The 144179-nt window shown below is 45.9% G+C and overlaps 1 protein-coding gene across 2 annotated transcripts; it reads left to right on the top strand.

Moving 5' to 3' along the window:
- The first annotated feature begins 84917 nt into the window (after window positions 1-84917).
- LOC119374511 (uncharacterized) lies at window positions 84918-140877 on the top strand. 2 transcript variants are annotated; one of them, XM_049420430.1, is made up of 8 exons: window positions 84918-85121; window positions 89717-89770; window positions 93287-93346; window positions 97969-98001; window positions 104110-104169; window positions 104701-104769; window positions 105580-105642; window positions 140443-140877. In XM_049420430.1, the coding sequence occupies exons 1-7, from the start codon at window positions 85037-85039 to the stop codon at window positions 105627-105629; spliced, it is 411 nt and encodes a 136-aa protein (XP_049276387.1). In that variant the 5' UTR covers window positions 84918-85036; the 3' UTR covers window positions 105630-105642; window positions 140443-140877. The 2 variants fall into 2 exon arrangements, with proteins under 2 accessions (XP_049276387.1, XP_037500570.1); XM_037644642.2 differs by lacking the exon at window positions 140443-140877 and adding an exon at window positions 116654-116977.
- Window positions 140878-144179: the final 3302 nt, after the last annotated feature.

The following is a 144179-nucleotide window of genomic DNA, read 5'->3' as shown; positions in this document are numbered from 1 at the left end:
CCCCCCCCTCTGGCTACGGGCTTGTCATGACGTATGTATTGCTTTGTAACAGGCACACGAAAAATTCTTCCGTAAGTCACGCATTTAATGTTCTCACAGAATACATAATAAATAAGAAATTCGCGCTATTGCTTTCAAAGAAGGTTTAGTGCGCATTTAATTTTTAAAGCCACCATTAGGTAGTCAATACAACGTTCTCTCATGATACGTATTACTGTCTATACTGTTTTAAAGGAAGTATTATTTCACGCTTTAAAATGACATTTTAATTGTGTTATGTTTTATGAATGGCACCGGCTAACAATGACGAAGCAGGTGCCAAGCAAAAAATAACAGCATATCCACGGAGTGAATGATGATGAGTGAGCGAAGCTGCGGAGGTTCATCGGCAAACCGTGAATCTTCCGTGAATTCTGCCCAGTACATCATCACCGACGTGAGATCGGGCGCGTTTATACTAAAGGTTCGATGAGTTATGACGACTTGCAGCTCACTTTAATTTTACATGTACGCTGTGAATTTTCATTGTTTAGAAAACCATTGCTTTAGAAAACATCTGGCGTCTTTCGTTAAGCAGCTGGCGTCTTTTCGTTTTGCTTTAGAAACATCTGGCGTTCTTTCGTTTTGCTTTTACAAAACATCTGACGTCTTTCGTTGGTTTATTTCATCAATCAACGGCGTTTTGAACAAAATTTTTATTGTTTAATCACGCACAGGAGAAATCTCACCAGGCACTACCTTGGAGGTAAACAATGGCTGCTAATGGGAATGAGAGACAGAAGAAGTCGGCTTTTAGCTAACACTTACACTTCTACTTCTACTAACGTTTCCTACTGGAACATGCCAATGGCTGCTAATGGGGAATGAGAGACAGAAGAATTCGGCTTTTAGTTAACGCGCACGCTCCGAATTTTTTATTGTTCAACAACGCACAGGAAAAATCTCCCACCGGCACCACCTTGAAGGTCAAAGCGCAAGACTGGTTACGCACTACGACTACGACTACGAGGGACGAACGGGTGCCGCCTTAAGGAGCTTCGCCCCTAAAAGAAGAATCAACAAATAGTTTGTCGTAGCACCCCTACTGGGCCAGTCTCATTCCATGAGCCTTTACCTTCTCGAACATTGAAAATTTAAAATCAACTTTCAGCAGATGAATATAGTAGGAGAAATCGCAGACGATGTACAGTCCACAAGAAATTATATTTAAAGTGGAAGCTATGTTGTTGAAGACATGAATGTTTTATGTTAGCACTTTTCAGACCGCTGAGTCTATACATGTACACATAGCCTCTGTGAATATCTTGAAACCTGCGGTGGATGAAGATCACAAGAATCTGCAGTTTATTCCGAAACCGACGAATTAAGCTCATAACCAAGAGCGACTGAAGATATACAGCGGCGTTCTTACATTGAATTATCAGTATAAACTCGGCTGCTGATTCATCTTTGATCACACTTGATTCATCTTTAAACATATATTGAATCAGACGGAATTGTTCATTTAAGTAAAGGTAATTCAAGCGAATGAAGTGCAGTCTCTGTGTTTTCGCCTGAAAAGAAATTGCTGAGCTACTGCTACACATAAAAGAAACAATGAAAGTGACGTGAAACGAAAATTGAGGATAATCCAGAAGACATGCTGGGGACCCTGCGAAAGCATAGTGTAGCCATAAAAAGACGCAATGAAAAAAAAAAAAATTGAGGATAATTTACAAGACCCGGTGGCATTGCAAAAGCATGGTGTAGCCATTGAATTTGTTTTCTATAAAAAAGTAAGCACTAGGTCCGAATGTATCGGCTGGGCTACCCCAAGCCGCCCATTCACAGGTGCTATCCCACTACTGCAGAGCACGGAAGCTTTTGCCTGCTGCGTTTCCGCCCTGGGCCGGTTCGCTCCTCCTTAGGCGACCTGGTCACCTCCGGGTTCCCCTGGGGTCACCATATCGACGCCCAGCTTAGCGCGGACACCCGATCAACATAAGTCAACATGGGACAGGACTCCCAGCCTCAACCCGTCCTCTAGTGCAAGCCTCCAAGCAGCTGGATTACAGGGGCACGCCACAACCCCCGGCGCTCGAGCGACGTATAACAGCGGGGTTTTATATGCACCAATGCGTATTTTCTGTCTTAATGGATTTTCTTTATTATCCGTCTCTGGGAAGCCTTATTAGCCTGAATTGTGTGTCGAAATTAACGATGTAACGCAAGAAAGTTGCTGCGAACACAACATACGCAACACGTCGACAGATGAAGGTTTGCTGTAGCGTTGTCAGATGCCGCCATCATGCCGCCACGGTAGCGGAAACCAAGATCACAGCAGAGGAAAGCATGATATAAAAGCTCAAAGATGGCAGCACATATTGCGGCAGCGCGTGTGGATCCCACTTGCCGATATTTCAATTTGAGAGACCAAATAAACGGTTTATTGTCGCTCTCTGTCGCGATGATATCCCCTGGGGTGTTATACCTCTGTTGGCTGCTATAGTTCTCGTGGGGTGTTGTACGAGTTTGAAATCCAGGCAAAAAAAAAAAAAGAAAAGAGATAAAGTTGACTACGCGTAGTTAGTTCATGCTTGCCACAGTAGAATGTTTCCGCTCTTTGCCAATCTAGTTTTGTTATATAAGGTAAGTGATCACTGCATGGACAGCAACGCAGTAATTGTCGAATTATACAGTTTTTTCGCTGCAACGTCGATGAGATGGGAAGATCAATGGGGACGTCCTCTCGCCGCTTGAGGTTCGACGATTGTTGTTGTAGTTCTGATCCAAGTTCCATTGTTATTGTGCCACCTGCTTATAAACCCATTTTTTCTAGCGCTTGATAAAATAACAACGCCCTCGTTACGTATTGTGTAGTATCGTTGACGTCTGAATATGCAGCTAAGGCGTTTCTCAGAGCTACTGCGCGCTCTTTCTTGCAAGGCATGAAGCAATGAGGATCGCCTTTGTCGCCCTTACACTTGTCGTCGTCGCTATCCTATACCTGGAACTGCAGTTTGCTGAAGGAAAATGTGAGTGTATTTAATGCTATTAACGCATTAGCTCTTGGAAGTGTTTATATATTAAGGTTGTGCGAATATTGAAATTTTCGAATGGGAATCGAATACGTCTAAGGCAAAAAACTGGCTTGAGATATCGAATCGAATACCGATTATGCCATCATCATCATCATCATCAACCCGTATTATGTCCGCTGCAGCACGATGGTCTCTCCCAGTGATCTCCCAGCCAACCTGGCCTGTGCGAGCTGATTCCATTTTAACCGCTGAGCTGCTTGTGCTCGGAAAAGCCTCGCTAGTCGCGAAGAAAAACTATCATCATCGTGAACTGCGTGCGCTCTCTTCGTCCTCTTCTTCATGTTCTGCTTTGTGCCCAGAACACGTGCGCCGATTTCTCCGGTGTGGGTTGCAGCAATTCGGATGGGCGAGAGAACCATTACAGAGAGAGGGAGATAGAGAGAAAAAGAAAGGGAAGAAAGACAGATAAAGATAGAAAGACAGAGAAAGAAATACACAACGAGAGAAAGAAAGAAATAAACGCGAGGAAAACGACAGAAAGAACAGAGAGCAAGACAGAAAGAGAATGAAGGAGAAAGAAAAGAGAAAGAGAGAATAAAAGAAGCAGAAAAATAAGCAGAGAGAAAAAGAGATGGAAAAGAAGGGAGAGAAAGAAAGCATACCTTAGCCACGTATAGTATAGTATAGCAGGGAGGTTGGAAATAGAAGTGAGAATGAGGAGTAAGGAGAGGAGGAGGGGAGAGGGTAAAGCATAGAATAGCCATGCCTAGTATAGTACAAGGGTCTCAAGCTCAACCCAGCTAGCGGTCCGCAGGCACGAAATTTAGTACCGCAAGTACCTCAAGAGCCGGGACTGTGAAGAAGGTAGGAGCTAGGGGCGCGGGGGGCGGCGATACTTTGTAGAAAACTTCAGCTAATATTGCCATTTAAAAGACGTACCTTTCCCATATTTTATCTATGGGTGATTTCTGAAGGGGATTTGGCGCCACGATTCCAACAACATATCGATACTCATACCCAAAATGCCTGAAACTGGACAGCGATTCTGAGATACAGAGTTGTTGTTTGACGACTATGTATCAACACATGGTGACCGCAGGGGTGCCTCGCGAAAAAAAAAAAAGAATGTTTTAGACGAGTCATGCCTCTGTAGCTCATGAACATATCTATTATGAACATGAAGAAAATATGGGACGAAGGCTGTCATGTGTGGGCCGTGCCGCTAGCGAGATGTCCGCGGGCCGCGTGTTTGGTATAGTATAGTGTAGTATATGAAGTATGGTATTGTATATGAAGGGGTAGGGAAAGGACCGGGACGCTATGAGAGATGCCTCTGTAGCTCATGAACATATCTATAATGAAAATAAAGAAAATACGTAATATGAAGGCGTAGGGAAAGGGAAGTGGGGATGAGGAGGAGAAAAAGGAAGAGGGGAACGCCACCAGCACCGCTGTTTCCTCGACCTTCCTACCACCAGTGCGTAGTGCCTCCATTTTTCTATGCCTCCACATTGTCGTCGCTCCAGCTAACCCCTCGCCGTCCTCGGCCGCGTTTGGTTGAAATAGGGACACCAACCAAGGAAGCGAGTGAAAAGTAAAAACTCGTTTTGCAAATCGTAATTTGCAAAACTACACGCCGTTTGGCTTCAGTACATTGACTACACTTTGGATAGTGCCGTCAGTACAAATCATCGTGCAGGAAAATTTACACTCGGCATGTTCACAAGGCGAGCACATGTGCTGTATCAACGCGTCTGAATGTAAAAAAGAACCTCACCCTTACGCACTGTGATGTTTTCACACTGCCTTTTTTTCCCAAGCAGCTAAACGTTGATATGTAACAATCTTGACGGTGACTTTATTGTATCTGTTTACAAAACATATGCTGTATATGAGAGCTGCGGGAAAGCTTAGTGGAATGGAAACCGCTCCTGTCGCCTGGGCGCAAGGTACATAAAGCTGAAATAGAGCACGAATATATTTCTCAGTGGGTCTAGTAAAACATCACCAACTGCCCGGAACCGCTGAAAACCACGTATTAGTGATGTGCTATTTTAAAAATAAGAACGCGTAACCTTCTTAAGTATTTACCTTTTCGAATATCCGCCTCACTAACTGCATTTTCCGAATCAAGTATGCTCACAATGTGGAAATAATTTGATTAGTATTCGAAATTTGGGATATTCGCACACCCTTAGTTTCTATTGGAGGCAGCGAAAAACAATTCGAGGCAATCGATCGGAGGCAGTCATAGCCAACTGCTTTGTTGAACTGTGCCGAAAAAGAATACTGTGGCCTAGACTACATGCAGATCACATTCCTCAACGCCGTAATGCGCAAAAACAGATACGTCTAAGTGCTCTTTCTTTCTAGACCAGTAACAGAAGGCAACATACTTATACACGCAACAACCAACATGCATCTCAGATATCTTGTGTTCCTTGTTTTGCCAACTCGGCTGCAGTATTGTTCCTGTTTATTAAGAGCCGAGCTGTTTAATGTCGAGGTTAGCGGAAAATCTCCGCGGAGCGTCTGCAGCTCCGAACGGGTATGTGCCAATGAAATTTGGCAAGATCCACTACCTCCGGTCCACTAAAATGAAGATATCTATAAGTATGTATAGAATGTTCGACGATGGCTAAAGTCGTGCGCTCTCCGGAAGATAGATAGATAGATAGATAGATAGATAGACAGATAGATAGATAGATAGATAGATAGATAGATAGACAGATAGATAGATAGATAGATAGATAGATAGATAGATAGATAGATAGATAGATAGATAGATAGATAGATAGATAGATAGATAGATAGATAGATAGATAGATAGATAGATAGATAGATAGTGTCCAAAGCAAAGGGCAGGCAGAGAAAGAAGTGGAAAGATCTGGTGTTCCATTCAGGATAAAGTGTTTCCCAGGATTCGACTTGTGCAATACGTGCCAACGGCAACACTGTCGGCGAAAGTTCATGGACAAGCAAGCCTCAATCACAGTTAAGTTACATGTCTCGCAAGAATTGTTCCGTGACTTTGAATAGGAAAACCGGGCTTTCGTGTAGGCAGATTATGGCAAAACTGCTATAGAGCAAAGTCGAGCAATGAAATAGCAATATGACGCCACCAGCTGCACTGTTTAACCGATTTTCGCGAAGTGGTGAAGCGGCTTGAATTTGTTTTCTGCTAATCATTTATTTTTTCCTGCCTTGCCTGGGTCGATGTAGCGCCTTCAGTATGCAATAAATAAAAATAGGCGAAGAAAGGAAATCTCAGCAAGAGAGAGACTGCATGAAGTGCAATGTTGAGTAATTATAGCGCTGAATTAAAACGTGGCTTGGTGTAGTACAATCACATTCAGGCTATACCAAAAACCACTGAAAGCGTCAACAATTCTACCAAAATACCGAGCACATACCGAGTTACCTAGCACTCGTGAGACTGCGTTTTTTTCTTACAAAGGGGCAGCAGAGTGCTTGGGCTGAAATTTCACAAACAGGCCTCTCTGCGTGCGTCATGCGTACATTAGCATATTCATGTAGAAGTCCAAAAATTGCATATACGCATTGTTCAGGTTGCTGCCAATGCACTCTGATACATTTTGTACTCATTAAGAACAAATCGATGACGTGACACCAATAAGAATAGAAATATAGTGCTGGAATATTTGGGTCCCGAAAAACAATAGATGAACGCAGGAGCTGCACCGAGCTAACAAGCATTTTTATGGCATTTTTATAAAATTAACGAATACATTCGGGCTGGAAGAGAACCAGCGTGTCCAAAATTTAATTCTTACGTTTTTTCGCGCTATTTGCTTTCATCATGAATTACCAACTCGCCCAACAATCAATCCTTCTAAGTATCTGTGTCTCGTTGTTTAATATAGCGCTGATTAGTTTCTAAACGTATACAATATCTAAGTTCTGTATAAGTCTGACTACATTTAAAATCTAGAATTCAAGCAATGATAGTATAGTTTGTGAGCCGTAATAATATGATTCCATAATATTTTAGAGCAGCGCAAAAGACGGGACAAAGGACAAGAAGTTCACAGACGAGCGCTTACTCGCAACTGGCAGATTTATTAGAAGAACCAAGGAAAAGAAAACATACAGAAGGTGACCCAAATGATCTGTGTTATCGCCGCCACGTGGGGATCATACTAACATGCGCGAGGGCAAGAAAACCAAAAGAACCAAGAAATAGCGATAGGTAAAACTCTACCGTCATAATACCAAAATATTATGGAACCTTACCAACTAGCCCAACTGTCGACCTTGCTGTAATAATATGAGTTTTATGTAATTGATTGAGGGAACCGTTTTCTGTAAGAATTTAGCATAATAAAAATTTCATTTGTCAGTAGCTGGTTGTCCTGTTTTTTTTTCCGGCCTTCTTTTGTGGTTGCCTGTTCGCGCCTCTTCAAGTATACACACATCCTATCTCTGTAGGTCATCTTGAACACTAACCGCAGTATTTATTTCTTTGCAGTCCGTGTAAAGGTACCCAAAGTAAGATTGAAAACTGGGACGAGACTTCGCGGTGAGTGAACCTTTAGACATTCCCGGTATTCCAAGCAAATGAACCCCTATAGCCACTGCCATGACGTTTCATCTAAAACGTTCAAGTGTGATACGATAGCGGCCCGTGCACCATCTCTTCTGCATCTGCGAAGAAAAGCGCGCGAAGGTGCGTCAAAAAGGTTCGTTAAGAGAAATGAGGCGCCACATGGACGTAGACACTGGACGCGTGCTCTCCTATGCCGCAGCAACTGTCTGCAGCTGCGGCGTAAGAGAGGGGAATCCCCCCCTCCCCCCCCCCCCCCCCCCCCACCAACATTTTGCAGCGAACAACAACCTAGCGAGAAGAAACGCTTTCGTGTTCTCATCTCATAAGACGATGCTTATGGATCCGCTTCAACTTCTTTTATGTGTGATTTGCGAGAGTAATGGATTAGACATGAGTGTTGTAGGTGTTCCACCACGAATGTTTCTGTCGTGGTTACACTATGCGTGTTTCTATCTGGACAAGGAATGCGGCCCATTTGCTCACAAGCTTTGTGGTCAGTGCTAACTTTCTGTTCATTAAGACGTTGTTATTATTATTATTATTATTATTATTATTATTATTATTATTATTATTATTATTATTATTATTATTATTATTATTATTATTATTGACCCCCTGTAATATTGCCCTGCACGGATATGTGGGGTTTCCGAATAATAGAAAAAGTAAAATGTCCGCTTAATGTATGCCATCTTCCGGGGGCGGTATATAGTTGCGTTATAGAGTTGCTAAAGAGGCCTCAAGAATTATTTTCGGTGTAGCACACGCTTCATTTCCGCACTTGCTAGCAAATTTGTAAAGCTGCAGAACTCTAGAACTTGGCTTCCTATAAAAATGTAGCCCCGAAATGATACACAACTCGATACCTGCCGCATTCAAAAGAAGTACAGTAAGAAATCATTTGGATGGTATGATTTTTTTTTTTCAATTGCATGCAGAGCGATACAAGTGGGTGAGGAGTTGATGAAAATAAAAGAAGAAATAGCGGGAAAACAGATAATAAAACCTCTTCCTCACATCTCGTGTCACCCGCTCTGTGTTTGCCCTGTTCTGCTCCTCTATTTTTGTCTGTGTCTCCCTCATTTGTCATTACTCATCTTTTTCCTCTATTTATCGCCCTACCTTCGTTTATTCGATTTATTCTCACTTCCTGAACGAAGAGGAAGGCGTTGTATCCCTCTAGGCGGCAGCTGTCAGCCTGTTGCCTTCCTATTTTCTTTGTTCCATTGTGCATACATACCAAATAATAGTAATAATAATAATAATAATAATAATAATAATAATAATAATAATAATAATAATAATAATAATAATAATAATAATAATAATAATAATAATAATAATAATAATAATAATTTTCCTGTGTCCATCTGCTAGCTGCGTTACACTGAATGTTTTCGTCGTATCTAGCTTATATCTTCAGTCGTAGCTATTTTGACATATATTTTAAAGAGGAACTTCTTAAAAATTTCCATCTACAAGTACAAGACATTGCATTAAAGGGCTGAAGAAAGAGCAGGGACCTAAATCATGCATTCGGAAGTTCACTCGTTGCCCTCATGAAGGAAGTAATTGAAAGAATTCAAGATTTCAAGAAACGCGCGCTTTAAAAGTGTACCTTCATGAAATATATATAGCGATAAATGTTTTCAGTGTTAAATGACATGAAAATTTAATGAGCCATTTATATTTGGAGATGGCGCTGAAATTATAACTGGGTGCCGCGCTATACATTGAAGTGAGCTAAATGACTTCACGAGAAGAAGGGGAACCGATCGAGGGGACAGATTTTTGTTAGTCATGGCCTTATAATATAGACATAGCTCTATATCGATAGGACATCATATGGCTCTAAACAAGTATAACATGGACAATGAAAGGAACGACCAATCCGAACACGTGGAATACTGTTGCCTGTTCAATGCTCACTTGTTCTAACGTGCAAGATTTTGTGAAGAGAGTGTTTACGTTATGTACGTCTCACTGATATTTCAGTTCCCAAACTAAAGAAAATACATGTGCGTGTGCCTAAGGTGAAACGTGTGGGTGAGTACATGGAATTGGGCTTTAATGCGTGATAAACGCAATGATAAGTTGACCAAAGAACGAGAAAGAAAGGGTATTACTACATTGAAGGTAAATGACTTTAGCAAACCCTAATTCGAAGTAGCATCGCGTCTGTTTCACCGATTCCGAGTAGGTCCTGTATGCACTTTATACTCCATCAATATGCGACTTTAGAGGCCATCGCCAGTGATTGTTAGGCTGCTTTTCTTCGCTCTGTTACTCGCCGCAGTGGTTATGGTACTTGACCGCTGATCCGAAAGTCGCGGGATCGAATCCCGGCCACGGCGGCCGCCTTTCGATGGAGGCGAAATGCTAGAGGCCAGTACACTTAGATTTAGGTGCATGTTAAAGAACACCAGATGGTCAAAATTTCCGGAGCCCTCCACTACAGCGACGCTCATAATAATCTCGTGGTTCTGGGACGTAAAACCCCAGCAATTATTATTATTGATACTTGGCTCTGTTCAGTGTGTGACGCAATGAGTTATTGCTGCATGATCGCGTAGTTGCGTCTTCTCCTCTCACATACGCCACACTTGTGATGACATTTTAATTCACGAAGATGCACGAGCGTATGCGTGACGCTTTTGGGCAAGGCGAAAGCCTTAGATGCATCAGACGCGAAAAGTGACCGTCGGCGTCAAAGTGATGGAAAAAGACCATCACCATGAGATGACGCCACCCCATGACATCGCCGTGACATCACAGGTCGCTGAAAGTGGTGACGTCATCATGACACCACATGACGTCATCGCACCTCATTGTCGCTTGGTCAAAGGTGGGCCGATTCCGGAGGCACTGGTGCAGAAGCGTAAAATGCCTCCGATCCCGGAGGCCTTGCGAAACCATGTTGGGTATAGAAAGGTTATCAGGGGTGGGGGTGAGGGGGACATGAATGCAATCGACTGGCAAGAACAAGAAGATGGCTTTCGCCTTCGAGTCGTCTTAGGCAAAAGCATAAGGGACCATGCGACTTTTCACGCTCCAGCTTGCGGCTTTGAGTTGAAAAACAGCGCCGTAAGGAAATTAAAGCAATGAACCGTAATTCTTCACGACGAGTCGGCAAGTGACGCTTAAGTAGAGTTGAACTTGGACGTGGAAAATGGAACGAGCATCACCGGGGAAACTTATGTGTACCGCCACCATATACCACCACCTCTGTGTGAAATCTGTGTGAAATCTGTAAGGGGCAAGGGTTTGAGAGTATTTGTGGCGGATAGCTGCGGATAGCTTTATGTAGCGTGGCTTGTCTATGTTTAGGTGACTGTGTAACACTTGGTACATCAGCTTTAAGCGTACCAATATCGCCCGGTTTTTTTACGGTTAGTGGTCCAGCCCTCTTGAGCAATTCCGTAGGCGAATCTGTTCGGTTAAATTTGTTAAAAATGACCCTAGGCGCTTTTTGTTGAACACCTTCGAGCTTGCTGGCTAGTTTTTTTGTGTACGGGAACCAAGCAGTGTTTGCGTACTCCAGGATGGGTCGAATAAGTGTATTATAGGCCACTAACTTTGTGTCTGGTGGTGCTTGCTGTAATCGCCTTTTTATAAATAACAGTCTTTTTAGCACAGATGATGTGACGTAATGAATATGAGCATAACTCATATATGGACGTAACTCCACTACGGTGTCACTCATGAATATGAGAGACACCGTAGTGGAAGGCTCCGGAAATTTCGAGCACCTGGGTTCCTTAACGTGCACCTAAGCACACAGGCATCTAGCATTTTCGACTTCACCGAAATACGGCCGCGGCAGCCAGCATTCGATCCCGCGACCTTCGGGTCAGCAGTCGAGCACCATAAACACTAGACCACCGCTCCGGGTCTATTCTCTAGCACTTAAAAAAAGCCGGCAGATCCCACGCATTGTGGGAATCAATGTAATGCGAAGCAGCCAGCAAAGAGCTGCATACATCGTCTTGTATGTCATTGAGGAAAATGCGTGTCATGGTTTTCATGTTAACTCCTATTATTTATGTTCGTCACACAGTCACGTCGCGCAAGACCTATTCCGGGGTAGATCAAGCTAGCGAAACAGCCACCAGCGCGCCATGAGCGTGGCACACGTAAGTCATGCTGTACATGACATGCGTGTCATGATTTTCATGATAACTCGTGTTATTTATGTTCGTCACACGGTCACGTCGCAAGATACCAATTTTGGTGTATATCAATCTAGCGAAACGGCCGCCAGCGCCCCATGAGCGTGGCACGTAAGTCATGCTGTACATGACATGCGTGTCATGATTTTCATGATAACTCGTGTTATTTATGTTCGTCACACGGTCACGTCGTAAGAGACCAATATTGGTGTATATCAAGCTAGCGAAACGGCCGCCAGCGCCCCGTGAGCGTGGCACGTAAGTCATGCTGTACATGACATGCGTGTCATGATTTTCATGATAACTCGTGTTATTTATGTTCGTCACACGGTCACGTCGCAAGATACCAATTTTGATGTGTATCAATCTAGCGAAACGGCCGCCAGCGCCCCATGAGCGTGGCACGTAAGTCATGCTGTGCATGACATGCGTGTCATGATTTTCATGATAACTCGTGTTATTTAGGTTCGTCACACGATCACGTCGTAAGAGACCAATATTGGTGTATATCAAGCTAGCGAAACGGCCGCCAGCGCACCATGAGCGTGGCACGTAAGTCATGCTGTACGTGACATGCGTGTCATGATTTTCATGATAACTCGTGTTATTTAGGTTCGTCACACGGTCACGTTGCAAGATACCAATTTTGGTGTGTATCAATTTAGCGAAATGGCCGCCAGCGCCCCATGAGCGTGGCACGTAAGTCATGCTGTGCATGACATGCGTGTCATGATTTTCATGATAACTCGTGTTATTTATGTTCGTCACACGGTCACGTCGTAGGAGACCAATATTGGTGTATATCAGGCTAGCGAAACGGCCGCCAGCGCCCCGTGAGCGTGGCACGTAAGTCATGCCGTACATGACATGCGTGTCATGATTTTCATGATAACTCGTGTTATTTATGTTCGTCACACGGTCACGTCGCAAGATACCAATTTTGGTGTGTATCAATCTAGCGAAACGGCCGCCAGCGCCCCATGAGCGTGGCACGTAAGTCATGCTGTGCATGACATGCGTGTCATGATTTTCATGATAACTCGTGTTATTTGTGTTCGTCACACGGTCACGTCGTAAGAGACCAATATTGGTGTATATCAAGCTAGCGAAACGGCCGCCAGCGCACCATGAGCGTGGCACGTAAGTCATGCTGTACATGACATGCGTGTCATGGTTTTCATGTTAACTCCTATTATTTATGTTCGTCACACAGTCACGTCGCGCAAGACCAATTCCGGGGTAGATCAAGCTAGCGAAACAGCCACCAGCGCGCCATGAGCGTGGCACGTAAGTCATGCTGTACATGACATGCGTGTCATGATTTCATGATAACTCGTGTTATTTATGTTCTTCACACGGTGACGTCGCAAGATACCAATTTCGGTGCATATCAATCTAGCGAAACGGCCGCCAGCGCCCCATGAGCGTGGCACGTAAGTCATGCTGTACATGACATGCGTGTCATGATTTTCATGATAACTCGTATTATTTATGTTCGTCACACGGTCACGTCGCAAGATACCAATTTTGGTGTATATAAAGCTAGCAAAACGGCCGCCAGCGCACCATGAGCGTGGCACGTAAGTCATGCTGTACATGCCATGCGTGTCATGATTTTCATGTTAACTCGTGTTATTTATGTTCGTCACACAGTCACGTCACAAGATACCAATTTTGGTGTATATCAAGCTAGCGAAACGGCCGCCAGCGCACCATGAGCGTAGCATGTAAATCATGCTGTACATGACATTCGTGTCATGATTTTCATGTTATGACTTGTCATTTATGTTCGTCATAGAGTCATGTTACGCCATACCAATTTTGGTGCACATTCGATTAACCAAGCGACCAGGAGAGCACAAAGTCGTAGGCGGCTAGATAGATAGATAGATAGATAGATAGATAGATAGATAGATAGATAGATAGATAGATAGATAGATAGATAGATAGATAGATAGATAGATAGATAGATACGGTCAAAGTCGCAGAAGTTCGCTAAGAAATGCTTCGCATTTAAAATCAGATTCTTCAGTAATAAAATGCTTCTGACATATTCTGACTTTGCTTACGCCGTGCCTAAAACATTTTATTGCTAAGAGGCTTTAAAAGAGGAGCACGTCGGTTGATTTCTGGTTGTATATGTCTTTAGGAAAAGCTTTAGGGCATGCAGCACTTGGGACAGCGAATGTTGTAAGTCAACTTGGAAGTACGGGTAAGTACGGCTATCACATTGTTAATACAACGGCTCACTTTGTCTTTTCTAATAGATGTAAATCACTTTACAACAGAATATTTTCGCCAACCAAGACATGAACTGTTGAAACATACTACTATATTTTGTTGCTTTCTTCAGCTCAACGAGTCTGCCGTTTCTCTACTGTGCACGTCTGTGTGGCAGCGTGATCCTTCCGGCCATTGGTGTCGAGAAGTGATTAAATTACAAATACTGATTTCGCGTCATCTCATGATTTCCCAGGAGAAAGTTTCTGCTGCAATATTTTTTGTTATTACCTAGGAGGAGGAGTAGGAAGGAAAGGAAAGGAAGGGAGGTCAACGAGACAGCATTATCAAGCCGCATTACGAGCTGAAAGCGCACAAAAACCTTACTCGCGTTTGCCTGTCCACAATGGCAGGTCTTCATAGAGAGAAAAAAAAACAACAACACGAAAGTCATAGTTGAAAGAAATAGAGATATAAAATCGAAATAAAATAGAAAAGTGATTGCAAAAATATAACTTCCGAAATGAGAAATTGTCAAGAAAGTGGTACTCAATTTATTCACGGAATTCAGGCTGATGAAGGCAATGTAGCATTTTCAGTCTTTTTGAAAACGTCTGCCCGGTTATTTTTATTAATATTTTATTATGATTCAATTTATATTGTTGATTTGTAAAAATATCTTCTTTTGTTATGTTTCAATGTATTTTGCATTTGTTGTTTCGTTATGCCTTTATTTATTTATTATTTACTGCTTATACCGGCTGTACAACACCTACAAGTAACAGTAAATAAGGTCAAATCTACGAAATAAACCAACACTGTCCAGCAAACCTTCGAAATTTATAGCTAAGAAAGGAAGCTTCACAGCTTAAGTGGACGCCAACATGTCGTACGCAAAAATACTAGAAAAAAATGCAGAGTAGGGAAAAAAAGAACTAAAAATCACATCCGCGCTAGTTAGCATATTGATTTTTATCATGTTGATCATGAATGATCGTTCAGGAACCACGACGTAAAGTTCACTGAAGGGCATCAGCACGATAAATTCGACTTTACGTGTAGGGTCGAGTGGTAGATTATTTCAGAATGTATACATTTATAAACTTTCCAACAGCCGCGTCATGCTGCTGTAGATTTACATGTAGGTCACGTGGGCTCGGTTTTGGCACGGAGGAAGCGTGGCATAAGATAATGTAACGACAATGATTTAAGAACTGAAAACAATTCAAGAAGAGAGTACAGCATGTTCAAAACGTATTCAAATAACTTATGTGTTTTTTTCCCTATAGGGGCCAGTATAGCAAGCACTGTACTGCAGAATAAGAATGCAACTGCCAGTGAGTACTGTTATAGAATCAGCTTGGGCTGTCTTAGTTGGTTCATGCAAGAGTGACTGCGCAATACACAGTTTGTTGCATTTGCTGCATTATTTTAAGTAACTGAGTAAAATATGCTTAATTAAAGATTTGCTTTCGTCTGTGCCGAAAATGATGGCGTCACTGCAACGGCAACCTTTCCACAAAATCATGCGACATTGTAATAACTCTGGTGGATGTCTGCCAATGCTAAGAAAATGCTGGTACCTGTGCCAAACACACATCAATGCTAATGTACGTGATTGAGGACTGGGGCTTAGCTGGAATTTTGTTTCAGGGGGAAGGCAAGGCCTAGGTGGTTGGAAATTTATATACCCCTATGTAATACACGTATGTGCATGTGCATGCAACATAAATTCACAAAGACACTGTAAGAATTGTTATGGGAAGCTATATTAAAAAAACATGTTGTTGGTTCATACTGTGCAAAAGGTAATGACGCAGCGCAAGGCAAAGAAAACAAGTAGTTCAAGAAAGAGAAAGAGATGTGGCATATGGCTTATGCTTAGGCACCAGGAATACAAAATCAATGAACTTAGTTTACCTCTACGATATGTCGTTTATAACCGTCCTGCTAGCAAGGGCAGGACCACAAAGCGCCTAACGTGCTCGGAATAACCGCTCGATTAACGTTTTCATAAGCAGATATGTGAAACGCTGAATTTAATTTGCTGTACTGTTCACGTATATTCCCACTGAGAGTTCCTCCTTGTCTTGCAAGTAATTACACTGCAATGTACTTATACCCCGAAACTTACAAATTGATCTGTGCAAACATCTATTCCTCGTAGGCTCTATAGGTGAATGGTCTGCTAGTTCTGATAGCTTGAAATCATTCAAAAATCTAGAATTGTATTTTTTGTTGTCTTTCCATGACATGTATAGGCATGCTAATAGATATGATGACTGCATTCTGCTGTATCTGTCTGGTTACACCCTCTAGCAGCGTGCGTTGGCTTACAAATAATCACTTAAGTCTCAAGTTGGTCCCCACTTACAATATTCGCCGGTGATTACATAGGATACATAAATATCTGATAAACTTTGATGCGCGATCTAGTTTTGATAGAATCATAACGCGGCAGAGTGAAGCTGTGACTCAATGAGAAAATGAGTGTGCATGCCAGCTCTACGCGAAAGAGCTTACAAGGGACCAATTATCACCGTTAAATGACATTGCTTTGAATCATAATGTCTTATTACTATTTTCTTTGCTGCTGACTCAACATGAAGTAAGGCAGTCGTATTAACAAGTTATTAGTGAATCTGAAGCGCCAAAACTTTGTGAATTATCAACTTTGTGAGTTCTTACGGAAAGGTTACATCTCACCTAAGTGCGATTATCCGCAAGAGTAGGACAATAGTGATTCTCCAATGACAATACTTAAAATTTGCGATTGGACAGTTCGTTTTATTTTTGGTAACTATGGCCTACCACATTGCATGACCAATGATCTAAAGAAGCAAAGACTGACACGAAGTGGAATATAGTTGTCAGAACTGAAGGCTTAAATGTTTTCATGACATAATTATTGTTTTGGGAATGCATGAAAAAAGAGTTCTCTCTAAGCCGCGGCAATATTACTCGCAGAGACAAGGTAAGAATAAGTTGAAAATTTGGAAGATCTCTGTCAAAAGTGATCCATCGCACTATTATTCTTTTAGCTGTCAGTATGTGATTCCGAGAAGGTTCTGTCGTGACACTGTCCTCAATGTTAGATATGCTGGCTTGTTCAGCGCTTTGCAAAATACATCTCATTTGTGTCTTGTTTTGCGAATTCTACCAGTCGCTGCATCACCAAGAATATGTAAAGTGCTAACTAAATATGCTGTGGAAGATATAACAACTCTTTTACGTTCTTACTTTCCAGGCCGCTGAGGCTATATGTACATATATGCGAAGTCTCTGTGCATATTTGCGAAACTTCAATGGATGAAGAAGACTGCGCATTTGTGATTTCTTTCTAAAGCGATGACATAAAGTTCATACACAGGGGCATCTAAAGATATTTCGGCATTTTTCGCATAAACTTTTAATATATGGCTGTTGAATTGAGGAGGACTTGGTTGGTCCTTCAATAAGCATTGAATCAGATGACAATCTTCGATCAAATAAACGTCATTGAAGGGAATCAAAGGCTGTCTCTTCTTTTTTAGAAGGAAACATAGCTCAAGTTCTGCTCCACGTGAATTTCGCAGTTCTAAGGCACGCATAAATCATGTTTACTACCGACAAGGAATTTTCAATGCAAATACAGAGTTTTCTCCTTGAGCTTGACATTTTTCGGGAAAGGTCGAACAGCGCTATTTTCGGACTAGAAAAGAAAGATTCGTTCAAACACTTCTATAGCGTCCCGATGATAATGCTAATAAAGGCCACACGAGCAAAAAAGAAACTGCATGACAAAAAAACAGTAACAGCCAAGTGCTGCGAGACTTGAGTTGACGCCATAAATGCACTTTGTATGTATAAAAAAGACAAAATCACTGTAACTATCTTAGCATGGTAGATGAAAAAAAAAAAATAAGCACTAGGTCCGAATGTATCGGCTGGGCTACCCCAAGCCGCCCATTCACAGGTGCTATCCCACTACTGCGGAGCGCGGGAGCTTTTGCCTGCTGCGTTTCCGCCCTGGGCCGGTTCGCTCCTCCTTAGGCGACCTGGTCACCGCCGGGTTCCCCTGGAGTCACCATATCGACGCCCAGCTTAGCGCGGACACCCGATCAACATAAGTCAACATGGGACAGGACTCCCAGCCTCAACCCGTCCTCTAGTGCAAGCCTCCAAGCAGCTGGATTACAGGGGCACGCCACAACCCCCGGCGGTAGAGCGACGTATAACAGCGGGGTTTTATATGCACCAATGCGTATTTTCTGTCTTTATGGATTTTCTTTATTATCCGTCTCTGGGAAGCCTTATTAGCATGAGTCGTGTTTGGAAATTCAAGACGTGTAACGCAAGAAAGCGGCCGCTAGCACATGAAAAACATCACCGGAGAGCACGACGGCACATGAAGGTTTGCTGTAGCGTTGCCAGATGCCGCCAAGGTTGCGAAAACCGAGATCATAGCAGAGCAAAGCCTGCTACGATTGCTCATAGATGGCAGCACATATCGCGGCGGCGCCTCGTGATGTTAGTCTCGGAGGCCGCATTTCGCCTTTGACCTACAAAAAGCGCGACATTTAACCAACCCGCAAAACAACTTCGCAATGAAAGCTGGCTAAAAAGTATCACCAGAGTCCTTATAGCATTGAAGGACTCTGGTATCACGTAAACGATGCATTGTAGTTACTGCGCGGTAACTATCTAAATGACATGTCGCTTATCCCACAAATATTAATATGCGATTTCTAACTTATGCAGCCATATGGATAAGATTGGAATAAACGATTATTGCTGCTGGTGCCTGGGGCTAGGCTGCCAGCGATCCATTTGGTTGGTAACAACTTTATTGATGGTCCGGCAGAGCTTTCGCCGACTGGGCTTTAGGTCTCCCACGTGGGGACGTCGAGGCCTTGCCTCACCGCCGCCTCGCGGGCCTGCTGGACAGCCCAAAGTTGGTCGCCGAGGCTGGGGCTGCGCAAGGCAGCGGCCCACCGCGGCGGAAGGGTTCCGGAGTTAGCACCTTCCGGATTTTTGTCACAGTCCCAGAGCATGTGATTTAATGTGGCGACCTCAGTGTGGCAGACCTTGCATATATTTGTCGGATATGTACTCGGGTAGAGCCTGTTACACTGCGCGGGGTTGGGGTACGTGTACGTCTGCAGTTGTCTGAGGGCCGCCGCCTGCGTCCTGTTCAGCTTGTCGCTAGGCGGAGGAAAGGTTCGGCGCGCTCTCTTCGTCTTCTTCTTCATCGTCATCGTCTACTGCTTCGCTCCCGGAACACGTGTGGCGATTTCTCCGGCCTGGGATACAATAACTTGATGGGCGAGAGAACGAGTACAGAGAGAGAGAGAGAAAAAGAAAGAGGGAGAGAGAGGAAGAAGGAAAGATAGAAAGACAAAGAAACATTCTTGGCGACGCGGGATTCGAACCCGCGTTCCCACGATACGAAGGCGATCGTCGGAACCACTCGGCTATCCAGGCACGCTAGTAGAGCATAGTATAGCAGGGGGATGGGAAAGGGAAGTGAGGCTGAGGAGCAGAGACACGAGGGAAAGGAGGAGGGAAGAGAGTATAGAATAGCATAGAAAGAATGAGAAAGAGAGAAATAAAGAGGAAGCCAGAAAAAAGAAAGAGAGCAAGAATCAAAGCAAGACAGATACAGAAACAGAGAGAGAGAGAAAAAAGATAGAAGTAAATAGGAAGCAAGCGAGAAAGCGACAGAGAAAAAGAAAAGGAAGGAAGAGAAAGAAAGATAGAAAGAGCAAGAACGAGACAGAGGAAGAAAGTGAGCGTGACAAACAAAGAAGAGAGTGAGAAAGGGAAGTGAGGGTGACGAGGAGGAAAAAGAGGACGGGAGAGATAAAGCATAGCACAGACAGAATGAGAGAAACAGAAAGAAACAAATGTAGAAAGAGAAAGAAAGAGCGAAAGATAGAGGTCAAAGAAAGAGAGAGGAAGAAATGTAGAGAGAAAAGGAAGAGGAAGCAAGTGAGAAATACAGAGAGAGAGAAAGGATAGAAATATGGAGCAAAACAGAAAGAACAAGAAAGAGAAAGAAATAGAGTGATCTAGAAATAAATAAACAGAAATAAAGAGAACTAAAACGACAGAAAAAAACGGAGAGAGAAAAAGAAAGAAAGAGAGGAAGAGAAGACTAACGAGAATCAAAGAAGGCCGTCCAGCTCTGCACTTCCTCCACGCTTGGCACCACTAGTGCGAAGCTGCCTTACATTTTTTATTTTATCTTTATTTATTTTTGGCTACCCAACCTGGGTCCTTCTGGCGCCTGGATTATGGGTTAATTAAGAATAAAAGTCAGTGAACAAAATTTTAAGAGGTTATTTCGTAAGTAAGTACATCGTAGTAGGTACATCGAAAGAGTGCGCAGTGTATTATATTATTCCCAGCAAATAAGCTGCACCCCCAGCATTACCTCACTTCCGCTCCCAGGAATTGTTGATATACGGCGCTGCAGTCGGCGCGCAAACCGACTTGTGAAGCAAATTAAAACATCAAGCGCCTTGCTCTCGGCGCTTTCACTGGTGCTACAGTTATCAAGACCCGTAGTAAGCGAACGGGTGATAAAAAAGGCGTAATTTGGGGCCTCTGCAAAGGCGCATCGCTCGACCATCGAAACGCATGTTTAGCACGAAATTCTCGCAAAATGAGCCCGTCGCCTCCGCGATTAGCTCCGGCAACACATCGTTGCAACGGCGCGCTGTCGGTGCCAATCGCGAAGGCCACGTTGAGCCGCTGTTCGCTTTCGTGAACGGCGCCGCAAAACTACTGGAAGTCTTTTGCGGGCATTGACCTTGGCTGAACTTGAAGGTCAAACGCATGCATGCACGCAGGCGTATTTTTGTTTGTTTGTACCAGGAGTAGAACTATATATATATATCGCTCTAAAAATGTCCACTTTTTACGTTTGATTTGCATCGTGGGCACAACGCATTAACATGGTTCAGATCTATTCACTTTCTGCAAGAAAGTATATGTAGCCCAGTGGTTAAAGGGACACTAAAGGCAAATATTAAGTCGACGTTGATTGTCGAAATAGCGGTCCAGAAACCTCACAGTGCTACTTTTGTGCCAAGGAAGTGCTTATTTTGAAGTAAAATCACGAAATAAATAAAAAAAAAAGCCGCGCCGATATTATTCGCAGACACAAGGTCATGAATAAGGTGAAAACTTGGAAGATTCCTGTCAAAAGTGATCGATCGCACTATTAATCTTCTAGCTGTCCATATGTGATTGTGAGAAGGTTCTGTCGTGACATTGTCCTCAATGTTAGATATGCTGACTACTTCAGCGCTTTGCAAAACACATTTTATTTCTGCTTTGTTATGCGAATTCCATCAGCCGCTACATTGCCAATAATATGCAAAGTACTACCTAACTAAATGTGCCATGGAAGATATAACATCTCGTTTACGTTCCTACTTTTCAGGTCGCTGAGGCTATATGTACATATATGCGAAGTCTCTGTGCTTGGTTCCGAACCTTCTATGGACGGAGAAGACTCCGCATCTGTGATTTCTTTCTAAAGCGATGACAAAGTTTATACACATGGGCATCTGAAGATATTTCGGCATTTTTGCACTAAATATGTAGTATTTGGCTAGTGAACTGAGGACAAGACTTGGTTGATCCTTCAATAAGTATTGAATCAGGTGATAATCTTCGATCAAATAAATGTAATTCAGTTAAATTGAAAGCTGCCTCTTTTTTGTTTTCTTTAAAGAAGACATAGCTGAAGTGCTGCTGCACGCGAATTTCGGAGTTCTAAGACGCACAGAACGCTAGTGAATGTTGAGCGAATTCATAAATCATGTTTACTACCTGCAAGGAATTTGTAATGCAAATGCTCCTTTTCTCCCATGATATTTGTCGGGAAAGGTCGAACAGCGCTATTTTCGGACGTGAAAAGAAATATTCGTTCACACACCTTTATGGCGTCCCGGTAATAATGCTAACAAAGGGCACGCGAACAACAAAGGAAAACAAGTGTATGACAAAAAAAAAAGAAGTCGCAGCCAAGTCCTATGAGACTTGCAGTTGACACCATAAATGCACTTTGTATTGATAAAAAAGACAAAATCATTGTAACTATCTGAAGTGTAACATAGTAGATGAAAAAAAAAATAAGCAGTAGGTTTGAATGTATCGACTGGGCTACCCCATGCCGCCCATTCACAGGTGCTATCCCGCCGCTTGAGAGCGCGGGAGCTTTTGCCTGCTGCGTTTACGCCCTGGGCCGGTTCGCTCCTGCTTAGGAGACCCGGCCACCGTCGGGTGCGCTTGGGGTCGCCACACACACTGCATGCTTTTGTTTTGCATTCTACCTTATTTCGAATTCTTCCAGATGAAGCAAGGAAATGGAATATTATGCGAGGTGCCAGCTTCTTCGAGAAGTCTTGATTCATGTTCAATTGTTACTGGGCCACCTGCTTATACAATACATTTATCTAGCGCGTAGCAAAAGAATAACACCGATGTTACGTGTTGTGAAACATTGTTGAAGTCTGTACACGGCTACTAAAGTGCACGCAGTGCTTCGCAAAGCTACTGCGTGCTGTTTCTTACAAGGCAAGAAACAATGAGGATCACCTTTATCGCCCTCACACTCGTCGCTCTCGCATTCGTGTGCATGGAAGAGTTTGCTGGAGGATGTGAGTGTACTTTGTGTCGCATTTGGACGCTTTTAATATGTACATTTTTGAGAGTATTGCTGCCGCGAGGAGGCTTGCCTGGCTTTTCGTTGACTACGTTTGCACCCTCGAAAAAGACCCGTAACTTCGTGAGGTTAGTCTTATGTGAGAGCCTTTAAATATGTTGTGAGTACAACTCGCACAGAAATAGCACGAAAGCAAGAAATAAACTTTGGGTAGTCTCTTCAGCCATATCCCATATCTGTTATGTGACGTTGTAGCTCCCTCCAGGTGGGGTGTTAATAAATAAACTATCAATACAGCTGAAGTGTAGAAGAATCGACAGATGGGCTAGCTGGTAATAGTTCTTAAACATCTTTCATGAAACTGAGGTACTGTCAGTTCACCATAATCAAATCACCAGAGAAATCATTGAGGCATTTCACATTAGAAAGATGGGTGAGCAGTGGGTTAGCTCTCCCTCCATCGCCTTGCATGAAAGTGAATAATGTTTCTTGAAACACACAGGACCATAGCAATCCTTTTTGCGGCGGTTTACGTGGAAGTGACTCGAATTTTTTAACGCGATAGCATTAAAGAGCTCGTTTCACACAAATTCCGGTATCGGCGTCGGCGTCGGCGTCGTTGGTTGTGAGCGAAAAATCATCACCTTGTCCGTGACCGAAAAATCGAGAAAGATGCAAACAAAATAAATAATAAGAAACTTCGGTTCGAGTGAGAATCAAACCCAGGTGGGCTGCGTGGCAAACAGGTGTTCAACGACAGAGCCACGCTTTTGCTTGCAACTGTTTCGAAAAAAAAAAACACGCTATAAAAATGTCATGTAGTGGAAGGGGTCTCCTTAAAGGGCCCCTAAACCACCCAGCGGTCGAAATTTAGTTGAGGTGAGGAAGTTGTGCTCGAGTTTACAACGAACACGAAGCCGTGAGTATTTTTCGAAACGGTGCCGTAATAGCGGAGTTACACGCGTTTGATGATCGAAACGCGACGATCGCTTCTTTCCCTCTTTCCTACGTTACCCTCTTCCAAAACCGCTTTGCCCTCCTCGCTGAATGCCCCTCCTCATCTCGCGTGGCAAACGTCACCGCTGACGCGCTGTTCGAGACAGCGTCTACTTCCGGTTGCCGCGACTCCGACGACTCCGACGCTCCAGCTCGCCGTCAACTCTGTGTGGTATCTGGGTGCACTGTTCGTTGACTAACCGCTGTTGCTGCCGTGCCGGCCCGTGCCCCTACGAATCGTGCCGGTATGGACCCTGTGTTGCGCGCACGCCTTCAAAGGATCGCCAACGTGATGGTACCCGTACGGGGACACGCCGTGCCAGACCACCTCGGCTCGAGATGAGTTCACGCAGCTCATCGAACCGCAAGGCGTGGATGTGTAATTACGCTAGCGACTTGGTGGTTGCGTTTTAGTCTGTCCGGCATTAAAGAAAGCGTCGCGTAAAACCAAATAAAATGTCCCCAAGCTGGCGCCAGGTCAAGTGGCGCCAGCTTGGGTGATTAGGGGGGGGGGCCGCCCCGCCCCTAATCACCAAAGAGGGGGGCGCAAAATCTGCCCCGTACATTGACCCTTCTAGTCACCTAAGAGGAGGGGGGGGGGCGCAAAATCTGCCCCATACATTGACTTAGAAGGGGGGGGGGGCGCTGCGACGAACCTTTGCCCCCCCCTAATGGGGAACCCTGCGCACGCCTATGTGCACCGAGAACCGAAGCGAGGCTAGCAGTTGAGAAGGCGATGCGCATGGGGCCCGATTACACTATTGCGTTCTACTCTTGAAGGCGAAGATTAAGCGTCCTCCAAGTTTTCTTTTTTGCTTATTGTTGATTTTCTGGATTCAGAATGGTGCCTTTTGGCATCACTTGTGATGTGGTCAGATGGGGGACAGGTTGTCAGTATACAGGTTGTTCCAAATATCACGCAGCGTGATTTAAAAAAAAGAGGAACGTCGTTGCTCGAAGCACACATAGTGCATATTGCTGCCAGCATACTGTTGTAGCCACTACAGTGCGGCATGCGAGGTCTGCGGCACCGAAGACCACATCGATCATTTGCTATGCCGCTGCCCTCGATTTGCCTCTGAGAGACGAACACTTGCTGACGCGTTGCGACGATTGCACGGTCGGCCGCTCTCCGTGCAGGTACTGCTGGAGCACCGTCCCCATCGCTTGTCGGCTTGTGCTTTTAGGGGCGAAACTCCTTAAGGCGGCACCAGTTCGTCCCTCGTAGTCGTAGTCGTAGTAGTCGTAGTGCGTAACCAGTCTTACGCTTTGACCTCCAAGGTGGTGCCGTGGGAGATTTTTCCTGTGCGTTGTTGAACAATAAAAAATTCGCAGCGTGCGCGTTAACTAAAAGCCGAATTCTTCTGTCTCTCATTCCCCATTAGCAGCCATTGGCATGTTCCAGTAGGAAACGTTAGTAGAAGTAGAAGTGTAATGTTAGCTAAAAGCCGACTTCTTCTGTCTCTCATTCCCATTAGCAGCCATTGTTTACCTCCAAGGTAAACAGTGCCTGGTGAGATTTCTCCTGTGCGTGATTAAACAATAAAAATTTTGTTCAAAACGCCGTTGATTGATGAAATAAACCAACGAAAGACGCCAGATGTTTTGTAAAAGCAAAACGAAAGAACGCCAGATGTTTCTAAAGCAAAACGAAAAGACGCCAGCTGCTTAACGAAAGACGCCAGATGTTTTCTAAAGCAATGGTTTTCTAAACAATGAAAATTCACAGCGTACATGTAAAATTAAAGTGAGCTGCAAGTCGTCATAACTCATCGAACCTTTAGTATAAACGCGCCCAATCTCACGTCGGTGATGATGTACTGGGCAGAATTCACGGAAGATTCACGGTTTACCGATGAACCTCCGCAGCTTCGCCCACTCATCATCATTCACTCCGTGGATATGCTGTGATTTTTTTGAGGAGTACGGACCTATGTGAACGCCTTTGACTATTCTATAGTGCCACCACCACATACGCGTCAGCGCGTTTGCTGATCGTTTCCTTCGTTCATTTCCCTTCTCTCTCTTCTTTATACTCCCCTTTCCCATTCCTCCAGCGTAGGGTAGCCAGCCGGGCATGTGTCTGGTTAACCTCCCTGACTTCTCTCTTGCTTTCCTCCTTCCTTCCTAATTTTTTCTTTAATGAGGTTTAGTTAATTAGTCCGAATTATGTTGTTAACTCGAAAAATACTCCCCTAATCATTAAAATGTCAATGAGGTCTATGTAGGCATGTTCAAATGACATCTAACTGCTATATTTTCAACAACGCACTAATTGCGTGTTCACCCCTCCTTTTTTTGTCTAACGCGGGCGTTCCGTGCCCCCGTCTAAGCGCCGATACGGGGGGAGGGAGACAGCATTCTGGCAGACAGGTGCTCGCACAATGGCGTCTGCCTCGATGATTTCTAAGGCCAAACGTAACAGTGCACAAAGCAAATAGTATTATTGAGCAACAGGGTAAAAGGCATGTAAACAATTCAAGCGAGAGTAATGAAACAACAGTACATTATATCAAAGAATCCTACGAAGAGGCTCCGACAATGCAATAGTATTAGAGGTTGACAGATGAAACAAGAACGATAAATCAAATTACAATGAAATATAGGCTACTTTACAAATGGAAAAACGAATACACAACATAGTTAGATCAAGCAGGATGCATGCAGCGTGATTCAGAATTAGTTAATGGGTTTGTGTGTTGGTTGGTTGGTTGGTTGAAAAAAAAACGCCAGGCCTGCGCTGAAACCGCAGCACAGTCACAGCGAAAGCTGGAAGAGCGGCGTTTCTAGAGCCCGTTAAGCTCTCTTGGGGCTACAATACAAGTACACTAGGAAGGTACCCACTACGCCACAAATCAAACTTTTTGTGAAGTTGGGAAGCACCCACTAAGCCATTTATTCGTCATTCTATGGAGAAGCGAGGCACCAGCTACACGTCTGTAAGGCATTATGTGCACTTTGTTGACGTGACGACTGATGACGATGAAGAATTATGGCTCAGCCCTTTGTATTGGGTTGGAATCTTTAAACGGCCCACCAGTTATGTAATTTGCATTGGGTGACGCCCGGTCGCTATTTCCCTCTCCCGTCATGCTGTATACGTTGACGTGGAAGAGAGACGGGGGGGGGGGGGGGGGACGAACTTAATTGAGACCCCGGGGTAATGGATCATGCGCTTATGGGCTTCCTTGGCAACCAATACAAGTGCACTTGCGAGGAACCCACTACGCTATAAATAATTGTAATTTTTTAGAAGTAGGGCAGCAGGCACTGTGCCATTTTTCGTCATTCTACGGAGAGCCGTGGTGCCTGCTAAACGCATGTAAGGGATTATGCGCACTTTGTTGATTCTGCGCCTGATGACGATGAAGAATTATGGCAGAGCCCTTTTGTAATGGGTTGGAAGCATTCAACAACCTACTCGTTGCGCAATTCGCAATTGTTTGACGCCTGGTTACAGAATTCGCGTTGTACGACGCTTGGTGCTTATTTTAATCTTCTACCACGCTATATTGCATATGCTAATGTGGTTCCTTCCCGACATGAAGCCTGTATAGGACCTTTTTGCAAAGCACTTTCAAGCACCGGCATGGCTCAGAGGTTGAATACTGGGCTCCCACGCAGAGGGCCCAGGTTCGAACCTCGTTTCATCCTGGAATTTTTTTCTTATTTAGTTTATTTTTCTTATTTCGAGCGATACTGGTTACGGACACCGTCGGCGGCGGCGGCGGCGGACAACTACGGCGCCAAAAACGGCCGGAGAAATGATCTCATAACAGCTTTCGCTGTAAAAACTTTATTTGGGTCCTGCAAGGCGCGCGTCAGCGCCCAGCGGGCGACTCCCACGTCGGGACCGTCAGTGTTCGTAGGAGAAATTATTGCTCCATAAAAAAAGAGGCAGCTTTAAAAAAATAGGCAGGGAGTGTAGCCACTCGAAAGGTGGTTCCCAACTAATATGCTCGAAACTTAGACTCTTTGTCTGCCGTGCATTAAGGGAAAAACCAAATAATTATCGAAAGCGTCACGTATTTAACCTATGGAGTCCTCAAAGTTTGATTTCGTGAAGCATAGTGTACCGTCTTTTTGTTTGTTAATTTTGATACTAACGGCGATATTTGTTTCTGTGCAGATCATATAAGGTTACCCAGAGTTAGGATTCCAAAGGTTCGTGGTGAGTGCAACTTTAGATATTCACGGCATTCCGAGCGAATTTTTCACTATCGCCGTCCTGTTTGCTCACAAGCTGATGTTAAGTGTCAACTTCCTGCTTATTTAGAAGTTATTGTTGTGCTACCGCTTGACTACCTGCAGTAATGCTCTGTAAAAAGATGTAGGTTTCAGAATAAAGAAAATTATTACTATGGCCGCGTAATGCATGCCATCTTTCCGGACGGCCAGAGAAGCTGGTCACGCGTGCGCTATGGTAAAACAGAGCGCTCGTCCTCTTCTCTAGTCCGGGCGTGGCTGCGAATTGCTGTCCGTGCTTCTGTAACACAAAATGTTACACCACTGAATGCTTTCAGCACTGAAAACAAGTAATACCGTCAGCAATAATTTCGACAGAATAACGGCATTTTTCAATAACATGTGAAAGGCCCAATTCTGTGAGGAGTTGGTTAAAAGAAAGTCCCAGTTTCGCACCAAGGGCGAAGCACTTAGTGCAATGGCAACGATTTGGAATGTTATACGAAGTAAGGCTAGCAGCTAAGTCCTTTAGCATCAGATCTGGCGTAACTAAAGAAAACGCTGTCGTAAGGAAACGCGGCTGCTGCAACGGGAGAAGCGACCGTCTTGCTTTATGTCATTTCAACGCTAGCTAAACGGTGTGAATACGGCACGTACAAAGGCACGTGCACGGCACGTACAAGTCGTCTGCTGATCACTACCAAAATATCGCGACCGCGCCCGGTCGCTCAATGTGCGCAGGTCCTGCCGCAGCCACGCAGGTTCTCCGGCAGGATCCGAGTGTCCCTGTGGGAACCTTCGGGGACCCTCCATGCGTCCTTAGAGCGACGGAGACGGCCGGCGCGTTTCCTCTTTGCTTGAGCCGCGATCGTATAGACAGCCCTGCCGCGTTTTCAACCGCACATAGAACATGCGACGCGCGGTGCGTTGTTGTCGATTCGGACTCTACAGGGAACCTCACGTCGAGGGCGGTGGCAAAAATGCACCTGGAGTATCCGTAGAATTGCTGCCGCAATACAACAACCACAAGAACTATAAAGCACTTCAGAAAACCCCTTTCTAACATCTCGTAGCGCTCGTTGTGTATTTTGGCTTGTTCTTTAGGACGGGAACAAACAGAGCTAAAGTCGGGACATTGAGAGAGCGACAGACAAGAATCTCTGCAACGCCGTTTATTCGCGTCCCAATGATGTGGTAACCAAACAGCGCAGCTCGGCGCACTCCTGGTGTCCTTTTCTTGTTTATTTTTGTCTGTGTTTCGGTAGTTCGTTTATTATCTATTTCTTTTCTCTTTCTTTCATCCTAACTTCATTTTCCCTATTTATTCGCTCTTCCCGAAAAGAACAGTTGGCTGACAACTGCTCCTCTCGTGGCGCTTCTCAGTCTCCTCCCTTCCAACTTCGTTTGTTCCCTCGTATATTTGTGCATGCATAATATATAATAATAAAAATAATTATTCCTTGTGTATCTGCCAGTTGTGCTACACTGAATGCATTAGTTGCGGTTAGTTTGGCTTCTTAGCAGTAGCTATCTTGAGAAGTACCATTAAGAGAAGCCAAAATAGTATTACCAAGAGAGAATAACAATAACAAGCTTGAAATTTGAAAGATATGAAAATTTAGTAAGTCATTCATACAAAGAGTGTTGAAATTATGAACGAGGACCGTGCTATAAACTGAGGTGACCTGAATGAATGTATGGGAAGAAGGGGAACCGTTCGAGTGGTTCCGATTTTCTTTAACAACGCCGTGTCGACATAGCAGTTATGGCTCCATATGAATCTGAGTACATATATATATAAGTATGGAAAACGAAACGAAAGACCTATCCGAGCACATAAAATACTGTTCCCTATTGAGTGCTGGGTGGTTTTGGGTGCAATATTTTGTGAGCACAGCATTTACGGTACGTACGTTTCACTGATATTCCAGTTCCTAGAGTGAAGCTATCACGTGTGCATATGCCGAAACGTGTGGGTGAGTACATGGAATGCCTCTTTAACGTGTGACAAACGCAGTGCTGTTTTGACAAAAGAATAAAGAGAAGAAAGGTCTTTGCTGCACTGCGGGTAATTGGCTTTAGCCAAACCTTTTTCTAAATAGCATCGCGTTTGTTTCACTGACTCAGCACAGGCACGCGTATGCGCTCAGCATTGCACTACATCGCTTTTGTAGTTATAGAGCCCATCGCGAAAAGTTGCTAGGCTGCCTTTATTTCGCACTGCTTAGTGCTCCATGGCCGCGGTTTCAACGCATCTGGTCGGCTGACGCAACCAACACTTGTGGTTGGTATCAATCGCGAACATGCGCGAGCCTTGTACTGTATGCGACGCTTTTCACAAAGCTGTTCCGTTTTGGCGCTCTTGCTTGCGCCTTTGCGTTGCTAAACAGCGCAACACTAGCGGGGAGATGAACCAGCTAGATTTACATTTTAAGGCGAAAGCCTTAGATGCCTCATCAAACGCGAAAATTGACCATCGGCGTCGGCATCGACGGCGTCAATACGAGTGATACAAAAAATCATCATCACGTGATGACGTCACCATGTTACGTCCTCATGACGTCACAGATGGAAAAAATTGGTGACGCCATCATGACTTCACTACGACTTCACACGGCGTGATGTTGCACGGCATCGTCGCTTGGTCAAAGGTGGGCCGATGACGGAGGCAGTGCAAAACAAGGTGAGGTACAAAAAGCTTGCAGCGCCTCCGATCCTGGAGGCTGTGCAAAACCACGTTAGGCGCAGACAACTTTCGGAGGGGCGGGCGGGGTGGATCGATGCACCGACTGAGAAGAAAAAGGCGATGAATTTCCCCTTCGAGTCGTCTTACGTGAATGCATGGGGGACCCTGCGATCTTTTACAGTGCTTAACCGCGTATTTTTTTTACTGTGAGTCAACAAAAATAATAAACGTTGGAGTATTACGTCCCAAAACCACGATATGATTATAAGAGCCACAGTAGTGGATGACTCCTGAAAGCGTCAACAAAAATGTATGTGCCACGCTAATTGAGCAAACACCACCACTCACCACCGGTTCACTAACAATGAAGAACGGTACATTGCAATCGATGTAAAGTTCGGCTAGTTGGACTATAAGCATGTCTGATGCCGCGCTGAAAGGCAAAGACGAAGAGACAGAAAGCTCAAGCCTCTGGTTATGCTGGAGCGAGAAGCCTTGCGATTGTGTCTGGGACTCCCTAGGTTCGTAGCAATCAACGTTCTGTATAAGGAAGCGCGATGCCAACATTGCCTTGTCGATTCCGAATCCTGACGGTGCAGACACTTTTAAAATTTTATAGCTTTCCGTTAAGACGATCTGAATATGCTTTTATAAATGATCCAGACACCTTTCTTCTTGCTCATTGGCCACGTTTTCGTACACCACAGATTATCTTTGTTCAGAAGCATCTAGAGAGGCTAAAAGTGAAAATTCGAGATGTAGCTGCAGGAAATGTGTCAAACCAGAATCTTAAGATAGAATTCGATGAGATCTTCCCTTCTAAGCCTAAATTTCAATCATAGAGGGTGTTAAATAGTCGGCTGCAAGATTATCTTACACACGCGAAAACAAAAAATATAGTAGCCACAGATGCTTCAGTAACTGACGAAAAGGCAGGCGTAGGTATTTACTCCCCTTCGCTTGGCTGGTCATTTTCACTAAGACTGCCGGACTTCACCCCTGTGTTTGAAGCGGAACTCTCGGCAATTATACTAGCGCTGCGAAGACTAGATTTGAACGACCATTGCGCAATAATAATAACAGATTCCCTGTCATTATGTACGTCTCTAACAACTTCATCAAAATGAATTGCCTTAAAAACGCTCCTTACGCTAGTTCCTCCACAGTTGAAACTTTTGAAATTATTATGGGTACCTGGCCATTGCGGGTTAGAAGTAAATGAAATGGCCGACACACTAGCGAGAGCGGCATTGAACGGTCCAGTAATTTCGGTCCTTCCTGTAGTAGCAGGCATAACTGCGATTAGGTATAGGAAATTTTCCCTTCGAGCAGACGCCATAGAATCAATAACTTCATGGACAGGATTTAGACATTTAAAATTTCCATGGAAAATCTAGTGGTGTCAAACTAGACAATTAGACGTATTATTAACTATATTACGATGCCGAGTGCCCCCGTTGAACCTGTATGCACACAGGGCTGGTCTGGTGATATCTCCCCTCTGTCACTTTTGTTCAGAAATCGAATCAATAGAGCATTACTTTTTATCGTGTCGCCGCTATATATTACAAAGAAAATGACTTCTTGAAACTCCATGTGCTAAGCTGGGGATAATCTTAACAACAGACGCTATTCTCACCTTCGGTGCTTCGGATTTGGGAGTCAGCCACAGGAATGTTTTTGATGCTGTAAGTGCTTTCTTTCAGGAAACAAAACGAATGTGTTTTTAAGTTTTGAATTGCAAACCTGTTGGAGGACGCGAGGAGCGCCGAGTAGTGCGGACGCGCAAGAATCGGCTCCTGTTCCTTCAATGGTTTTGGTGGAATTTTCTGGCAAAATCCTGGACAGTTGTTCAACATTCGACGCAGTTTGTCGCAAGGAACCAGCCGATACTGGACTTTGGTCGGTAGGTGAACTTTTCGACAATTTGTGCGACTTTGAACTCCCAACTGCGTTGTTCGTCGGCTCACTCTAGCGAGCGACGCTGAACGTCGACGCGGCGGCCGTGGTAGGCGCAGGCCTACTCGGCTTGGTGGGGCGAAATGCCCGAAGTTGAAATGGTGGAAGGGGTTGAGATCGACCCTGAAGAAGCAAATTGCCCCGGCTGGACGACGGCAGTGGGCAGAAACAAGAAGGCACAACCGAAGACTCCGAAGTCGACGGTCAGCACGGAGAATCACACTGGCTGGAACGGCGGTCGCCGCACGGCCGCCGCACAGAGCGCGATGAAGCAGCTTGTGAAAGCCTCAAGACTTCCGAAAATGCCTCGGGACCATATACGCATCATCGTCAGACCAAGAGGAGGCCTCGACGTCAAAAAAGTCTGTACGATCCGACTGGCCCAGGCTATGGCCATGGCAGCGGCCTTAGCCCCGGATGAAGTGGGTGAAGACATCGTCTGCCCCAATGCCGCTCAAAACATACTCGTCGTTTCTACGCCGATGAGAAGAATGCGTGTGCCTACGCGGCCGTTCAGCAGATACACCTGAAGGAAGGCGTGTACGACGTGGCAGCTTACTTGGCCGCCTCGGACAACACATGCAAGGGAGTCGTTCGCGGTGTCGACGCTGACTTCAGCGATGCCCAGCTGCGGACAATGATTGTTAACCGACGCAACCCGACGGCGCTCGAGGTGAGGCGCATCAAGACTACTACGACTGTGGTGGTGCTCTTCGAAGGTATGAAAGTGCCGAACCACGTCATGTGTGGCTCAGGCATGCTGCCCTGCACACTATACAGAAGACAAGTAGATGTGTGTTACAGCTGTGGAGATTTGGGACATCGCGCCGATGTGTGCCCGAACCCAAGCAAGAAAAAGTGCAGGGGATGCGGTCTAGCCTCCCCTGCCAGCGATCATCAGTGCACGCCAGAGTGTACCATTTGCGGCGGTCCTCACCTCACCGCCGACCGCAAGTGCAAGCAGCGATTTCAGCTGCCCTACATAGTAAGGCAAAGGAGACGCCGGCGTAGGCGCGCCAAGAAGTCACAGGCGTCTCAGGGAGAACGTTCACGTGACTCCAGTGTGTCAAGTGCGACTGGCCGCGCGCGTTCGCAGTCGCCATCGGCTCGTCAACGCAGCCTCTCTAGAGGACGCCCCCGGACTCGCTCTAAGGGACGCTCCCACTCCAGAGGACCTTCACGATCCAAGGGGCGCTCCCAATCCCGGGCGCGCACCCAGGAAGGACCTACGTGGGCCGACCGAGCCAAGCAGAATACGGACAAGGGGCCAAAAAAGGTAACGCATGTAACATTGTCAGAGCATAAGGAAGACGCTAGAGTAACACAGCTTTTACAAGAAAACGCTAGCCTCCGGGCAGAAATCGAAAAGATGAAGGCTGATTTCGAGGCTTTTCGGAAAGCCAATCTTCAGCCAAGGCAACAGCCCTCTTCGGGTGAGGAAGAACCGCAGGCGCGTCCGGCTAAACGCAGGGCCACCACCTCGCAGGAGGCAGCCGAGGAGACTGCCACGGGGGAGGCAGCAGTGCAACGCTCGCTGGAACGTATACAAAAGTCCCTTAATGAATTGATCAAGAGCAATCAAACTCTTCTTTTTAGAGTCCAAGTTTTAGAAAACGAGCGGACTAAGTGTGCCGAACCAGTTAATATGGACGTCACGCCCGCGTCAACTAGCGAAGCTTCAGGCAGCGTCCTAGGGTCCTTGCCAACTCAAAGCATTCACAATGGCGGGTCACACTAAAGAACTGATCATATGGCAGTGGAACTGCGCCAGCTTTCAGAGACGAAAGGCCCCACTGCAACAGTTTATCGCGACACAGGCGAACAAACCACACGTTATCTTATTACAGGAAACCAGATCTGAAATTTTGTCCTTTCCAGGTTACCGAGCTATCTCGGTAAACGGCGATGGCAGACTCGGTCTTGCGGTTCTAGTTGTAAAAAAATGCTCTTTTCAGGAGCACAAATTGCAATTGGGCAACACGAGAGCTGAGGTAATGCTTATCGAAATCATTCCCAACAACTGGCTTAAGAACAGCGTTTTCATTCTTAATATTTATAGTTCTCCGAGAGACCGTCACCAGGCATTCTTGTCGATTTTAGCCAAGGCGGCGGCCAAAGCGAAGGATGCTCCACTCGTGGTAGCTGGCGACTTTAACGCGCCGCATCCGGCGTGGGGTTATGTTACACACTCCCCTAAAGGAATAAATCTACTTCAAGCGGTTACAAACTGCTCTCTAGAGCTCGTTACGGACCCACAGTTTCCCACGCGCATCGGTACTTCAGTGTCGCGCGACACCACACCGGACCTGGCCTTCGTTAAGAACACCACCGGAGTTAGTTGGCACAATAGGCAAGAAAATCTGGGCAGTGACCACTTTATTGTAGAAATTTCTATGCATGTTAAGGCAGCTCCCCTTAGGGCATTCAGTGTAGTTGACTGGGATGCCTTCCGTAAACGCCGGGGAGAGGACTTGGAGGAGTACGAGTCCTTCGAGGACCTTTTAAAGAAACTGAAAGAGGATGTTCAGGCTGTTACTAAAATAGTCGAAACGGACCTCAAAGTCAATAGGATGGATGCGCACCTGGCGCACCTAGTAGAAGCCAAAAACTCCTTACTCGCCAGATGGCAAACGCAGAGGCTCAATCGGAGGCTGCGTAAGAAAGTAGCGCAATTAAATCGTGAAATCGAAGCGTATTGCCAAGAATTGAGCAGGCAGCAATGGAACGAGGTTTGCTCGGCTGTAGACGGACAGATGCGCGCGGGAGGCAAGTGGAACCTCCTGAAGCAACTGTTAGACGACTCACAATCAAAAAGCAATCAGTGCCTAGCGATTGATCGTTTAATACACGACCTTAAGCAGGAGGGCTTATCAGACGTAGACATACTTCAGAGCCTAGCTGACAGGTATCTCCCCATAGGCCCTTCGGGGCACGAGGACTACCCAGAGTACAGAGGTGACCCTACGGAGGAGCTCGACGCCCCAGTCACTAAAGCGGAAGTGGTAAAAGCTCTACAGGAGCTAAACGGGCGCTCGGCGCCCGGGCCGGATGGCATCTCCAACAGACTACTGCGCAACCTCGATGATAAATCAATCGAGAAGCTTACTGAGGAGATCAACGGTGCGTGGGAGACTGGTCGGGTCCCAGAGACCTGGAAAACAGCCTCTGTAGTGTTTATCCCGAAAGCAGGTAAATCAGTCACGCCCGAGAACCTCAGACCAATCTCGCTCACGTCCTGCGTGGGCAAGGTGGCTGAGCACGTACTCCACGACAGAGTAACGCGATACATCGAGGAGCGGGAACTGCTCCCGTATAACATGGTCGGCTTCAGGCCCTCTCTATCGACGCAGGACATCATGCTGCTTATCAAAAGGCAGATAATCGACGTGAGCACCAGGGATGTCAGAGGTATTTTGGCGTTAGATCTCGCCAAAGCCTTCGACAACGTCGCACACAGATTCATTCTGGAATCCATCTCGAATCTAAACTTAGGGAAAACGCTTCCACGCGTACGTAAGCTCCTTCTTAAGGGACCGTAAGGCCACCATTAAGATCGGCCAACTAAGATCCCAAGAATTCAAGTTAGAGGCTAAGGGCACTCCACAGGGCGCAGTGGTCTCACCGCTGCTTTTCAACATAGCGATGAGAGGTCTCTCAGTAAGACTCGCGAGAGTCGAGGGCACGAACCATGCGCTCTACGCGGATGACATCACCGTTTGGTGCGGTGGGGGGTCCGACGGAGCCGTGGAGAGTGCCCTTCAGGAAGCTCTGGATGTCACCGAAGAGTACTTACAGGGAACGGGACTTTGTTTGTCACCGTCCAAATCAGAACTCCTGCTTTATAGACCAAATCGAAGGGGCATGAGACACTCTACCCCTCTCGACGAGATTCCCATTAACCTATATGCCAAATCTGGTCAGATGATCCGCAGGGTAGACTCCGTAAGGATTCTAGGTCTAATAATTCATGCAAAAGGAAGCAACATTCAAACTGTTGCCCGTCTCAAGGCAAAGACGGAGAGCATGCTCAGATTAATCACAAGAGTATCGAACCGCAGAGGTGGCCTCAGTGAGAGCAACCTCCTGAGACTGTACCATGCATTCCTGATGAGTCACATAAATTATGTCGCATCAGCGCTCAACTGGTCCCGCTCGGAGGAGGCAAAAATTGATGTGCTGATCAGGAAAAGCGTCAAATGCATACTGGGAATTCCGATCAGCACTAGCACAGAAAGGCTTCTCGAACTAGGTGTGCACAACACCCTCACGGAGGTAATTGAAGCACAAAAAACGGCTCAAACCGTCCGCCTCTCGTCTACGAAGGCAGGCAGACGCATATTGAAGTCTGCCGGTCTGGCCCCCTTGGCCATCGACGAGAATGCCACCATGCTCTCTCACACCGTTAGAGAGACCTTTCACGTTCTCCCTTTCCCTAGGAATGTACACCCCCAATATAACGTGGCCAGGCGCAAGGCCCGAGCCCGCTCTCTCATCAATTTTACGCATCAAAGCTTTCAACTAGTTTCTTACGTCGATGCTGCCCAGTACGGGCGCACAGATTCATTTGTAGCTGCTGTAGCAGACCCTGATGGGAGAATTATTAATGCAGCTTCGGTAAGACACATCACGGTGTCTGCGGCCGAACAAGTTGCCATCGCGCTCGCCATGACCGACCCCTCGCGGCCTTACATCTATACCGACTCGAGATCAGCCATACTAGCCTTTCGATCTGGTTTACTTTCGAAAGAGGCGGCGGCCATAATCAGACACAGGCCACCTGATGCTTCGCATACTATCGCATGGTTCCCGGCGCACATGGGAAACAATGTACATCCCAGCAAACCCAACCCGAATGAACTAGTTCATGACCAAGCGCGAGGTCTCACATTCCGCGATGGTCCCGATGCGCTAGACAGTACGGGTTGTGAGCACGACTCCGACCCATTGCTTTCTTTTCACGAAATCGTTAAGCACTATCAGCTTGGGCGCAGGAAATTCCCCCTCCCACACCCCACGCTCACTAGACCCCAGTCTTCTACGCTCAGAATGTTACAGACGGGATCATTCCCGTCGAGAGGTCGATTTAGCCACTTTGCTCCAGACATCGACCCACACTGCCCTGAGTGCAATGCAGAGTATTGCTCGCTAGCACACATGCTCTGGCAATGTTCTGCGTTACGAAATGCGCCTTTTAATAAACAAGAGGACTGGGAGGAAGCCCTCAAAAGCGGCGATCCCCAGGAACAACTAAGGGCTGTCCAAAGGGCCCGCGAACGGGCGGAGGTCCATGGTCTTCCGGTCCCAACGTGGGCGCGGCCCGCAACTACGAGTTTGTAGTTCCTTTGGACCTTAATAAAGTTTGTTGACTGACTGCAAACCTGTTCCGATAGTAGCAATGAATCAATAAAAAAAAAACAATAAAAAAGAAGACGTTCGGTACCACAGTAATTTCATTATTCTAATTTCTAGTTAGGATGAGAAGTCTGGGCTGAATGTAGAAATAATTATTGCACTAGTTCTTTTTTATGTTTGCTTGTCTTTTGTGTTAACTCAGTAGTTATAACTTTATATCTTCATATCTTCAATTCTTGGCCAATCCCCCAGTGTGGGTATGAGCCATGTGTAGAGGGACATCATCATCATCATCATCATCATCATCATCATCATCATCATCATCAGTATCAGCATCAGCATCACAGAACGAGAGCCCATCCTGTGCGCTCTGATTCTTCGTCTTCATCTTTCAGCGCTGCATCAAACATGTTAAGAATGGTACACGCGGGTGGCAAAGCATGAATTACGGTCGCGCACGAAACGCCAAGAGCATGCGGCAAGACAAGACGACGCATGTCGTGGCAGAAAGACGCTTGCTACTAAAATGGAAAACTTTGAAAGAGAATACGTTAAATTCAAGAGCGGCTTTCCGGACAGACATTTCGGATTTAGTTGCAGGGTGCGTGATCGGCTAGGTACAAATTCTTTGTCACCTCTTATGATGATGATGACGATGGGGATGCTGTGGGTTGCCGGCTGTGTCGTGTGCTGCTGGCTCGCTGGTAATCCACGTTCACGGAGCAGAATGGCTCATCAAATTTGTAACTCAGGAACGTTTGCCCCACATCACATCAAGAAGAAATGACATAAAAGAAAGAACTCTAGCCTGATCGAAGGCTTTCGTGTGAATAGGCCAGCCAAAAAATGAGAAAAATTCCGATCACACGTATGCTATTAAAGAAAAAGAACTTAGTATTAAAATTCGATTATTCAGCCCGTAATTGCTGAAGCGACACCGGCTATGCGCGACGCTTCACTTCAGTATAATTTCGTCGACCGAGGATGCTGTTCTTTGTAGCTTTTCTGAAATTTAAGGGCTCGGGTGTGCCTGCATTCAACTCGCAGTGGAATGTGCCTAGCCGACAGCACATGATGCGAAAGCACCGTTGCCGCCACAGCCCTTTTAATTCCTAGACAGACTTGACAGTAGCGAAACTACAGTAAATAAATTACTTTATCCTGCAATGAGTAATGTAATAGATTACTTTCGTGCTCTGCTAATTTAGTAACATTTCAAGCCAGCAACTTCAAGAAAATTACTCATTACTTTCCCCATTAATTTTGACTGAATTGTAGCCCGCCGCTTCCCTTATGGCCTAAAAATAACCACGGAAACAAAGAAAAGTCACCAAGGTGGGTTAATCCTCAGGGCCAAACCTCAAGCGTGGGAGGATGAACAAAGATTCCTGAAATTTGAATATATATATGCATGTATATGTGAATGTATATGTAAATAAAGTGCACATGCGTTAGTACATGAATAATCAACTTCGGTTAAGTTAATTTCAAAGTAAATTCATCAGTTTTCAAAAGTGGTAGCAATGTTATGTGATCATACTTTCTACCACGTGTAATTTGTAAGGTAATTTAATTATATAAAAAAATAGGAAATAATTGAGTAATGTAACTTAATTACATTTTAGGAGTAGTATTGCCATATCTGTGCCTAGGTGAACATATATATATATATATATATATATATATATATATATATATATATATATATATATATATATATATATATATATATATATTGTAAAGGCGTTTATTGACGGCTGGATTGACGGCGACGATGCACAACAGTCACGACGGAGCGCAGACTCTCACGAGCACGAGCACGAGGGGCGTGCTCTCCGAGAAGAGGCGAAGAGGGCGACCCACTAAAAGGCGCTGGAGAGGACGGCCCATTACAAGGTTCCAATGCTTCTCTACAATTACCCCGGGTACGAAAAGGGAGCCGCCTGGCGACCTAGCAGCTGGTCACTATGAGCGGGTCATGGTAGGGCTTGAGGCGCTCCACGTTGACAATGTCGCGTCCTCGACGGCGCATGTCGGAAGATGGGTCGATGGGTTCAATCAGGTAGTTGACCGGGGATGTGCGTTCGACGACACGGTAGGGGCCTTCGTATTTGGGCAGCAGTTTGGAAGAGAGGCCAGTTGCAGTGGTAGGGACCGAAAGCCATACGAGTGCTCCAGGTAGGAACGTGGGTGCAGAAGTGTTGGTCTCACCGCGAATGCTTTTCTGCCGCTCTTGGTCCTGCGTAGTAAAGGTCTTCGCAAGCTCGCGACACTCCTCAGCAAGTCTGGCTGTGGCAGAAATAGGCGCACACTCAGATCGATCCGGCTTGTATGGAAGGATTGTGTCGATTGTGTGCGACGGGTGCCTGCCGTACAATAGGAAAAATGGTGAGAAACCAGTGGTGCTTTGAGGGGCGGTATTGTAGGCGTAGGTGACGAAAGGTAGAATGGAATCCCAATTTGTGTGATCGGCGGCGACATACATCGAGAGCATGTCGCCGAGCGTGCGGTTAAGCGTTCCGTGAGCCCATTCGTCTGCGGGTGTAAGCAGTAGTTTTGCGGTGAACAACGTTGCACTCTTTGAGGATGGCTTCGACGACTTCCGACAGGAAGACACGGCCTCGATCGCTGAGCAGCTCCTGGGGTGGACCGTGGCGCAGCATGAACCGGCGGAGCAGAAAGGAGGCTACATCGCGCGCTGTAGCCGCTGGGAGGGCGGCAGTTTCGGCGTATCGCGTAAGGTGGTCTACAGCGACGATGGCCCAGCGGTTACCAGCCGAAGTCAGAGGGAGTGGCCCATACAAGTCGATGCCAACGCGCCCAAACGGCCGGTCAGGGCAAGGTAAAGGCTGCAGACCTGCTGGTGACTGGTGCGTTGAAGTTTTGCGGCGCTGACAATCGATGCAGGAGCGAACGAACTTCTGCACGTAGCGGTACATGCCTCGCCAAAAGTACCGTTGGCGAATGCGGTGGTATGTTTTCGATACCCCAGAGTGCGCACACTGCGGATCAGCGTGGAACGATTCGCATATTTCAGAACGCAGACTGCGGGGTATTACTAGTAGCCACTGGCGGCCGTCGGCGTTGTAATTGCGTCGGTAGAGGAGGTCGTCGCGAATGGCGAAATGGTGGGCTTGACGACGCAACGCGCGAGTGGATGGTGTTGCCGAAGGATCAGTGAGCAAGTCTAGCAGTGAAGCGATCCATTGATCCTTGCGCTGTTCGGTAGCGATAGTGTGAACGTCGATGGAAGAAACGGCATTGTGAGACATTGAGCTGTGGCTATTGTCGTCAGGCAAGGGGGAGCGCGAGAGTGCGTCGGCGTCAGCATGCTGGCGTCCGTTGCGGTACAGCACGCGGATATCGTAGTCCTATAGGCGAAGTGCCCAGCGGGCGAGGCGGCCTGAGGGATCCTTCAATGATGACAACCAGCAGAGTGCATGGTGGTCGGTGATGACATAAAATGGGCGACCATACAAATAAGGTCGGAACTTCGTAAGGGCCCAGATGATCGCTAGGCATTCCTTTCGGTGACGGTGTAATTGGTCTCGGCTTTGGTGAGCGTACGACTTGCATATGCCACGACATATTCAGGGAACCCTGGTTTGCGCTGCGCAAGGACAGCGCCAAGGCCAACACCGCTGGCGTCTGTGTGTACCTCTGTAGGGGCCGTAGGGTCGTAGTGGCGTAGTATGGGAGGCGACGTCAACAGACGACGGAGCTTCGCGAAAGCGTCGTCGCACTCTGACGACCATGAATTTAGGGACCCGTTACTTCCGAGGAGCTTCGTCAGCGGCGATATGACGGTCGCGAAGTTTCGAATGAAGCGCCGAAAGTAGGAACACAGTCCTACGAAACTGCGCAGTTCTTTGACGGACGTAGGTTTGGGGAACTCGGTCACGGCCCGAAGCTTGGCTGGATCGGGAAGGATACCGTCCTTGGACACGACGTAACCGAGTATTGTCAGCTGCCGTGCTGCAAATCGGCACTTCTTTAGATTCAGTTGTAGACCGGCGTCGCTCAAACGCGTCAAAACATGCCGCAGGCGTTGAAGATGCGTGGAGAAGTCCGGAGCGAAAACAACGACGTCGTCGAGGTAGCACAAGCATGTGTGCCATTTCAGGTTGCGCAGAACGGTATCCATCATGCGCTCAAAGGTGGCGGGCGCATTACACAGCCCAAATGGCATGACGTTGAATTCGTACAAGCCGTCGGGCGTGACAGAGGCGGTCTTCGGTCGAGCGTCATCAGCCATGGGTACTTGCCAGTACCCTGAGCGCAAATCGAGAGATGAAAAGAATTCTGCTCCTTGCAGGCTGTCAATCGCGTCGTCTATTCGCGGTAGTGGATACACGTCCTTACGAGTGATCTTGTTAAGTCGTCGGTAGTCCACACAGAACCGCACAGAACCGTCCTTCTTCGCAACAAGAACGACAGGAGACGCCCAGGGGCTGTTAGAAGGTCGAATAACATCTCGTCGAAGCATGTCGTCGACTTGCTCGTTGATTACACGGCGTTCTGTGGAAGATACGCGATATGGACGTTGCCGCAGTGGTGGTTGGGCGCCAGTGTCGATGCGATGCGTAACGGCGGAAGTACGGCCGAGAGAAGTTTGAGCGACATCGAAAGAAGAGCGAAATTCGTCCAACAGGCCCAGAAGCTGAGAACGCTGGACCAGTGTAAGGTCGTCAGCAATGGAGGAACCAAAGACATCAGCGGGTGATGAACCAGACGTCGAAACAGCGCTGAGCGTACTGGAACTGTGGCAGTGCATTTCATCTGGTTCGTCCATAACTTGTGCGTCTTCGAGGGGTTCCACGCTGCCGAGACATTCCCCTCGTACCAACATAACACTGTACGGAGATGGGTTGATAACAAAAATTGACGCACTGCCCTGAGTGACTTGCACGGTCGCGAAAGGCACCAGCATGCCTTTCCTCGTGCAAACACGGTCAGATGGCGAGAGAAATGCAACGGTGTCGGAGAGACTGGCGCAGTACACTGACACCGCCGTCGACGAGTTTGCAGGCACCTTGGTGTCGTCTTTGACAAGTACCTTGCCCGCAGCCGATGGACTGTCTGCCGGCGCCAATTCAGAGAATGGTGAGAGCTCTATTTCGGCTGGTGCACAATGAATGACGGCGTCGTGGCGGGAGAGAAAATCCCATCCTAGGATGACGGTCGTGAGAACAGGCAGGAATTATGATCAATTCGACGGCGTACATAGCATCCTGAATAATGACGCGAGCTGTGCACACCGCTGTTGGGTGAATACTTTGGGCGCTGGCTGTACGGAGGGAGAGCCCCGAAAGCGGCGTCGTCACTTTTCGCAGTAGTCGGCTAAACTTGGCGTCCATAACGGATACGGCGGCTCCAGTGTCGATAAGGGCGGACGCGCGAACACTGTCCACAAACACGTCAATCACGTTCGAGGGGCTTCGCTGAGGGCTTTCGCAGTTCGATAGCGTCGCAGTCCTTGCCTCGTGGACTGCGACGACTAGTTTTCCTGGTCGCGTGTACCCGGACGTGGCCGCATCGGCGACAGTGAGCGACGTCGTGGAGATGGTGAACGGCGGGTAGATGGTGCGGAGCGGGACGTCGGTGACATAGGCGGCGCTTGGTCATAATAAGGGCTGCTTGATGAGCTGGTCAGGGTTGATGCGACCCGAGGCGGCTGCACGCGATTGCAGTAGCGTGCGACGTGACCGGCGCAACCGCACGCAAAGCAAATGGGGCGGTTGTCGGAAGTGCGCCAGCGGTTCGCGGGTCCCATCCATGTCGCAGAACGGGATGGACGAGGCGGCTGCTGATATGGGTGCATTGTGGGCAGCAGTCGGGGCCTGGGGACGACGTCGACGTATGTAGGCGGCACAGTTGCGTGGAAGGCCTGTGGTCCGACGACGGCTTCGGCGTAACTCCGCGGGCCAGCCACAGGAATCGCTGGGGGCGGCCTGGCTACAGCTTGCGCGTAGCTTAGTGGTGCAGGCACTAGAGGCGGCTGGTGGTATTCGGGAATGACCTCCGCGATTTCTTGCTGAATCGCTCGGCGGAGAGGAGGCAGAAGTGTAGTTGGCGGCTGGTCAACATGCTGCGGTGGAGTGAAAGCCAGTAGAGAGACCTGGCGGGCAATTTCCTCACGCACGAACGACTTGATTTCGGCGAGCAAGGTGGAGTGGTCAGGAATTGCCGACAAGCCTGCGAGATCAGCATCGCGTGATGGCGGTCGACGGGTCATCAAGCGCTGCCGGCGCAGCTCCTCGTAGCTTTGGCACAGGGTAATGACCTCTGCCACTGTGCGAGGGTTTTTGGCCAGCAGCATGGGTGAAGGCATCGTCGTCGATGCCTTTCAGAACATTCCTGATTCTGTCAGACTCCGACATGCTCGCGTCGGCTTTCTTGCACAGGTCAAGGATGTCCTCGATGTAGCTCGTGAACGATTCCCCTGCCTGCTGAGCTCGTTCACGTAAGCGCTGTTCGGCTTGAAGCTTACGAACGGCAGGGCGGCCAAACACGTTGACGATGGCGGTCTTGAAATCGGACCACGTCGGGAAATCGGATGCATGGTTGTTGTACCACACGCCAGCCACACCCGCGAGGTAGAAAACCACGTTGGTCAGCTTGCCTGCTTCGTCCCATTTATTGGGAACACTCACCCGTTCGTAAATAGCGAGCCAGTCCTCCACGTCAGTGCCATCCGCGCCGGTGAAAACAGGAGGGTCGCGGATACGGGGGACACCGGGACAAGCGGTCGGGGCAGGAGGCGGCGTTTGCAGAGCGGCGTCTTGCGGCATGGTAGATGGCACGGTACGGGATCGGAGCTCCAGGGGCATCGAATGGAGACCGAAGTTGTGATGACGGTACAGCACTCTCCACCACTTTGTAAAGGCGTTTATTGACGGCTGGATTGACGGCGACGATGCACAACAGTCACGACGGAGCGCAGACTCTCACGAGCACGAGCACGAGGGGCGTGCTCTCCGAGAAGAGGCGAAGAGGGCGACCCACTAGAAGGCGCTGGAGAGGACGGCCCATTACAAGGTTCCAATGCTTCTCTACAATATATATATATATGTAACGGATCCTCTAACGCGCGCGCCCGTGTTTAGAGCAAGTGTACGTAGTCTTGAGCTCAATTATCGCCTATTTGCACGGCCAACATAGGGACTGTGGACTTGGTCACTTTGGAGATGGTGGCGAGCGAAAACTGCAGGAGCAAGCATACGACAGGGACAGGCTGGACGCTGTCTTTGTCATTCGTGCTGCCTGACCAGCAGCGTCCGATAAAAATGGCTGCCTTATTGTACAAACGATGAAAATTCCAGTTTATTTTGTGGATGACTAGCCCTTCAGAAATCAACTTCCTCAGTAATAACTAGAGGCCGAACTTTTAGGAATTAAAAAAAAGCGCGTTTTAGGCGCCATAAATAGGCAGGGAAAACAACGTTCTAGGCCTCCAACGTCGTAAATGCAGGCAAAATAAATTTTCACATGAAAGCAAATAATTTGAAAAAAAAAAAGACGTGCGCGACTTGTATCTACGACAGGAAAGCAAAAAAAGAAAAACGCCAGGCCTGCGCTAAAACCGCAGCACAGTCACAGCGAAAGCTGGAAGAGCGGCGTTTCTAGAGCCCGTTAAGCTCTCTTGGGGCTACAATACAAGTACACTAGAAAGGTACCCACTACGCCATAAATCACAATTTTTGTGAAGTTGGGAACCACCTACTAAGCCATTATTCGTTATTCTGCGGAGAAGTGAGGCACCAGCTACACGTCTGTAAGGCATTATGTGCACTTTGTTGACGCGACGACTGATGACGATGAAGAATTATGGCTCAGCCCTTTGTAATGGGTTGGAATCTTTAAACGGCGCACCAGTTATGTAATTTGCATTGGGTGACGCCCGGTCGCTATTTCCCTTTCCCGTCATGCTGTATAACATACGTTGACGTGGGAGAGAGACGGGGAGGGGGGGGGGCGAGGAACTTTACTGAGACCCCGAGGAAATGGATCATGCGCTTATGGGCTTCCTTGGCAACCAATACAAGCGCACTTGCGAGGACCCCACTACGCTATAAATCATTGTAATTTTACTGAGACCCCGAGGAAGTTGATCGCGCTTATGTGCTTCCTTGGCAACCAATACAAGTGCACTTGCGAGGAACCCACTACGCTATAAATCATTGTAATTTTTGAGAAGTAGGGCAGCAGGCACTGTACCATTTTTCGTCATTCTACGGAGAGCGTTGGTACCTGCTAAACCCATGTAAGGGATTATGCGCACTTTGTTGATGCTGTGCCTGATGACGATGAAGAATTATGGCAGAGTCCTTTGTAATGGGTTGGAAGCATTCAACAACCTACTCGTTGCGCAATTAGCATTGTGTGACGCCTGGTTACAGAATTCGCGCTGTGCGACGCTTGGTGCTTATTTTACTCTTCTACCACGCTATATTGCATATGCTAATGTGGTTCCTTCATGACATGAAGCCTGTATAGGACCTTTTAGCAAAGCAGTTTCAAGCACCGGCATGGCTCAGAGGTTGAATACTGGGCTCCCACGCAGAGGGCCCAGGTTCGAACCTCGCTCCATCCTGGAATATTTTTCTTATCGTTTTTTTTCTTATTTCGAGCGATACTGGTTACGGACACCGGCGGCGGCGGCGGCGGCGGCGGCGGCGGACAACTACGGCGACGGCCGGTGAAATGATCTCATAACAGCTTTCGCTGTAAAACATGTTATTGCTTATGATGGCACAAACGCGCCAGCGGTTGAGAATAGCCGTGCAATTGTCCTTTTTCCTGTACGGTTCGTAGAACACGGTCTCTGCGTTTATTAGATGCGACGTATCTTAAGGCCGAGCTCAATCCGGTGGTGGTGGTGTGCGGCGTGACCACCCTTACTGCGCATGCGCATACCCTCTCCCCATCCCCTCTCCACTTTCTCTCTCCCCTTCCCCTCTCAGCTTTCCCTCTTCCCTTCCCCTCTCTACTTTTCCTCTTTCCACTTTCCCTCTCCCTTCCGCCTTTCCACTCTTCCTCTGAAACGCGGGCTAGTCATGCCGAAATTCTCTTGTGCGCAACGCCGCGATGAGCTCGAGCGCATGCGCGTCTCCTCCCCTTCTCTCTCCTCTCCTACGCTGCCCCCCTCTCGCCCGCTTGTCGACCACTGATCTCCACTAGGAGGAGCTGGATGGCGCATCGAGCACGCGGGCGTGAAGCCACCGGAAGCTGCCGTTTTTGTCCCGGAAGAGAGCTTTTCTCTTCTTTTTTTAAAATAAATACCTGCCTGTAGCGCAGTACACTGTACGAATCGACCGGAAAAGTAGTCAGAGAAGACATTTCACGCGTAAGTACCTCAAAGCTGCATTACTTTTTACGCGTTTTGTACGTTGCAGCACTCCGCCATATTCGGACGGTGTCGGCACGGCGTCTGTCATCTTTCGTGTAGCGTTCGTCGGCGTCTAAAGTGAGGCGTAATCGCAGAGTTTGAAAAAATAAAAAAGAAAAACGATCATAACAACAGCTGCCACCCGAGAATATTTGAATTGCGCGACTGAGACGCACAGGAGACGCCAGCTTCCGGGACAAACAGGAGACCTTCCGGTGGCTTCACAAGCGCCCGCCTAGCAGAGCGGGGATGCGCCGTCCAGCCTTTTAAATGGAGGTCAGTGTTGTCGACCGCGTTCCCCGCTCGCCCTGTGAGAATTAACGGCCAGGCTAGATGGAAGATACGACGCGCGTAGCGTCCCTCTTCGCGTTCCACGACGCGAGGTCGGTAGCATGCCCAACGAACGCCAACGGAACGCGATCGTGCAAGTGCTCCGGCTTCGCATCGCCTCATGGTCCCCTTTAGCGGGAGATGGTGTAATTTTTTTCTGCAGCATGGTGAGTCAAGTGTCCACTGATGAATCAACACACTCCTCGGTGTCTTTATTTTCCACATGGCTGAGAAGGGCAGACCAGGAGCAGATAGCGGGTGTGTTCAGACGACGGACTGATCTGTGGGCGGCTGAGTCACGTGACAGTAAGGATTCGAGTGGTCCGTCCGCTTTCGCCATACACGCGCACAGTCTGAAACGAGAGGGACAAAGCCCGGGTCGAGGCGATTTCCAACCGCAAACGATGCCGCGCGCGTCTTCGAAGAGAAACCACATGTTCGAAGAACCGCTGGCGTACTCGGCTTCCGAAAAAAGGACAAAGAAATCACAGCACATCTACGAAGTGAATGACGATGAAGGAGCTTGCTCCAGAGGTTAAATCCGGTAAACCGTGAATCCTCTGTACATCTGTTCAATCATCATATAAAGAAGTGACACGAGAGCTGTTGTGGTGTGATTGCATATACACATTATATAAACAATGTTTATAATTTACGCATCGATGCACTATATACACAAATTTACATATTGATACAGTATATACATTTTGTTCAAGAGCTTCAGAATGGTCGAGGTTGTGGTGAGGTTGTTGTCAAATTACAAGCTTTCGCATACCTTGCAGCTGTGGCCGAAACTGCGATCTAGGAAATCGCGCTAAAGCGAGCATCGGCGCCACCACCCTCAGGTAGCGAGCGCTTCAGGCGCTTGACCGCTGCATCCCGCGGCCGTGCCGATTCGAGGTCTGCTTGTCGACGCTTTCACGCTGCTTCTGCTTCGCGGGCTCTCAGCTCGTGGTCCGCTTGTCCTTGCGCCCGCTTCGCTGCGGCCTCGAGGGCCCGTGCTGCCTTCGGGTCCGCTTGTCGACGAGCCCGTTTAGCTTCGGCATCGCGAGCCCTCGCTGCTGCCGCTCGGTGCTGGTAGTGGCTTGTGCTCGCTGTCGGCGCTGGCGTCTCTCTTCGGCTTCGCGAGGTCTCACCGCAAGGTCTTGGCGGCTTCCTCGGTGTTCTTGATGAGTAGCGGTAGCGAAGTGCACTGAGTGATGTCCGGCGGAAGAGAAAGGTAGCGCGCCAAGAGCGAGCGCTATCTAAGGCGCGACCCTCGTCTCGTGCTCCGCCAAGAGCGGAGCACGCGCCCTTGAATCAACGGAGAGCACAGCTGCGCATCTAACTGGAGCAATGAGAACTAGCGTACACGGCAGGAGGGACGAGAGACAACCCACCAGAAAAAGGAGCAAGCTCCTAAAAAAAAAAAAAACGGTCTTGTTGACACCCCACCGCTCCGAGCGCGCGCGGCCGGCAGCGGAGGATGGGGACGGGTGGTTCGTGAAAATGTTGTCAGCATTGGTGGACCCTCCGATCCCCGAACCGCAAGAGGAGGGTCACGTGACGGTGCGGCAGCGGGCCAAAAGAGCGGTTTGGTCCATCGTCTGCATCCACCAGAAGGCAGGGATGCCTCATATTGACCGGGTCCAATCGCGTAGAGCATATTGTTTCCTTATCAGTGAACTAGTTAAAAGGTAAATTAGATACAAAACAAAAGCTACGTGCACACCACATTTCAGGGGCGATTAGGGTCGAGCCTTTTCCGTTGTCCGCTGTCCGTGTGACCATGCTCACGGCACAGCACCGTGTAAATCGAGACCGAAACATCTGTGTACAACAAAAAGGAGAAGTCTTCTTCCTCTTGTTATTTGAACGCCTTGATGATGATAAGTGCGGAACACTTTAGGGGCCCGGTGTCCGTGCTCATGGCACAGCACCGTGTAAATCGATACCGAAACATCTGTGAAGAACAAAAAGGTTAACAAAAGTTTAATAAGCGGAACAGAATGAAATGTCAAAACACAGAAAAAACAGTAACATTTAAGCCTATCAATTAAAGCATAAGACAAGCGCGTAGAGCATATTGTGCACAACGCACGCTGCAGTGAAAACACACGACAGGGCGCTGAGGTCAAATGCGTATATAAGCGGGTTCCAGACCACAGATTCTCTTTCTGCCATGGATGAAAACCGGCGGCTCAGCGGCAAAAACGCCAAGCGGATCGGGAGTTGAGGGCGCTGGAAGCGGCGGCGCAACGTCTGCGCCGGCAACAAGCTACCCCGAGGCAAGAGCGCGGGAAGCTAAACGTCGAGCGGACCCGGAGGTGAGAGCTCGGGAAACAGAGGCAAAGCAAGGGGGGGGGGGGGGGTAGTGATTATAAATAATAAAATAATGGGAAGTGGAAATGAAGGGAAAAGAAAGTCCCGCATTTGTTTCTCGTAGGGGAGGAGACCGCAGCAGTGGCTTTCACGGGAGGCGTAAGGAAGGATTAAAAGAATGATAGGAAAGAAGTGGGGGGAAACGGTTAGAGGAGTGCGCGGACGGGGTCTCGATCGGCGAGAGCTCTTAGGCACGAGGACATTGCGGACAGGGCGAAGACCCGATCGCCAAGAGGTGCTCGGCGAGCAGACATCGGGATGGGACAACCGTCCATCGGGAAATCCTCCAAGCGAGTCCGAGGCAAAGCGGCAACCCCGACAACAAGCTGATACCCCTGTGTTGAAGGCGCGGCAAGCGGCGGCTCAACGTCTACACCGACAACCAGGGTTGGGCAAAGATACTTTGAAATTGTATCGCGATACGATGCAAGATACACAGGCAAGAAGTATTTGAGATACAGATGCAAGATACTGCAACACGGATTGTATCCGATACGATACATTCCAATTGTATCTTATGCTACTTCGATACATTCGGAAATTTGTTGTTATATATCTATACAATGTGGCACTAATTGGTTATGCACTAGAATGTTCGCTTGAAAATTTATTAACTGCGAGCAATTTCTTTTTCGAATGAAATGTTGGTTAGTATCTCAAAAGCTTTGTACTTCTGGCTCAAGGCCAGAAGATTTCACTCCGAAACAACTTATTGACGTTGCTTTAGCTGCTTAACATGACAGTTCTTTCTCTGTACACTTCGGTGACAGCGATTTTTGCTTGTCGCTTTAGTAAGTGATGGGAGTCGCTGCTCTGCTTACCGACCAGTTATAGAAGGTTGCCATCTAATCACAAGAACATCAGTAAGAAGTCTCCACACGATGGTGCAAATACCGCTGTGGAGTCCTACGTTGCCCATAAAGGTAACGCAGTTTTCGCATTAACGTATCACCGGAGAAGTGTACGTCGCCAAGAACATGTGCAGCAAAGGAACAATTCAGACGTATTGTAAAGTTGCACAAAGCGCCGCAGGACACTACCGCTATTCATGCTATTGCCACTTATAGCTCCGATTACCTGGCGATTAGTAACATTAAAATAATTTAGGGAAGTCTCAACAAGGAAAACAAATATATCTAAGTCAAATAGAAAAGCGGTTCAATATAAAACACAGCGAAAAATTGGCCGCGTATCTGCGTGCTTCGCTGAAAATTTCGTCTAAAGACGATAGAAGAGGCGCTGCGTGAGATATGGACGCCATCTGGCAATACGTCGGGAACATGAGTGCTGTGTTGCGGACTGGTAGTCCCGGCGCAGCAGCAGGCGAAGACCGGCGGTGACCAACACGACCGGCGGGGACGCCAGCCAGCCCGAACACGCGGTTTGGCGCGAAGCGCTGAAGCAGAAGAAACATCCGCACTCAACGAGTACTCTACACACACTTTTATTTACACGTCGCCTGGCTAAAACAGGAATGCCAGAGCGGCGCCCCATGGCATTCGTACAGTGCAATACAGAACCGAAACACAACAATGAGCTCGTGCAGAGGGCACGGAGGAAGTCAAGTTTAACGCGCAGTCGCATTTTCAGCGCAGTTTAAGAAACTAGGGTCTTTAGAATTACATATGTATGCATTTTCTATTAAAGGACCACACCACCTCATATTTACCGAGTGATGTTGTGCCTCAGATATGCGTAATGTTTGCTTTTTTGATCGACAATGTACACAAGTATGAACCTAGTGAGCCGTTGAAGATGCCTGGCCCTTGGGTAAGTGGTTCAACTTTGGCTGAGTGGCTGAATCGAGTGACGTGCCGACAAACAGAAAGACAGAAAGACAGACCGTTTAAGTATCCCAAGAAAGACTATCGTCTTTAAAAGTATAGAAACACGAGACAGGCGGTAACCCCAAGAACTAATAATAATTGTTGCGTTTACGACCCAAAACCACGACATGATTATGAGATACGCTGCAATGGAGGGCTCCGGAAATTTCGCCTACGTAGGGTTCTAAAACCTAAATGTAAGCACACGGGCTTCTGGCATTTTCCCACCACCGAAATGCGGCCCCCGCGACCTTCGGGTCAGCAGTCAAGCACCATAACCACTAGACCACCGTGGTGGGTAACACCTAATAGCTATGACAATTGAATTTAGTGCCTATGGAAAATAGTAGGGGTGTGCGAATATTCGAGTTTCGAATTCGAATCGAATAATACTTAACCGAATAATTCGATTCGACTCTCGAATAGGTAGTATTCGAAGTATCGAATAATTCGACAGGACGAATATCTAAAACACGACAAAGGCCAATGGTGCAACTCGGTTAGGGTGGGGTGGCTAAAACCCCACCCGAACGACGCTAATGACGTTACAGCAGGCCTTTCGCTGAAACTTGCGCGGATATCATGGTTCATAAGAGAGCGCATGTTTATTTTAAAGTAGATTATGTCATTTCCCGAACGTAATGGCTCCAGCAAAGAAGGCCAGAGAACAGTCTGGGAGACTGTCGAACTGCTAGCCACAAAAAATAACCAGCACACTGTGCTCAGACCTTACAGTCAACAGGTTAAAAAATTACTTCAGTGAGCCCCTGATTCCAAGAAAGGATGATCCTTTGAAATACTGGCAAGAACATGGAGCTGCACTTTATCCAGATACCACCAAAATCGCTTTGCGATGCCTTCCCATCCCTGCTACTGAGGTGCCCAGTGAGCGCATGTTTTCCACTACAGGAAACACCGTAACATCACGGCGAGAGAGCGTGAAGTCAGGTCACGTGGAACAGCTTGCGTTTCTGCATGACAATTTGTAGTCTTTTGGTAGTAGCAGTCACTCACTGCGTTACGTGCTCGAGGAAATGAGATTTAATTTCTTTGTTTCTTGTTTCAATTTTCAATAAAATATTTTTATTCGATATTCGATATGTTCGGCCACTATTCGGCACTATTCGATTCGAATGCGATTCGAGATGAAAGATCACTATTCGCCCACTCCTAGAAAATAGCATAAAACGGCTCGTTGGGACGCTGACAATAACAACCTAGCATTTGGTATAACTATGTTTCTCGAGTACCCTTTCTGTCATATTCAAGATGGCTCCTAATTAGTAATGCAGCAAATCGGGCTAGTTGGAACATACTCATGACAGTCGGCGCAAACAAGTCAGCGCCTGTGTCGTGTTCTTTGCGTTCCGTGTTTTGTTTGCGCTGACCGTGATGGGTTCCTAATAAATTATAATTTACGTCATTATAATGCAAACTCGATTTCGCTATTTTACTTAGTAAGCAGAATTTTTGTTTCTGTACACTCCAGGCGCACCCGGATTATTCCATGATTTTTCTCAACGTCGCCTTTACACAATATTAAATTCAAGTGGAATATAAATATCTAAACAGTAGCAAAAATGACGCAGACAAATAAATGTAAGAGTAAAGCAGAGAGCTTACCTTGGCAGCACGTTAGACATATTGCAGTAAGCAGACAAAAAAAAAAACAATATATAGACTTAGGTAATCTACTGGATGGAAAGAAGAACAGCTGAGAAAGAACTTGAGCTAACAATCAAATTATGATTTCAAAACTCTTTGAATAAAGGAAAAAGAGACGTGCGCCAAGATAAAGTCTGTTAGGTGAATGCTTGCTTTGTTAGGTCCAGTATCGGTACCGGTGGCGCTATAGTTGTTAGAATCTTCTTTGCATATAAGTCAATCGCATTGGATGTAAGTGAAACTTACATCCATGAAATCCTTCAAATTGCCGATGTATGAAAGCCACGAGACGCAAACCAACCCCCACCCCCCTTTCTTGCATTCTTCAGACTTAGTAACGAAGCACCACGCAAGAGATTCGATGATGACACTGCAGCGGTATCAGAATGTGTGCGAAAGACGCCGCACGCATTGGAGTACGTGGCACAGGACAGTGGCTAAGTGGCAATCGTCATGGCACTCACACAACTAAAATGAAAAAAAAAAACGAGAAAACAAAAGGATTAAGGCTGGTCCTTGACGTTCGCGCGCTTGTTTGCCGAGACGACGCGAGCGCTACCACGTGGCTATGATCCCCCAATAGGGACGCTCGGAGCTCAACGCCTATCCTCGCCGGAAAGCTCTGGCGAAAAGATAAAATAACGCCACTACCTTTAGTTTTATTCTGGGGATTTAGTGGCAGCAGTATCAGCGTAAGAAGCGGAGTTCAGCCAACGTTTATTGTGCGATCGCAGTATCTTGTATCAATGTATCGGAAATAGAGATACTGATACACGTCGTGCGAGACGTATCGCGATACAGATACAAGATACCTAAAAATTCTCTAAGACAGTATCTAAGATACATGTATCTTCGATACTGCCCAGCACTGCAGACAACAAGCTGATACCCCGGAGGCAAAAGCACGGCCAGACTAAAAAGACGCGCGCACGCGTCTTTCCAGTCCGGCCGTAGATGAGAGGATGGGAGGCGCCGATGCGCGGTTCAAGCGTGATTTCCTCGACCGGAGCTTCGGGCGCAGCTGCAAAGTGTGTGATCGCCTGTGGTCTGATAACGCATTGACCAAAATCGCCAACATACGAAACGAACAATCGCGAGCCAACGCCATCACAGTGCTACAGCAAGAGTTCTCCGGTGGTGATTCACTCATTATGCGCGAGTGGGCAATATCACGGGTGATTTACGGTTATTCGGTGACACCGAACGATCCCCAGTGCTTCGCCCACTCATCACATTCACTTCGTGGAGATGCGGTGAATTTTGTTTCTCTCTTTTTTCGCTCTTCACTCTTCTTTCCCCCGAAGGCTCTCCGCGGCTTCGCATTGCCAATCGATCGCACTATATCAGCGCCGCGGCGTATGCTGGCCGGCGCGTCCCATTTCACTGCTGCTAGCGGTTGTTTTCCGGAAGTTCGTTGAGAAAGAGGACTAGGTTTAACCCCATAGAGCTCCGAACAGTCAATTTTGTCCGGTAACAAGAATAAAGGTCTTAAACTGCACTCGAAGGCGAAAATTCCGATTTCTAAAATAGGCAGGCACTTTTAGAGATTTAGGCAGAAACGCCAAAAATAGACATTTATAGGCACTATAAAAACGCTTTAAAAGCCCTTATTAACCCCTAATTCATGCTCATATATCGAAGTGACGCGATAGGAGCGCAAGGAACAAAATAGGCATTTGCCTAAATTCCAGTCTCTAGTAATAACATGCTTCTTAGATACTTTGACTTCTGGGGCGCAATGCCTAAAATAGTTTCTTGGAATGAAGCTTTGAAAGAGGGCCACGTCGGTTTAATGTCTGTTTATCTCTTTAGTACACGCTGCAGGGCGCGCAGCACATGGAGCAGCAGGAGCTGTAGGTTCACTTGGAAACACAGGTGAGTACCGCTGTAACATTGTTATTATGAAAGCTTACAGTGCCGTTCTTTGTAATAGTTGTAAATAGCTTTACAGCGGCGTATGTCTACCAATCATATATATTCTTTTGAAAGACACTGCAATAGTTGCTTGCTTTCATTCAGGCAATTCAGTGTATACGCCCTTTTTGCGAAATCTTTGAGCTAAACCAAACACACTGCAGGAAAAACCGTTGTGGGGGATAGGATAGGCGTTCACTTACAACTGTTACACTACCCTTTCTATAGTGTGCACGTCTCTCATGAAACCTTGACCCTTACGGCTTTATTAACGAAATACTGTTTTTTATTAAGGCGAAAGGCTTAGATGCCTCATCAAACGGGAAAATTGACCGTCGGCGTCCCGCCGCGTCGGGCACAACACGAGTGATGCAAAAAAAATCGTCACATGATGACGCCACCATAATACGTCACGATGACGTCACATATCGCGGCAACTTGTGACTTCATTATGACGTCACTGTGATGGCACGTGACGTAACATCACATGACGACGTCATCTCATCACCTGACATCATAGCTTGGTTAATGGTGGGCCGATCACGGAGGCAGTGCAAAACCACGTTAGGTGCGAAAAGCTTTCAGGGGTGGCGGGGCAGGATCAATACATCGAAAGTGAAGAAAAAGAACGAATAAACAGCGCGAAAAAAACGAGGACAAGGAAAGGAACGACAGGCAACACCAACTTGCCCAGTTAACCATTCTGACGCAAGAAAAGGAAGATGATGGCTTTCGCCTTCGAGTCGTCCTTGGTGAATGCAGAAGGGACCCTGTGAGCTTTTTTTTAAATAAGAGGCTGGAGTTTTTACTCTTGCTGTAACTCTAGTTTCTCTTGTTCAATTGGCAATAAGTTTTGCGATATCTCAAAGGCTGAATTTTCGCATGCATCAAACGTGCCCTTTCTTTGCAGGCAATGTTTGCAGCTAAAATGACAAATCAACATTTAATCCACGCTTGGTGTTTCTTAATAGAGTGTAGAGTGGAGAAAGCTAACCGAAAATGTTTTTCAGCGTTCTTGAAATAGTGGCTGCCGGGTCGTATGTGCTGTTATCGTATGATCATTCGTTTTTTTATTTATTTCTAAAGTATTTATTCCTTCGTGATGGGTATGTTTACGTTATACTCTTATTAAGTTATGCTTTATTTCTTATTTGTCTATTCCTTTATTGTTTACATCGGTAAATGCAGGTGCACGCTGTAGAACGCGTACGTATCACACCAAGGTCAGTGCTGCAATGTATACCCACACCTAGCGGATATACCTTAGACGTTTATAGCCAAAGAAGGAAGTTCCCCAGCTCCTACTGACATACCGAAAAAGCAAAGAACGAATACAGAGGAAGAAAAGAAGACCACAACAAGTGACAGCTGTACTAGTTAGTATAGTCATTTTAATCATGTTGGTAATCAATTATCGTTCAGGAACCACCAGGGAATATTCAGCGAAGGGCAGCAGCACAATATATTCGACCTACGTGTAAGGTCGAGCGGAAGAACGTTTAAGAATGATGTTGATAAACCTTGCAATGGGCCTGTCGTATAGCTCTAGGCTTACTGCAGGTTACTTGGGTCTCGTTTTGGCATGGGGCAAGAGATAATGTAATACCACTGGTGGTGTGACATTAAGGACTGCAAACAATTTAAAAATAGCGTACAATATGTGCAGCGTTGACTGTCGAAATTCAAATAACTTACTCGTTTTAAATGTTTCAACAGGTGTCAATATAGCAGGAGTTGCACTGTACAATAAGAAGAATCAAAGCACCAGTGAGTACTGTTATAGATCAGTTTGAGTATCATGTTTGGTGCCTGCAAGGATGACTTGACATTTCACGATATGTCGCACTTATTTCTTTTCATTAATTAGGGATAAATAGGCATAAATCAACACAGTCTGCTTTTATCTGTACTGAAAAAGATGGCGTTGCCAGAACGGCAACCTTTCCACATTAGTCATGTGGCATGCTTTCGTGTGGAAATGAACATGATGGATATCTGCCAACGCTAAGAGAAAGCTGGTGCCTGTGCCAAACGACGCACATCAGTGCTAAAGTATGCGAGGGCTAAAGTAGCCGTTATTTCGTTTATTGGGGGATCGGAGGCCGCCTGGAGGGTGGTTTACACACCCCCATGTGTATGTGCAGTGCGTGCGCACGTTTATGTCATATACGTTTATACGATCAGAGTAAAAGATACCGGGGGGAACCACTCTTACGTACGTGGCATGTCACTTATCTTTTTAGATCATACCACATATCTCCAGGAATACGAAACCAACAAAGTATTAATGTGCACGAAGGCCGGGTCGGCGAAAGCTCTGCAGGACTAGCAATAAAGTTGTTACCAACCAACCAAAATTGGCAAGACCGAAGGCCGGGTCGGCGAAAGCTCTGCAGGACTAGCAATAAAGTTGTTACCAACCAACCAAAATTGGCAAGAAGGCCTGCAGGTTCCTAATGTGGTTAGAAAAACAGCCCGATGAAAGTTAATTTCAACCAGGTATCAAACGGTGAATTTAATTTGTACTAATGACATATATTCTCTTCGAGACTGCACTTTGTTGTATCCATGTGACTCCCGCCTATGACAGCGTGCATGGGATTATGATACTATAAATAATGAATAAATTTGCAAGTTAGTTATTACTTGCCATGTTCGCCGGCTATTACATAGTATATATAATTAATATTTGTCAAGACGTTTATTAACGGGCACTCAGCGACGGCGCACGGCAGCGACAGTCAAAGCGGGGCCGACTCTCTGCACGAGGAGCGTGCTCTCAGAGAAGAGAACGACCCACTGGAAGGCGCTCGAGAGGACGACCCATTACTGAGTAGGAACGTTTCGCTACAATTACCCCGGCTACGAAAAGGGAGCCGCCTGGCGACCTAGCAGCTTGTCACTATGAGCGGGTCATGGTAGGGCTTCAGGCGCGCCACGTTGACAATGTCGCGCCCTCGACGGCGCATGTCCGAAGATGGGTCGATGGGTTCGATCAGGTAGTTGACCGGATATGTGCGTTCGACGACACGGTAGGGGCCTTCGTATTTGGGCAGTAGTTTGGAAGAGAGGCCAGGTGCAGTGGTTGGGACCGAGAGCCATACGAGCGCTCCACACTCTAAGAAAAAAGAAAGAGTCAAAAGAGGGTCATGGAACCGTGACTCTGTTCGGGCGTCCATGTGACCCCTTTTGGAAGGTACAGGCAGAGAAAAAGAGTTAGCATTTTGAAAGGAGTCACTGGACGCTCCTGAAGCGCGTTTCGATTGGCTTCCGTCATGAAAGAGCCGCCGTATACGCCATATATATCGCGCGCTTGCCCTTTGGCGCCGTTGTGGCGCGTTGCTCGCCGACGGAGACTAAAGTCCCTGAAAAATAACTTGAAACGTAGACGGGTTGGCGCCGGGGTGGCGCGCCGCTTCTGGCTTCTTTCTCAGTCGTCTCAGTCAGTCTCAGTCTCCTCGTCTATTGGAATGCGTTGCGTGGTTGCGTTGATAGCGCGGATTGCGTGTCTTGAAGTTTCATCAGTTTCGTGTTCATGCGCGTCTTCGGTGGTGTTGACGCCGGCTCCGTGCACGAAGTGACGCTTGGAGGGCGGAATATTCATGGAGCTGCGGATACGGACAACGGGCGCCAGTTAACGGTGAGTGTACTGCTTTCGTAGGCACTAATTATACAGCTTTAGCTGGGCGTCTGCAGCAGCTTTGTGGAAGTTGTCTGCCAGCCATTTCCAACAGCAGCCTGTGTCCGCGGGGCTGTTGCGGATGCCCAACTAAAGCTGTCAGTTAACGAGTTGCCACCGTTATGCGCGTTGCTGTACAAGCTCCCATAAAGTGAGCGATGCAAACAATTATCAAGGGTCATTTCTTGCTGATCGCACGTTGTGTCTGCACTACTGAAGGTGCAAGATGTCGTTTTGAGATGCACTTTAGTCTACTTCATAATAACATTTCCATCGACCTTGAGTGTGCTGCGTGCTTCCGCGCGTGGGAACGTGAAAAAAAAGAAAAGAAAGCCTGTGTACATAACGCTCACACGCACTATATATAATGGTTTTTCTTGGCTTAAAGACGGTAGTTTGAGGTGCAGATGTAGTAGGGTGGCTTCCAGAACGTACTCGGTAGTCATTCAAGTTGGACACGCCTCGCCGGTAAGGCAAAAAAGCTGGAGACTTTCGACGGCGCCCGTTGTTTCGGCCGCCGCCGTGCACTTTTTTCCTTCGTTACTGTTTGCTGTTTTCATGGTTTGCCAACATCTGCGATGACGCTATAACAGAATCAAGTGAGTGTACATGATTGTGGGAGTTATGTGTGCTAATTCTAGCATATAACATGTCTGATCTCGACGTAGACGGCGTCCGCACGCGCTGGGTGTCGTTCGGGCCCTCGTACTCGCATGTTTTTATCTGAGTATGGGTTACGTTTGTAAAACATGCGGTCAGTAACCGCTCGCGGCGTGCCCCTGACTGCCGGAGGATGTGCTTGGGTGTCGGGGTAAGCCGGCGCAAAACCGTGTTTATTCTGAAACCAAATTTTGAAGCGATTTCTCAAAAAAGAAGTGCTTTCATTCGTGTATTGGCCTCGAGGAGTTACGGAGTCGCCCTATATCGGACGCGCCTCGATTGCGTGCTAGGCAGGATACCGCCGGCGCGCTCCCCATTGGTTTTGCTGTCGGCGCTCTACAAAAACACCTCGCGGAAGCCCTCCAGGGCATTTCTGTAAGTACTTTCGAAATGAACTGTGTTCTTTACTGTCAAAATAATCATTTTCGACGAACTGAAAGCACAAGATAGCCTACAGTCGCTGTCTCTTGGCAGAAAACCGAGCACCCGCTTCACGCTGTCACCGAGTTGGAGACCCCTGAACCGGCTTCTTGAGTGAAAGGTAGTCACTCGCTGAGTGCAAACTATGTGGAATATCTCGTTACAGTAGACTGTCTGTATAACCAAACGGAGCATAACAGAAAGAAGCCTCAAGCCAGCGATCGCACGGGTTCGCGACGACTGACGGTGCCTCTTCATGTATGAGCGTCTGCATGTATGTTCGTACTGATGGTTTCGCTTTTGCTACGAGCGCGCTTTGGCACCGCGCTGTGAACTTTAAGCCGCAAAATATGAGAATTTGTGAGTAAACAAACAACTACTGTTGCACGGACTCTATCAGAGTAGTTCAAAAACAATTTCCTTACAACTGCGGCTTCGGTGCGCATGGCAACTTTGTGATCTGCCGTCCCGACGATTCAGTGTTTTTTTTTTTTTCGGTCTAAATTCGTGTACGTTTCAATGTCATTTGACAATGGCCAAACACAGCGCTTGTCTGTGTTTCTTCCTGTTCCTTCGTCCTTTTTTGCGCTGTTAGTAACATCATTTGACAAGTTGTCTCGCACTGCGTATTGATCGGTCTTCTCAGCTGGCAAATGCCACTGCTTCTGTTTCTTTATTCAGCGCATTCGTTTCGTTTGGTGCTCACACAAAACGTGAGCAAATGCGACGCCTTCTTTTAATGCTCCTTAATTATCGTTCCGTTTGCATTCCAGTGAACTTGCCGCTCTCTGTCATCAACAAATTCATAGACCAAAGCTTCAACACTTCGAGATTACTGGTGGAAGGAGAACCAGTCTACGAGACCGAGCATGTAGTAGCATGCGACGCCTAGGAAAAGAAAGAAAATACAGTAACGTTTGCCGGACTTGTTCTGCAAACGTCGGCTGTGAACTAGGACCCACATGAAGTTGATATAGCGGTGAATAAAATAGAAGGTATTGCAGCAACCAGCAGCCGCAAAACAGGATAGTAATTATTTGGCGTGTACCCCAGCAATTTTGGCAGCAGTGTCGTGTCTAACGCCAACAGGGTGGCATCTTTTCCACGTAAATAAATAAGGCTCCAAGAAAATACATGGGGTTGGCCGGTGGGCCGATCACGGAGGCAATGCAAAATTTATGTAGCTTATGAAGCAATGCATGCCTCATCAAATCGGAAGGTTGCCTGTCGGCGTCCCGCGTCGGCGGCGTCAACACGAGTGATGCAAAAAATAATCGTCACGTGATGGTGTCACCATATGACGTCATCATGACGTCACAGATCGTCAAAATGTGTAACGTCATTATGACGTCACATAATGTGACGTCACATGATGACGTATTCACACGTCACGGTCGCTTTGCATTGCCTCCGTGATCGGTCACGGAGGCCGTGCAAAACCGCGTTAGGTGCAGAACGCTTTTGGAGGGGGGCGCGGGAGAATCAGTACATCGACTGACAAGAAGATGGCTTTCGCTTTCTAGTCATCTTTAACGAATGCATAAGGGACCCTGTGCGTTTTTTAATTCAACGTATCTAAACAATGACTTGCGCATCTGCAGATGCAGCCGATTTTGTGGACGCTGAGCACGGGGCCAACGATCAAGAGGTCGCATTGGAGGGTTCTGAGATGGCATCGCACGTGGTAAAATGTAGCGCTTTTACCATCCTGTGGCAGATAAGCATCATTTGCCGGCGGGAAGCGCGCGCGAGCCATCGTCTCAGTGCGCGCTGTCTGCTACTCACCGAACATCGCAGGCCCGACGCAGTAACAAAAGTCTTCGTCGCGGAAGTGCTCGTTGCACACAAGACTCGTAGCGGATGGCTACTTGCCGGTTCTTAGCTTTACAACCCATGCTTCACGCTGTTTCTTGTCCCGCGGTTACCAGTGCAGGCTGACACTGGGCTCCTTTGCGTAAGCGCGGCACTGCGGCGCCGAGCGGTAGAGCCCCATATTCGTCGACTTCGGAGGCAGCCACTCTATTACAATGGTTTCAATTGAGCAGAAAATGAGAGAAAATTTCCGAATTTGAACGGACCGCACCGCATGTGGGACTTGAAGCTCGTTTTCAAAGCACGCGGCAGTGCGCCACAGGCAGCCGACGCGGCCGCTGAGACCACGTGATCGTGCCAAGCACGTCATGCCGACGGTGGCGCCGGCGTTTCCAGTGGTAGGCCTCGAGGCCAATAGCCAGTGCGTATTGCGACACGAGGTTCCCGCTGCCTTTTACGTGAAAATTTGTTTTCGTTGCGAAATTTGAACTAAACACTCGTGGCAGATGTGTGTACAATAACGGTGTGTTGAATAAAGGGTGGTTTTAAATACAAATAATGTGTGTGTTTTGGTTATTCCCAGAATCCCGGATCATTTCTCCCGCCTCTTCACTCCATTTGACAGCCACACTCGGGGAAACGAAGGTTCCGCTCTGGTCTGGCGACTCGCCGCTCGTGATGGGAAAATCAACAGCGGCGTTCTCCCTGTCAACGAGGCAGTCGGTCCTACATTTCTTTTGGTTGGACAAGACGACGTAGGAAAAGAGGTGAGTGGCACCCACGCAAAGGAGCCTAAACCAATTTCGTTTGTTGCTTAAAAGAGGCTCACATCATCGTGTGCTGCAAGTTTGTCGCCAAGTGACGTGTTACAAAAGGTACTATTTGCAAGTTGTGTTTTACACGAAAGCGGCAAAAAACTTGGTTTCTTACCATACGTGTTTGCATTTGTTGTGTTGTTGTGAGCCTTCATTGTGTCTATGTGAACCACTTATTTTGTAGGTTTCGCAAACCTCTACTGCAATTTCATTTTTTTCATCATAATATCACGTTCTGCTTTTCAGATACCGTTTTTCATGGTGCTCACGCTGAATAGGAGCGACAACCTAGCAAGCCCTAAGTCTGATGCCTCCAGTAGTCACCACTTTTTGATTTATTCTTAATCATAAGGAATAAAGATTGAAACATGATGCCTATTTCTGCAGTTTATTTTGCACTCTATGGCACTGTGCACACCAGTCACACATTTTAGTTGGCTATACTCATAGAAGCATGTAAATGAGGAATACCCAAACTTCTTAATTGGAAATCAAAGACCATCTTTACGTGCTTTCTATATAACTTGGCAGGAAAATATGTGTTGTTTTGACGAGTTTTATTAAAATAATGCTAAAACTGAACTATTCTTTTTTTGCAGTCGCTGGGCAGAACGGCAAGTATTATTGGACTTGCTTACTCCACTATTTTCAACAGTAGTCGCGCAAAAGTAGAGCAAGGGTCCAATGAGTTTGACGAGTTTTATTAAAATAATGCTAAAACTGAACTATTCTTTTTTTTTTGCAGTCGCTGGGCAGAACGGCAAGTATTATTGGACTTGCTTACTCCACTATTTTCAACAGTAGTCGCGCAAAAGTAGAGCAAGGGTCCAATGAGTTTGACGAGTTTTATTAAAATAATGCTAAAACTGAACTATTCTTTTTTTAAAGTCGCTGGGCAGAACGGCAAGTATTATTGGACTTGCTTACTCCACTATTTTCAACAGTAGTCGCGCAAAAGTAGAGCAAGGGTCCAATGAGTTTGACGAGTTTTATTAAAATAATGCTAAAACTGAACTATTCTTTTTTTTGCAGTCGCTGGGCAGAACGGCAAGTATTATTGGACTTGCTTACTCCACTATTTTCAACAGTAGTCGCGCAAAAGTAGAGCAAGGGTCCAATGAGTTTGACGAGTTTTATTAAAATAATGCTAAAACTGAACTATTCTTTTTTTTTGCAGTCGCTGGGCAGAACGGCAAGTATTATTGGACTTGCTTACTCCACTATTTTCAACAGTAGTCGCGCAAAAGTAGAGCAAGGGTCCAATGAGTTTGACGAGTTTTATTAAAATAATGCTAAAACTGAACTATTCTTTTTTTTGCAGTCGCTGGGCAGAACGGCAAGTATTATGGACTTGCTTACTCCACTATTTTCAACAGTAGTCGCGCAAAAGTAGAGCAAGGGTCCAATGAGTTTGACGAGTTTTATTAAAATAATGCTAAAACTGAACTATTCTTTTCTTGCAGTCGCTGGGCAGAACGGCAAGTATTATTGGACTTGCTTACTCCACTATTTTCAACAGTAGTCGCGCAAAAGTAGAGCAAGGGTCCAATGAGTTTGACGAGTTTTATTAAAATAATGCTAAAACTGAACTATTCTTTTTTTTTTGCAGTCGCTGGGCAGAACGGCAAGTATTATTGGACTTGCTTACTCCACTATTTTCAACAGTAGTCGCGCAAAAGTAGAGCAAGGGTCCAATGAGTTTGACGAGTTTTATTAAAATAATGCTAAAACTGAACTATTCTTTTTTTGCAGTCGCTGGGCAGAACGGCAAGTATTATTGGACTTGCTTACTCCACTATTTTCAACAGTAGTCGCGCAAAAGTAGAGCAAGGGTCCAATGAGTTTGACGAGTTTTATTAAAATAATGCTAAAACTGAACTATTCTTTTTTTTGCAGTCGCTGGGCAGAACGGCAAGTATTATTGGACTTGCTTACTCCACTATTTTCAACAGTAGTCGCGCAAAAGTAGAGCAAGGGTCCAATGAGTAGCTTAAAATACTTGTGGAGTCGCTTGACGCTTCGTTGTGGGTCACTTGACCCTCGTAAGAGTGTTACCGGCAAGAGTCGTCTGACTACCTATAAGTGGTAACGTGATCCTTCGGACGAGAGTCTTTCCACTCTTCCTAGAGGTTCAGGGGATTCCCCTAGAGCTAACCGACCCTTACCCACCAAGAGAGTCACCGTGACTATTTAAAGAGAGTCCTATACGTGGCAAGTCAGAACTCCCCGAAAAGAGTCACGCATACTCTTTTTTTTTTCTTAGAGTGCAGGATGGAACGTGGGCACAGAACTGGTGGTGTCACCGCGAATGCTTTTCTGGCGCTCTTGGTTATGCGTAGTAAAGGTCTTGGAGAGCTCGCGACACTCCTCAGCAAGTCTGGCTGTGGCAGAAATAGGCGCACATTCAGATCGATCCGGCTTGTAGGGAAGGATTGTGTCGATGGTGTGCGACGGGTGCCTGCCGTACAATTAGAAAAAGGGTGAGAAACCAGTAGTGCTCTGAGGAGCGGTATTGTAGGCGTACGTGACGAAGGGCAGAATGACATCCCAATTCGCTACATATTGAATATTGTTTTATTTTTTATTTTGGAGCAAAGGTGAGATATGAGCAAAGTGCGCAGTTGTATATATGTTAATAGTAGCGCATCTGATAAAATCTAATGCATGACCTAGTTTTTATAGAATCATAATGTGAAAAATGCAAGATCTCACTCAACGCGTAAAAGAGTGTTCATGTCACATTCAGCAAAAAAAACGGTACCAATTATCGCAATTAAAAGACGTTGTGCGTTATCATAACATATTATTACTATTTTCTTTGCTGCTGATTTAAGATAAACTTATTTAAATTAACAAGTTGTTCGTGAATCTCGAGAGCGTGCGGTAAGTTGTTTTCCAAATAAACTTGCCGGATAAGTGTGTGATTGAAGTACATATTATACGCGATTTTTCGACACTGATTATCTCTAAGACAATACTAAGAAAATTGGTATAGGGAAGCTCGTTTTATCTTTGGCAAATATGAAAGGCCGCCTTGCATGACCAGTAGTAATAGGAGAGGCACGCACTTGCCCAAACTGGAAGTGTGAGAATCGAGGCCGTAAATGTTTTCATGACTTATGGTTGTTTTGCAAATGCAGGAAAAAAGGGTTCTTTATTAAGCCGCAAAGCTAATTCTCGCGGAGACACGACAATACATATGTTATAAAATTTTGAACATTTCTTTCAAGACCGATCTATCGCACTATTAATTTTCGGCTGTAAACTGTGTGCTTTTCAGAAGGTTCTGTCGTGACGTTGTCCATAGTGGCAGACTGGATGATTGCTTCAATGCTTAAAAAAAAAAAAACATTTTATTTGTGTCGCGTTAAGATCTCCACCAGTCTGTATTAGTACAACAATGACGAAGCAGGCGCCAAATAAATAAATAAATAAATAAATAAATAAATAAATAAATAAATAAATAAATAAATAAATAAATATTTTGCCGTCAAACCTTCACTGAACTAGTTTCAGTTTACGTGCACCCAGTTTTTAAACGCTGAAAGTGAAATCTTAAACTGCAGAAATTGGAGGTGCAAGGCATGTCACGAGAAAGAATATGTTAAGTGCAACTTTTATACGCTGGGGAAGATATAACGGCTGTTTTACGCTTTTACGTTTCAGGACGCTGACGCTATGTGCATATATGCATATATATGCATTGAATATATTCGAACCTGCAGTGGATGAACATCACATGAATCCGCATCTGTGAATTTTCCTAAAGCGATGACTTAATGCTCATTAAGGCTGATTTTAAACTCAACGGCGATAAAGATATTTCGGCGTTTTTACATTAAATGTTCACCATTTGGCTTTCGCACAGTGTAAGAAGTAGGTCATCATTTGGTTCGTTCTTAAATAGGTATATCTAATCGGACGAAAATCATCGGCGAAATAAAAGTCGTTCACGTGAATCAAAGGCTGTCTCTGTGTATTGTTCTAAGCAGTTGGCATCGCTGAACCAGTGCATAACATCGATTCAGATATTTTAAGACGCATAGAACGTTCATGATTGCTGAATGAATTGATAAATCGTGTTTACGACCTACTTAAGATTTTTATTGGGGCAAATACAACTTTCCTCTTAACATCACTTGAAGAGACGCTAATGAATGCTCATATTTAGTGATCATCGTGCATATAAAAATATCATGAAACAGACATTTAAAAAGTTTCGGGTTCAACCGACCTGTCAGAATCGCTTACAAGCCATGCAGGTGACACAAATGCACTCCGTCGCCATAAAAAGATGGAATGGTTGTAACTTGAAAAATATAAGCACTAGGTCCGAATGTATCGGTTGGGCTACCCCATGCCGTCCATTCACAGGTCCTATCCCGCTACTGCAGCACGCGGGAACTTTTGCCTGCTGCGTTTCCGCCCTGGGCCGGTTCGCTCCTCCTTAGGCGACCTGACCACCACCGGGTTCCCCTGGGGTCACCATATCGACGCCCAGCTCAGCGCGGCCTCAACCCGTCCTCTAGTGCAAGCCTTTAAGCAGCTGGATTACAGGGGCACGTCATAACCCCCGGCGGTATAGCGATGTATAACAACAGGGTTTTATATGCACCAATGCCTCTTTTCTGCCTTAACGGGTTTCGTTGATTGTCCATCTCTGAGGAGCCTTGTTATCGTGAATCGTGTTTCGAAATTCACGACGTGTAACGCGAGAAAGTCACTGCTAGCACAACGTAACAAGTCACAGGGTGCCTTGTTCATTCGCCTAAGACGACTCGAAGGCGAAAGCCATCTTCTTTTTCTTCTCAGTTGATGTATTAGGAAGCCTACAAGAACAACCGGTCTTGTAGGCTCCCTAGATGTATTCATCCTGCCCCGTCACCCTCCGACATCTTTGTGCACCTACTAGCGTGGTTTCTGCACTTCCTCCAGGATCGGTGGCACCACACCTGGTTTTGCACTGCCTCCGTGATCAGCCCACCTTTGACCAAGCTACGATGTCGTGTGGTGAAGGTGTTGGCTCATGCCGCAGGAGAGAAGGAACGCGGCGGCTAAACCAGAATCGACGCCAGTAGGGAGCACGAGCCGCGGCTTCACGTGCCACTGCGAAGCGCCGTCTTGATTTTCTGTCTTCTCTTGAGGTCGCGCGCTCTCCGGTTTTATTCACCCTCCAAAGGAGGGTGCTACAACGGCACTATGTGGTGTTACGTCACATGACGTCACGCCAGAATCTGACGTCATGATGACTTCACAAATTTTTTGCGATCTGTGACGTCGTCCCGTGATCATGATTTTTCGCACCACTCGTCCCCGACACCGCAGGACGCGAGACGCCGATGGTCAAATCATGTTTACTGAGGCATATAAGGCCTTAATAACATGAACCATGCACGATGGCACATGAAGGCTTGCTGTAGCGTTGCATGATGCCGCCACGGCCTCTGGCCACGGCGGCGAAAACCGAGATCAGAGCAGAGCACCTGATCCAATTGCTCATAGATGGCAGCACATATTGTGGCGGTGCTTTGTGACGATGATCTCGCAGGCCATATTCCGCCCCAAACCTAAATAAAGCGCGACGTTGAACCTGCCTAGGAACTTCTGCGCAACCAAACCTTGCTATTATGGCGTCACGTAAAATTCAGTTGGGCTCCTCATCACACGACATCGTTGCATGGTCAAGGGAAGGCTGTTCACGGGGGCAATGAAAAACCATGTGATGTGCAGAAAGCTTTTAATGCCTCACATCGCGGAGGCAGTGCAAAACCACGGTACGTGCACAAATCTTTCGGGGGGACGGGTGGGAGGTCCAATACAATCGACTGAGCTGAAAAAGATGGCTTTTGCCTCCGAGACCTCTTAGGGACCGTGCGAGTTTTTAATGGACGACGTCGTCGATGGCCGCGTCGCGGGCGTGGTTTTCAACTATGTTGGAAGCACTTTGGTGAGACGAGCGGCCCCTCACTGTCTGCTTTTGTTTGACCGTTTCTTTTCGAATGAGGGGACACTTCTTCGAAAAGCCATAATGGGGTTCAAAGCAGTTATGGCATTTCAGACGAGGAGCTTTGCGAGATCAGTTGCGTCAGGGGCGGAGTTGCGGGGGCCCGTCGTTACGTTTCTGCTTACACTGCTGACATGTCCCAGTTTCACGCATATCCAGCAGTGGAACGGCCTTGGTATAAAGGGACGAACTACATAGCGAAAATGGCCCAATTTTACGTTGGGGCCGAAAATGGCCCAATTCTACCTGACATGCGGAGCATGGGAACGGACTTGCATGCCATCGAAGTTGGAGGCCAGGCCCAAGTTCTTCTACGCTGCCATATGTGTAACGTCTATGGCCAAGATATTCCTACGGGGTTTGCCTTTGATACCCTCTACTTCATTTGGGGCCAGCCCCTCAAGACGCATAGATACCTTTTTGCCTATTGAGGTCCCTCACGTTGCTTGTGGCGTGTACGCTAAAACGCCATTGCTACAATCTCCTCTTTGTGGCCATATCTATGAGTGCTGTCTCCTGAAATAAGTGGCTTTACAACAGCGTCTACTACATGTATATGCGTGTAGTTGATCGCTTACAATTTTTCTGTGTTTTAGTTAGTTTACTTGTGTTTGATAATACACATCATTACTATTGTCCTTTCTAAGCGCAATTATTCTTACCTTTCAATCATTTCTTCTGTCATGCATTAACTCCCCCCCCCCCCCCTAATGTCGTTTAGTATAACACTGCGGGCCAACCCCGATGGCTTGTACATTCTCTTCGTTCCAAGTTTCAACCAACACACACATTTCTAACGTATAACGTAACGTATCCATCAGTCATATGTAACTTTCTCAGATACTTCTACCAGGCACGTAGCCAGGATTTTTTTTTTTTGCGGGGGGAGGGCGTGGCTCAAGGCCTAATTGTTCGGAAGAAAGTCTTTCCATGGCAAAAAGAAAAAAAAATGTTGCCCGGGAATACAGAAGGCTGGACGAATTTCGGAGGGGGGGACGGGTTCCCCCTCCCCCTTGCCTACGTGCCTTACTTCTCCCACTCACCGCCGCCACGACCTCCTAGGTAAGAGCTTAAACGTATTGCCACTTCTCTGCAACTTGCCGTCTTCCGTAACGTAGCGATCGGCGCCGCTGACATATCTGTCGCCAGCGCGACTAGTGCGTTTTCTGGTCACATTAATTTTCTCCAGGCTTTGTAATATTATCAACCCCACCGCCTTTCTACCCTCGGAAGGCAGGCGTTCTGCTTGTGCTCATTATGGCGACTTAAAAAGTTTTATAATATTTACTTGTCTCTGAGTTTCCTTCCGCAGGTTGCCAGCATCAGCAGCACTACGAAAGAACCAGCACACGAACTGCACTCATCTAATGTGCTTATGATGATACAGCCGCTTTGACCGAGACAAGTGTTTGTGTCGGAATGTTGGCCAGCCACATTGAAACAATTACGTTTGAGTTTTCAATTTTGCCATCTATATGCTGTAATAATACGCCTCGTAGGCCAACTGAATATCCTGGCGTACAGAAACGAAGTTAAGTATCCTTCAAGCGAAGCTCATGACTAACAGAATTCAGTGGCGTGATACGCCAAAAACCCTGTGCCCGCGAGCGCAAAGAAGTGCGGCCCTCAAAGGTGCGCCGATCACAGGCGCATTTGTATGCGCAATTTTCCAATAATTGATGCTCTCCAGCTTGTCGCTGATGAGCCGTTTCTGATGTGACAGTCTGATCTTTAATCGAGGTAACTTGTCATTTCGGATTTCCACAGTTCACTGTTGCCTAGATATGAACGCATGGCCCTCGTTGTTGCATGTAGCAACAGAAGTGTGGCGCTGCTAAGCACGTGGATGAAAGGGACACTGAAGAGCAAAACGATTTTTCTCGCATTAGTAAAGTAGTCTTCCACGATACCAAAAACACCACGCTTTCTGAACGAAGACGCTTAATAAGCGAGAAAACGCGCAAAAAGAAAATACAGGTGGCCACGCCACCTTGGAATTCCCGCACCATTTGCCGTGACGTCACACATTTTTGACGGCGCCTGCTTGGGCCTACGTAGTTCCTAATCGGTTAAATCGAAGTACATTGTCCTCTGAGGGGCCTAGAGACTTGACATAACGAGTTTGCGGAAATTTGGTCGAGCCAGTGGCGCCAAAATACGTTAAATGCTCTTTGAAGTATTTTACGTCACGAATTACAAAGTTCGGCACGAAATTTAAAAATGAAACTGAACTTGGTTTTCTCCTCTAAGAATAAACCTATGGTGATGAAATAAACAACACAAGAGTTCTCCTAGCACACTTTATCAATCTAAACCAATTCATTGTTTCTCTTTAGTGTCCCTTGAAGGTCCAATTCGCGGCACGGAGGAAGGGAACAGTTGGGAGGGAGCGCCGTGCAGTACGATGGAAATAAATAAATAAAGGAAGAAATAAAAGTAGTGCGTCAGGCACCAAGCTTCGCTTGCACACATTTTTCCGATAGTGCAAGGGCTGCTGAATTTTTTATTGTTTGGCAGTCTATTTTGTTTTGGATTCTTCCAGCTGAAGCAAGGGAATGACATATGCGAGGTGCCAACTCCCTCCCCCCTCCCCCGCAATTCCACACTGTTGTCGAATTTTCAACTCCGCTTCCCTGACAAGAATCCCTGGGTCCGCTACTGGGGATGGAGAAGGAAAAGTTGGGGAAAGGTATGAAGGAGAACAGCGTCCCCGGTCCGAGACGTAGTGCGGTGCAAGTGAAGCGGCCTATACAGATGGTTATCCAGTACGGTGCCCTCAATGCACTGCAGGACCGCCTTGAATACCTGGCTCTGCTGACGGGCAGCGAAAAATAGTTCCCTGTGGTTTTGCTGAACCTCTTCTAACAAACATTCTCACTCTACAAAAGAAAATCAATGGAATAGGGAGCATGATTTCATTTCACACGGGATGCTATGGTAGTTTGATATCCCGGCAGGTAACGATGTTGTAAGTGGCGTCGCGTGTAACGTTGTGCGCGGAGGGGGGAGCAGCTAAGTGGCCCGAGGGTGGTCGAAGTGTAGTGTCCCTAAGGCAAATGTGTTTCACATACCACCAGGGTCGTTTTTCTCAGGCACGTTTTCTTTTCTTTTCGCGTCACTGCACGCGTACATTTAGCTCTAGGCACGTGTCGCGTCAGCTGAGCCTGCCCTGGCCACAACAGCTTCAGTTTACTTTGTTTTAACTCGAAAGTGTTTTATGCCGGGGTCCACCAAGTACACCCGTCACGGATATGACGTTTATAAAATGGACGGCAACGGGTGAGAAAGCAAAAACTAATAAAAAGAACCCCGCTGGGAATCGAACCCACGACATTGCGGCCGCGACGGCAAGCGCCCGACGCCCTACCGACTAAGTTATAACTCGGGAGATGCTAGACACGGCGCGAACGCGCCTTTTATCTTTCACACATTCTCTTTCGTGGCGGGCGGAGCGGGGCGGTGCCGCCGTCTGTGAGATGTGAAAAGAAGTAATGCTTCACGATCGACACTTATGGCGCGTTCACACTTGGCCTCGATGGGGGCGAAAGCGGCAAAACTCACCGGAAATTCACTCGCTTCGCCGCCTAAGCGGCCGGAAAACCACGCCGCGAGGCGGACGCGAAAAAATCGGTCCGAGACCGATTTTTCCGCCACGCGAAAGCGGATCGCCTTTCCGCTTCACGGGAAGCCGTACTTTCGCTGCGCTAGCTCAAATCACGTGACGTAAACAACAGACCGCAAATTCAACATGGCGGCCAAGGCGTCGGCGGTGGCTCACATCGGTGCATTTGCAAACTACCCGTCCAGCACGACAAGACTCACAGCCTCGACAAGGACGCGTTCCTCGAGAACCTGGTTTGGATTACGATTGACAAGAACACTGGAAGTAGAAAAAGGTGTAGCAGTAGCGAGTCGGCGTGCCCCAACGTGTCTCGCTTCTTGCAAAGCCGGGTGAATCCGCCGCCGCAGCCACTGCTGCCGTGTCCGCTTATGTAGTTTCTGCTGGTGTATCTCCCGAAACGGCGGTTTGAAAAGGTGAAAGCTATTTATTTTCCGTGTTTTGCATGCTCAATTTGAATTCGGTACGAAATTAAATGCTCAGGAAACGGGGAAAAGAGAATGAATTCTCGAAGTGGCGAAGGCGGCGGCGGCGGCGGCGACAGCATGCTGGAGAGGCAGAACAAATGTGAACATTTCCGACGCGCGCGAAAACGGTTTTCCGGCCGCTCTGGCGCTTTCGCTTTCTCTTCGCTTCTCAAGTGTGAATGCGCCTTTACTAGCGCTTACTCCGAGATTGCACGCGATATCGGAGGCCATGGTTAAAGCGTGTCGATACCAGAGAGGTAGACAGGCCGTGCTGGCGTCGCCGAGGCACCCTTGACGCAGTTACGTTCTTTGCCTTTGGCTTCGTGTTAGCGTGCGTCGGCTCATCGGAGTAGTGCAGCTTCCACGTGCGCCAACGGGATTTCTCCGCCGCCGACTGCTTCAATTGCGAGAGCACCGACTAACAAAACTGCTGCAATATGCGTTGCGAAAGGACGGGATTTCGACGGGCGAATGTCGTGCCTTGGTGGAGCGAGAGCAGCACCTGCGAGACAGAGGCCAGCGGGACGCACGCGTTTGCGGCTCAGGCTACGAACCTCTACCTCCCGTGTTGCTGAAGCGCAGTGTGTGTTATGTAGGCATGAGCACAGGCGTCGGCTACCCATTACTAGAAAGCGCACACCGTGCCGTTTCTCTCCTTAATTGACGACGCTTTGAAGAAGTGTATACCGGGTACCAGTGTTGATTATGAGCTTGTTGATATCATCCTGACGCGGGATTCACGATTCGCTGTGTCCAAATATTTGTTCACACCGTCAGCTGCCACAACGGTTTCATCATGATCATGGGCGTTAGTCGTCGCGATAGATACATGCTGTCAACATGGGTGCATCCACGTCAAACGGTGCGCTGCCAAACACGAATAGACATTGTACAAGCTCTCATATATCACTACAAAATAAGCACTACTTCTGTGAGGACACGTTTCACTTTCGGGTTATACCGATTCCTATGACGGAGGGATCAGCCATGTTTTTTTATTTGCCTCTTGTTTGTGTGTCGCTTGGGGCGAGGAGCATGAGCCCGCATAGGGGTAAGGAGGCGGTGACCTGGTCGCGAGTTTGTTGATTTGCTGCATGCACCGCCCAATTACCGGGCAAACAGGCGGCTATTCGCCGGCAGTAATGTAAAGGCGGAGCATCGGGTAATAAAAAAGCGGCCCCGGTGTTCCGTCTGACGTTCTGAACCGGGCTTAAGGTGTTAGGCACCGTCGGCTCTGCCGAATCGCGTAGGGTCGCCCTACAGACGGTTCATTTCCAGTGTTTGTTTTATTAATTTCTTTGTAACATTTATGCCTGTAATTCTTCTGTAAGCATGTAAATATAAGTTGTCTTGATTTTCCTATAAACTTCTCCAGCGTATCTCATTCTTCAAGCGACCAGCGAATCCAACGTTAATTCCTCCCACTTCGTTTATACCACCTCGCGTGGTGCGTCTCGGGCGCCGAGTGTGGAGTGTGGTTTCTCATCTTCAAAATAACCTGAACTTTACTACCGCCTTTGTCGCCCTCACACTCGTCGATGTCGCAGTCGTGTTCCTGGAAGAGTTTGCCGGAGGATGTGAGTCAGGGCTTAAAATCAAAGGGGGGGCAGGGGGGGCCTGGCCCCCTCTCCATTTTTTAAAGATGGGCCCGGCCCCACTCGGCAGTCCGACGGTGGCACTGCGGCACCCATTTGACAAGTGCTGGAGTTGAATGTTGAGTGTGAAGCTACCTGCTCGTGAATCAGTAATGGTTCACCTTCCTCTGTTTAGTTTGCCACTCAATTTTCATTCTTTTAGTTGTGCATCACAAGTCTGCTGCAATTGCAAAGATGCATGTATTTTGCCTACTTAATTAGGCAAGTGGCAGTGAAAATAAGATATAGCAATGTCGGGTCTGAGGTTCTGAATCCAGTGAGTAAACTAATGTTACTTTGAGCTCACATATCTTTAAGCCTTTACATCCCGAGTTATCTTTGAAAAATCGTTTCCAAAATAACTTCAGTTAATGCTTGATTGGATTGACACGTTGAAGAAATGCCCGAAATACATTCGGAATAGTATATGTATTTGTATAAATAAGCATTTTTTCAGTTCTAGAGACTCTGCATAATACGTTTTTATTTTTATTCCCCGGCCAACATCCGTTCGAAATAATGCATTTACATGCGTTTAATACGATCACATTTTTGCCCAAATTTGGACAATACGACCGCGAAAGTGGATCTTGGCCGATATATCTAGAAATCCTGCGTTTATTCTTCGGTATGCCAGCTCGCACCGCATTCAAACAACCCACGATGTGCGCGTTGCTGAGCTGCTGAGGCCACAGCAGCGTCAGTCTCAGCATAGCATCGCAGCACGAAGATCTCGCTGCGAGGGTCTTTTCTTCGAGATTACATATACACACACATGTATATATATATATATATATATATATATATATATATATATATATATAAGCATATTTACAGGAGACTGAACATAGCGGATACGCGTTATTCCATCTGACTGCGAGTGCACTCTTGGTACACTTTGTACTTAAATAGGGCAAAAGTTATGGAATTGCGGCAATGAGGATAAAAGTAAAGTGACTGGACGTTCAGTTTCCGAAAAAGGAATAGCGATACGCAGGAGCTGCCTCTTTCTGGGAGGCACTTTTATGGCACTTGCAGAAAATATAGACAAATATAGAAGGGCTCCGAAGGAAACCCCATGTAGAAAATTATAATATAAGCAAATCGAATACTCGTACGTTGCTGAGGTAGTGACCTAGGAATAAGCGTCGATTTCCGAGGGTGTCTCCGAAATTCGTCGGGAATACCCTTATTTTAGCTGACAAAGCCAATGACATCATTAAAAGTATATGAAAAGAAAAAAAAAATTAATAGCGATAAAATCATTATGCTCGCCCTTTTTACTTTTTTGAGTGCACATTTCCTGTAAAGCAGCGGTTTTATTGAAACGTTATGACCTTCGCAAAAATGAGCCCCGCAACTGAAATGACACCTCTTAGCGGCAGCTTAATGTATGCTATTAAGAAAAGCATGAAGCAAATTTGTATGCGCACTTATGACGATCCGTAGTACCATGCCTAAAGGGAGGCTTTCGAAATTAAAAAAAAGGAAAAGAAAATCATAGTTCATTGGCAGAATAATCTGGATTTAATGTCTGTATTACTACATTCTGTCTGTATTACAACATTCTGCCTTAGTAGTGGACATTACTTGACATTAGCAGTGATTTTGCTGTGGGAAACACTGGCGCACACTGCATGCTTCGCCCCTCCGCAGGTTTCACGTTAGTGGAGCTAAAACACCCTTCCCTACATGCTTTTTATTATCCTTCCCTGGGAAGCCGTATTCGCAGAAATCGTTTCGAAATTGACGACACCTCGCGTAAAAAGCTGTTGCGAATACAACGTAAGCATCACAGTGGCACATGAAGGTTCGCTGTAGCATTGACAGATGCCGCCGCGGTAGCGAAAACCGATATCACAGCAGAGCAAAGCCTGCTATAATTCCTTATAGATTGCAGCAGGTAAACTGGCTCACGGCTCAAGCACTTACATAAAGCCACGGCAATCTGATTGTGGTTTCGTAAATTTGTGCGTAATCGCCGGTGCTCGGATGGGTTGAGAAATGTGCACCACTACTTGCTACGCGCGTGCGATATAATACAGGGGAGATTCTTTCGCATTAATATCGGGGACATCATCTGACGTGGTGGTTGTGCAAGAAGGCGCGTCTTGCTCTGACCAATAACTTTGCAAAGCGTGTTGTGGAGAGAGAAACAAAGCAACAGATCAAAAGAAAAGTCGCACGGTAAGACAACTCGAAGGCGAAAGCCATCTTCTACTTCTTCTTTTTGATGCGAAAGCCTTAGATGACTCATCAAACGCGAGAATTGAAGAATTGACCATCGGCGTTGGCGTCCCGCGGCGTCGGCGTTAACACGAGTGATGCAAATAATCATCATCGCGTGATGATGCAACATATAACGTCATCCCGAAGGCCCAGAAACCAAGATTTGTGATATCATCCTGACGTTACTGTGGCGTCATCATTACGTCACTGTGACTTCACATACAGTGACGTCAAACGATGACGTCATCACATGAAATCGTCGCTTGGTCAAAGGATGAACGATCCAGGAGGCACTGCTAGGTCACCCGAGCTGCAGAATGCATCCAATGCCTCCGATCCTGGAGGCAGTGCAAAACCATAGCAGAGAGCTTTTGGAGGGCTGCAGAGGAGGATCAGTACACTGAGTGGGAAGAAAAAGAAGATGGCTTTCGCCTTCGATTCGTCTTAGGTGAATGCATAAGGGACTTTTCGCTTCTTCTCCTCTTCGTCTACAGTATGCTTGCATGCGCACATAGGCTTAAAAATTCGTTGTTCTGTCTGTCACAGGCGGTCATACAAGCTGGCGAACCTGAGGAAGCACAACAACGTTTTCATGGGGGCCTCTTACATCGCATATATGATTTGCTGTTCCACAAAAGGCCTACGTACCATACGGTGTCCTTGGAGCAAACGAAAGTATGAGAGCATACAAGGCAAGCTTTCGTTGGAAATGCTATCTAGTTTGTTCGGCCACGACAAGTGTATTACAGAGTGGCTAAGCGGAAATTTAACTAGGTGCCTTTGTTTTTGGCAGAAACTGTGTGCGATTGTTCCGTTGTGCAAGGATGAATGCGGCGCGAAACCAGTGTTCTCTCTGGAGCAGAAGCAAGCGGTTTACCTGGAAGGACATGTACAAAACGAGCGCTCATATTGTGGGTGTTTCAACAACATGCACGCCAAGCTGGCGAAGTTATTTTTAATAGGCTTACGTTAGCAACTCTTTGCAACGATGGTATCTACTTCGAACTACTCGATATATATTCTGCGGATGTTTTAAGCAATGATGATTGCCGCTCTCTCTTTCACATTTATAGCTGTCGTAATCATGTGCCTGGAAGTACCCCTTGCGGAAGGGAGAGGTGAGTGTACTTTACGTTTTATTGCCACGTTAGTGGGCGCCACTATCTTGATAACACATACGAACGTGACTATTTCACAGTAATGTCACTAAAACGGTACACAATGTGCTGAAGTGCATAACTGAAGAGACATGCGCATCCTGGCACATTAGGTAGCCTGTCGGGCAAATATTTATTCGCACGGTCCAAACTGATACTCCTACGCTGGAGTATAAGACCGATAATTTTCGTGCGGTAAACCTTATGAGGGCCTTGAAGTGTGTTTGCGAGGTGCTCATGCAAGAATGTCTGACAAATAAATGCTGAACTCTAACCATTGCATTCTGTTCTGTACTGTTTTAACTGGCTTGCTGTGGAGAGGTTGAGGTGTATATTACCTCGGCTACTCCATTTCTATAAGTTCTGCAGCGAAAAAAGAAAAAAAAAGAAGGGTTACCCAAAATAAAAATTTGTCAACAAAAGGAATGCATATAGCGCACTGAAACAAGTTAAAATAGCATGGTAATGTACAGTCTGCTTGCAGAAGTTCACAGTGCAATGAAGCGTCCACTCGCACACATTTCTGGTTCTGTCCAAAGTATATGGACTAACACATCGTTCCGTATATAGCAATACATAGCTGTTCATCACAAGCGCTTATCTAGTCCGGTGTCCACTAAGAAGTCTTTCAGGAAGACTTTAGCCTTTTTTCTGAAGATGCGTTTCAGGCCACGGTTCAAGTAATTTCTGTAATGTGAGGGGGCGTCTGCCAAGCTTGCTAGTTTCTTTTTAATTTTTTTTTCACTTGCGTACTCTACGCACTCCAAAAGAATATGCCCAACATTCTCATCTTTGTGACCACAGTAGCACTCGCGTCAGCTGGATCTTTGATTTGACTTCGCTGATATAATAATGCAATTCCAGAGGTTTTACGTACAAAAATGATGGTACTATTATGAGTAACGCCGTAGTGAGAGACTCGGGTTCAATTTGACTACCTGGGGTTCCTTAACGTGCATCTAAATCTGAGTTCACGGGTGTTCTTGCATTTTGCGGCCCATCGAAATGCGGCCGCCATGGCTGGGAATCGAACCTGCGTCCTAGAGCTCAGAAGTGCGACCCATTTACCTACTAAGCTGCAATGGCGGGTGATGCGATCTCACGAATTTCGAGGTAGAGCAGTTAAATTTATGTTGGCAATGAATAATGAGTCGTCGGCACTGAACACCTCACGAAGCGATGGAGCTCGTGAGGTGGAGCTCGTTATGCCACATAACGTGGCATAACGAGCGCCACGTTATGTTTAAAACGAGTGCTTCTGTTCTCGCTGTTCTAACTTGCTGGTTTACGTCACCTCGACTAGTCCATTTCTGCAAGGTATACAGCGCAAGAAAAATGGTTACGCATATACAAAAATGAACAATTAAAGACAAACAAAACTAGTAGCAAACTGATGCAAATGAAGAAAACAACGCGGTGACGGCCAGTTCGTGTGCGGGAGTTCACATTGCAATAGAACGTTCACACGAACACATTTCTGTCCAAGTTCTACCCATATAGTCCGCATGCAAGCGCTTCGTTTACTGGGTACTTGCGCTTAGTTCCGTTGGACATACAAGTTGTGTGGGAGCAGCTGAACGAAATAGACAATGACGATTAATGGATCTCGCAAGCCTGTTACCGCTTCGAACAAACGATAATTTTGACTGCGACTTCCGCTTATACGTAGAATACCGCATTTATCGTAAAGTTTGTTGTAGTTGGTATACGAAATACCATGGTGGGCAGCAGTCATTGTAAGCCAGTGAAGTAAATAAAACATAAACTTTTCAAATCAAATCAAATCAAGTTTATTCATCTTTCTAAGAAAGGAAAGACAGGAGCTGTCACAAAAAAGCTACTACAGTGAGTATTCATTCTAAAAAGACAGGGCGTGCAAACACGGACACAAGAAAGCTGTGCAGAGGAAGAATGAGGGAGTAAAAGACAAGAAGCGGACCGATATTTGTTTCGTAAAACATACCAACAAATTCACTGATTGCCATACGAGTGTGGTGTATAAGGTCCCTTTCAGCTGCGGCCGCTTCTACGTAGGACAGACGGGCCGATGCATCAACCAGAGATTGTTGGAACATAAGAGATCGCTAACAGGAGGCTCACCTTCTAATCTAACTTTACATTGTCGAGATTGTAAGTGCACGCCAAAATTCGATGAATGCGCAGTGTTGTACCGGCATAGAAATGAAGAAACGCGCCTGATGATTGAAGCATGGCATATCGAGAATAGTGGTAGCGCATGCGTGGGCCAACCGTCGATTAACTTGCATAAAGATGAAATCAAATGCCTTAACAGTTATCTTCCACGTAGACCGCCACGCGTGCCGGATTGATAGGTTCGCCTGTTGCATGGGCATGCGCAGATAAGTTTTCGTGCCTTCTTTCTTTTCAGCCGTTGTGCGTCTCTTCAGTTGTTAGTCGGCGTTTGTGGTGTCCTGACTTTTTTCTTGTGTCCGTGTTTGCACGCCCTGTCTTTTTTTAGAATGAATACTTACCAACTAGCTCAGCTCTCTGTTATTCTACAGTGAGTAGCTTGACGAGGCGACAGCCGCTCCTTGATAGGACAGCATCAGCAGCAGCAGTAAAGGCGTAGCCAGTGACAGTGGTAAAACGACGGCGATAGAGTGTGTCAGCTGTACAGCTACTGATGCATTCTAAATGCGTGCGGCACGTTGGTCGTAGCGATATGAGTTATCCTTATCGTTGGCAAGTGTTAAATGTGTCGCGTTAAATATCGATAAAATGCGAGTGAAGTGATCACGTAAAGATAGTCGCAACCTTTACATTAAGATAGATGGGTGGTTACTAGCAAAAATTAAATTAAATTAAGTTAAACATAGTCAAGCGCCCCGTGAGAACAATGCCTCTATGTCAGCAGAGTGGGACAAACACAGCTGGGCTTCTTAGAACAGGCGCTATAACAGAATCCTCTGATGGCTGTTTAGGAAAAAAAAAATTGTGAACTAGTATGGTGGTTAGCGCTCGGAACGAGTTTTTGTCCTTGCGTCATAACCACGAAAAACGAAAGGAAGACAATACATTTTCTCAAGATTCTTTCGAACGCAGTTAACGCGTAAGTCGCTCACCTCCTGACCAACATTAGAAGCTATCTGTTGTTCAAAGCGATCAAAATTAATATGAGCAGTATTGAGTTTCGGAAAAATAAACTTGCCATTAAACGATTTAAGACAAAACATTGAGCATGCAATCACCAGGAACGGAGATCGGTGCAATACATTCGAATATATTCCTAACAAATATTTGTTGTTGGAGCACGTCAAGTGCTCCAACAACAAATGTTTACTTTTTTTAATGGCGAAAAATCAGTATCATCCAAATTGTACATCGAACAAACAGAATGAAATTTTTTTTCGATAATTTTATACAGTGGCTGTATTGCCGCCTTCTGTTTCTTGCACTGTGACTGACAAGTAAGTGTAAGGCTGGGTTTACTTACGCGCCTTCTGATTTTAAAGTGTTTTCGCGCAAGCGAACTTCGAAAGAACAGCTCGAGTGCGTAGATGCTGCCCAGTGTCTGTTTAGCATTAGAGGGCTTGCGCGCGAACTTTGAGACACATTAATTTTAGGCTTATTAAGTTCTTGAAGTGTACAAAACTGAGATTTTATATTCATTTTCCAGCCCCTAATGTCCGTCGTCCTTCCATCCGTCGGGGCATTAGCCGGCCTAAGAACACAAGAAAAAGAGATGTGTGCCGCTTTTCGCGAAGTAGAGAGATAAAGAGGGTGATTATTTCCATGTAGCATACGACCTGGGACATGCTGCGTATAGGCAGGGTGGACATGCCGTGCATTTCAGCCTACTTACATCCCAATGCATGTCCCCGGCGACGGAGGTATCCAGAACACCAGCTCCACGGCAAATCCGATATTTTAAGGCGAAAGCCTCAGACGCCTCATTAAAAGCGAAAATTGACCGTCGGCGTCGGCGTCAACACGAGGGATGCGAAAAAATCATAATCACGAGATGACATCACATATCGCCCAAATTTGTGACATCATCATGACGTCACTGTGATGTCACGTCACATGACATCGTCGATTGGTCAAAGGTGGGTTGATCCCGGAGGCAGTGCAAAACACGGGGAGGTGCAGAAAGCTTGCAATGCCTCCGATCCTGGAGGCATTGCAAAATTACGTTAGGTGCATAAAGATTTAGGAGGTGGGCGGGGGAGCATCTGTACACCGACTGAGAAAGAAAAGAAGCCAATGGCTTTCGCCTTCGAGTCGTCTTAGGCGAATGCACAACGGACCTTGTCAGTTTTTTCTGCTCTGTTTATGCATGAGGCGCGTAGTAACTGTACTAGCCGCGAATACTCTAGTGCAAGCTGAAGCACCTCATTGGAGGTCGGCGGCTACCGAAGTTTTCGTTGACGATTCGGTACTGGTGCCCCTCATGCCTCAGGCTGCGAGGTCAAAAAGAAGAGGAAAAAAAATCCTTACTCGGCCGTCACCGTCGGAAGGAGCGTTCTTGGTTTTCACTCCACGCATTATTCACGTCGCTTCATGTACCTAACCTCGCTCCCTAGAGAGCGAGGTTAGGTACATCTTCAATCACTCCCTTTGTCATCTTTTAAAGTGGACCTGTTAAGCTTTTCGTCATGCAGTGTGGCAACACCAGAAAACTATCATCATCACGAACCGTCACGCACTGCTTTCGTCCTCTTCTTCATCTTCTGCCTCGCTCCCAGAACACGTGCGCCGATTTGTCCGGCGTGGGATGCAATCACGCTGATGGGCGAGAGAGCGAGTACAGAGAGAGAGAGAAAGGAAGATATAGAAATACAAAAAGAAAAATAGACAGAAAGAAAGGGAAGAAAGGGAAAAAAAGATAGGCGATAGAACGAGAACACACACACACGCGAGCGAGCGTGCGCGCACACACACACACACACACACACATTATATATATATATATATATATATATATATATATATATATATATATATATATATATATATATATATATATATAGGGAGAGAGAGAAATAGAGTAGAGAGAATGAAAGGGAAGAGAGAGAGAGAAATAGATAGACAAAGAGATAGAGAAAGAGATAGAAAGAAACAGACACAAAATAAGAAACAGAAAAAAGGGAGATCAAGCATAGCCTTGTATAGTATAGTATAGCGAGGGGTGGGAAAGGGAAGTCAGGGTGAGGAAGGAAAGGAGGAGGGCAACGCCACCAGCTCCTCTGCTCCCTCAGTCTTCGCACGGCTAGTGCGTAGATGCCCCAATTTTTTCTTCGTAGTCACCTTAAAACCTAGCCGCAGTAAAGAAATCTTTGTAATAATCTTCGCGAGCTAACCCGCCGCGACGATCATTCAGCCACCGAAGAGCTGGGCCCAGACATACAGTTTAACGACCCCTTACTAACCTTCCACGAAATCACCTCTCACTACCGCAACAACAGAAGCCAATACCCATTACCGCACACAAAGCTCGAACGTGCGCAAGCGGTAGCCTTTCGCATGCTACAAACGAGATCGTACCCATCACGGGGCAGACTGAGCCATTACAACACAGACACCACTCCCCAATGCCCAGATTGCAGATAACTTTATTGTTCACTCTCGCACATGCTATGGCAATGTCCCGCGTTACCTCAGGGACCTCTCACGAGTGAGTCCGACTGGGAAGAGGCACTCAGGAGCTCCGAGCTCCACCAACAACTCAAGGCAGTCCAGAGGGCCCAAGAACTGGCGGAACGCCATCACGTTCCCGCCCCGACTCGGGCGTCGCCTACGCTAGCGGCTGCTAGGGCGCCCCCCCCCCCCCTGGATCCCCCGGCGGCTTGAACTCCTCAGGACCGATGAATTAAAGTTCTTGACTGACTGATAATCTTCAAATGCCGCTATTATTTGCCTTTGCCACGTCTCTGTGTATATGGTGCCGCAGTGTTCAATTTGCAATGTGGGCTTGGAGAATGAACACCGCTTTAATCTACAAGAGCTCCTTTCGTGGTCTTCTCATAAACGAAATGGTTAGTAGGTGATATTGCCCATCTGTACACTTGCTTATGATGCTTCTTCATCAGTGGCTTAACTGTATTTACTTCAACAGTGTACAGCCCCAGATCATGGCGTAGTTCGGTCAGTTCGTCCGTGTGCTACAAGAAGGGACTCTTTCTAAAGGAAATGCCGCACATACCGGTGCAGTGGTGCCTTACGGGACCCGAAAAAACCTTTGCACTGTCGCCTGTATTGTCATGCGTTTGTATTTCTCAGTTTGCTGATTTAAGCTGATCCGCAGTGCCTTCGCAGAACCCCGGTATCCTTGTCATGGGCTCTCATAAGCGAGTGCATATATGTAAAAGACAACGTCTGGGGTTCCACGTGCAAAGACTGCAATCTGGTTATGAGGCACGCCGTAGTAGTGAACTCGGGATAACGTTTTTCTACCTGTGGTTCTTCGACGTGCGCTCATTGCATGGTACACCGGCGTTCTTGCATTTAGTCTCCGCTGAAATGTTGTCAGCATCGCAAGAATTTGATCCTGTGAGCTGGTGATCAGCAGCGAAGAGATGTAGAGGGATAATAAAGTGAGAGAAAGGCGGAGAGGTCAACCAGAATTGTAGCATCCGGTTTGCTACCTTACACTAAGGGGAGGGGGAAAGGGAAAAAAAAGATTGAAAGAAACGGCGAGAGAAGAGCTGGCGCGCGAAAAAAAAAAGCAGAGCGGGAGTATTATAGCCTATGCAATAGGCCACTGCCACGCACAAAGTTCAATAAGGCCTTAATTGATTTGCGGTGCTTCCCAGTAGCGAAACATCTTATGGTCACTATAGCCTACCCCTGATAGCAAAGCAAGGACGCTGGGGCACGGTCCCGAGTCCATAGGAAATAAACAGGGACCGTATTCACAAAATTGCCGTACACTAAACATTTTCGTCAGAGAATATTTCAGCCAGGTTGTTTTCGGCAAAGCTAACTTTTTTTGTAGAGTGGATTGAAATTCTTATGCCGACTTCTTTCTTTGGCATGAGCTATCACCTGATTGTTCTAATACGCTCTTTTGGGTTAGAGCCACGAAGAGCTAGCGCTTTTGTGTCGGGCTAATGTTGTCGAACATAGCCAGCATAATCTACATTGCTTTCATTGTCTGCGACGAAACACTTGTTAACCACCGCTCTCGGACAAAGCTGAGGTCGCATTGCCTGCACGAGCGTCGTCTGAAGAAAAGCGCTTGGCGATTAGAGTGTCTCGAAAACCTTTTCTTGCAAAGTGGGAGATAATGAGACTCGCCGTTGTCATCATCCTAGTCGTCGCCCTCACTATCCTGCTTTTCGAAGAGGCTCTCTCTAGAATATCGAAACCCAGTAAGTCTACACTGCAGGATTTTTGTAATATGTTTTTCTTGTAGGTGCCAGGGATCACTGCCATTAAACTGTAGACCACGGCAGAGATGAGTAACGGCGCCTCATTGGTCAAGAGCGTGTCGCTACAACTTGTAAAAAAATTGTAGCGCAGTTTGCTAGTCTTTAAGCTGCCTTCGTTTGCTCTCGGCGTCCCTGAACACTGCTAGGACTCCGGTTTAGCCATGATGTTTTCGTAGAGGTGTTGCAAGCAAACTTTGTTTCAGCCGACCCGTTTCGCCAACGAGGAACCTTATCGACGTTAAAACGGAGCCCTTAGCTTCAATCTCAGCAATAAAACAGGCGCAAAACTTTTGGCACCATCTGACTTCAAGCCAATGCGGAAATGTCCTGGAGCAAGTTGGACGTACTAATTACTGCCTAGTGCGCAATCTGTAATGGGCATTGTGTGCCTCTGAAAGTATGAGCATAGTTTAGTCTGCGCATGCGGTTCCGAGGGTCACAAGAGGTAATCGTTTAGATGGCACCACCGTAGTCTTTCTCTGCGCATTGGCACTTCACAGGGCGTTCTCCGCTTGGCGTAGTAGAGTCCGCACGGCAGTCTTGCGCTTGGCGGCCTCATCCTCGGTGCGTGCCAGGAAGCCGTGTCTTCGGCGCAGGGTTTGCACACGGGCGCCCCACTGTGTCCGGGTGCCAACGATATTTATGCATCCGAAGGGCTTCCGGGCCCACCTGCTATTTTCCGTGATGCGGAGGCGTGCTTCATAGGCGATTTCGCTCTAGGAACCTGCCGACGAGTTGGAGAAGTACTAAAAGCGTCTCGTGGCCTCCGCGATTAGCTCTGGCAATGCACTGCCGGAAGTAATCGCGGAGACCACGAGCGCCTGGCTCGCGAGGCGGTATTGGGAGCTGACGTATTCTACCTGCTAAACTTATTCAACCTGCTTATTATATTCAAAAACGGTTGAAAATGTCAATATGAAAGTGGTTAACCACAGTTTCACTCACTCCAGTGAAAGCTGAACCTTGAGCGTAATGCACAGTTTGCGAGGAGGGCTATCGGCGTCGCTAACGCTTTACAGCGATGCTGGAGGACGCCTTCGTACGTTTTTAGAGGCGTTGCAGATCGAGCAATACTGCTTATAAAATGTCAACGTGCTTTTGGTATGAACCGCTGCAGCCAAAAAGACTACGCAGGGTGTGCTTTCTGTTGCGCCGTAAAAGAACTGCGTCGAGAAAAACCGGCTGCCAGTCTCTTTAAAACACGGTCTAACTGAACTCGATTAATGAAGAAATTTCGATTACCCAGCAAATACCCATGGTGCTCAATGTTATCATCAACCGGAATTTACGAAGTGGATTAGCCACCAAGCCCGATTTAACGAAGCTTTTCCAGAAATAACTAAGCAAAATTGCGGTGATTTCCTTTAAATTTTGCAAAGACGGGTTTTTCTTCGAGCGTGCGCTCTAATGCTGTCGCATTAAAACGTCTAGGCACCGTACTCACGGCCCTAGCTTTAGTTTGGCTAGGCTTTACGTCGCGCCCATGCATGGAGCAATGGACATGGCAGTCGGTAGCGCCCTTACGTATCGGCACTAATTGTCTCCTTGCAACTTTCTCGCCCCGCCTGTTCGCACAATCACTTCATTCGTTCCCCGCGTCCCTTCATATTGTTCACCCATCATTGCTTCACGTAAAGGTCTTTCTGGCTTACATCGCCTGGACATGGCACCCCCTATTCCGGGCGACAAGGGGCCATATAGTTTACCACTAACCCTCAAGAGGAAGGTATACAACAGCTGCATCTTACCAGTACTTACCTAGAGCAGAAACCTGGAGGCTTACAAAGAGGGTTCAACTTAGATTGAGGACGACGCAGCGAGCAATGCAAATGTAAATGGTAGGGGTAACCTTAAAGGACGAGAAGAGACCAGAGTGGGTCAGGGTACAAAGGGGTGTTAAGGACATCTTAGTCGAAATCAAGAAATGGGCATGGGCCGGGCATGTAGCGCGTAGGCAAGATAACCGTTGGTCATTAGAAGTAACAGACTGGATTCCAAGAGGAGGCAAACGCGCGAGGGGGAGACAGGAAATTAGGTGGGCAGATGAGATTGAGAAGTTTGCGGGTATAACGTGGCCGCAGCATGCACAGGACCGGGTTGATTGGCAGGACATGGAAGAGGCATTCGCCCTGCAGTGCGCGCAGTCAGGTTGTTGTTGTTGTTGTTGATGATGATGATGATGATAATATGGGAGGCTACATGTCACGGCCGCCCTTCAAGCCGTCCTCGAGGACTTTACCCATGCGCAGGAGTAGGTTGGTGGCAAGCACAGTGGTCCGGTAGCTTTTGGTTGTCGCTACGTTACAATTTTAGATTTCGAAGAGCGTAAAAAAATCTCTCTCTCGATTTTACGAATATCCCAATTTCACGAAATAATTCCGGTGTCTTCATCGCTTCATTAGATCGAGTTTCAAGTGTACCATCATTGGCCAGCATTGCGTTCCCGTTCATGACTTACAGCATTTCTAAATTGCGTTTTAGTGAGCCGACACGGGGATGCTATTTTTTATATCGGTTTCTCCCCTCACGTCTAGTCTGTTCTCATTCGCAACTACCTAAAATCTCTTTGTTAATGTTGCTGACAACTGGTTATAGAACGCCCTTCATCGAAACCTTCGTATGCGACGTGAAACAAGCATTTTAACAAAATACAAAACAGAACAGAACAGAGTGATGGGCAAGTTGGCACTCCACATCTTGATGTTTAGCTCAAAGAAACGATGCAAGACGACAGAAGACACAATGGCACAGTGCTTACGGATATCTCGGGAAAGAAATGTTTCAAATTTTACCATGCTGACCATGAATCAAACAACTTAGGCGCTCTCGAAAAAAAAAAAATCCGGCAGATCCCACGCACTGTGGGAATCGATGTAATGCGAAACAGCCAGCAAAGAGCTGCATACATCGCCTTGTTTGTCTTTGAGCCAAATGAAATCACTCATGCCATGGCATCTAGTCCACCATACATCGCATGTTTGCCATGCACGCATGCATGCACAATCTAGTATACACCATGCCAATGAAACGCATATTCTGGTATATAGAATGCATGACCTGTCGTTTATGTTCATCATGCACTCATGTATGCCATACCACTTTTGGTATATATCCAGTTAACAAAACGGCCGGAAAAGCACCATGACAGAGACATGTAAATCATACCGTACATGACATGCATAACATGATTCGCACGTTAAAACCTCTCATTTATGTTCGTCATACAGTCACATCTCGCAATACCAATTTTGGTGTATATCAAACGAGCGAAATGACCGCGAGTGCACCATGAGTATAGCATGCAAATCATGCCGTACCTGACATGCATATCATGGTTTTTCATGCTACCACCTGTCACTAATGTTCATCATACAGTCACATCGCGCAATACCAGTTTTGGTGTATATCATGCTAGCGAAACGGCCGCGAATGCACCATGAGCGTGGCATGTAAATCATGACATACATGACATGCATGTCATGGTTTTCATGTTACTACCTCTTATTCATGCTCTTCATACAGTCACATCGCGCAATACCAATTTTGGTGTATATCAAGCTAGCGAAACGGCCGCGAATGCACCATGAGCGAGGCATGTAAATCATGACATACATGACGTCATGTCACTTTTCATGTTACCACCTCTCATTTATGTTCGTCATACAGAAATGTCTCGACATACCAGTTTTCGTATATATCCCTTCATTTAAACGACCGCGAGCGTCCCGAGACCATGGCATGTAAATCATGCTGCACATGACATGCGCGTCATAATTTGCATGTTAGGACCTGTCATTATGTTCGTCATGAACTCTTGTCACGCCGTACCAATCTTGGTATATATGAAGTTAACGGAACGGCCTCAAGAGCCTAAGGCCACGGAATATAAATCATGCTGTTCATGACATGCGTGTCATGATTTTCATGATATGACCTGTCATTTATGTTCGTAATAAGGCCATGTTATGACACACCAATCTTGGTATACATCCCATTAACGAAACGGCCAGGAGAGCACAAAGTCGTAGGCGGCTAGATAGATAGATAGATAGATAGATAGATAGATAGATAGATAGATAGATAGATAGATAGATAGATAGATAGATAGATAGATAGATAGATAGATAGATAGATAGATAGATTAGATAGATAGATAGATAAATAGATAGATACGCTCAAAGTCGCAGAAGTTCGCTAAGAAATGCTTCGCATTTAATATTCGCAACGACCACAGGACACGCTTGACTGTGGTACGTATAGAACACAAATGCCCGAGAGGCGATGACATTTTTCAAGATACCTTGTGCCACACACCAGAAGCTGCTCTTTTTATAGTCTTTTATAGCTTATAGCTTTTATAGTCCCACAAACCCAAGTTCATTACACGATACGGTGTTTTTACTCCGGCTTCGGCACGCGAGACGCGCGTGTATTCTACCTCGATAGATACCTCTTACATAAAAGTCAGTCAAGTTTTTTGTGGTAGCGTTTGTAATCGTTGTGATTACTGTATACAATATCGCTTGATTTTTCAGGATTGAAACCAAAGTTAAAAAGGATGAAGATCTCAAGATCGAAGCTTAAAACGAGTGAGTACATAAAACCTTTGCTGAAACACTTAAGAGCGCCACGATGTTGAATTGATTCGATAACTACTTGAGAAGAGCGTCGAATATACTTGTAACCTAAGACAGTTTTAAAATAGTCGTTTTTCTACGGTCAATGTATTAATTGACAAGGTGAACAAATATATGCAATTTGTCATTAGCGCCTAACTTTCTGTCAACGTTCTAACACAGCCAACGTCGAGGACGGAAAGGAACGGCGTTTAATGTAAGGGGAGTGAGTGCAGCCGCTTGAACGCATGCACTATATTGAAGCAGCAACGTCAGCTAATACAATACCTGTAGATAAGGACTAATAGACCCATTCGCAATTATTGCGTAGTGGAGATGCACGAAAGCGTTTTGTTCGAGACGGCTTCTAAAATTTATTCAACCTTTGTTTTAAAATAAGGAATTCGTACATTCCTGTATAGCTCCACTATTGCTTACATTCATTTTCACGTTGTATGTATTGACCACGGAGCCGGAACATGAGAGTGCAGTAACCAGAAGAATGAGAATTGAGTGAAGCTGTTATTTGCAGCTTCACTCAATATATATATATATATATATATATATATATATATATATATATATATATATATATATATAAGATCTCCAGGTTGCTGCCCCGTAGGGCAGAAACCTGGAGTCCTACAAAGAGAATTCAACTTTAATTGAGGACGACGCAGCGAGCCATGGGAAGGAAATGACATACGTGAAGAGAGCAGAGTGGATCAGGGAACAAACGGATCTTAGTCGAAATCAAGAGGAAGAAATGGGCATGGGCAGGGCATGTAGCGCGTGCGCACGATAACCGCTGGCCATTAAGAGTAACAGACTGGATTCCGAGAGAAGGCAATTACGCGAAGGGGAGAGAGAAAGTTAGGTGGGCGGATGACATTAAGAAGTTTGCGGATACAACGTGGCCGCAGCAAGCCCAAGACCGGGTTGATTGGCGAAACGTGGGAGAGGCCTTTGCCCTGCAGTGGGCGCAGCCAGGCTGATGATCACGACGACGATGATGACGAACTTTACGATTTTTAATCAGTAAATTGAACTATTATCAGAAGTGATTTCAGAGCACGTTATCTCTTTCATCTAAATGTTATTGCTGGTGAAAATACGTGCCGCACATTAGTAGCTGTAACATGCACTTGTAAGTGCATTTGTGCCATTGAATGTATTATTTTGAGGAAACCATTATAAGTACACCCGGTCAACTATATATAGAGCCACTGAAACAAAAAAAATTCCAGCTCTGCCACAAGGGCGAATCAATGAAAGTGATAGCAATAAATATACGAAGTAATGCTGCCAGCTTTGGATCTGATCTCACGTAACTCTACAAAACGCTGGCTTCAGCGAATACGGCCGCTCCAGGGAGCCAAGCGGTTTTCGTGTTGGCTGTCTCAACGCGAAGGAAGCGGTCAGTGCACAGCACGCATATGAGGCGTCTACTGATGGCCGTCGAGATAGCGAGCGCGCCAGCTCTAGCGACCGTGCAGCTGACGCTCGAGCGACGTTGGTGGTGCCCTATCTGCCATTGGAATGCCGCTATTGTAAATGCTAAATAAGACAAACGTAGGAGTTACAGCTTCATTGATAGTGAGAACAAATGCTAAGAAGAACTCTGAAGCTATATATTTTGTAATTTGGTTGGATCACCGCCAAGGTATGTAATGCGGTCCGTAATGGGTATGTAATTTTTTTTAACTTTTCTGCTGATTGCCCGGATGTCTCGTTGAGGTCTCACCACGATGCCCGGATGATCTCGTCTGATTGCCCGTATGTTCTAGTTGAGCTGCCTGGATGTCTCGTTTTAAGGCCCCGGATAACGGCACTGGCATTTGGCTCAAGGTCACTGGAAGGCTGCCGACAACGGGAGCTAAAAACATTTCATGCTTAAATCACTGATCTCATCATCTTTAAAAAACGTTATTTTCACGTCACGAGAATGCCCCTACTTGTTTTCGCAAAAGTAAATGTAATATTAGATGTAGCGACAGAGAAGAGGCCGACACCCGTGTTGCCCTGGTTGAACACTTCTTCTTTTCCTCTTTATCCTCCTTATCTTTCCTCTTTCTTTTTCCTCTTTATCTTTTCCTCCCGCCATCGTTTTGCCGCGGCAGATTCAACATCACCCATTACATTGACGCCATAGGATGGCGATCTTTGGCCACCCATGGCACTTGAGCCAAAAAAACCCACTAATCATCATCATTGATGCCATAGGAGAACAAGCGAGAAAGCTCGAATTAGATATCCTACATTTTCACGCGATACAATGTTAAAGAGCTCACTTCGCAGAAATTCCGGTGTCGGCGTCGACGTCATTGCTTGTGAGCGAAAAATCAGCAATGTCCGCGAGCGAAAAATTGAGAAAGATGCAAATAAAATAAATGAGAAAAATTGTCGGTTCGAGTGAGAATCCAACCCAGGCCTGCTGCGTGGCCAGCAGGTGCCCTACTATAGAGCCACGACATTGCTTGAACCTGCTTAAAAAACACTATATGAATGTCATGTAGTAGGAGGAAGGAAAGAAGATGACCTTTAAGGGCTCGTTTCATATTGTGCTCTCTTTTCGTACACTTTGTTTTTCTCACATTTATATCATAATTACTACAAATAATGCCTATTATACTTTCCTTGGCTTGATTGTCTGTCGGTTCTTTTTGACGTTGTGTCTAACAAAGAAAACGAGCCCTTAAGTTCCCCTTGCTTCATTACTTCATAGCGAGGGTCTGGCAGACTTGATGCCGTCAGGTAGTATGCGAGGGATTATTGGTCAGCTGCCAGCTCGTAAACAAGACCACGTGCTACGTGACGCCTGCAGGCAAAGAAGAGTGTTCCTCACTCGCCGTCATGGCTACGAGGAGCACTGAGTAACATTCCCAGGTTTAAAATGCACAGCGGTTTAAATGCACAGGACGAACGCCACCGTAGCTCAATTGGTAGAGCATCGGACGCGTTATTCGAAGGTTCCAGGTTCGGTCCCTGCCGGCGGCAAGTTGTCTTTTCGTACACTTTAACTTCTTCACATTTATATCATAATTACTACAAATAACGTCCCCTATACTTTCCTTGGCTTGATTGTTTGTTGGTTCTCATTGATGTTCTGTCTTGCATATCGGTAATTTTGTAATTGCAAGGCATGATGGTTCTAGTAACGCGAAAAAAAATGCAAGAATACACCGAAGTTGAATAGAGTTTCCACTAGGGCTTGCTGGTAGTGAAGGGAACCGCGAATATAACGACGAGAGCGAAACTTTTGCCTAACTTGTGCCTTTCTTCGTCCTCGTCGCTTTCAATGATCTTGGTAACGACAGCTATAAGACAGGACAAGAGAAAATAACCCACAGACACTGCAAGAACAAGTTAAAAGAGAATTAAGGCAGGACGAAGGTTTCTACTTGTGCTAGCGCCTTAATTGTGCAACTATTCGGCCAAGAAGCTATTCCAGTATTGCGCAAATAAGTTATTGCTTTCTTTGATTTATAGCGCGCCATAAGACCAAGCACCACACAACTAATGCAAAACCGAAGATTGCGAAGAAACCAGGTGAGTTGATTTGTTTGTATACAAGATGCTTGAACTGGCTTTCACAAACGACGTTGTCTACGCTGGAATGAAGTATTGTATATTTTATAACGCTTGTTTTAGAATAACAGAGAGCTGAGCTAGTTGGTAAGTATTCATTCTATTGGTAAGTATTCATTCTTTATGTTCACATGTATGCAGTGACAGTCATTCGGAGTAACAGGGCGGTGATTCGGGCTAGTTGGTTGTTCAAAACAGCGCAAAAAACAAATAAATAAATAAGCACAGACGAATACGCAGCGCTGGTTTGTCTATGTGCATTTGTCCGTTGTTTCCTATGTTGTTTTTTACTGTCACGAAGTAAGAGATAATGAAGCCAGAGAAAGGAAAGGGGATAATCATTGTTATATTTAGTAGAAATGTAAAAGTAGTAATGCGAACTGAAACACCCGAATGCGAATGTGGATTTGTGGACGAAGAAGTATGCCACCTCCTTCTGGACTGGCCACATTTTACACACCGAGGAGCCGTCTTAAATCAGAACTAATGACATTAGACTACAGACCATTCAGTATAAGGAAGGGTCTGCGGCCATGGCCAACCAGAGCCTTAGAGACGCACGGTTTAAAAGCGTTAAAACGCCTTCTTAAAGAGAGTGGAATTGCTGGCAATTATTAAGGCATTTAGGTTCCTAATACTTTATTTTTCTGTTACTTTATAGGTCACGTATTATATGTATGTCCTACCTATTATATGCACAGTATTATACTGTATTATATACTGTACTGTATATGTTGCCGATATGTGTGGATTCTTCTCCATGAAGACTAAGTGCATTATTATGGACTTTAATAATTTCATTAGGAAATTTTCTTTTACGTTATGGTGGTGTTGTTTGACATATCTATGTTTGTGTGTTTTATTTTTTTCATATTATACTGTTTTTTTTCCTTATTTGTTGCGTTGTATGCTCAATCCTTTCATGTAAAGGAGTAGTCGGCACCTTATTTGCGCGCCAACATCTCCTTCACATCATACAAAAAAGTGGGATTGAAACTAAATAGACAGTTACAGTTTAGCGTTAGCGCGATAGCGGGGGTTAAGGGAATAGCGTTACCGCGCCGGAAACGTTCGTTGCGGAGAGCGCGTTTTAGTTGAGGGGGATAGCGTTTACGTGCCCAAGCTGTGACGGTGGCGTCATCTAGCGAAGGGTGAATGCGTTAAAAAGTGAAAAGAAAAAAAAAACTGAGAATGCTCGCCTGTATCCACGCACGCAGCAATATTACTACTTTTTTTAGTAACAATAAAAGTAAATAAATGTGAACCACGCACCAAAAGCGAAAATATTTATGTTGCAGATTTGTTTACACCGATCTTCTAGTTAGGCCTAGGGACGTTCGAAAGGGGAAGCGTTCTCAAAAACTACGCTAAGTTATCCGTAATACTCGGGCGTCGAAGCTACCTGAAGGCAAGCGAAACCATTCTACGCAGTCGTTTGCTGCGAAAGAAGTGAATCCGTCCTGATCAGCGCTAAATTCAGTTCAAAGCGGGCGGCCGAAACCGCGGCCATGTTTCACGTACACTACGTTAACCACGCAAACACAGTAACGCTAAATCTGAAAAAAAATAGCGTGCGTACGGTAAACGCTATGGGTGATTTAGCGTACTGCGCATGAGCATTTCGGTCCCACTATTCCGCTAAGCCCGCTATTCCGCTAAACCCGCTAAACAATAACTGTCTAATGTCAACGATGTCTTACCTAAGGACGCTACAGATGCGTATGTGCGGAAATGCGGGTTCTCTCTCCACCCCAGTAACTTATATTCATATGAGATATATTTTTTCTTGTCGAGCCATCCTCACACTGTGTTGGCTCTGGGTGCTGCACTATTATTGATGCCTTGCCAGTTAGCTTTCGCAGAATACAGCAGTGAAATACAAATGGGCTTTTATATAACCGCATCTGTTATTATGCCCCTTAGACATGCGCCGGTGGCCAAACCTTTCCTCTGAGAAATCACGTTTTTAAGACACAACGGTGATATCCTGCGTATCCTGAGCGGAACAAATATCGCATGCGGCCTTTAAGCGTGTGATGCCCAAGATAAAGCGAAAATTTTCGTACCTTCATTCCCTGGGTTCGGCGCGTATTGCTAAGCCAGTTTCTTGGCAACAATGTATACTTAAACAAACAAACAAACAAACAAACAAACAAACAAACAAACAAACAAACAAACAAACAAACAAACAAACAAACAAACAAACAAACAAACAAACAAACAAACAAACAAACAGACAGACAAACAAACAAACAAACAAACAAACAAACAAACGAACGAACGAACGAACGAACGAACGAACAAACAAACAAACAAACAAAAAAACGAACGAACGATTGAACGAACAAACAAACAAAGAAAAAAAATAATATTTTTCATATCTTAAGAAAGAATAAGCCAAAAACATCCCTAAAACTGCACACAGCCCAAGCGGAAACCCGGCAGGTTAGTGCAATTTTAAATACATAGCATCTTACTTTCGGTCGCGGGCACATCCTCGAAGTAAAAAAGTCGTCACCGTTACAGCGATAGTTGTTATCGTCTCAGTGATATAGATATTTCCATTCTCGCTGCTGATGCAGGTGTCCACTGCCGTCTACCACAACCATTTGTAGTGCGTTAGCTCAGTCAACAACACATTTCGCAAAAAGGTCCAAAATTCACATGGACGCAAGAAAAAGTAAGAATAACGACAACGTGGTAACATTCATCCCACATATGTGATTAATCCTTTAAAATGATTACGCTACATTTATTTGTTGTGCTCATTATGACTGATAGTAGAAGGTACTTCAACAATGTCCAGCTGTCTGGTGCATAGAAGTTTGTTCCTGCCTAGCGAATAGTGTGACGTGCGAGGAACGCCATGTAAAGGATTGCATGAACTGCTCACGTTTATTCATATCAGTGGGCTCGAAGATTGTTATGGCTAAAAGCAAAACGAAAATATATTACGCTAATAGAACATAATAACTGAGCGAATCGAAATGCTCCAATACTGTTCTACAATAGGTTCACTGCAGGCTATGCGTAAAACGATAAAAAGTTGTGTAAGGTAATCATGAATTTCAGGAGATCGTTCTTATGAGAATATAGGGAATTAGGTCTTGAGAGATACATTACGCAAAATGCAGGAAAACATGACGACAACAGACGATCATCATTGACAACTTCGCACAGTAAAGAACAGTAAACCGATTGACTGAAGGCATGTACACCACACGATTAGTTGCAGTGAATGTGTGCAGTATGCCCCAAACGTTGGTGCATATGGTTGAAGTAACTAAGAGCCAGGCATCTCAGGAACTCACTCAAGTGACTTGAAGATGGAGGGTTTTAGCCACGTACTTTGTGTCATTTTATCGAATAAAATTTCGTCGCACGACGAATTTGTCCATCCTGTAAAACACATAAAGCAGCTACAATACCGCACTAGTTACCGTGCTACTCCATGAAATTGTTAATTTGCAGCATTTGGGAATGACTCACTGATCTTATTAATGCGTGGGAAATGTGACAGCAATAAATCACTCTGATGACATTAAAATTCACGTTACTTTCGAGTTGAGATGAATAGGGACTTTTAGCTTGTACGTATACTTTTTAACGTTACCGTGTTACCGGAATACCGGGTTGCGTTTACTGTTTTACCGGAACGCATGTTTTAGAAACGTTTTAGCTCGCCATACGTAAATGTTTACGTACGTACGTAAACGTATACCTTTACGTTTGCTCAAACCACTAAATGGTGATAAAAACTGCATTTAAACTACATTTAATTTAGATAATATTGAATTACCGCTGCGGCAAAATTCCAAGAGAAGTTTTTAGCGTGTGTAGTATCCCGGTATAAGTAAAAGGGTGTAACAATACCGGGTTACCGGACGATGGTGTTGACATCTTGTGACACTTCGTGCAACCACAGTCATGGACACGTTTGTTTCCGCTTACTGCTTTTTAGGGAAAAAGTGATTAAAAAGGCAACGCATTCGTAATTATGCCGCTGCAAGGCATTTACATTGGAAGTAGAATGCCCGATGTTTCTGCAATAACAATTTTGTCCTTGCCTGGTTCACCTGGGCCCCGCTAGATGACGCCACCTATCCAGCCTGTCGGGGCGGTCAGGGGCCTTAGGCCTCTCATGTTCACGGATTCGGTATTATAGGTCGCTCTAGCCTCGGTAATCCGGCTGAAACAAGGTGATCGTAAGTGGCGCTCGCCGCTCGCACTTCGGCTTATCTTGACTGGTTGGCTGGAGACTCCGCGAAGCGGATATCGCGAGTAGCCACGAACGAAGGTGCATTTGCGAGATAGGGCCGTAAACGTAAAGCCTATCCGGTGGATAGCTTACGTTCCTTAAACGTTTATGTTCCGAACGTAAAGGTTCGCGCATGCGTACAAGCTAAAGGTCCCCTATTTAAATGCCCGAAGGCACTATACCAACCGCAATGTGGTAGTGCTGAAATGAATCTTCGTAGTCACTTTTCATTCATGTTGAACATTTTCCTTTGCACTAAGACCTAAATCAGGTACTCTTGTAACTCTCTTATCTGGAAAACACGTACATTCTTGTGTACTTTTAGGAGCTGGAGCAACGGAGGTCCATAAGCATCGCGGTGAGTGCATTTGCGCCTTCCTTATGCGAAAGTGAAACGTTATGGAAGTTACAATATCTGCAGAAGTGATATGACAGCATAGTTTTACAGCTTGAGGGATAGAACCCCCTAACGCTCAGTAGAGTATACACATTATTTTCCCCCTTATTCCCATGACCGTAACAGCGTACACGGACGCATATAAACGCGTGCTGCTATAGATTCTCTGAAAGCTTTTAGCAGTGCTCAGTTATTATCACTTTGATAGCTTCATTATAACAAGCGTATCAACCGAGAAATTAATATCTATGCCACGTATTGAAGCGCTTTCTCGCTAAACTCAATGACATAAAGCGGCTGTTTAAACGATGGCTGGTATAGAGCTCGTAAAAGTTGTGACAGCACGAGAGAATGCACGTGGAGTTGAGACAAGCAGATACAAAGAAAACGAAAAAAAAACTTTATGTGATATTAGTTTAATACCACATAAACGTCTATACCAATACGCATCTCTCAAGGAAAGAAAGTCCTTCCTTGGTTTGAAGAAATTTATTATAGTTCCGAAACTAATGAACACAACGGAGCCATCAAATATTATTACAATGGCTTCGATTGCGTTCGTTCCTTTAAATAGCTTGCCAGCCGAGTGCTACCCCCATTGACCAAATCAAACAATGGTTGTTATCTGACAATTATGCTTGCATATTGCTGCTTAACTTTCATCGTGATATCTCTCTCCCATAAAATGAGTGCGAAGTGGTGCTGATTACACAGGACAAACATCACGATGGTATCGCGATCTCATAACAGAACTTCAGAAAATGATGTTACCTGATGTTCCCGGCCGTAGACAAATGTATAAATAACTGCCGTGTGGTGGCTAGCACTTCCCGAAATAAAGAGCGAATTCTTCACTGACCTTTTCGGATTTAAGCCTACGGAGGTACACGTGGAACAGAAGGTTATTATCGTGGCCAAAAATTGTAGCGAAAACCTCTTTGACGTTAATTCTTGTAGGCCTGTTCTGTATTGATGTGTTATCTTGTCGAGTGTGCACCCATACAATAACCTGGCGCAAGCACATTATTTATTAGGATAAGCTCGCTGTCGTGAATTCACGTAAGCAATTTTCGATCTGTTCCCTCAACGATGCACAAACGACAGAAATTTGCGAGCCATGTTATGAAGTTAACATACGATACGGTATTAGAACAAAGTTTCACTGACCTTATAACTTTTCTAATTGTGAATTTTCTTTATTTAAAAAAATTCGGCTGATCCCACACTTTGTGGGAATCGGCTTCATGCGAAGCAGTCAGCGAGTAGTGCTATGCTGCATTTTTTCGCTTTGAGTCAAGCGTTACGAGGTGGATCGACGTGTTTTTGTAAGTGTAGTAGTTGTGTGAACATCGTGGGTTTACCAGGCACGTCGACAACACTGGCGTTTAAAGGGTAACTTATGGTCTGACGTAATGTTAGCACTCATGTTAGAGCACATACGTCAGTTGGTTGGTTGGTTGAAAAACTTTATTTGGGTCCTGCAAGGCGCGCGTCAGCGCGCAGCGGGCGACTCCCACGTCGGGACCGTCAGACCAAGCCTGCCGGCCGCTCCGCGGGCCTGCTGGACGGCCCATACCTGGTCATCCAGGAGGGAGCTGCGGAGGGCCGCCTCCCACCTGGCCGAAGCAGTATCGTATTATCGAAAAAAGTGCACTTTATGGCGCGAGGATGTGAACGTCATACGCAACTTTCGTTAGCGTATTCATCCGGGGTCGAGCGACGATTGAATATAGCTTGCTGAATCACAGGAATACAAATGTAATGTTTATTAGACTGCTATCAAAGCGGAGCGAACACTTCAGCCACAGACGTTGACCTGACATGACGCCTGCATCGTAGGAGTACATATGTAGCGCTTATTGCTTTGTTATACAATTAGATAGCCAGCACCACAACCACAATTGACGTTGCACCGTCATTACGCTTGCATAGGGCGTTTTTCCAAAGCAGTTTCCAGACCTGGCGGGGATCTGTGGAAGTATAGCTGACTGCCACGCAGCATGCTTGGGTTCGATTCCTGCTGGGATCCTGATTTTTAAATGCGAAGCATTTCTTAGCGAACCTCAGGCACTTCGGCCTTTTCTATCTATCTATCTATCTATCTATCTATCTATCTATCTATCTATCTATCTATCTATCTATCTATCTATCTATCTATCTATCTATCTATCTATCTATCTATCTATCTATCTATCTATCTATCTATCTATCTATCTATCTATCTATCTATCTATCTATCTATCTATCTATCTATCTATCTATCTATCTATCTATCTATCTATCTATCTATCTATCTATCTATCTATCTATCTATCTATCTATCTATCTATCTATCTATCTATCTATCTATCTATCTATCTATCTATCTATCTATCTATCTATGTCTGGGCGCTCTCCTGGTCGTCTCCATAATTTGTAATTTACCCAAACTGGCACAACAGGGGATCAGTGTATGATGAACACGATTCACTGGTAATGAAATGAATAACGCAAAATACCTGTCGCGTACGTCATGAAACCCTTTCTCTCAGTCATGTGTGGCACATATATCCGCATATCAGAGTTCATGTTATGCGGGTATGTGCCACAGGTGATACATAGTCTCAACGAACACAGTAACGGCGAACACACACATTGACATGCAAGGAAAGTGATAATAATATTAATCGTTGGGATTTTTTATGTCCCGCAACCACGATATGTTTATGAGAGACGCCATAGAAAAGGGCTCCGGAAATTTTGACGATCTGGTATTCTTTAACGTGCACCGAGATCGCACAATACACGGGCATCTAGCATTTTGCCTCCATCGAAATGCGACCGCCGCAGTCGGGATCGAACCCGCGACCTTCAGGTGAGCAGCCGAGCACCGTAACCGCTACATCATCGCGGCCGACGCAAGGAAAGTGAGGGAGCTGAAGACAGAACACCCCTGGAATACGCTCAACTACCATTCACTCGTCCACGTGGTCCGCAACGTGGACTACGTGGATTACAGGAAAACCGGGGTGAATGCTTTCCTACAATAAATCTGCTGAGAGAACCAGGCCTCTCATCATTACCGGTGACTTCAACATTGACTTATCAAGAACCAACAACATCTGGTCCCTATATTGCATGAACGACGGCTTGGATGTGGACAGGGCATCAAAAGACCTCGTTGCCACGTCCAGGACAGGAGGCATCATAGATCATTTCATCGTAAGAGGCATCCAGGATTTCCACCAGCTGCACTATACCTCGCACTTCACTACACTTAGACCCCTTGTAGCCGCGATCACGAACGGATCCGATAACAAGTACGGTCCGGCTGCTGGTGCTCACTGATCATGGTGATGATGACCTCGTTAAAGAACTGTCAAGGACTCCTACACATACACACAGGTTCGTGAAACGTGCGTGCGTTCTCCGTCATAACGGACAAGTATAAGCATAACAACTGTAACGCTACTGTAACAACTGTGACTGTAACGTACGTGCAGTGCGCTCTGCGCGTGCCACTCGGCTGCGTACCATACATCTAGGGAAACTTTCCTAAATGATGCTAGGTTGCAAGTAACACCTGTCCTGTGCATCTGTGTTCCTTCTTTGTCCTGTTCGGATTCGCGCTATCCAGTATTGAAGAATACAAGCACTGCATATCAGCTTACCGCGTCTGGTGTTGGTAACACCCATGTTGCTGTTGGCATCGTGACGCAACTGTAAACAACTGGTTATGTAATACATATGTGACTCTTCAACATATGAGTGTGCGTATACCACTTCCACATTTCTCTAGCGTCATTCCGTAACGTTTCTCTCGATGTGAAAAAATTACGCCACAGTCACCATCCCGCGCATGCTTCGCATAGCATCGATTCTTACGGTACGCGGGATCTGCCGAATTTTATTCTTTGCATTCGTCGGGTCAAAGCTGGACAGACAGACAGACAATGAACTTTATTTGATCCTGAGGAGCTTTCGCGGGAACCCCTATCGGGGACCCGCGGAAGCCGCTGGCCGCGTCCAAGTCGGGGCTGGGACACCGTGATGTTCCGCCCTTTCTTGGGCCCTCTGGATTGCCTGGATTTGTGCCTGGAGCGATGGGCTCCGGAGTGCCTCTTCCCAGTCGGCTTCACTGGATAGAGGGCCGTTAGGAAACACGGGGCATTGCCAAAGCATGTGCGCTAAGGAACAATAACACTCATTACAGTCCGGACAGCTTGAGTCAACGTCTGTGGAAATACGACTGAGAAAGCCGCGCGAGGGGAACGAGCCCGTCTGGAGCATTCTAAGTGTAATTGACTGAGACCTATCTAACTTCGGGTGAGGAAGAGGATAGGCCCTTCTACTAAGCCGATAGTAAGAGGTAATTTCATGAAACGTAAGGAGCGGATCGTTATGCTGGATTTCATCCTGACCCCATAAAGCCTCCATGCCGCCGCGGCGCGTTAGATCTCGCGCTCGGTCATGGGCAAGCTCGTTGAGGTTAGGTACGTGCTGATGAACGTCCGCACCCATATGGGCGGGAAACCAAGAGATGAAGTGAGTGCCAGGGTCTGTTCTTTCTTCTAGAATGGAGGCAGCATCTCGCGCTAGGTTACCCGATTCAAAAGCTTTGATGGCCGCTCGTGAGTCTGTGAACACGTTGGTGCGCGAGCGGTCGGTCATGGCCAGGGCTATGGCGACCTGTTCTGCAACTGCGCTCGTAGCTAACCTGACCGAGGCTGAGGAGCGTAATTCCCCGTTGCCGTCAATGACTGCCAGCGCGAATGTGCTAGACTTGCCGTACTGAGCCGCATCGACAAAGACAGTCGATTCTCGATTCTCGGCGGCGTTCTGTAATATCGCCCGTGCTCGGGCTTTTCGCCTCCCTACATTGTATTGCGGGTGCATATTCCGAGGGCTGACCACAAAGGTTTCCCGGACCTCCCTGGATAAGGTGATTTCCCGTTAAGCAAGCATTCTGGGATCCATGCCAGCCTCGTCTAGGATGCGTTTCCCTGCCCTGGTTGACGACAGCCTGACCACCTGGGCGGGGACCTGCGCTTCGATCACTTCATCAATGTCGTTGTGCATGCCGAGTTGTCTTAATTTGTCAGAGCATGTGGTTACTGGTAACCCCAGTACCTTTTTGATGCTCTTACGGATGAGAGCGTTTAGCTTATTTTTTCCGTTCTAGTCCAGTTAAGGGCCGATGCTACATAGTTAATGTGGCTCATTAGGAAGGCATGATGGATCCGAACGCGAGAGGATGTAACGTCAAAGCTGGAGGTGTCGGTTTTTACCAGTCTGTAGTCGCCGTTCCTTGGCAGATATAAACTACCAATCACCTGTGGCGCGTACCCGTATACGACGGCCCATAGTAAACGGTATGTGCCATACCTGTCTGGACGAAAGGGTTTGACGACGTACGCGACATGATTTTCATGTTATTCATGTCATGACCAGACAGTCATATTCGTCAAGTCCTCTTACCCTCCCATGCTAATTTTGGTCTGCACCAAGTTAAGGAGGCGATCATGAGAGCACCCAGACGTAGGCGGCTAGATAGATAGATAGATAGATAGATAGATAGATAGATAGATAGATAGATAGATAGATAGATAGATAGATAGATAGAGAGAGAGAGAGAAAGCTCCTTAATGAAAAACAGATAGATACGTAAATAGACAGATAGACACGTAGATATAAACGTTCAAAGTGCCATAGGTTCGCTAAGAAATGCTTCGCATTTAATATCTGCTTGAATTTTACATACGACCGTGCAGAATTGCTATGATGCTTTCGCACAGGGAGCACGAGCGCGTAAGTAGAAGAGTCAATAAAGCGACAATATTTCGGCAATATCAAATGTTTATGGTATGAAACGCGTTCCTCCATGCATGAACACAGAAAAAACAACTTTAACGACAAGCTTGGGCTCATTGCGTCACTACGCTGCACGGCGTACCCTATGTCTCCCTTGAATAATTTCAACGAATATTTCCACTCTTGCTGCCAGCTAAGTGCAACAAACATTAATGCAGAAAGTAATTTAGACGCATGAATAATAGATAAAATCCTTTCATTTTGCGTGTTTACTAACAGGGTTTGGAGGTGGTACTGGACTTTATACAGCGCAAGTTGCAACTGAGACAGTGTCTTCATGTAAGTGCACCTGCTGCATTTATATGGATTACAATTGTATATTTTTTGAAGACAGCACGTTTGATTTAAGCATGACAACTAGCGTATAATTACTTGACAACGTGGGTGCTCCTTACATGTACAGGCAATCGTCAATAGTTCTAAAGAACTTCAGTGCTCGTGTGAAAACTTGAACAAGAGTAGGAAGGTATCATGCCAATTAATATAGACTGATCCTTGAGATAGCTATGTTGCAAAGTCAGCTTACACCAGAGTTGTCGTGGTGAGAAATAGACTGATGCGTAAGGCAAAGTGATGAATGATCGCATGGATCATGTGTTTCCCGTAAGAATGTTTGCCGGGCACTGCTGACTTCCCAATGTCGTCCAGAAAAAAATGAAAAAGACCAGTTTTATAGGGTGTAGTTAGCAGCTTCATGAAAGTTTCTCTTTCCATAGACGCGTAAATATAGGTTGGATCTGCATTATTCTTTTTATTCTTACTACTTGTCACCACAGCAGGTGCAATAGACCCGCGTTATGCGTATTTCAGTGGGCACTACTGGAAGCAGTATCGCATCGACGGTATTGCAAAATCGAGGAGCTAAAAATGAAGCTGCGGGTGAGTACACCGACCGTTATGTTGCGGAAGCTAACTATGCAGCGATTCCCAGTCTTATATGAAACAATTTTTCTGAATAGTTAGTAACCCTCATATACGTACGCTCTCTATTTAGGCTGTGCTTCAACTTAACCGGCGCAGAAGTAAAACTGCTGTTTTATGCTGATTAAACCGAGTACACGCAGTGCCAGTACGGCCAGCGTACTAGGTATAAACGTCTCTACACACACATGGATCAGTGCATTGCTGATGATTTACGACAGATGTGCCCTGGTTAGAACGATACGCGATAGTGATGTCTAAATTAGGCCAATCAGTGAAAAGTGGAATTATTGTAAACAATAATTTATCTTGCGGGACATTCTATTAAATTACGGTATGAAGCTGAAAAAATTTCTTAGTGCACATCGCAGGTCACAGTGTACTTGAGCTTCGCGCATTTTTTATGCATTCACAGATTTGTTTAGCTATTTAAAGTGGTTGTTAATATGAAGAGCAAAAAAGTCCACAAAATAAAACAAAACAACGCGTGTACTTGAGAAGACACAATTCGCAAGCATTTTTGGAATCAATAGCAAAGTAAATTGCTGTTCCGGTTGTATCAGAGGTCCGGATATTTGCCTGGAGACTGGAATGTATACAGGAGCAACACCATCAGCATCAACAAAAAAGTAGAAGGCAGGACCACAGGAGAAAACCAGTTGTGGTGTCATGGTCACATCAACGGCCCCCTGTCACATAAATTGGCATTGCGTATATCATAAGGAACCGTTTTATATCAATCAATACCCCGCCTATATATGCTCCTAGGTGAAGCCGATCAGCAGAACGAAGAGGAAAAGTCCGAAAGTACGCAGTGAACGGCCTGAACAGGTATGCATTTTTTGTCGTCCCCGTGCTATTCCTTAACTTCTCACCACCTGAAGAGACAGGCACAGACAAGGAAAGTCGATGACGATTGGGGACATGAGGCAGTATTTCCACATCTACATTTGTTCGTAGAAATGCAGCTCGACTTAAATGAACACAGGAGAGACACAGCTAGACACAGATGGCGCTCGTCTTTGTCTATCTGTGTCTCCTGTCTGCGTGTTAATTCGCGCGGCACTTTCTTTGAATTTGAACCAGCTCGCGCACGTCAATGTGCTACATTTGCTGTACACAGTCTGAGGCAATAAGCACAGCGTCATTTGTTGACTGACTCCGCCGTCGTTTCCGTTACCTTAGAATATTTTTATTGCTTGTGCTCGAAAAACGTAAGACAGTTCAATGATTTCTACTTCAAAGGAAATGATAGGAAGGTCCCATTGTTAATAGCTGCTGTAGGGTTAAAGTGACATTTTTTGCGGAGCCAGGTTGCAGAAATGCCTGGTCACTACTATGTGAAAGCATAACGCCTTTACTCTCGGCATGCTTTCATCCCCCATCTCGTGTGTTGCCAAGAAATATGTCTCTGTTTCACACACATTAAAAGCACCCCATGAAAGTGCTGCACCAATTGTCTTCCACTTGTTCAGGACACAGCAGATTAAATACAACAGAAAAAAATATTAGCGTTATCAAACGAATCGCAAAATTATGATACAGCGTAGCCTTAGAAGTACAAGTCAGCCATTTATTATGTGTACTACAGTGCAATATAATTGAAAACGTACTATCGTGAGCAATATGAGGTGGAACATCGAATTCATGTTTATTCAAGGATTACTTGCAATATACTCGTATGAACGTGACATACTGAATTGCCAGTGATACATTTCTGCTTGAGCATTTAGTGTCATGAAAACTTTTACGCTTGCCAACTGTGTTTCGCTGCTGCGACATTGAAAATGTAATTTCACAGTTGCAGCTCATATTGTTCATGACAAGACACTCGATTGTGAATTGAAAGTGAGCGGGCTTTACATCCGAAAACGAGGACCCACAGAGCTCCCTCTCAGTGGTATTTTGCGTTTTCAACGGTGGTTCAATGTGTCCTTAATCTTACGTAGTTGTAGGTTCATTGACATGTAAATTTTGGCTTGTTAGTCTCGCACAACAGGTGAACCACGACACAATGTCGACAACGGACGACCAGAAAAACGAAAAATAAAAAAGAAACAGCGGCACAGTGTATGTTTAAATATTAGATATCAGTCAGGCATAAAAAGCATACCGGATAGCCGTGATCGAGAGAAAGCCAACTACATCAAGCATAGAACGCTGAGCTCCAAAGTAAGAAGTTTTATGATGATTCAGAGCGACGAGCCTTACTGCACGCTCGAACCAATACAAGGATTCACTATCCGTATGCGGTGTCACAGCAGAAAATTTGCCGATGACGACTATTTGTCTGTAGCATATGCCAATGGTGTAAAAAGTACTCACTGCGTTTCCTTATTATATCAAACCATCTATGCAAGGGTAAAAAAGGATTTAATTGGTCTGCATAAGGTCCCGATGCTTAAAAATATTGAAATCAAGCCATCTATGCAAGGGTAAACAAGGATGTAATTGGTCTACCTAAGGTCCCGATGCTTAAAAATATTGAAATCAAACCATCTATGCAAGGGTAAACAAGGATTTAATTGGTCTTTCTAAGGTCCCGATGCTTAAAAATATTGAAATCAAACCATTTATGCAAGGGTAAACAAGGATTTAATTGGTCTGCCTAAGGTCCCGATGCTTAAAAATATTGAAATCAAACCATCCATGCCAGGGTAAACAAGGATTTAATTGGTCTGCCTAAGGTCCCGATGCTTAAAAATATTGAAATCAAAATCCATGCAAGGGTAAACAAGGATTTAATTGGTCTGCCTAAGGTCCCGATGCTTGAAAATATTGAAATCAAGCCATCTATGCAAGGGTAAACAGGGATGTAATTGGTCTACCTAAGGTCCCAATGCTTAAAAATATTGAAATCAAACCATCTATGCAAGGGTAAAAAAGGATTTAATTGGCCTTCCTAAGGATCCGATGCTTAAAAATATTGAAATCAAACCATCTATGCAAGCGTAAACAAGGATGTAATTGGTCTACCTAAGGTCCCGATGCTTAAAAATATTGAAATCAAACCATTTATGCTAGGGTAAACAAGGGTGTAATTGGTCTGCCTAAGGTCCCGATGCTTAAAAATATTGAAATCAAACCATCTATGCAAGCGTAAACAAGGATGTAATTGGTCTACCTAAGGTCCCGATGCTTAAAAATATTGAAATCAAACCATCTATGCTAGGGTAAACAAGGGTGTAATTGGTCTGCCTAAGGTCCCGATGCGTAAAAATATTGAAATCAAAATATGCAAGGGTAAACAAGGATATTGGTCTAAATCAAAATATTGAAATCCATCTATGGAAGCGTAAAAATATTGAAATCAAGGAAACAAGGATGTAATTGGTCTACCTAAGGTCCCGATGCTTATATTGAAATCAAAATTAAAAAGTATGATGCTTAAAAATATTGAAATCAAACCATCTATGCTAGGGTAAACAAGGGTGCAATCGGTCTGCCTAAGGTACCGATGCTTAAAAATATTGAAATCAAACCATCTATGCAAGCGTAAACAATGATGTAATTGGTCTACCTAAGGTACCGACGCTTAAAAGTGTTGAAATCAAACCATCTATGCTAGGGTAAACAAGGGTGTAATTGGTCTGCCTAAGGTCCCGATGCCTAAAAATATTGAAATCAAACCATCTATGGAAGCGTAAACAAGGATGTAATTGGTCTACCTAAGGTACGATGCTTAAAAATATTGAAATCAAACCATCTATGCTAGGGTAAACAAGGGTGTAATTGGTCTGCCTGAGGTACCGATGCTTAAAAATATTGAAATCAAACCATCTATGCAAGCGTAAACAAGGATGTAATTGGTCCACCTAATGTCCCGATGCTTAAAAAAAACACCGCATCTCCACGAAGTGGATGATGATGAGCGGGCGAAGCACGTGGGGATCGTTCAGTGTTACCGTAAATCACCCGTGACTGTCGTGTGCTTTTCACTGCAGCCTGCATTGTGCTGTCACATGCTTGATTGATGGGCACTTAATTTTGGTGTTGTTACGGTGTTTTGTGATTTTATTTTTGTGCTTGTTCTCCTTTTGTTACCCCTTAGATGTTTTCTTTTTAGTGTTTTGTCATTTTATTTTTGTGTTTGTTCACCTTTTGTTAACCTTTTTTTCACAGATGCTTTCGGTTTCGATTGTGCACGGTGCTGTTAACTTTTTTTCGTAGATGTTTTCGGTCTAGATTGTACATGGTAGTGTCGGTTTCGGTTTCGTGTACCGTGACGGCCAGACGCGAATGGATGGACAAGCCTCGGCCAACAAGGGGAAGACTTCTCCTTGGCGCGAGCGCGCACTCACTTATCATCATCAAGGTGCTCGAAGAGCAAGAGTAGAGTGACCTAGAATAGGGGGAGTGTCCAAAGCGCCGCGCGAATACATGGGAGGAGCGAGGGGCCTTTTGCGGTGAACTCCCGCGCCGCGGCGCTGCCGTGCCGGACCCGTGGGCTTTCTCCGCGGCGGAAGCCGCGTCAAAGTGGCGAGCGTCTGCTACGCGCGTGATATTTTGGCCGCTATTTGCTAAAATTGTGGAAATTTGGGCAACATTTAATACTGCGTCACTGAAACATAATACTGCAGCGACTCATCACACAGAGAACGTGTTTGTGTGTTGTGAAACGGGGTTTTTGTATGTATCTTTGCAGCTGGTTTGTCAGCGCATTGGTCCACACTTCCGCGGCTGTTTGAGGAACGCATCCTGCGCGCACTTCATCGTGAGAAAAGGCGCTTAGCTTACTTTCGTGTGGAATGACGAACGTAAGCTTGCTGCAGGAGAGAATAAACTGGAGATAACCAGGAGAACGTAGCACATATGCACGTAGTAACTAGCTCATGCAGGGTAACGCGTTTGCACCCTTCATATCCTATCTTTTATTTCGTGCATTCGATTTGTTTACAAGGCTGCCTCCGGCGCTCTGCTGTTTCAAGCCATTTCATGCGAAGCCGAATGTGTCAGTCGGCGTGGCTGCGGTACCAAAGTAAAAAAATCACAGCATATCCACGGAGTGAATGATGATGAGTGGGCGAAGCTGCGGAGGTTCATCGGTAAACCGTGAATCTTCCGTGAATTCTGCCCAGTACATCATCACCGACGTGAGATCGGGCGCGTTTATACTAAAGGTTCGATGAGTTATGACGACTTGCAGCTCACTTTAATTTTACATGTACGCTGTGAATTTTCATTGTTTAGAAAACCATTGCTTTAGAAAACACCTTGCGTCTTTCGTTAAGCAGCTGGCGTCTTTTTCGTTTTGCTTTAGAAACATCTGGCGTTCTTTCGTTTTGTTTTTACAAAACATCTGGCGTCTTTCGTTGGTTTATTTCATCAATCAACGGCGTTTTGAACAAAATTTTTATTGTTTAATCACGCACAGGAGAAATCTCACCAGGCACTACCTTGGAGGTAAACAATGGCTGCTAATGGGAATGAGAGACAGAAGAAGTCGGCTTTTAGCTAACACTTACACTTCTACAGAGACAGAAGAATTCGGCTTTTAGTTAACGCGCACGCTGCGAATTTTTTATTGTTCAACAACGCACAGGAGAAATCTCCCACCGGCACCACCTTGGAGGTCAAAGGGTAAGACTTGTTACTCACTACTACGAGCACGACGAGGGACGAACGGGTGCCGCCTTAAGGAGCTTCGCCCCTAAAAGTTATGCCTAACTCGCGTCTCGTCACTTGGTATAGGCACCGTACAGTCGAGTTTTCCAGTGCGACTGCAGCGCCATAACACGAAGCCTAGCGGATAAAACAGGCAATAATGAGACGGGGTCAGTCAAACTGGAACGCGATGCGCGCGTCTCACTCTCTGCACGAGTGGGCGGATGGTACACGGGGGACGCGTGCGCGCGTCTGTCTTCTTTGTGCCCCTGACGGCCATTGTCACCGAACTTGGGACGGGCCAGTGTGAGCAACGCAGCGCCCTCTGGTCAGTGGACGGTGCCTATACACGAAAATTGGCACGGACGGGCACGAATGTAAGTATGCCTAACACGACCGATAGGTCATGGCATCACTAACTCGACATGCTTGCCATTTGCGTAACGACTAACAATAATAATATGGCGTATGGCGCAAACCCGCTTTCAGCCAGAAATAATTCTGACGATCTGTGATCTGACGATTTGTTTTCGTCAGGTTATAAAAAACGTGGTGGTCACCAATATCGATGTCAACATGTTAGACGTAACCATACATATTGAAGACTGACCGCGTAGGTGAAATGAATGCGAAAAAATTGCATAAAAAAAAAACATGGTCCCTTATGCATTCGCCGGAGATGACTCGAAAACGAAAGCCATCTTTTTCGTCAGTCGATGCATTGATCCTCCCTCGCTCCTCTCCGAAAGCTTTCTGCACATAACGTGGTTTCGGACTGTCCACGTGCAGGATCGAAGGCATTGCAAGTTTTCTGCACCTCACCTGCTTTTACATTGCCTACATCGGGGGCCGATCACGGAGGCAATGGAAAGCGACCATGTCATGTGATGGCGTCATCATATGACGTCACGTTGAATGACGTCATAGTGACGTCACAAGTTTTGTCGACGTCATCGCGTGATGATTTTGTGCATCACTGTGTTGGCTACGCGGGACGCCGACGGTCAATTTTCGTGTTTGATGAGGCATCTAAGGCTTTAGCGCTTAAAAAAAAGACAAACCAAAGAAAATGACACGATAACAGTGCAGCATCGTGTATGCCTCACTTCATGTTACGAGCGATCGCCCGAAAACAAACGTGATTCTCAGTTAGAGCAGCTGATTGCGCGCGTCTGCGGGACAAAAGAGGCTTGCTTTACCCGTCTGGTCATCTCTTCATATTTATTCAAGAGATGAGCAGACTCGCTATTTAAGTACTCCGGAGCTTCAGCACGAAATTGTGGTGGACGCTATATTGAGGTCATCAGGAATAAGCGGGAATTGCGGTCGGGTGCCCTGTTGGCGCGCACTCAACTGCCGCAAGAAACAATTGTATTTTATGTAACTATATACTCGTCCCCATCTTTTTCGTAAAGTCTCTGACCGGGCGAACGCTAATCTCAGAGAACCGTGAAAACATCTGAAGTTGAGAATGAGTTATTTGAAACTGTTTTCATTTCGTATGGTGAAGGCTTGAGGCAATGCACGCATCTCCCGCGAACGTTTCATACTGACGTTCAGCGATCCATGCAACATGCGATAATATATATATATATATATATATATATATATATATATATATATATATATATATATATATATATATATATATATATATTATATATATATATATATATATATATATATAATATATAGTTTACCGTATTATCGTTCAGGCAGCTTCTACAGCAAGAATAGGGGCATTTGCAACTTTGTTTCATGATATCTGGATATTTGTAAAGCATTTTTTATATTACGCCTTTTATGCAAAACTTGTGGAATAAGGTTAGTTTACCTGGCATTGCTTTTCTTTCAATGTTTGCGCACGGTGAGCCTTGTTGTACGCTACCTCAGAAACAAAAATAAGCCAACAGCATTGCGGTCGTATGACCGTCTCTACTCTTTTTTATCTTTTTTTTGTTTCCCCTGCGTCTTCCCGTGTGCTCCGTACATAATAAGAGCTTGTGGAGGCTAATGAATTGTCAACTAAAGCAAACCAGCGGCGACTATGAGTAAAAAGCCCGTGAAGTCACTGCGCGCAAGTATTTCATCTGACTGCGCGTGCAATTTACATTTTTTATTACTCTTAATTCGTGCATGCGTGATGCTATTGCCCGATTACTCGTGCGAATAGGGTTTTTTTTTTCCGTTCTTTGCTTGTGCGTGTCCGTTTTGCGCGTTTTTACACACGCACCAACGTTCTCGAACCCTGTGACCGGAACTATAGGCCACGCTGATGCCGCTTGACACATGATATTTGCATTCTGTTGTTGCCCCAGCACTAACACAACGCTTAAAGATGGATAAGCTTCATTCCGCACCGCATTACTAAAGTTAAGTAGACTTCAAGTGCCCTGTGTGGAAACGCGACGCAAAAGACTACAGCGCGTAGCAGACGCCCCTCGCTTTCCGCGCGCTTCCCGAGCGCGGAAAGCCCACGGGTCCGGCGCAGCAGCGGCGCGGCGCGGGAGTTCACGTCAAAAGGCCCACGCGGGAGCCGGCGCTTTGGACACTCCCCCTATTCTAGGTCACTCTAGCAAGAGAAAAGAGACTTCTCCTTGGCGCGAGCGCTGTCGGTTTCGGTTTCGTGTAGCGTGACGAACGCCGACAAGGCTAGGCCCTAAGGAGGTTTGCCCCTAAGATTGAAATTAAAAAGAAGAGTGCTGGTGGAAAATCTATAATGTAGGCGACGGCGGGATTCAAAGTACACAGACAGTTGAGCGAAAGCTGTCACGACATAGTCTAACAACAGTTTTTCTTTGTCCACATGACTTGAAACAGCATGCTAGCGCTAACACTTATTTGAGCAGCGGCCACCGAGTTGCCGCGGTCAGGCGAGTAAATTACATAAAACATTGCTTTATTCTATAGCGCCTTCTTTCACGTTTCAAATAGTGTTACAGAACAAGGCAGCTGGTATATAGGAGCCAAAGAAAAAGCACTTGCAAAGTCCTATGTGCATACTCAAATCTGCAGCGATAAAATATATTGCTGTTCTAGATAATATGTCTCCACTGTGCAATACATTTTACGTTGACCTGTAAGCTAGAACAAATATATATATATATGCCTTGCGACCTGTTGAGAACCTATTTTTCGAAGCATAAAGAAAAAAGGATGTGCTATGAGCACTGACTGTTTGATTTTCCTGAAGATTAAGAGAAGAAATAGTAGAGAAGGAAAGGCAGGGAGGTTAACCAGTATAGGACAACCGGTTTGCTACCCTACACATGGGGACAGGGTGGGGGAGATTTAAAGATGAAGAGGAAAGAGAGAGAGAGAGAGAGAAAGATAAAAAGATAGCACGACACAGCACACATCGAATCAGTCGGTCACTCTTGCGTGGTAGCATAGCACACATAGAAACAGTCGGTCACTCTTGCGTGGTAGTTGGTCACTCCTGCGTGGTACGCGACATTTCTGTCACAGGCGCTTGGCCAAGTTCGTCGCTCTCAAAAACCTCAGCAGTGCCTTCGTCGCCTTCAGTTGTGATGTCTTCTGTTGACAACATGCAAGTATTGTTTGAACAGACATTGGTCTACTATCAAGGCGCGCTAGAACGGACGCCAATGACTGTCTCTGAGCATTATATACCGGACAGTCGCACAGGACGTTCTACATTCTACATAACTACATTCTACATAACTAGTATATTAAAAAAAACCAATTATTAAAAAAATTTCACCATCTCCCACTAAAAGGAACCATGTGGGGATGCGAAGGAGCGCATGGGTCGATTTAAAGTTCCGTTCATCACGGGCACCTTGTCCGATGTTAACGCGTCCTTGCATGTGGAGCACACCATGAATTCACTGCAGTTGCTGTTGCTGTTACTCGTTCCGAACACTTGTTGGAGCACGCCACGCGGGTTCATCGCGCGTCTGCAGAATCTCGTTCCCCGACGCCATCACGTGATTGCTGAGAGAGTGTAAGGGGGAGAGACCACAGCGTCTTATCCAGCCCCTTACACAGGCCCGAACGCGCTAGCGCGTGCCAGCACACGTGGTTTTGTCTGCAGTTACGCCAAGCTAGGACAGCATACGGCAACCCGGGCCCCTAAAGTGCTCTGCAAGTATCATCATCAAGGCGGTCGAAGAACAAGACGAAGAAGACTTCTCCTTGGCGCGAGCTCCGCGCTGCGAACGTATCATCGTCAAGGCGGTCGAAGAACAAGACGAAGAAGACTTCTCCTTGGCGCGAGCGCGCGCTCAATGTGTTACAGATGGCTATGGTAGGTTTTAGAAAGCGGACTGTCGCCAACAGAACTACGGACAAAGACCAGCACAAAAGCTGCTTCGCATCTAAAAATAATAATGATTTTTGTAATTGCTACACAGCATCTGCCACAGCCATTTGTGTTTCTTCATCAAAAATTAGCGTTGATGTGTGATTTTCTGCTATGAACTTGAACCGCCCGTAATTACTATATAGCCTCGAAGTGATTCTTATAAAAAAGGAGAGGAAGAGAAAAGTGCAGGGCTATAACTGTCTCTCAAAATGAGGTCACTTCAATGGCCCTGCACGGGGGGAAGGGGAGGGGGATGAAAGAGAGAGGTAGGGGAGAAGAGAGGGAGAATCAGTCACATGTGTTCAACGTGTATCTTGTATCTTGAGACACACGACACTGCGTACTATTTATCTGAAATACAGACACTGAAACAACACCTTCCGATGGTATCATGAATTTCATGAGACAGATACACCATACCCAAAGAGTATCTAAGATAGCATTTAAGAGAGATCTATCTTCGATGCTTCCAAACCGTGCTTTCAGGGGACGAATGGATGTAAGTATTCGCTCGAAATATTTGTATCGCTACAGCAAGAAGTTCTGACGTCGACAATGTGTACCAGGGCATACGACAAACACGTTCGTGTACCTGTCGAAATGTTTTTTGGATGTGTATTGATAGAACGGTGTTTACGGCATTCCAGGTACATAATGAGCCGGTGATTTTAACGCAGTAGCGTGAGCTCGTTTTGCAGACATTCCGGTGTTGGCGTCGGTGTCGGCGTCGTTGGATGTGAGCGAAAAATCGGCGTCGTGCGTGAGCGAAAATTGGAGATAGATGCAAATAAATAAATAATAAAGATCATCGGTGCCAGTGAGAATCGAACCCAGGCTTTCTGCGTGGCGAGCAGGTGTTCTACCGCAAGGCCAGGCCTGTCGTTGAAGCCATTTCGGAAAATAACCCTATAAGAATGTCATCTAGTGCTAGGAGTCTCCTTAACCCGTGTAATGTTGCGCGGCAGAAGCGTAGAATCGCACCAAGCGTCAAAACATGTGGATAGTGCGACGAGTGGGTGGTTTAAAGTTACACCCAATTCAAGGCACTCAGGCATAATTACACATCATTATCAGCAACACCATCAACAAAGTGTGCAGCTGCGCAGATGCGCGTGTTTCCTTATGGACGCGTAGTGGGTACTCAGCCAATTCGCAAAAAGGTGAAATATGGCGCAGTGGGCACTTCGCAACTCTACTAGCAGTAGGCATTCTAGGATAGTTTGAAAAGGCAAATGTTACGCGCTCAGACGTTGCTTTGCTTTGTGGCACGGTTGAGAACTCCCCCGAGAAGCGAAACCTGGCTAGTGGTTGGGAAGGCGATGCGAACGGGGCAGGATTCTGGTATCGTGTTCAACTCTTGAAGGCGAAGCCCAAACGTCCTCCAAGTTTTCCTGTAAACTTGCTACTGTTAAGGTTTTCGTGTAACACCCCCTACAATATTCATTACCAGTTTTCTTCCTTATTCTCTGTGTAGTGTCCTTCATCCCATGCGCTTCGTATTTCCCGCTTTATCTCTTTCTTACTACCGTTGTACGGATGGTATAGAGAAACAGAATAATTTGTTTATATTATTTCTTTTTATGTACCTTTTCCCCCTCTGTTTTGAAATATTCTAATTCGATTCCACACCCCTATACATAGTAGCATGCCAGCGGTCATCTACATGCTTGCTAAAATCTGTTTTTCCAATAAACAGACTCTCTCACTCTCTCCCTGAGAAGCTATCCTGTATGTATCACTAACTTGGTCACAAAGCACTTGTTTAACCCAGAACCCTAACTGTACAGTTTCCCACTTGTGTAGTACCCGCTCGAGTTAGACAGCAACGAAGAAAGTGCTATACTATCTAATCTGCGAATGAAAATGACTGTGTGATGTGTACTAAGAGTAATTATTCTCGTGACTTTTCAGATTCGTAACACAGCCGGATCATGCCAACACATAAAGCGGATACTCTCCTGTTTACTAACATTTGCTAACACTAAAGACAAGCAAGATGTGGAGATTGAACCAACTGAGGATGATTATTGCTTCCCGCCATGCACTTCTAACTTCCGTGCTTCAACGAACTAACATATGGATATCTAACATATGGACCATACCTGGAGTCTAACAAAGAAACTCGAAAAGAATCTAAGGACTGCCCAGCGCGCAGTGGAAAGAGAAATGATAGGGGTAACCCTAAAACCTAGGAAGATAGCAGAGTGGATCAGAGAAGAGAGTGGGGTAGCCGATACCTTAGTAGATATTAGAAGAAAAAAAAAAGAACCTTGGGCAGGTCACGTCATCGCAATGAAAGCTAAATGAGGGACAGTTAGAACATATGAATGGATAGCAAGACATGGGGAATGCGGCCGTGGACGCAGAGGCTTAGGGGGAGCGACAAAATTAAGAAATTTGCGGGCATAAATGGAATCAGCTTGCACAGGACGGGGTGGGTTGGAAATCGTTGGGAGAGGCGTTCGTCCTACAGTGGACATAAGACAGGCTGATGATGACGATGGTGATGATGATGATGATTACCATCAAAGAAGATGCAAGCATACAGTTATAGGAACGACAGCAGTATGATATGGAGACAAGCATTCAAGATGGCGTCGCACTAGTGGCTCCGTCATACCTCCGACAAACAGCAGCAGTTTATATATATATATATATATATATATATATATATATATATATATATATATATATATATATATATATATATATATATATATATATATATATATATATATATATCGCAACATCTGTGTTTTATACGGTGCGCGCTTCTTGACAAGAATATGTGTTCCATTTTATTGGAACTGTTGGTGTTGCGTCGCTCACCCACCACGGTGGTCTAGGAGTTATGGTGCTTGACTGCTGACCCGAAGGTCGCGGTATAAAACACCGGCCGTGGTGCCCGCATTTTCGATGGAAGCAAAAATGCGGCGAAAATGTGATGCGATGCAAGCGAAAATGTGCCTTTCGTCCCGTCGTTCGTGCTGTTCTATTTTGCAAATGTCGCACTAACTTGCCCAGACAAAGGGTCTGCTAAGGAAAAATGCTTGAGGCTCGTGTACTTAGCTTTAGGTGCATGTTAAAGAGCACAAGGAGGTTGAAATTTCCGGAGCCCTTCACTACGGGCGTCTCTCATAACCATATCGTGGTTTTGGGACGTCCGCAGCAATTATTGTGATGGTGTCGCTCCTGAGGATTCTTGCCACATACATAATCGCTCGTGCTTTCGTAATGATACTAGCCTGCGTTAAGGAATAAAATATGCACAAGTTCATGCCCCCTCAGCTTTCTATGCAGTTTTTTGTTCACTAAGAAGCTTGAAGGTTTCCATGTATGGTCTTCGCGTGTGGGATCTTGAATTCTACATGTTCCGGAAATAAAATTGTCCCTTACTTGTCCCTTACTTATAATACTCGCAGGCACGCCTACTAGTAAGCGTGCCTGCGAGCATTATAAACCACCCGCAAGAGCTGTGTAGCATTGACAAACAATTCTTAGGCGCAATATGGCTCCATCATATCTGATTGAAGAAACCACGAAGCGTCTATTATGATGGCCAACACGTCAAATATACTACGGAAATGTTCTGACTACACAACTATGTACAAGAATTACACTAACTACATGTTACAGTTATTTATGTTACGGCACAACATCAAATGAGGAATCAACATTTGCCACGCTGGACGGCTCAGATTTGTTCGCTTTGGAAACTTGTAAATAATGCTTCATTTATTTTTTCAAACATTTATGCTTAAGGAAAAAGCAGTGTTATCAAGTTCTTTTCTTCGCCCGGATGATCGCCAACAGCTGGCAAACGACAACGCGCGCAATACGTTTACCTTTTATTTCAACACAAGTTGTTTTTTAAAACCTCTTGCACGCCAGGCATCACAATTGCTTTTCCTACTTGTTTTACGTATAAAAAACACACGCAATGGACTGTGCCCAGGGAAATGACTGAGAAGGGTGATAGCACTTCCATCGTGTTTTGAAATAGAAGAATCTGCATTAATACTGCGAAAAGAGCTGGTTGGTAGGTTTATTTCTTAGAAATTCTGCTGGGCTCGCATAAACGGGAACTAAGGAACAGGAACAAACAGGACTAACACTGTCTCGCAATTGAAATTTCGTTTGCAAGGACGGGAATGACGTTACAACCTCTTTCATTTCGTGCTTCGCTTCGCGCTTCGTTCTAGACGAGGATTCCGTGCGGGGTCCGAAAAGTCAGAATTTTAACGGAGAAAAATTGTTTCACCTTTGCGTGTGTTCCTGTTTACACCAACTGAGCAGACGAGATTTCATCAGACATTCTACAAAAACACTTGCAGTCTTTGCAAGAATACAAGACAACTCTATATTTATGGTGATCAATTATTATCTCTATAAAAAAGAAAGGCATTATGTATCATGTTTGCTATTTGACCTGGTCGCAGAAAGCAAGAAATATTTGTGCAGCACGATGAAAATGAAATTATTACATATGTTGCGCTCTAGAAACAGTGAGGAAACTGCTATTCTCTAAAAGTGGATTCTCTCAGCAGCCGTCCTGAATTGCGTATCCATGCACTAAGCATACCTGCCAAGAAGGCTATCTGAGAGTAAGAACCTGGAGTGAAGTAGCCAAGACAAGAGAAGAAGGAATGAGTCTCTACAGTAGCCGCCACAGTCTTTTACGTCACCCTCTTAGTCGACGAAATCGTCTTTAGATTTGGATCCAGTGATTATTCTTTAGAAAATTGCTATTTTACCGTTTTTTAAACAGAAGTTATTGCAATACACCAGCACTACTTCTGGGCATTACAACTACCTTAAAACGCGCGCTCACGCACAAGTTGCATGACGCGGAATACGTGGTATTGCTAATGTGCAAGGCTAGTGTCCTTGTGTGTTCCATAAGTCCTGTTCCAGGACTTATTACAAGCCCTATCAAAGACGTCCTTGATATTGCCACGCGCGCTTCTTTGTTCTTTTGTTATGAAGCACGCTCGTTGCGCGTGCAACCACTGACTTGCGTGAACCGTGCCCGAGTTTCTGGAAAGCTTCCGGATTATTTTAGAATCTTCTAATAAGCTTGAGCGCGCAACGAGAACAGTATATAGTCTAATCTGGAACTAACGCGGCCACCCCCGATAAGGCTGGAAGCTTCGATGAAACACGTATAAATGCCGAGGCACCTTACCGCAGATGAGATTACCGACGAGCGACGACAGTGCTTGCCGCTATAGGTGTAGTACAACGTGTATTGCTTTTATGTGCGTTAACATTTCATTTCCTGGGCACAAGTTCGCCCGAGAAAATAGTTTTATCTTGAACACGTTGACTGCTGCCTTCTTCAACTTCACGGCCACGTGGCAATATTCAGCGGGGCTGAAGCAGTAGAATTGACCTATTTAATAGTTTTACTAAAAAGCAAGGTGATTGAAGCCACCACGTTACGGACGCTTGAATTCGTAAGTTAACTGGAAGGCAAAGAGGTGCCCATCAGATATCGAACGAAAAATTTTCGTCGCGTGCCTTACGCAGCGACAAATGCTTGAGTCATTGTCTTGGAATAAGAAGTCGAACAAAGAGCGTCGATGAAGCCAACGTTTCAACAAACAAGGGGATTTGGCTTCGACATAAATTCTTACTTAACGGTTTCTTCGGAACCCGACGCCTATGAACCGGCCTGGTAGCCAGCACGTAAGGTTTGGCGTTGCTGAGCTCGAAGGTGCAGTTTTGATTCCCGGCCACGGCGGCGGCATTTCAATAGGGGCGAAGTGCAGAAAAAAGCAGTTTGCTTAGATTTAAGGGGGCCATTTAAAGAGCCCCAGTTGGCCAAAATTTACGCGGAGTCCTCCACTACGGACTGCCTCACAATGGTGTCGGGGTTTTGGCACGTAAAACCCCAGCAATTATCATTATGCATGCATTACCGAACATCAGTGTTTCCTTTTTGTTCCTTCTATGTTATCGCAACTTGAAACCCCTCTGCTTCACTTTCCCCTGTCCGTAAGGTTCGTGTTTATAATTTTCTGTTGTAACTGTTATAACCATCTACGACACCAGCAGCAGCATGAACGATACGCCCGGTGGTGGCGAAAAACAGCATTGTTGGTAGCGCCTAAGGTCCTTCATTTGGGGAGGCTGTATTTTTTCGATTCGAGTGATCGAGACTAATCGTTTCGAGTGAAAATCGAACCCAGGCCTTCTGCGTGACGAGCAGGCGTTCTACCGCAAGGCCGGGACTGTGATTGAAGCCATTTCGGAAAGTAACCCTATACGAATGTCATCTAGTGCGAGGAGTCTCCTTAACCCATGTAATGTTGCGCGGCAGAAGCGTAGAACCGCACCATGCGTCAAAACATGTGGATAGTGCGACGAGTGGGTGGTTTAAAGTTACACCCAATTCAAGGCACTCAGGCATAATTACCCATCATTATCAGCAACACCATCAACAAAGTGTGCAGCTGCGCAGGTGCGCGTGTTTCATTATGGACGCGTAGCGGGTATTTAGCCAATTCGCAAAAGGGTGAATTATGGCGTAGTGGGCACTTCGCAACTCTGCTAGCAGTAGGCATTCTAGGATAGTTTGAAACGGCCAATGTTCCCCTTTCAGACGTTGCTTTCCTTTGTGGCACGGTTGAGAACTCCACCGAGAAGCAAAACCTGGTTAGTGGGTGGGAAGGCGATGCGAACGGGGCAGGATTCTGGTATCGTGTTCAACTCTTGAAGGCGAAGCGGAAAGTCCTCCGAGTTTCCTTGTAAATTTGCTACTGTCTTGGTTTTCGTGTAACACCCCCTACAATATTCATTACCAGTTTTCTTCCTTATTCTCGGTGTAGTGTCCTTCATCCCATGCGCTTCGTATTTCCCGCTTTATCTCTTTCTTACTACCGTTGTACGGATGGTATAGAGAAACAGAATAATTTGTTTATATTTTTTCTTTTTATGTACTTTTCCCCCCTCTGTTTTGAAATATTCAAATTCGATTCCACACCTATATACATAGTAGCATGCCGGCGGTCATCTACATGCTTGCTAAAAACTGTTTTTCCAATAAAGAGACTCTCTCACTCTCTCCCTGAGAAGCTATCCTGTATGTATCACTAACTTGGTCACAAAGCACTTGTTTAATCCAGAACCCTAACTGTACAGTTTCCCACTTGTGTAGTACCCGCTCGAGTTAGACAGCAACGAAGAAAGTGCTATACTATCTAATCTGCGAATGAAAATGACTGTGTGATGTGTACTAAGAGTACTTATTCTCGTAACTTTTCAGATTCGTAACACTGCCAGATCATGCCAACACATAAAGCTGATACTCTCCTGTTTACTAACATTTGCTAACACTAAAGACAAGCAAGATGTGGAGATTGAACCAACTGAGGATGATTATTGCTTCCCGCCATGCACTTCTAACTTCCGTGCTTCAACGAACTTTTGAACATTCACTTCCATAAGAAATCTGTTTTAATATTTTGTCCAGTAATAGATTGCAACTTTTGTTTTTACAAACAGCAGTTTACTAGCAAGTCGTTGTCCTGTTTGATAAAGAAGCTCTTTATAAAGCCTTTTATCATCCTCACGAAGCCATTTGCGCTGGTAAAAATATCAGCTACAAACAGCGGCTTTCATTTAACTGTCCCTCTGGAGTAACTTTAAATGTACCTGCTTCTACATTGCGATTATTTTAATAAAGGTTACGTCTAGGAATGGGTGGAAATTTTGTGTTATCCTACGTTATTTCTAGTTCAGTGTGTTCAGTAGAAGAATTGAGCTTATGCCAACTTATAACTCATAAATTATCATTTTTTATAAAACATCTCAGCTGGATTAAGACTAAAGCTGGGCGAGTTGGCCAGTATCCATCCAAGGGCTCTGATCAAAGCGATAAAACAAAGAAACAAATGATCCCGTGCAGGAGCCCGCTACGGTGGTCTAGTGGTTACGGTGCTCGACTGCTGACCCGCAGGACGCGGGATCGAATCCCGGCCGCGGCGGCCGCATTTTCGATGGAGGCGAAAATGCTTGACTCCCGTGTACATAGATTTAGGTGCACGTAAAAGAACACCAGATGGTCGAAATTTCCGGAGGCCTCCACTACACTCTTAATAAGGTCCTGTTTAAATGCTGGCTATATCCAGGAAGCCAGACGAAAAATGTCCGGTTCCCTGGCTATATCTGACACTTTAAGCAGGACATGGTTAAGAGTGTACGGCGTCTCTCATAATCAAATCGTGGTTTTGGGACGTTAAACCCCAACGATTACGAACGCGATAGCGTTAGAGAGCTCGTGTCGCAGAAATTTCGGCGTCGTTGGTTATGAGCGCAAAATCGTCCGTGACCGAAAAATCGAGAAAGATGCAAATAAAATAAACAATAAAAATCTTCGGTCCTATTGGGGATCGAACCCGCGCCGTTCGCGTGGCAAGCAGGTGTACTACCACAAAGCAACGATGTTTTTTTTCTTTATTGCCTTGCAAATCAAGACTATTTACATACTCACAAAAAAAAAAAAAAGAACCAAGGGTAGAGCTATACAATTAAGCAGAGGCGTGGCTGTGTGGTATAACTACAAAGCAACGATGTTACTTGCAACTGCTTCGGAAAAAAAAACAGTACATGAATGCCATGTCGTGGAAGGAGTCTCTAACACATTTAATGTTGTATCGCAGAAGCGCACAGTCGCACAAGGCGACGCTAACTGCATCAACTGTTTCAGTGCGATTTTCGTGTGTGAAAAACTTTGAAGTACACCGGTATGTCAAGACCAATTTCACATATTTCGCATTCCCATCGGATCTCGGACTTCTTGCCGTGTGCCTTGCAAACTAAGCACAGCCGTCAGGGACAGGGGCGTAGCCAAGGGGGGGGGGTGTTGGGGGTTCAAACCCCCTCCCCCCCGAAATTTTTCAGTTTTGCTTGCGTATATATACACGCACACATACAAACGCACGCACGAACATACACAAAGTATGGTTGAACCCCCCCCCTCCCCCCCTCGAAAAAATTTCTGGCTACGCCCCTGGTGAGGGATTCTTTGTTTTTGTTCGACAGGTGTCACGACGAAATTGAGCCCATTCAGTGATTTGTAGGCGCATTGGCGAGGCCATCAAACTACGTTTTTTGCGCGACGACATGCTTCGAATAAGCCGGTATAGTGCAGCCATCGCCGCTAAAAGCACGACTTGCAAACAGCTCCAAGAATGGACAACTATGTCCATCTAGCGGAAAACATATAAAAAAACAGCAAACAGTACATAATGTGCTGCCATCTGTGAGACATTGTGACATTGTGTTGTCTCGACCATGGCCTCCGAGATAAAAAATGCGCAGCGAGCTGCGCACTTGCCATCTCGGAGGCCATGTCGCGACTACAGCAGAGCTTGTATGGTTCCGCCGTTCTAGCACAGGGAATTGGCCACACTGCACAGTTTGCTCATCTATGAGCGCCAGCGGGACATTCACGTCAAGTAAATGCTGTCATGTCAGGGTTGTCTTGGCGACGCTGACGCTTGGCCTCCGCTTCCCGAGCTCGAAGTTCTGCATGATTTTGGCGTCGTTGACGCCAGGGCTGGGCAGTATTGCGATACAAGAGTATCGCGATAGTATTTCAGAGATACTTTTGAGTATCTGTATTTCTGTATCGAGATACATTTGAAAAATGTATTTGTATCTCAGTAGTGAAATACATTTACGATGTATCGCCTGTATCGCGATACTATACTGGACACGGGTATCTCGTTACATTGTGTTTTTGCGTCCGAAATGAGTTGAGGCGTGTTTCCAATGGGGGAATGGCGTTTTTTCTTTTTTGTGCCAAGACATCCAAAGGCGCGCCGCCGGTCACCGACAGATAGGACAGCGATGGTTTCCGCTCAAGCACAGAATGGTCCATGTGGTAAAGCGCGTGACGCCGCAGACGGCAGAATCGCGGGGGCAGTGTTGTCGGCCCCTGCCGACGAAAGTCGCTGTCTTTCAAGGTCAGTGCAGCACGCCTAATTTTTTTCAGGTGCCAAGCTATTACTTCGCGACCCCCCGCGCGGATACCGCCTTGAAACAGGCTTTGCAATGCTTCGCGTGCATTCAGTTCTCAAAGCGGCGGCACTTCGAAAAGCAGTTCCCGTAGTCGCGGCGGAAGGGACTAGAAGATGGCTATCTTTGACGCGCTTTCAGCCGCCACCTCTCTAATGTCAGTGTGCATTCCTAATTGATTACATGCGTGAAACGGTCTTTTGTGGTAGCAGGCTCCCCCACCGCCGGAGCCGACTTCGCCTGTTGCGGCTTTCTGAAATGGGTGCTGGTAGCGTCGGTGGTGGTGACAGCTTCATTGAAGCCGACACGGTCAGACGGCTTAGGATTCCGAAGATGGGGACAGACTTCGGATTCTGAACAGTCAGAACAACCGAAGTGACGGCGGAAGCGTTTCTAGATATCTAGATAACCCGAGAAGAGATATCGCCACGCTGGAGGGCAATCCGGCTATGAAGGCGATATTTATTCACTATAACACGAATTTGTGCTCGCCTTCAGCGGTAGACAGACTTTTTTTCTATCGTGAGTATTGTGCTGAGGCTGAACCGACGCTGTTAGATGACAGCCTATTTGAGATGCTCACACAGCAACCTTCTCAGCAAAGCAGATCTTACGTGGAAAGTGAATGCATACTTTTTCTCAATTCACTGGCGTTCATTAGTGATTCGAGTGATTTGCTTAATATGTGCTATTTCTAGCATAGGTTAGTTTGTTCGCCAAGTATGTCGATTTCGGTGTCCAATCCTTGTTACTGTTGCTGTGAAATAGTGTATTTTTATTGTAATTGATACTTTTAATTATGTCATTATTGCTAATTTTGTACTTTGTCCACCCCTCCCCTGTAATATCTTAATGGCGCTGAGGGTACTGTCATAAATAAATAAATGAACTGAACGTTTCGATGCACTGTAACTTTAATTACAACATTATGCTGCACTAATAAGTGTCCTTGCGTAGTATGAGCATCCTTCAAATAAAAAAAGTATTCCAGTATCTGTATCGCTGTAACTGTATTCCGGAATACTTTTTTCGTCTTATTGCAAAAGTATCTCCAAAATATCCCGTTACGTTAAAAGCAAATGTATCTCAGTATCTGTATTTTAGGCTTCCAGTTCATGTATTTCGATATCTGTATTCCGGAATACTTTTCTGAGTATCTCTGCCCAGCCCTGGTTGACGCCTATGATCGGCTTCCCGCGCTCGTAGTTGGGGATTCCATATCACGGCGACGACGCTTCATTTCAGCTTCCCTGGCTCTCAGCAAGGCATCTTCATGGCGTTGTTGGAGTTTGACTTTCGCTATCCTGGCCTGACCACGTCGCGCGCGCGCGCGCGTGTGTGTGTCTGTGTGCGCGTGCGCGTGTGTGTAACAACGCACATTAATAAGTATGCACTTAGTGGTTCAAGTGCGCCCTAGGGGCCGGATTTCGCTATCGCGTTCAACTCTTAAAGACGAAGCTTAAGGTTCCCCCAATTTTTATTATTATTATTATTATTATTATATCCTGTGCAGGAGCTTCAATGCCAAGATTCCCGCGAATGCGCAGAACGCCAAAAACAAAGCAAAACAGAAGAGAGCTGTATCGTATTTGGCGCTCCATTGTCGTGCAAGGAAGTGCTGTCCCACGTTTGAAAAACTGAGATAATATATATAACCGCGCAAAGCACAGTGTACCATAGAGATAATGAAGGCTTTCTTCATCTCGGCAGACAGATAAAGCTGTGCTAGCTAGCAGTCGATTGCACTATCACTGGCAGAAGTTTCATATATACGACAAGGTTTGGGAATGGCAACAGATAAGGATGCGCAGTTCAGTAAAGTGGATTTCTTTTACAATTTGCACCCGCGAGATGACTCATGTTTCTTCCCCTTTCGTTTACGCTTCCGTTTAAAACATAAACTCCACGTGCGAGTCAGCGCTTTTGTTTGCAGGCTCTTTTGTGTCCACGTTTTCTTCAAACGGTTCAACACGGCAAGGTATTACCTCGCCTATGACACAAGAGCTCTCTGTGCTTTTCTTATGCACTTCCAGCAAGTCAGTCGCTATTTTCTTTTATACCATAGTTTTTTATACATATAGAACGTTAATTTAAGTTTTTAGAAGCAGAGAACCTTAATGAACGCTGAGCGAATTGACAATTCAATTTTATGACCAACAAAGAATTTGTAACAAAAGCAAATACCGCTCCTTTCCTTTTTTAAAATTATGTTGGAAGAAAATGAAATAGCGTTATTTTTCACAGGTGACGAGAAAATTATTATTTCCACATTTTTGGGCGTCTTCATGATAACGCGAATGAATGTGCACATTAAGTAGTCATTGCATTAAACGCAAAATATTATGCCAGCAAAAAATTGTGGAATCGCCAACAGCACATCCAGGTGACACCCTAAATGCACTAGGTATATATAGTGATAAAAAATTGTAATTATTAGTGAAGAGCTAGATGATTATACAGCCACGTAGTACATACGCCATGCATCGTGTACATGAATTGTGCGCACCAGCCATATGCATCTTTGTTACTATTTCGCAGTACAGAAAAACTGTCAGTCCGAGCAAGAGGGCAATATGCCTTGCCCAGCTGTCTCTTTGGATTCGAGCCAGGTCTTCATTCGAAGGCTGCAAGTAGTTGCAACCAAAGAGCTAGATGTGTCGTGGATGTAGGTATATTCGGCTACTATAATTTGTTTCAGGGAGGCATTGCAACCCGCCCATGTATTGTAATTTTGACTTCGCTCCCGAATTTCAAAAGATGACCAACCCATTTCTCCTGCTATGGTGGCATTAGCTGTGCAAACGTTGCTTCCCAACAACCATCGTCCCAGTTCATTTTGGTCTCTGTTTAGGCAGTTCATTGTATCGGTTGGGTATGTGAGCGCGCCAATTGCCTATGTTGTTGCTGGGGCAGCGAGTGTTTTCCACAGCGTGGGACCCACCGAGTAAGGGTTGTACGAATGTCAGGAGAGGTGCCGTACTCTTCCTTTTAGGCTGTTCGGCTTCTTCATAACTAAGTAGGCTAGCTTTTGCAGGCAGTCTTTTTTGTCCGTTATTCCAATTCCGAGGTATCTATAAGTTGCCGTCTCTTTTATATGGTTTCCTTGTAGCGTGAAAGTGGCCACCACGGTGGACTAGTGGTTATGGCGCTCGACTGCTGACCCGAAGGTCGCGGGATCGAATCCCGGCAGCGGCGGATGCATTTTCGACGGAGGCGGTAATGTATGAGGCCCGCGTACTTAGATTTAGGTGCATGTTAAAGAACCCCAGGTGGTCGAAATTTCCGGAGCCCTCCACTACGGCGTCTCCTATAATCATATCGTGGTTTTGGGACGTTAAACCCCAGATATCATTATTATTATTGTAGCGTGAAAGTCACTTCGTCAGAGTCTGTGTTCAGACCCATTCATTGCGTCTTTTCGGTGTTGAACATGAGGTAGTCTTTGATCGCCACTTGGGAGCAGATGTCTAAGACGTCTTGTAGAGGTCTGCTGCTTATTCAGCCACGAGCACGATGTCACCAGGAAGTGCCAAACTGTGAGATTTTTATGTGGACCTCTCGATGGTCTGTTGTTATCGTCTAGAGTCTCAGTCCAGGTCCCTTGTCATTAGGTGTTCTCAGATGGTTATTTATGTATATATGAAATAGGGTTGGTGATAGCGGACACACCTGTTTCAGGCCAGCTTTTAGGCTCAATTTTCGGGATTTGTGGCCATGGAGTTCATACATCGCGGTGCAGTCTGCAAAAAGCACCTTCATTTGTTCAATAAACTAAAGGCCTGCAATAAAATAAAAAGCTTGCTATAACTGCGCATAGATGGCGCCACGTATCGTGGTGTCGCGTCGTGTGGTGATAGTCTCTGGGGCCATATGGCGCCGCTGGCGTAAAAAAAGCGCGATATTCAACAAACACGCTAAACAAATGCACAATCAAAGTTGGCTAATCAGTATCCCGTGAATAATACATTGCAGTTGCGCTGCTAAGCTGTCGCTTATGGTCCTAAGCGATAGGGAATTTCAAAAGCGAGGTCACGGCTTTCTTCTATTGTGAATCACGTTCCTGTTGCTTTCTGTAAATGACAAAATTTTTGGCCTGTTTGGAATCTTAATCCGGACAAATCGAATTGTTTACTCGTGTCTGTTCGTGCTTGACAGCTGTAGCGTCGTGTGAGGCGGATGCGCTTACGTTGACGCCAGGTGGCACTTCTCTAACCACGACGACTAACGTCAACGATCACGATTAAAACTTTGTGGTATCTGAAGTAGTTAACATGCACCCGGACAAAGCATATGGTGAATACCTCGCAAAGTTGGCGATATGTGCTAATGGAAAGCGTCGTCATTTGAGGAGAGAATTGGCAAGGTGTGCGCTCTCAAGTAATTGAGCATCCTACACCTCTTCTCATGAACACAGTACCACACAGCGCTTCAGGAACGCGAGAGGCAGTGCTCGCAGCTTGAGCCGCGAACGCGCGAAGGTGTTCCGCTTCCTGACGGCGTGTCTCTGTCTGCACCGAAGCACTTACGCAACATTCCACCGTCGACGTCGTTGCCATTCTGCAGCGCTTAATGCAGCAGCTTTCTCAGAGGGTATCATCACACTCACCGCAGTAGACGGCTCAGAAACACTGTTGGTGCATGTGGAAGCTTCACTACGCTCGAGATGAGGTGGAACACTCGGACAGGACACGGAAGACGGAGCGCATAGGTGCGCAGTCACGTAATTAATGAATCACCGCGAATGCTGCGTTGCACCGACCGACATGGGTAGGGGGGGGGGGTGAGGTTATAAACTTCATAGGAATGAAGTGAGAGTAGAAACCGGGGAGCCAGCCTGCGCTGACACTACTCAAACGCTCCCTGTCGGCGCTCGTTAGTTTCATTAAGCAGTACTTCACTTCACTGCTCCTAAACGGCGACACCGGCCTTACAAACCAACAACACTATGATACCGTCGTGGAGTGTGGGTTCGACTTCCAGAATCTCAGGTCATCCAAGTCAACGAAATATTTTCTTCTAGATTTTTTTGTCCTTTGTATTTCACTGACGTATTTCCGTCACGGAAATACGTCAGTGAAGTCTTGATGGACTCCGGCACAAAACACTTTCGTGTTAATAAAACACTAGGTCCGAATGTATCGGATGGGCTATCCCATTCCGCCCATTCACAGGTGCTGTCTCACTACTACAGAGTGCGGTAGCTTTTGCCTGCTGCGCTTCCGCCCTCACTCCTCCTTAGGCGTCCTGGCCACCGCCGGGTTCCCCTGGGATCACCATATCGACGTCCAGATTAGCGTGGACACCCGATCAGCGAGAACTAATCAACAGTCCTTCTCTACGGCGTCCGTCATACGAAACTGTGGCAATTTGGGAGTTGAAGCGCTCCACCTTATGCTTTTTTACACGCGCGTGTGACAACAAAGACAAAAGTCGAAGACAAATAGAGTACATATTCGCTGGATGAACGCCAATGGAGCGCTAGCAGCCGAACGAGCGCACATTTCTTTTGCGCTCTTTATGAAAATAACATGTTTGACTATTATTTTTCTAATCGTCATTGAAACAAGACAGAGAGTTGCAGATCCATGCGTGATATTTCTGTACGATCAAGTAACGAAAAATTGCAATATATTAAGTCTAAAATATTCAGGCACGAAAGCGTGGTTTCAACTATGTCTCTGTCGAGAAAAGACTCACCTGCAGTAAGCGTTTGTGATAACTTGTTTTGCATGTGTCGCTTCTTATCATTTTTTTATTTTTAGAGAATGGTAAATGCGTATTTGCTCCAATATAAATGTCTAGGCCATGCTATCTGTCCTTGGGCTACTGGACTAGCGTCTTTTCCCCTGTTTATGACTATATGGACCTCTACCATCTTTGGCTTCATTGTTTGATAGTTTTCATTAAGGTTTATCGAACAAAAGAAACCATCCCTCAAAATTCCCCCTTAGTTCGCATGGATCCTTTGTAGTTTAAGCTATACATCTGTTTTTGGAGCCATATAGGCATTATGCCAAATTTGCTGCTATCTGGCGGCGGTCGTGTGCATTCTGCAATGTTGTAGGCTAAGCGCGGTCCGCAAGTGCACTTCAGTAACGTAGGTATCCATGCGCCGCAGCTGATAACCGCGGAGCCCACGTATAGGCGTCCAAAGCAACGTCGAGTGGCGCCACTCGCAAATGGGGGCATCCACGGCCACAACACGGCCGCCCCCGCTTCCGTGCACGCGCAGAGCTCTTGGATTGCATCTGTGGTGCGTCACAATGTGGTGGTGGTAGTGGTTCGTAAGGAAAGGAAAAAGGCACCTAATTTCTGCAGCCCTTAAGAGAGCACGGTGCAGTGCCTTATAGGGGTGGGGGTAAGGTGGGAATAAAAGAAAAGTAGAAAGAAAAAAGAAAGAAGTAAAAGATGGTCGGCAAGAACGACGAAGAGAGAAGAAGAAAAGAAAGATGGGGAGCCGGTCACAGGAGTTCATGGACGGGACCACGATCAGCCAGAGTCACGATGCACTTCGGTGACAAGGCGGCGAAAGCCCCGTCGATGAGAGGCGCACGGCATGGCGGTCGAGGCAGTCGTCACGGGGCGTCGATCAGCGAGAGGCACGAGGAGATTTTCCAGGGCGTCGCGTGCGATGCGACTGTTCTCATGAAATCCTGCGAGGAACTCCGTCACAATGTAGCTACTGCCGACTAGCAGTGCTCTGGGTCGAAGGAGGACCGCATGCGCGCAGGTGTCCTTGCCGCCGCCGCTGGCAATTCCGGCGACAAACCGCCTTCGCGGGCAGCGTCTACCCCCAATAACGCATAGCTCAGCTGCGCGAACGTCGCGCCCAAATTCGAGCTTGGGTTCCCTATTGTGTGCCGTGTTGCATAGAGAAAGTAAACTGGGATGCTGAAAAAAATGTGAGCCATTCCACTCTTTGAAGATGGACGACCAGCGAAGTTGTTTAGCACACTATACATGGGTGACAAAGTATTGAAGAAAGTTATACGAACTCATTTATTGTCTTTAATGGTGGTCATTGTGAAGAAAAGTGCACACACATATTTTTGGGGTCCTTTCTATAGGTAGTCAAGGATGTCAATGTCCTCGTCGTTCCAGTAATGTGCATCAATGGCGTGCTCGGCGGCTACGAACCGGTCTCGATGAGCCACACGTCCACGGGTTGGAGCGCCCTGCCGTCTCTAATTTTTGAAGGAACGACCGAGAACGCGGCGCCCTTTTGTCGCACCAGCGGGAAGTAGGACAGGCACCGAGAAGTGGGAGGTAGGAGATGCGGTACCACTTCACTTCGGAGCTAACGACTTTGTAGCGGTCCTGCGCTCGCTTATACACCTCAATGGCACGGACAGGCGGATGCTGACGCAGGTAATCGCATAGGACGAGGTCGGGCCCCCCAAATGGCGCGTTGAATTTGCACGCGGTCTGCCAAGGCCAGCACTCGACTCGACGCAGAGCCGTCGATGGGGAGAGTCTGGCGAATGGGCGGGGCAGTGACGTCGCGGCGCGGCGATGACGCTGTTCACGTCACCGCCACGCCTCCGCTCCGGCGCCGTCCGCCATATATAGTCTTTCGGCGCGATGGGCGCACGGCTGAGGCTATGTACGCGCTGTTCGTTCATGAAATCTAGCGCTCCTAAACAAATTGCGAACGCGAAATTGTGCAAGAACATTGTTATACAAGTTTAATGAAAAATATGGAGTGAATTCGACATGTCCAAATCATCGTGAAACTGAGTTGTGTACGCCGAATCGAGTCCACGACGTTCTACGATACGCGGTGTGCTTTTAGAGCGCAGCTCTTGGCGCCTGTTCCTGCGTTGTTCGGCATCGCCGTTGGCGTCGTCGGCGTAACCGATAGAGCGAACGAGGACGAAAGACAGCGAACGTTGATTCTGTCGATATCACAAGCCACTGGCCTCTAACATCGCTTTCTTCCTCCGTTATGCGGGCTCGCCCTTCGGTCGGAGCTCGTGTGCATGCAGGGTTGGCGGGTGCGCTGCTACTGTCTCGCTTGTCGTGACGGGGATGTTGATGACGTCTGCAATGCACAGAGTGGCGTGCGTAGCACTCGAGCACTGGCAGTTTCTGTGGCAATATGTAACGAATGTTCCAATGCGAATAGCCAGAAATTCAAGCACAGTTCGCGTTGCCTGAACAGAAAGCTGAGCTCAGGATTCGCGTGAGGGAGTATAGTGATCATCGGTGACCTTTCCAGCTATGAAGATCTGTGGGTTTGCGTCTATATTGCTTTTTTTTCTTGATTAATTTTTTAAAGCTTGAGTTCAATAATAACGACGCTTGGTAATGTTTCTGTCGCTGAAGATGTTTAGTATGGTGCGGCTGGCGTTTCTCCGCACAGTGATCTCGTGAGAAGTTTTTTGACCCAGGGATGATGCTCGCTCCGAACTGTGTACTATAATCTCCTGAACTGTGTACTATATACATAACATTGATTTCTTTATTTGGGAGCGGAGTACCGGCGAGTGCGCAAGATCACTTTACAATCAGAAATCGGATCTCCCATGGTCGCGCTTTCAACAGCATGGGGGTGTTCATGCAAACAGAATTCGCCCTGTTCAATGTCATGGTCATTAAAACATTGCTTTTAGGGCGAACACCTTAGATGCCTCATGAAACGCGCGAATTGGCTGGAGGCCCGAGGCTTCGGCGCAAACACGAGTGAGGCAAAAAATCCTGTGATGACGTAACAAGGACGTCGTAGATAGCTCAAATTTGTGACGTGTCAGCGACGTCATGCTGACGTCGGATTACGTTACGTCATTTGTTATTGTCATCACATGACATCGGCTCTTTGCACAGCCTCAGTGATCGCCCGCCGATCACGGAGGCAATGCAATACCTGTGGACGAGCAGAAAGCTTGCAACGCCTCCGATCTTGGAGGCAGTAAAAATAATGTGATCACTTCACTAGGACATCATAGATAGCTAAACATTGTGACGTCACAATGACGTCATGTTGACGTCAGCTTACGTTACGTCACCTGATAACGCCATCACATGACATCGGCGCTTCACACACCCTCCGTGATTGGTGGGCCAATCACGAAGGCAGTGCAAATCGGCGAAGTCATGTGATGACGTCATCGCGTGAAGTCACGTTATTCGATGTCATCATGACGTCACAAGCTTTGGTCGTATGGTGACGTCATTACGTGATGATTCTTAACATCCCTCGTGTTGACGCCTCCGACGCGGGACGCCGACCCCGCGGACGCCGGCGGTCAATTTTCGCGTTTGCTGAGGCCTCTACGGTTTTCGCCAGAGCAGGTGCAGGGCCCCTAGAAGGCGAGTGTTAGATGAAAATACTACTTCGTACTGCTAGTCTGTCATAGCGGACATCCTGTTGGTTTAATTTAGAAAATCATTTTTCTGCTCAACTTCACGCTCTATCCTTCCTAAAAACGAAATTTCTCGAGTACATGAGCGCCCCTTGCTATAGTAGAAGAGCTTCCTGCACTAGCACAGACATCGCGTACATACGTGAATGAATAAGAAGCGCAAGGCACATTCGCGTAGCACAGAGGCGCGGATTAATTTACCTGCGGAATTAAGCGTAAAACTGGTAGCATATGCACAAGCGGCAACACACTGCGGTAAATGACACCATAGGCTTACAGTCACAGAGGCGCAGACCACATAACGTGCAACACATGCCAGATAAACGCCGCAGCTGACGCGCGGCGGCACTAACCCGCGATATCGAAATAAATCTTCCCCTCACAACATCTCGGTAGCATTCCAAGCTCGTGCTCAGAACGCGCGATAAATTACGCAAACACAACACATCAGGCTTGACACTTATAGCGTGATCGCTGCAAAATTTCTATTTGCCCAAGCGTTGGAAACGCGAACTATAAACTCCTTTTTTCCGCGTGACAAAACGGTTTTTAGAGTTTGTGCGCCTTAAAGGGCCCTATTGCACAACGAATAATAAGTTTGTGTTAATGGTACGCTGTTTACAATACGAGCAATATCCAAGCGAAATACTCAAGTACGTATCTCGCATATCGGGGTCCAATTTGCTGCGTCTGATGTTTCTAATCCAAAGGCGTTGTCGCTTTTGGATTAGACAACAGCCCATCGCACGCAACAAATTCAAGCGTGAATGCGAGGAGCAGTCGCCATGAATACGCGCGCGAGACCATACGCGGCTTCGCACAAGGGCTTCGCAACCTACGTCCTACGCGCGCTAGTCAGCGATCGTGTAAATGCGGCGTGCCGGCGCTCGCCGTCGCGGCTCAGCCTCTATGGCTCCGCGCCGCGCCGCGCTGCCGCCCGCCGCCGCCAGCGAGGAGAGAGAGTTTACGTCACGAGAAGAAGGCGGCGCTGGGGCGGGGCGTGGAGAGCGGCGAGATGAAACAATCGCCAAACTCTCCCGAAGGGTATATATGGCTCTGGACTCGACGGAGCATGACTCAACTCCTGAGCGGTAACTTACCACTGTCACTAAGTCACAAAAGCGGAGACTATGCAACCAGCGGAGACTGTATGGGTATTTTGCTATATATATCTAACATATGGACCATACCTGGAGTCTAACGAAGAAACTCGAAAAGAATCTAAGGACTGCCCAGCGCGCAGTGGAAAGAGAAATGATAGGGGTAACCCTAAAACCTAGGAAGATAGCAGAGTGGATCAGAGAAGAGAGTGGGGTAGCCGATACCTTAGTAGATATTAGAAGGAAAAAGAAAGACCTTGGGCAGGTCACGTCATCGCAATGACAGCTAACAGAGGGACAGTTAGAACATATGAATGGATAGCAAGAGATGGGGAATGCGGCCGTGGACGCAGAGGCTTAGGGGGAGCGACAAAATTAAGAAATTTGCGGGCATAAATGGAATCAGCTTGCACAGGACGGGGTGGGTTGGAAATCGTTGGGAGAGGCGTTCGTCCTACAGTGGACATAAGACAGGCTGATGATGACGATGGTGATGATGATGATAATTACCATCAAAGAAGATGCAAGCATACAGTTATAGGAACGACAGCAGTATGATATGGAGACAAGCATTCAAGATGGCGTCGCACTAGTGGCTCCGTCATTCCTCCGACAAACAGCAGCAGTTTATATATATATATATATATATATATATATATATATATATATATATATATATATATATATATATATATATATATATATATATATATATATATCGCAACATCTGTGTTTTATACGGTGCGCGCTTCTTGACAAGAATATGTGTTCCATTTCATTGGAACTTTTGGTGTCGCGTCGCTCACCCACCGCGGTGGTCTAGGAGTTATGGTGCTTGACTGCTGACCCGAAGGTCGCGGTATAAAACACCGGCCGTGGTGCCCGCATTTTCGATGGAAGCAAAAATGCGGCGAAAATGTGATGCGATGCAAGCGAAAATGTGCCTTTCGTCCCGTCCTTCGTGCTGTTCTATTTTGCAAATGTCGCACTAACTTGCCCAGACAAAGGGTCTGCTAAGCGAAAATGCTTGAGGCTCGTGTACTTAGCTTTAGGTGCATGTTAAAGAGCACAAGGAGGTTGAAATTTCCGGAGCCCTTCACTACGGGCGTCTCTCATAACCATATCGTGGTTTTGGGACGTCCGCAGCAATTATTGTGATGGTGTCGCTCCTGAGGATTCTTGCCAGATACACAATCGCTCGTGCTTTCGTAATGATACTAGCCTGCGTTAAGGAATAAAATATGCACAAGTTCATGCCCCCTCAGCTTTCTATGCAGTTTTTTGTTCACTAAGAAGCTTGAAGGTTTCCATGTATGGTCTTCGCGTGTGGGATCTTGAATTCTACATGTTCCGGAAATAAAATTGTCCCTTACTTCTACTAGGCGTGCCTGCGAGCATTATAAACAACCCGCAAGAGCTGTGTAGCATTGACAAACAATTCTTAGGCGCAATATGGCTCCATCATATCTGACTGAAGAAACCACGAAGCGTCTATTATGATGGCCAACACGTCAAATATACTAAGGAAATGTTCTGACTACACAACTATGTACAAGAATTACACTAACTACATGTTACAGTTATTTATGTTACGGCACAACATCAAATGAGGAATCAACATTTTCCACGCTGGACGGCTCGGATTTTTTTCGCTTTGGAAACTTGTAAATAATGCGTCATTTCTTTTTTCAAACATTTATGCTTAAGGAAAAAGCAGTGTTATCAAGTTCTTTTCTTCGCCCGGATGATCGCCAACAGCTGGCAAACGACAACGCGCGCAATACTTTTACCTTTTATTTCAACACAAGTTGTTTTTTAAAACCTCTTGCACGCCAGGCATCACAATTGCTTTTCCTACTTGTTTTATGTATAAAAAACACACGCAATGGACTGGGCACTTGCATCGTGTTTTGAAATAGAAGAATCTGCATTAATACTGCGAAAAGAGCTGGTTGGTAGGTTTATTTCTTAGAAATTCTGCTGGGCTCGCATAAACGGGAACTAAGGAACAGGAACAAACAGGACTAACGCTGTCTCGCAATTGAAATTTCGTTTGCAAGGACGGGAATGACGTTACAACCTCTTTCATTTCGTGCTTTGCTTCGCGCTTCGTTCTAAACAAGGATTCCGTGCGGGGTCCGAAAAGTCAGAATTTTAAAGGATAAAAATTGTTTCACCTTTGTTTGCGTGTGTTCCTGTTTACACCAACTGAGCAGACGGGATTTCACCAGACATTCTACAAAAACACTTGCAGTCTTTGCAAGAATACAAGACAACTCTATATTTATGGTGATCAATTATTATCTCTATAAAAAAGAAAGGCATTATGTATCATGTTTGCTATTTGACCTGGTCGCAGAAAGCAAGAAATATTTGTGCAGCACGATGAAAATGAAATTATTACATATGTTGCGTTCTAGAAACAGTGAGGAAACTGCGATTCTCTAAAAGTGGATTTTCTCAGCAGCCGTCCTGAATTGCGTATCCATGCACTAAGCATATCTGCCAAGAAGGCTATCTGAGAGTAAGAACCTGGAGTGAAGTAGCCAAGACAAGAGAAGAAGGAATGAGTCTCTACAGTAGCCGCCACAGTCTTTTACGTCACCCTCTTAGTCGACGAAATCGTCTTTAGATTTGGATCCAGTGATTATTCTTTAGAAAATTGCTATTTTACCGTTTTTTAAACAGAAGTTATTGCAATACACCAGCACTACTTCTGGGCATTACAACTACCTTAAAACGCGCGCTCACGCACAAGTTGCATGATGCGGAATACGTGGTATTGCTAATGTGCAAGGCTAGTGTCCTTGTGTGTTCCATAAGTCCTGTTCCAGGACTTATTACAAGCCCTATCAAAGACGTCCTTGATAATGCCACGCGCGCTTCTTTTTTCTTTTGTTATGAAGCACGCTCGTTGCGCGTGCAACCACTGACTTGCGTGAGCCGTGCCCGAGTTTCTGGAAAGCTTCCGGATTATTTTAGAATCTTCTAATAAGCTTGAGCACGCAACGAGAACAGTATATAGTCTAACCTGGAACTAACGCGGCCACCCCCGATAAGGCTGGAAGCTTCGATGAAACACGTATAAATGCCGAGGCACCTTACCGCAGATGAGATTACCGACGAGCGACGACAGTGCTTGCCGCTATAGGTGTAGTACAACGTGTATTGCTTTTATGTGCGTTAACATTTCATTTCCTGGGCACAAGTTTGCCCGAGAAATTAGTTTTATCTTGAACGCGTTGACTGCTGCCTTCTTCAACTTCACGGCCACGTGGCAATATTCAGCGGGGCTGAAGCAGTAGAATTGACCTATTCAATAGTTTTACTAAAAAGCAAGGTGATTGAAGCCACCACGTTACAGACGCTTGAATTCGTAAGTTGACTGGAAGGCAAAGATGTGCCCATCAGAAATCGAACGAAAAAGTTTCGTCGCGTGCCTTACGCAGCGACAAATGCTTGAGTCATTGTCTTGGAATAAGAAGTCGAACAAAGAGCGTCGATGAAGCCAACGTTTCAACAAACAAGGGGATTTGGCTTCGACATAAATTCTTACTTAACGGTTTCTTCGGAACCCGACGCCTATGAACCGGCCTGGTAGCCAGCACGTAAGGTTTGGCGTTGCTGAGCTCGAAGGTGCAGTTTTGATTCCCGGCCACGGCGGCGGCATTTCAATAGGGGCGAAGTGCAGAAAAAAGCCGTTTGCTTAGATTTAAGGGCCATTTAAAGAGCCCCAGTTGGCCAAGATTTACGCGGAGTCCTCCACTACGGACTACCTCACAATGGTGTCGCGGTTTTGGCACGTAAAACCCCAGCAATTATCATTATGTATGCATTACCGAACATCAGTGTTTCCCTTTTGTTCCTTCTATGCTATCGCAACTTGAAACCCCTCTGCTTCACTTTCCCCTGTCCGTACGGTTCGTGTTTATAATTTTCTGTTGTAACTGTTATAACCATCTACGACTCCAGCAGCAGCATGAACGATACGCCCGGTGGTGGCGAAAAACAGCATTGCTGGTAGCGCCTGAGGTCCTTCATTTGGAGAGGCTGTATTTTTTCGATTCGAGTGATCGAGAATAATCGTTTCGAGTGAAAATCGAACCCAGGCCTTCTGCGTGACGAGGAGGCGTTCTGCCGCAAGGCCGGGACTGTGACTGAAGCCATTTCGGAAAGTAACCCTATACGAATGTCATCTAGTGCGAGGAGTCTCCTTAACCCATGTAATGTTGCGCGGCAGAAGCGTAGAACCGCACCATGCGTCAAAACATGTGGATCGTGCGACGAGTGGGCGGTTTAAAGTTGCACCCAATTCAAGACACTCAGGCATAATTACCCATCATTATCAGCAACACCATCAACAAAGTGTGCAGCTGCGCAGGTGCGCGTGTTTCATTATGGACGCGTAGCGGGTATTTAGCCAATTCGCAAAAAGGGTGAATTATGGCGTAGTGGTCACTTCGCAACTCTGCTAGCAGTAGGCATTCTAGGATAGTTTGAAAAGGCAAATGTTACGCGCTCAGACGTTGCTTTCCTTTGTGGCACGGTTGAGAACTCCCCCGAGAAGCAAAACCTGGCTAGTGGTTGGGAAGGCGATGAGAACGGGGCAGGATTCTGGTATCGTGTTCAACAGGATTCTGGTATCGTGTTCAACTCTTGAAGGCGAAGCGGAAAGTCCTCCGAGTTTCCTTGTAAATTTGCTACTGTCTTGGTTTTCGTGTAACACCCCCTACAATATTCATTACCAGTTTTCTTCCTTATTCTCTGTGTAGTGTCCTTCATCCCATGCGCTTCGTATTTCCCGCTTTATCTCTTTCTTACTACCGTTGTACGGATGGTATAGAGAAACAGAATAATTTGTTTTTATTTTTTCTTTTTATGTACTCCCCCCCTCCCTTCCTCTGTTTTGAAATATTCAAATTCGATTCCACACCTCTATACATAGTAGCATGCCGGCGGTCATCTACATGCTTGCTAAAATCTGTTTTTCCAATAAAGAGACTCTCTCACTCTCTCCCTGAGAAGCTATCCTGTATGTATCACTAACTTGGTCACAAAGCACTTGTTTAACCCAGAACGCTAACTGTACAGTTTCCCACTTGTGTAGTACCCGCTCGAGTTAGACAGCAACGAAGAAAGTGCTATACTATCTAATCTGCGAATGAAAATGACTGTGTGATGTGTACTAAGAGTACTTATTCTCGTGACTTTTCAGATTCGTAACACTGCCGGATAATGCTAACACATAAAGCGGATACTCTCCTGTTTACTAACATTTGCTAACACTAAAGACAAGCAAGATGTGGAGATTGAACCAACTGAGGATGATTATTGCTTCCCGCCATGCACTTCTAACTTCCGTGCTTCAACGAACTTTTGAACATTCACTTCCATAAGAAATCTGTTTTAATATTTTGTCCAGTAATAGATTGCAACTTTTGTTTTTACAAACAGCAGTTTACTAGCAAGTCGTTGTCTTGTTTGATAAAGAAGCTCTTTATAAAGCCTTTTATCATCCTCACGAAGCCATTTGCGCTGGTAAAAATATCAGCTACAAACAGCGGCTTTCATTTAACTGTCCCTCTGGAGTAACTTTAAATGTACCTGCTTCTACATTGCGATTATTTTAATAAAGGTTACGTCTACGAAAGGGTGGAAATTTTGTGTTATCCTACGTTATTTCTAGTTCAGTGTGTTCAGTAGAAGAATTGAGCTTATGCCAACTTATAACTCATACATTATCATTTTTTATAAAACATCTCAGCTGGATTAAGACTGAAGCTGGGCGAGTTGGCCAGTATCCATCCAAGGGCGCTGATCAAAGCGATAAAACAAAGAAACAAATGATCCCGTGCAGGAGCCCGCTACGGTGGTCTAGTGGTTACGGTGCTCGACTGCTGACCCGCAGGACGCGGGATCGAATCCCGGCCGCGGCGGCCGCATTTTCGATGGAGGCGAAAATGCTTGACTCCCGTGTACATAGATTTAGGTGGACGTAAAAGAACACCAGATGGTCGAAATTTCCGGAGGCCTCCACTACACTCTTAATCAGGTCCTGTTTAAATGCTGGCTATATCCAGGAAGCCAGACGAAAAATGTCCGGTTCCCTGGCTATATCTGGCACTTTAAGCAGGACCTGGTTAAGAGTGTACGGCGTCTCTCATAATCAAATCGTGGTTTTGGGACGTTAAACCCCAACGATTACGAACGCGATAGCGTTAGAGAGCTCGTGTCGCAGAAATTTCGGCGTCGTTGGTTATGAGCGCAAAATCGTCCGTGACCGAAAAATCGAGAAAGATGCAAATAAAATAAACAATAAAAATCTTCGGTCCTATTGGGGATCGAACCCGCGCCGTTCGCGTGGCAAGCAGGTGTACTACCACAAAGCAACGATGTTTTTTTTCTTTATTGCCTTGCAAATCAAGACTATTTACATACTCACAAAAAAAAAAGAACCAAGGGTAGAGCTATACAATTAAGCAGAGGCGTGGCTGTGTGGTATAACTACAAAGCAACGATGTTACTTGCAACTGCTTCGGAAAAAAAAAAAACAGTACATGAATGCCATGTCGTGGAAGGAGTCTCTAACACATAATGTTGTATCGCAGAAGCGCACAGTCGCACAAGGCGACGCTAACTGCATCAACTGTTTCAGTGCGATTTTCGTGTGTGAAAAACTTTGAAGTACACCGGTATGTCAAGACCAATTTCACATATTTCGCATTCCCATCGGATCTCGGACTTCTTGCCGTGTGCCTTGCAAACTAAGCACAGCCGTGAGGGACAGGGGCGTAGCCAAGGGAGGGGGGTTGGGGGGTTCAACCCCCCCCCCCCCGAAATTTTTCAGTTTTGCCTGCGTATATATACACGCACACATACAAACGCACGCACGAACATACACAAAGTATGGTTGAACCCCCCCCCCCCCACCCCCGAAAAAAATTTCTGGCTACGCCCCTGGTGAGGGATTCTTTGTTTTTGTTCGACAGGTGTCACGACGAAATTGAGCCCATTCAGTGATTTGTAGGCGCATTGGCGAGGCCATCAAACTACGTTTTTTGCGCGACGCCATGCTTCGAATAAGCCCGTATAGTGCAGCCATCGCCGCTAAAAGCACGACTTGCAAACAGCTTCAAGAATGGACAACTATGTCCATCTAGCGGAAAACATATAAAAAAAACAGCAAACAGTAGATAATGTGCTGCCATCTGTGAGACATTGTGACATTGTGTTGTCTCGACCATGGCCTCCGAGATAAAAAATGCGCAGAGAGCTGCGCACTCGCCATCTCGGAGGCCATGTCGCGACTACAGCAGAGCTTGTATTATTATATCCTGTGCAGGAGCTTCAATGCCAAGATTCCCGCGAATGCGCAGAACGCCAAAAACAAAGCAAAACAGAAGAGAACTCTATCGTATTTGGCGCTCCATTGTCGTGCAAATAACCGCGCAAAGCACAGTGTACCATAGAGATAATGAAGGCTTTCTTCATCTCGGCAGACAGATAAAGCTGTGCTAGCTAGCAGTCGATTGCACTATCACTGGCAGAAGTTTCATATATACGACAAGGTTTGGGAATGGCAACAGATAAGGATGCGCAGTTCAGTAAAGTGGATTTCTTTTACAATTTGCACCCGCGAGATGACTCATGTTTCTTCCCCTTTCGTTTACGCTTCCGTTTAAAACATAAACTCCACGTGCGAGTCAGCGCTTTTGTTTGCAGGCTCTTTTGTGTCCACGTTTTCTTCAAACGGTTCAACACGGCAAGGTATTACCTCGCCTATGACACAAGAGCTCTCTGTGCTTTTCTTATGCACTTCCAGCAAGTCAGTCGCTATTTTCTTTTATACCACAGTTTTTTATACATATAGAACGTTAATTTAAGTTTTTATAATTTGAGAACCTTAATGAACGCTGAGCGAATTGACAATTCAATTTTATTACCAACAAAGAATTTGTAACAAAAGCAAATACCGCTGCTTTCCTTTTTTTAAAATTGTGTTGGAAGAAAATGAAATGGCGTTATTTTTCACAGGTGACGAGAAAATTATTATTTCGACATTTTTGGGCGTCTTCATGATAACGCGAATGAATGTGCACATTAAGTAGTCATTGCATTAAACGCAAAATGTTATGCCAGGAAAAAATTGTGGAATCGCCAACAGCACATCCAGGTGACACCCTAAATGCACTAGGTATATATAGTGATAAAAATTGTAATTATTCGTGAAGAGCTAGATGATTATACAGCCACGTAGTACATACGCCATGCATCGTGTACATGAATTGTGCGCGCCAGCCATATGCATCTTTGTTACTATTTCGCAGTACAGAAAAACTGTCAGTCCGAGCAAGAGGGCAATATGCCCTGCCCAGCTGTCTCTTTGGATTCGAGCCAAGTTTTCATTCGAAGGCTGCAAGTCGTTGCATATATTTCGCAACATCTGTGTTTATACGGTGCGCGCTTCTTGACAAGAATATGTGTTCCATTTTATTGGACCTGTTGGTGTCGCGTCGCTCACCCACTACGGTGGTCTAGGAGTTATGGTGCTTGACTGCTGACCCGAAGGTCGCGGTATAAAACACCGGCCGTGGTGCCCGCATTTTCGATGGAAGCAAAAATGCGGCGAAAATGTGATGCGATGCAAGCGAAAATGTGCCTTTCGTCCCGTCCTTCGTGCTGTTCTATTTTGCAAATGTCGCACTAACTTGCCCAGACAAAGGGTCTGCTAAGCGAAAATGCTTGAGGCTCGTGTACTTAGCTTTAGGTGCATGTTAAAGAGCACAAGGAGGTTGAAATTTCCGGAGCCCTTCACTACGGGCGTCTCTCATAACCATATCGCGGTTTTGGGACGTCCGCAGCAATTATTGTGATGGTGTCGCTCCTGAGGATTCTTGCCACATACATAATCGCTCGTGCTTTCGTAATGATACTAGCCTGCGTTAAGGAATA

Source organism: Rhipicephalus sanguineus, chromosome 11, assembly GCF_013339695.2.
Source record: "Rhipicephalus sanguineus isolate Rsan-2018 chromosome 11, BIME_Rsan_1.4, whole genome shotgun sequence".
Taxonomy (NCBI): Eukaryota; Metazoa; Arthropoda; class Arachnida; order Ixodida; family Ixodidae; genus Rhipicephalus; species Rhipicephalus sanguineus.
The sequence above is the reverse complement of the archived record's forward strand: the minus strand, read 5'-3'. Positions and strand labels throughout refer to the sequence as shown.

Excerpts from the sequence above, each read along its gene's own strand:
- LOC119374511 (XM_049420430.1), top strand. The coding sequence starts at position 85,037 with ATGAGACTCGCCGTTGTCATCATCCTAGTCGTCGCCCTCACTATCCTG. Across the intron at positions 104,170-104,700 it reads AACTGAGACAGTGTCTTCAT|TGGGCACTACTGGAAGCAGT; the intron begins GTAAGTGCACCT and ends TGCGTATTTCAG. Across the intron at positions 104,770-105,579 it reads AGCTAAAAATGAAGCTGCGG|GTGAAGCCGATCAGCAGAAC; the intron begins GTGAGTACACCG and ends ATATGCTCCTAG.